Below are 144,179 nucleotides of genomic sequence, written 5' to 3' on the forward strand. Positions count from 1 at the left end.
TCACAAAAAACACTCGATTGTATCGTTCTTCACAGGATGGCCTATTTTAGAATAAAATGAACAAAGGAATTTGGTGGAACGTTTTTAAAAATATCCACACTGCACTGACATTCTTTGCTCAAGAGTATGTTCAAAGTGTAACCGCTGCTGCACTTTCCACTTCCTCCTGGCTCTCAGATGTTTCCCATTCAACACCTACTTCTACTTCTTCTACTTCTGGCTGCTCCCATTTAGGGGTCTCCAAAGCAGGTCATCCGTCTGTCAGTCGTTTACATCACTTTCTGCCACACTGACTGCCTTTCATGTCCTCCCTCACTGCATCCATAAAACTCCTCTTTTCCTCTTGACTGGCAGTGCCATCCTCAACATTTTTTTCCTGTTGTACCCCTCATCTCAGTCTACCCTCTCTTACTTGGTCACTAAATTTTCATACCTGTGTTGTCTCTCTAATATACTCATCCCTAATGCTGCCTATCCTCAATACTCCAAGTGAAAATCGTTACATCTTCAACTCTGTCACTTCCAGCTCTGCCTCCTGTCCTTTTGTCAGTGCCACCATCTCCAAACCATACAACATACAGTACAGTAGCTGGTCTTACTACCATTTTATGGACTTTCCCTTTCACTCTTGCAAATATTCTTCTATCACAAATCATTCCTGCCACTGTTCTCCACCCTGTCTGCACTGTCCTCCTCACCTCCTTTGCTTTTGACTGTTGAACCCAAGTATCTGCTTCTTGCAGTCACAACCTTCCACCCCCTTCCCTCTCAATCACACACGTACGCCATCTTACGCCTACTGACTCTCATTCCCCATCCCTTCAATGAGATGTTGGTCTCAACCTGCTGTCTACTCTCACTACAGATCACAATGTCACCCGTGAACATCATAATCCACGGAGACTCCTGTCTGACTTCATACATCAGCCAGTCTATCGCCATTGCAAACAGGAAATGGCTTAGTCAGAGATGATGATTGATGTAATCCAACTCTCACCTCAACCAGGCTGGCATTCCCACCGCACACCTCACCTGCCATGGCACTAATTTGATTTACCCAAATGGCTTCTGGTTGATGTTTTGCTCCAGTTACCTCGATTGCTGAAGAGGCCTGTGACTTCATCAGTGTTACATTCTGCCGCCCTTGTGAGCGTCTGCTGAACGTCTTAAAAGCACATCAGCATCAAAGATGAAGAGTGACCCGCTGCCTACCATAGCTCCATGGCATGCTGGGGTTCCACCTAATAGCAGGCAGCATATCTCATCTTCTGCTTAGTGCAAATGAAATAAACCGCACCCTGGGGGGCTCTGCTCGGCAATCATGAGCCTCTCCTCTTCCAGTCAGGCCCCAGCAGTAGTCATCACCAAACCACAAATAACCAGCCACAAACCAGTAGTGTGTGACATTTAAACAGCGAATGCTACAAAGCACATCAGCTCAGGAATGGAGGGGCTCTGAGGTTTGAGCAGAGGGGTCCGTGTGGCATCAAAGCACATGTGGCCTGCACGGCACTTGGCAGCAGACATCTCACCAGCTCTGTTTACGCTGCCCTATGGGCACCAGTGGTTTGCAATGCGGGGCACTGGGGGCGCTACACCACCCCCCCCTCCAAACATTTTAAAAACTCTGCTTAAGTTAATTAGGGAATTAATTAAGTAATCATGAAATACAAGGGGGGACCCAAAAATAACCGGAATTTTGTTGTTGTCAGGCTGGTACTTGTAGTACGTGGTTGGGCCGCTAGGGTGATCGAGTTACACTCCTCACAAGTCAGTCTGCCAAGTGCCATCAGTCTGGAAGGTTGTGCTCGTGTTCAGTGAATTTTGTAAAAGTAGTTTTGTGCAAGCGTCGTTTTTTTAAGATGGCCGATTATCGTGAGCAACGCGCGGCAGTGAAATTTTGTTTTCTTCTTGAAAAAAGTGTCGCAGCAACTATTGTTATTAAAACGGTATGGCAACCCTGAACCACCCACCCTACTCACCGGATTTAGCTCCATGTGATTTCTATTTGTTCCCTCGGACGAAAAAAGACTTGAAAGGAAGGCGTTTTGCTGACGTCGAAGAGGTAAATCAAGAAATGACGAGAGCATTAATGTGCATTACTTCAGACAAATTTAAAAAATGTTTCGAACAGTAGAACAAACGGTTAGATAAGTGTATTTCCGCCAATGGAGAGTACTTTGAAGGAGACTAATTGTAGTTTGTACAGAAAATTAAACACGTTTTAAAAATATTTCCGGTTATTTTTGGGCCCGCCCTCGTCCATTTGTTTATTTGCACGATGTGCCCGCCGCTGTCAGCGCATGTCATTCAGAGTTGGTTCTGATTTGAATTTGTTTCATTTCTGTGTGAATCGCTTTATATATCCCGAGTCTAAGTAAGTCCTTGTGCGTTTGCCAAGCAGGTGACCTGAGGCTGCCCTTTGATTGGTTGCTTTCAGATTTTTCTATAAACGCTACTCTGTGTGTCCTGGGCACCCCCACATTTCTCGGTAGTGAATTAGTGCTGTATTAGGGGTTTATTAATGTGATTGGACAATCGTCAATGCTCTATGCCATGTTGATGTCAGTGGTTCACAGTTCACCACCCGCCGTTAACGTCACGTAACTACAGATGAGTGAGCGCGACTTAAAGCGGAACTTCAGAAATCAAAGAAACTCCGTTTATTTCTTTAATGAAACAGCCCTTCATGAATCAGTCACTTGAAGAAAAACGAAGACAAAGGACCTTGGACCGGAATCACCTGACTTAAGAGTTCACCAGTGGGCGAGTAATTAAGGACGAGTTTACACGCAGACTTTTTGCAGCTCTTGCCATGACAAACGGAGCTGGCTAACTGGCAGTGGCGTAAGTATCGCCTTTTGTTGTGCTCCCTGTTTGCTGTTTCAGAGTGTTGGTAGTGAAGCGTTGCAGACAACGACAGGAGCGAGACATAAAACATCTTTCTGAAAAATGCAAGTGGCATGAAAGCAGCCGCCGTAATCTAGACAATAGCATTGTCAGGCTTAGTATTGCTGAACAGCTAATTGAAGGCTACAGGACGGGCATTAGAAGGCACAATGAAGAGGCTGCCACACCCACCACATGACAAACCACCTAAAGTGGCATCTGAGGGCAGCCGTACCACGGGTGACACCTCACTGAAGAGTGGGAGGTTTTTTAAGTTGGCTGGAGTGCCAGTTCTGCCACCAACCACCACGTTTTTCCCTGCAGGTTGGAGGGCCTTCTTGAGTCACTTCTGGCCACCACTCCACCTGCACAACGAAGAGGTGACAAAATGGACACCAATATCCAGAACAATAGATGAGATGTACTGTGTGGGTGGTTAGTAAGATGGTGGTGTGCCTTGGGATGATTTTGGTTACTACGAAAAAAAAGGTTGGGAAACCTTGAGGCTATGAGGCTGATTTATTTTGGCAGGTGGGTGAAATGACTCCGTTTGATCAGAAAGTAACTGAAGGACAGGAGAGGCAACATTTATGTTCAAGGAAATATGGGCCTCCTGATCGTAAAGGCAGAATAAGACTCAGGTTGGACTTGTCCTGTGGGTGGAGAACAAGACCGGCTTAGGGGGGCCAGTTATGCTTGAATTCAGGGGTCACCAACTCCGGTCCTGGAGGACCACCATGGCTGCAGGTTTTCATTCTAACCCTTTTCTTAATGAGTGACCTGTTTTTGCTGCTAATTAACTTCTTTTCAATTCATTTTATTTGACTTGTTCTTGAAGGCTCAGACCCTTAAATTGTTTCTATTTCCTTAATTAGCAACCAAACAACAATGAGATACAAAATGAGCCGAAACAACTGGTGTCCATCATACAATATCTGAAAATAAAGAAAGATGAAGGTGTCAGGAATGTCGATCTGCTCAGGTCCCCAAAACATTTCACCAGTGCTCTTAGAAAGAGAAAATCAACAATTTCAGAAATGTGTGCTAATACACCATGAGAGCAGCAACAAGCCACAAAATTAAAGAACGGGCGTAATTAACGACAAGAACTGGCACCTCATTACGCAGCTGGTTGGAGTGAAATTGGTTGGAGTTTGAGGCCCTCACTTAGTTGGTCTTCTGTTGGCTCCCTCGCTTCACATTTCATTTCTGTTTGGATGTCGTTTAAGGAAAGAAGTGAAGCAATTCAGAGGAATGATGAAGAAATTCAGAGGAGGAAATCTTAAAAAAGCAATTCAATTAAAATGAATTCACAAGAAGTTAATTAGCAGCACAAACAGGGTACTCATTAAAAAAAGAGTTAGAATGAAAACTTGCAGCCATGGTGGTCCTCCAGGTCCGGACTTTAAGATGTGGGGGTCTGTGGATCTTACAATATGAATTTGTGCCCAGGTGAGGTAAGCCTGGCAAACTTGCATAGGACTGGGCAGACTGGCAGCAAGTGTAGAATAAAATTAGGGTGGGAAATGATAAACTGGGATGCAAAACTTGAGAAACATCAGAGGACCGGTGATTGTATGATGTGGATGTGGAGTGGCAACGACCAAGGACTGGGCACTCAGAGGCAGAATAAGATTTGGATTGAACTATTGATGCTATGGAGGTGTGCTGGGACATGTTACTGGACGATTGTGGAGGTGGGGCATGGCAGAATGGGGAACTGGGCAAGTTGGCAGAGGACTGGGCAACTTAGAGAGAGGTGTAGTACTAAATTTGGGTGTCAGGTCCGCCTGTTCCTTTCTCCATCTCTAGGGTAAGAATAAGGGGATTGTGGATGTCAAGGACTGAAGTTTTGGAGCACAGCAGAAACGCACAACTGGCATCAGATTGGGCAGCATGGTGGGATGGGTATAATGCATTTGAGCCTGGATTTGTCCTATGGGTCTGGAACAGGACATGCCAAGACGTGCATTGACGCTGTGATGAGGACCACGAGAGCATGTGGAAGGACCAGAGAGAAAGGCACTATATAATAGATACGTGCTGCTTCAGTTTGCCCCCCCTAACAGCTGCGCCCCACCCAATTTTTTTTCCACCAGCCAGCACTGCCTGTGGACTCCAATCACTTCAGAGTTTTTTTAAAATCACAGAATCTCCTGCTAGAAACAATCGAGAGGATGAAGGAGCTTTGGGAGACCTCGTGCCGTTCAGCCGGACCCCCGTCAGTAACACATCTGAAAGTTCCAGCAGCTTTGTTTTTTGCTTTCTTAATTCTTATTTTCATTTTTTTTTTGGTGACCTAAGCTGGCCTGCACTCACACTGCGCTTGACGTTCTCGACCCGGGCACACCTTCATCATCACCATGCGACAAGATCTGAGCTCGGGGGGCCAGCATGCATGTCGAAATGATGCGATTTGACTTATTCTGCCGCTGTTTTGGGGTCGTGTAGTGCAGGATAACACTCTCTCCTCTCTTCCAGATATATTGAGTGTGCAGCGCAGCAGGGCCAGGGCACGGAGCGACCCCACTAGTCAAACGAACTTGACACGGGGGGTCACATGTGGACAAACGCGGTGCCAGTGTGAGTACTGCTGCTACGTACTTTGACTTTTATTTCATTGCAGACGGTATGAACCCAAGACATTTCATGTTTTGTCAGCTCAACTCCATTTCCTCCATTCCTACATTTCAGGCCTGCAGCACACAGTAAAGCGTTCAGCTTTGTAATGTCACCCTTCCTTCCCACAACACTTAAAAGACGTTTTGGCGCTGAGAATACCAAGTGATGAAGCGTTTCAGGTGTTCTGTTGTTCCATTCTTCCTGCAAACACGTGTGCAACGGTATGGGGTCATTGTTGTTCTCTACTGGGAACAGGTGAGGACTGCAGGCAGGCCAGTCCAGTACCCGGACCCTGCTCTTCCGCAGCTTTGCCTGCGTCATGTGTAGACAATGTGGTTTTGAGATCTGGAATACTGATTCATCTGATCACAGTACACATTTCTACTGTGTGGTGGTCCATCACAGATGCCTCTGAGCTCAGAGAAGTTGACGGTGCTTCTGGACATGGTTAACATAAGGCTTCTTTTATTGCACAGTAAAGTTTAAAGTGGCATTTGTGAATATAATTCCATACTGTAGCGCTTGAAAAAAGAATTGCTAAAGTAATCAGGCCTGGCCCATGTGGTGATATCAGCCATCAATGAGTGAAGGTTCTTGACACAATGACGTCTGAGGGATCGGAGATCACGAATGTTGAGCTTAGGCTTGTGCCTTTGCCCTTAATACACTGAAATTCCTCCCGATTCCTTGAGTCATTTAATGATATTATGCACTGCAGAGGGAGAAATATATAAAAAAAATTAAAGGAACACTTTGAAAAGACATCACATCTCAAAGGGAAAAAATCCTGCTGGATATCTCTACTGATATCGACTGATATGGTAATGTGTGAGGAACGAAAGGATGGCACATCGTTTGATGGAAATGAACATGATCAACCTACAGAGGGCTGAATTCAAAGGCACCCGGAAATCAAAGCGTAAAGAGGATGCGGCAGGTTAGTCCATTGTGGCGAAGTTTCATTGCAGCAACTCAGAATCGTACCCAGTAGTTTGTATGGCCCACACATGCCTGATAACGCCAGGAGGGCGTCCTAATGAGACAAAGGATGGTCTCCTCCCAGATCTGGACCAGGGCATCACTGAACTCCTGGACAGTCTGAGGTGCAACCTGGTGGTGTCGCATGGACCAAAACATAACGTCCCAGAGGTGTTCTATTGGATTTAGGTTATTAGAGCAAGGGGGCCAGTCAGTGGTATCGATTCCTTCATCCTCCAGGAACTGCCTGCATACTCTCGCCACATGAGGCTGGGGATTGTCGTGCACCAGGAAGAACACAGGACCCACTGCACCACCATAGGGTCTGACAATGGGTCCAAGGATTACATCCCGATACCTAATGGCAGTCAAGGTGTTGTTGTCTAGCCTGTAGAGGTCTGTGCGTCCCTCCATGGATATTCCTCCCCAGACCATCACTGACCCACCACCAAACTGGTGGTCATAATGAACGATGTTACAGGCAGCATAACATTCTCCACGGCTTCTTCAGTCCCTTTCACGTCTGTCACATATGCTTAGGGTGAACCTGCTCTCATCTGTGAAAAGCAGAGGGCGCCAATCGTGAACCTGCCAGTTCTGGTATTCTATGGCAAATGCCAATCAGGGTGCCGGGTCATGAGCATAGGGCCCTCTAGAGGACGTCGGACCCTCAGGCCACCCTCACGAAGCCTGTTTCTGATTGATTGGTCAGAGACATTCACACCAGTGGCCTGCTGGAGGTTATTTTTTAGGGCTCTGGCAGTGCTCACCCTGTTCCTCTTTGCCCAAAGGAGCAGATACCGGTCTGTCCTGCTGATGGGTTAAGGACCTTCTCTGCCCTGTCCAGCTCTCTTAGAGTAACTGCTTGTCTCCTGGAATCTCCTCCATGCCCTTGAGACTGTGCTGGGAGACACAGCAATGTGTTTGGCAATGGCATGTATTGATGTGCCATCCTGGAGAAGTTGAACTATCTGTGCCACCTCTGTAGGCTCCAGGTATTGCCTCATGCTACCAGTAGTGACACTGACCGTAGCCAAATGCAAAACTAGTGAAAACAGTCAGAAAAGATGAGGAGGGAAAAATTTCAGTGGCCTCCACTTGGTAGGCCATTCCTATTTTGGGGGTCTTCTCATTGTTGCCCCTCTAGTGCACCTGTTGTTAATTTCATTAACACCACAGCAGCTGAAACTGATTAACAACCCCCTCTGCTACTTAACTAACAAGATCAATATCCCAGAAGCTTCATTGTCTTGATACTGTACTCTGAATAAAAAGTGTTCCTTTAGTTTTATTGAGCAGTTTATATTACCAAATAAAATAATGTCTGCAATGAAATAAAAGTCAAAGTACTTTTAAGAATCCATCCATTATCCATTATCCAACCCGCTATATCCTAACCACAGGGTCACGGGGGTCTGCTGGAGCCAATCTCAGCCAACACAGGGTGCAAGGCAGGAAACAAATCCTGGGCAGGGTGCACACACACACACACACACACACACACGCACACGCACACACACACACACACACACACACACACACACACACACACACACACACACGCACGCACGCACACACACACACACACACACACACACACACACACACACACACGCGCACACACACACACACACACCAAACACACACACACACACACACACACACACACACACACACACACACACACACCACACACACACACACACACACACACACACACACACACACACACACCAAACACACACACACACACACACACACACACACACACACACACACACACACACCAAACACACAACACACACACACACACACCCAGCACACGCTAGGGCCAATTTAGAACCGCCAATGCACCTCACCTGCATGTCTTTGGACTGTGGGAGGAAACCCACACCGACACGGGGAGGACATGTAAACGCCACGCAGGGAGTCCTAGGCATATTTTTATTTGCATTTCCCATACTGTCACAACTTCTTCTCACTTGGGGTTGTATGAAGATTTGGTTACTGGACTAAAGAAGTAGGCAGTATGGCGGCCGGTGGTTTACGCTGCTGACGCTTCAAGACGCTGGGTACTCGGCTTTGATTCTCAACATCTCCTCCTCAAGTCCACATTTCTAGACAGTCTGTGTGTGTGTCTGTGTGTTGAAGGGCTGCACATCTCACCGAGTGTCATTAAATGTTTTGAAAATCAAAGTCACAAAGCCACCGATTTTCCTAGAAATGGCTTTCTGAACTAAGCTTCACTGGTTAAATTCCTAATTGTCCATTAAGCGACTCCCATTATGAGCAATAACAACAATTAAACTGCCGCCATTTCTATTTTTCCAGTGCTTATTTGCTCTTCACGCACTTTTGTTATCAATTATTAAATCTCCGATAACAAACCTCTTAGAGCTCCAGTAAGTGGAATTGTAAGTGAACTGCCAAGAGGGGAGAAAGGCGGCCCACCATGACGGTTACATGCATGGCCTGAGAGAAAACAGCAGTGAAAGAATCAAAAGCGGGTAAATCAGAAAAACGATCTTCCAAACCAAAACGTGAGGCAAAAGTCAAAGTCAAGAAAAACGTTTAAACCCCAATCTTATAAGAAATCAACAAACATCTTGAGACGCATTGAGTACGTGCAGCCAGCTTGTAAATCGTCACTCAGATGTCATCACTCGATTGGGACCGCCAGGACTGCGTTTAGACAACAGAGCCCGAGACGGTGACTACAAAGATATAAAACAGTGGAAAAATGAACGCTCTTTCAGGGACAGCATATAAAGAACATGAGACCTGAGAATCACCTGCTGAAGTCGGCCAAGGTGTGCTGTACCACCGCGGGACGAGAGGGGGCGCAGTTTCTAACTGTCTTGCCTCTTTTTTCCCTACAGCACTGAGAAAACGCCCCATGCAGGCAACAGAACTCCACCCACAGGATCCCAGAAGCCCCGCCCCTGTGGACTGGGACGCTATAAAGCCGAGACGTTCCCAGAGGAGGGCGGGCGTCTCACTTCCGCTTGTCAGAACTCCCTGAGATGACCCACTAGCTGGTAAGAAGGCACCAACCAACGAGTTGTTTGGACAATGGCATTAAATGGACTGGCACCCCAGTCCTCCTTCTGTCTACCGATACATTTGGATGTTTTATTTCGCCTTATTAGGGGTTTGTTCGTTTTCAGATACCCCTTGGGGTCAGAGACTGTACAGAGCAGCTGCAGCAAGTGCAGGGTAAGGGCCCACCAGAGTAGGATCTCTTTTGGCAGTAATGGGGATTCGAACCGGCAACCTTCTGGAATACCAGCGCAGATCCTGAGCCTCAGAGCCACCACTGCACCCTCTAAGACCGGAAATCCCTGACAGTAAGGGGCTGACGAGAACTCATTGTGTGGCTGGGCTGGAATCAAAATCTCAATTAACATCCATGCAGCTTCTCATATAAACCTTATTATAAACCGCATAATCACTTTAATATGTCTGTCTGTGTATCCGTCCAGTTGCCATGTCCCCGTCATTCCAACAGATGGTGCATCATGAACATTTGCAGCAATGCATTTTATTACGACATTCATTATAAAGTGTCTTCCAATAGGTGGTGCACTCCAAACGTTAACGCTGAGGCCTACGTTGAGTTTTTAGATTTCTAGCCGTCTCAGACGAGGACACAGCTAGTTTGAAGTATTTCTACTAATCATGGAGTATCGTCAAGCATGTAGGATTTGACAGTTTGCCTGGAGTTGGATTACTCTGTCCTTTAGCTGCCCTCAGTGGAGGAGTTCAAGTATCTCGGACCCTTGTTCACGAGTGATGGATTAAGGCAACAGAAGATCGACAAGCAGATTGGAGGGGCAGCAGCTGTTGGGTGGGTGCCGTACCGGACCTGCTCTGTCCAAGAGCGGAAGTGGAAATGCAAAGCACAGCATCAGGCGTCACGGACAGGAGACCAGAGCAGTGCACGGAAACAGACGGAAAAACATCAAGTGAAGCGCTTTTGGAAAACCAGCAAGAAAACATCACGCTAGGCCAGTGGATCCCAAACTCCAACCAGAGTCACAATCATTGATGATAATCGACAACAACTGATCTCATTTAATTAGCTGGTCTGTTTCTCTCATCTCTTATTGTGCATTCAGAAAAACACAACTGCATGATTTTTACATTTATAAGACATTTAGAAATATCTCTATTTGTTTCTAACGCTATAAATGCTTAACTCTCTTGTTGTTTTCCTATTATTTTCCTTTTCCTGTGTAGTTTGCTCTCTTCATTTAACCCTAATAGTGACAATTAACAACCAGCATAGCAGACCCCCGGGGTGATGAAAGCAGCAACGACTTCAGTGTCAGACCCGCTAATTAGTGAATCATCAATTAAATAACCAGAAAACCTGGAAAAATTAGGTTGAAAATACTGTTAATAATGACTTGAAAAAAATGACATATTCCGCATATAACTGTTTATTACATGTTAATAAAAATGTACCAAACTTAGTTCCACATTGACTCCAAAACACAGAAACTGAGAAATAACGACTCGCCTAATTAAGCTAAGAGTCCAATGAAAAACAAAAGGCTGGCTGAAACAAAAACCTGCAGCGACAGGGGGGTCCCCCAGGATCGAGTTTGGGAAGAAGAGCGCTAGGCCAATCAACTGCAAACAACACGAGCATGAAGACGTCCAGGAGATACGTGGTGATGTGCCACTGAGTGGGTCAGTGTGTGCCGGGGGCCATCGCTCTTCTTAATGCACACTGAAGATGAGCCGGTGAGAAAATAAAACAACAATATGGCCAAACTCGGATGATGGACGGATAACAGAATCAGCTGAAAGAGGCCAAGACAGCATAAAAGGCGACTGGGGCAGATTCAATTTCATGTAAATACTGTAAACGTAAAAATACCTCACCATACCACACTATGGCACTCCTCAACCCTGAGCAGGGTCCGGTGGGGTAAAGTAAAAATGACAAATGAAACGTTAGGTTTGTGTAAAACTCGAAGGTACCCCTTATGTGAAGGACCTGGGGGTCGCAGTGGACTCGTCACTATCTACTGTACATCCCGACGGTGTTCAGACACCATTAAGAAGGCTAACAGAACGTCAGGTTATACTGTATAGCGCCCTGATGTGTGGAGTACGAGTCACAGGAGGTCCTGCTCAAGCTTTATCACACACCGGTGTCGCCTCATCTGCAGTGCTGTGTGCAGTTTTGGACTCCAAGCTACAAAAAGGACATAGCAGCCCTAGAAACATCTAGGGAAGAGCAACTAGGCTGAGTCCAGGGCTACAGGGGATGAGTTATGAATGAAGACTAAAAGAGCTGAGCCTTTTCACTTGGACTTCAGACCCCGAGGTTGTGAGTTCATATCCTGCTACTGACACTGTGACCACAAGCAACTCGCTTCACCTGTCTGTGCTCCAACTAGCTCTCAAATATCGCAAGTCACCCTGGGTAAAAGTGTCAGCAACCTGATAATAAGCAAGTGACATTAAAAATTCATTTTTGAGAAATGAGGTGACTAAAACAGATCAGCCTGCCTGTTGGCCTGCTATCATTAAAATGTTCCTAATGGTGTAACACAACTAAAGTTGATCACACGGCACTCGTGTAGAAATCACAAACCTTCAGATGCCTAGGTATTCCCACACCGCATGCTAAATGAGCCGCCAGTCGGCTTCTTTTTGTTGCTGACCCTCATTTCTCCCACCAGGTGAGCAGAGTGCGAAGGCGGCCAACATCACGCCGCTGCTCTCTTGGTCAGGTCTAATTGTTATGACGTAATTGTTATGACGTAATTATCCACTCAGCGGCCATTTGGAGATTTCATGGTTTGATGTTGCCGTGCAGCACCAGCAAAGCAGGTTCAGGGTTGGTCCAGGTGGCACCTTCATGCAATTTTATACAGCAATCATCAGGCAGACAGCGACTTAAAGTTACCAATCAGCTGAATTGGCACGTTTATGGTGAACCAGAGAGAAGCACCAGGATACGAGGAGGATGTGTGGAAGCTGTGCTCAGTCTGTAGTGTGTGTTGTTACCGATATATCATATTAATAACATACAATATGCAATTCATTTAGTCATCTGCCTTGTCTCCTTAATGTGGAGCCGAAGGAGGCAGGCCCCAGTAATAACTGAGGGGGTTTGGTGTTCTTGGACCCTCTGGTCTTGACTCTGAATTCAGGCACTGCCTCTGGATGCTAAGTTTATATTTGTTTTCTTAAGGGTTTGCTTTTTTGGAGAGGAGAAATAAACCGCTTTCTGTCCTTTGTCTTGTCTCTGTCTCTTTTTGCGATTACTCTTTATATATTAAAAAAAAATAAAATAAAAAACTTTTTTTTTTTTTATAAAGGTTTTATTATTCTCTTACATCACAGTTTCCAGCTGTGGTTTCAGCATTCAGAATACACTGGACATTTTACAAAACAAATGAAAAACACAAAAAAAAGAAACAAAAAAAAAACTCAAAACAAAAGAAAACACAAAAAAGAGACATTGATGCTCTGAGCCCACTTGCTTTCACACTACTTCCCACACGACAAACAGTGCACCTCTGCTTTTAGGCAAACGAGAACAATGACCTGAACAGGATATACAAGAAACCGACAACTTTAATAAAAAAGAACAGTACAAGTGTGTACGTGGTGGATCACAACCAGACCATTTTTTTCTTCCTTTAATTCTTTTATTGACAAATGGCACAAACTAGAAGCAAATCTGAAGCTTTTACTCCCACGGTCAGCTGCCCTTCAGATCTTTCTCGAGTATGTCATAAGGCGAGTGTCACAATGGATGGTCCTTAGAAATCGGCAACACTGCAGACGTGATACGAGTGCCTTCAAATACCCGAGAGCACATAGCAAAATGACAAGAAAATGTGTATAAACACACTGGCACATGGAGGAACAAATAGCATTTTAAATAAATATTCTATTACAGATCATATGTACAACTGGGAATGGATGAACAAGGCTAATTAAAGCTCAGATTGAATATCATCAGTGGCCTGTATCCTATGGCGTTCAAACAGCTTGATTTGGCTACTCTGCGCACGGCCGCGCGGGCTCTGCTGCCCTCCACAACACACACGCACGCCTCACTTCAGTGTCTGTGGGCTTTTATTGCTTTCACTGCCCTGATACGGTCACGCGGACCCTCCTCTTAAATCACCAGCAACTCAGGAGAAGCGTAAGTTGTTCACAGGACCAAAACACCTCCACGTGCTGCAAAAAAAGCTCCAGATCATGTTCAGGTTTTGTTGACCAAGTTCACCGATAAATGTGTGTTACAAAAAAAATAAATAAATAAAAAAATTGAAATCCGGTTCCCCACAGCATAACACCAAATATTTTCAGTCTCGGCAGTAGAAAATGTCACGACTACAACTCGGTGTGCACCAGTTCAACACTCTCTGTGTCTAAATGCACACGCACTCCACTCAGAAGGAAGAAACAAACGGGACAAATGGGACATTTAGCTCAGTGCTCTGACAAGTCACAAGCAGCACACAGGAACTCCTCCTGAACTCACAGTTGAAATATTAGGAAATAATCCTCACCCACCCAGCCAAAATCCCACCCTGTCCCAAACACACTTTGTGCTACAATTTCTCTTTTAGCCATTGTTCAATGTAAAGTAACATTTTATCATCAATATTTGCCCTTTCACATGCAGGCTTACATTCATAACGGAGGCATCTACATACGACACGTTTGGTCTGAAAACTGGCAGACGTCCCGTCGATACAAATTCCATAGCTTTCTTTTCAGTCTAGTATTTTGTTCCAATATTCATATTGTGTTGATTTGATTCATATTTATTGCTGTTTCCTTTCTACTATCTACAAAAGTTTATGACACCAAAATATACAGTCCTTTTTATATAGATATATACACATATATATATATATATATATATATATATATATATATAGATATATACACATATATATATATATATATATAAAAAAGACGACACAGTCAGCCAAACACAGAAATGCTTTTCATTCCCTGAAGGGTGGGCTGCTTTTCATCCCAGCTCCCCAAACACGTATGTTCTGCAAACTTTTCTGAGAAAGAGAAAACAAAAAAAAAAAAAGGGGGATGAACTTCCAGGGAAAGACCATTAGAGTTGAAGACAGCAAAGTGGGATTTTCAAAGGTTCCCTTACACATCTGAAGGATTTTAAAACACGCGCACGGCGTTGTCCTTGGGAGCATAGGGGCCGATGTCTGGCGGTGCGGAGGCCGCTCTTGTCTGTAGCACCCATCGACTGCTCATAATTACATAAGACGTTGTAATGAATGGAAAGGAAACCTCTCAGCATCAGCACAAAGCACATGGCATGACGGGCCTCAGCCACAAAGCATCATGGAACAGAAGAAGTTTTATCCTAATTTACCTTCCCGGGGTTCATAATTGCATGACTGCTGTGTACGTCCATCTCTTCCTCCCCAGTGACAAAACTTGTTTTCTAACTGGCGTATGCAAGCTGCTGAAGATAAACTGCAAGTGCCACATATACATAAATAATCAATACTTTTAAAGGTACAGGTAAAAACTGTCAAAGTCTGAATTTCCCAAACAACTTGGCTTGTAATCTTAACATGATGTACGGCTAGAAGCCTCATTTGCATCCATTTTCATCCTCATATTCACATTGAGTCCCAATACTGTCAGTCGTTACACATCAAGTATTTCTTCTGCGGTGCCTCCACAGCGCAATCGGTACCGTCCTGTCCTCCAGCTGATTGTCGGATCCCACAGCGCTGACAGAAAGATGTATATCGTCATGGACTCTCGAATAAACCAAGCTACGGCATAGTCCAGTTTGGAGAAGCAGAGGGCGCCACCCTGGAAAGCAAGCAGAAGACAAAGACGTTTGGGTGAAACATTCACATCGAGTAGACTTGCGGAATATGAACAGCTGTGTTAATAAAAGCTTCATTTTGAAAACATCAGCGCTAGGGACTAATAAAGAACACAATGCTGTCTTACTGGGCAGGCCTGGAGGATGGAGTCGTTGGTCTGCCACTCCACACGTGACAAGGGAGCGCCTCAGCACCATTACAGTCCACACACACACACACACAGTATACAGAATTTACGTATCTATTAATTTATTTAATGAGCTTCTGTAAAAAGCCAAATTTCCCACAGAGGACAAATAAAATTTCATTTGTCTGCAACAGGCTTGAGCAGAGCAGGTCAGAAACTGCTGAACAGCACTGGTCAAGCACCAGTTAACAATGATGTGAGGAGAAGCATGGTGGAGTGGGGGAAGAAAGCGAGCCAAAACAGCAAACATGGCACAGAGGTGATGCCAACTTTTCAGTGACGGATGTTGCTGACAAGTTTAACGGGTAAGGCTATTAAAAACAGCAGCCGCTTCATTGAGGTCACAGCTGTGTCTGCCTTGGTGACGACTTGCCCTTCTAATTTTCACAATAACGTCACCTTCACAATAACGTCACCTTCTTTGTCGGCATATTATGGCGTTTTACTTTTATACCCATGAACAACTGTTTAGATGGAACTGTATTTGTCCTAAGGATGAAATTTGGCTTTTTGCAAACGCTCACAAAATGTAATGAACAACAACTTTCCCCTCAAATACACAAAGAATTACAAAAATAAGAAAACTTCTGACTTGGCAGTCAGTCCCAGTGAGGCTCTATAAAGGGGTATTGCTGTTGGTATAAAGGAGCCCTCGTCGTGTTTCTTGACACAGTGTTGGTGTGTCACGGAGAGGATGTGCAGCACTGTTCATAATGGTACGCAGTTTTACTTTAACTCCCTCTAGGGGTCCAGAGTGCGTCCCAGAACTACGCCTGTCCTTGTAATCAGCCTGTTCATTTGGTGGGCCTCCCTTGAAGTGATCTCGCCAGCCCAGCACACACCACTGGTGTAGAAAATCACGCTGACCAGTAGATACAGTAGATGTATAGGTAATATTTATATTGAGGCTATATATGAAATGACCGAGTCAGCCATGTATTATGGGGTTTAATGTTTAATATTTATGACATTTTTGTTCTGTTGATCATTTGCCCTTCTGCTACTGTTGTAAGAAAACACCCAACAAATAAAGCACAGCACTTCTGGGCTTGGTGGAAACCTAAAAATGAAGTGCAAGCGATGGCTCACTAGTCACTCAAGTCCCCAGTGTTGCCCTATGGGGTGGCCAGCATCTAATGTCACGTCATGTCATTTTCTAACCTGCTTAATCCTGAGCAGGATTGTGAGGGGTGATGGAGCCTATCCCAGCCAGAATAGAGCGCAAGGCAGGAAGAAACCCTGGGCTGGGTGGGCGCCAGTCCACCGCAGAGTGAACACACACACACACACCCACCAAACACACATCCGGGGCCAATTCAGTGCCACCAGTTCTCCCATTCTGCATGCCTGTGGACTGTGGGAGGAACACACAAACGCCCCGATCTCCTTACTGTGAGACAGCAGTGCTACCACTGACCTGACTTAGGAAGTGAACGCTGCAGTCTTATTATACTGTAGATGATCCCAAAGCGCCATACGTGCGCACTGTACACAGCCATAGGACAGCACCGCGGCGCTTTAGCTGGTCGAAGCCCCTCGCCACTACCTACTACTTGCGGCTGGCCCTGGCATGCACACTGCTGCCACACGTCCCTCCACTCTGTGCCACCCCTGAACTGTCCTGCCTGGTCCTCCACAAGGGTTCAAATAATTGCATGATTGAGAGATTACAAGTAATAAATAAACTGGCAGACCTTTCTATAAACAGTTAAGAGTGTGGACTGATGGGAAAAATGGCAAATGTATCCATTTAAAATTAAATCTACAACACAATAAAGTGTAGGGGTCTGTACACTTTATGAATCCACTGTGTATGTATCTATAAATAAATCAATTGGCTACAATAACTGATAGTAAAACATTTTAAAAATATAAACCTTAAAGAAAAAAAAATCTGATGTATTGCTTAGAGTTTGAAAAACAATTTGGCAAATTTCTTCACAAACCTGGACGACAGAATGTTTAACTTTCTCTTATTTCTTTAACAAGGTCCACTGTAAGAAATGAGGTTATCAGGGCGTGCGTCTGACATGTAAAGAGAGACGACGGCTGCACCGCTGATTTGGTCTGCACGCTGAACTAAAGGGTCTTCTGTGCCTCGACATGGCACCCCGAGTGAGGCCTTGGGCTCGAGCCGCTTTAAAGTTTAAAGTGACGCGTGCGGCAGCGTTGGTGAGTTATGAGTGGAGCCCCGCCGGCCTGGCAGGCAGTTACTGTGCCTTTAATAGTCTGCGTGGCTTTATTTTGTTAAAATGGGCCAAATTAAATAAGTAAAAAGACAACCATGAAATAAATCATCATTGTGCAAAAATAAAATAGAGTGACATGAAAAAATGCAGCAATACATATAAGTGAGTCATTAAATTGTGATAAAAAAAAAAACATTAAATAGTGACATGAAAATCCATCCATCCATCCATTTTCCAACCTGCTGAATCCTAAATACAGGGTCACGGGGGTCTGCCGGAGCCAATCCCAGCCAACACAGGGCACAAGGCAGGAACCAATCCTGGGCAGGGTGCCAACCCACCACAGGACACACACAAACACACCCACACACCAAGCACACACTAGGGCCAATTTAGAATCGCCAATCCACCTAACCTGCATGTCTTTGGATTGTGGGAGGAAACCCACGCAGACACGGGGAGAACATGCAAACTCCATGCAGGGAGGACCCGGGAAGCGAACCCAGGTCTCCTAACTGCGAGGCAGCAGCGCTAGCACTGCGCCACCGGGCTGCCCTGACATGAAAATGTGCAGCAATATTTACAAATGAGTCATTACATTGTGACAAAATACGTAAGTGAACAAAAGTCATCTGTTTATTATGAAATGCAAAATGGTCAGTTGGCTTCATTCCGCTGAACTTAATATAATTATTGCAGGCTTTATTTCAAAATGGCTTTTTATCTAACAGCGGGACTTCCCCAAACACGGCATTTCTAAATGGCTCTTCTAGCGCCACTGCTGCCTCTTTTCATGACAGTTTGGCCTCCTTGAACCCCCCAGTGGTGCAGGGTCTGAATGTTTGGCAGCTGGCCAGTTTCTACTCTGGAGGTCCACCTTTCAGACCCTCGCCAGCTTCATGTGACCAGTGGGCCAGCTCTTTACAAATGACCACTGGACCACAGCAGGGCAGCTGCCACCCTCCTCTTTCTGAGACTTGGTCATCCAGCCAAACGGTCCACTAACGCCCACTCAATGTGCCTGGTGGTCCCGGCTCTCAGATTTTCTGAATGACTTTATTTAGAAGTTTTGTCTTTACTTACGTTCTTTTCATAAACCACACATCAGACTTTTTTTTCTACTTGTTTCTCTTGTGCTAATGTGGATGGCTGCGTAAATGTGTCAGTGTCGGGGTCTCTACCGCATCATGTTTTGGGGTGACAAAGAAATGCAGCATTTACTAGTGAAGCACATTAACACTTTTAAAATGTCCACTAAAGCAGGATGCAAAAACAAGAAATAATTAACATTTTCATCATATTATAGCCTGACACTGCCTTTGAGAACTTGCTAATCTACATATAGACATGAACAGAAGAATGAAAAAAAAAAATACAATAATAATAATCCTAATCCTCTTAATCCAATCCAAGGAAATGTGCATATTTACTTGTTAAATCACATTATTTAGAGTGAGTTGACACTTCTTAAAACTAAAAGTCACTGCACTGGTTACCTGTGTCATTCAGGATTGACTTTAAAATTCTGCTTATGGTTTATAAAGCCTTAAATAATCTCACTCCCTCTTATATATCGGAATGTCTGACACCTTATATTCCAAATCGTAACCTCAGATCCTCAAATGAGTGTCTCCTTAGAATTCCAAGAACAAAACCTAAAAGAAGTGGTGAGGCGGCCTTCTGCTGTTATGCACCTAAAATCTGGAATAGCCTGCCAATAGGAATTCGCCAGGCTGATACAGTAGAGCAGTTTAAAACACTGCTGAAAACACATTACTTTAACATGGCCTTTCTATAACTTCATTTTAACTTAATCCTGATACTCTGTATGTTCAGTTCATCCTAATAACTATTCATGGTGGCTCTAAAATCCGTACTGACCCCTACTCTCTCTTCTGTTTCCTTTTCCGGTGTCCTTTTGGTGGTGGCGCATCTATTCAAAGCACCGTGATGTTCCAACATTGATGGACTAAAAGCCAGAAGTCTACGTGACCAACATCATCAAGCCCTTCCGTGAGAACCCTAAATCCAAAGAGGACCGTTTCATTTATGTTAGGTAGAATGCCCAGAGGGGACTGGGTGGTCTCATGGTCTGGAATCCTTACAGATTTTATTTTTTTCTCCAGCCGTCCGGAGTTTTTTTTCCTGTCCACCCTGGCCATTGGACCTTACTCCTTTTCTATGTTAATTAATGTTGTCTTATTTTATTTTCTTACTTTGTCTTTTATTTTTCTTTTCTTCATTATGTAAAACACTTTGAGCTACTTTTTGTATGAAAATGTGCTATATAGATAAATGTTGTTGATGCTGTTGATCATTAACCACTGCATAGACAAGGGATCAAATTATTAACTGGCGTCAAACAGATTTAGGCAAACAAACCCAAACATACAACATTAAGCAAATTCACTATTTGGAGCATATTGCCCATATTGTGGTACTCATCACAGTACAAGACTCTCCAGCTTTCTCAAACTGGACACCAAGCCATGAGAAGCCAAAGCCACTTTACCTGAACTCCACGCAGTTGGATGTAATCTGAAATGAACCAAGCTAGACAGTGACACATGAAGAAGACCATGACGTCCCACTTGAAGACATAGTGTGCTGCCCACCCAATGATGAGGCTGGCTACAAAACACTCGGAGATTGGCTCGCAGATGATTGTAGCTGGAAGCATGTTGATTCGAAGTTTGGCCCACCTGAAAATGAAAAAAATCGATGAGTTTAGCAGTAAGTCTCTCATAAATGGGAATCGGAGTAGCCAAGTTTACTTAAGTCTGCTCAGAATTCGCTGCTGGGATTGGCTTTGGCCTCCATGACCCAGAAATGAATTCCAGACGGATGACACATTTCATCCTGGTTTTTATAAAGTCAAAGACCACTTCCACACACTTCGCAGTGATTGCCACATTACACAACCTCTGGCCATGGGCTATGGCAGGTTTCTCAAAAGTAGTAGTTACTGATCTTGTTGCTCCACCATGTCAGTTTCTACAAATGGAAATCGCTGCCCATGTCACATTTACCAACTGGGTGCTGACTTTCCAGCAAAGTCATTCTTGCCCGTTTTTAGACAGTCAACGACATGCTGCTGTGGACAGATATGAAGGATTACCAGGTATGGCGAGTTCAACCGCAGTCTTAACCATCATGTTTCTTTTTTCCATTCTATAGTGGTATGTAAAACATGTCACATCAGAAAGAGAAGCTTCGCTGTTGTTTTGTAACAATTCAAAGCCCCCATTTCTATTCCACATTGTTACATTCTGTGCATTGCACTTCCAGTTGAGCGTTCACGGTTTGTCAGTCCCCCCTACAGCTAAAGACAAAATCAAACCTGCTTGATTTTATTTTTAGCTGGGGTGAGTCACTGGGTATGTCACATTAGGCGACTGCCTCCGACTCGCTAAGATTACATACATGCAGGCTACAGCAGAAAGTCACTGGTCTTTAGTCACACATCTAAAGTTGTGCAATCAGATTGGGGCCTTGAGTGTATCTTACGTTTGTTTTCTAACTGCTTACTTTTGATAGACATCCTGATGTAGCTGCTTTAGTATAATGATATCTTAAACCATCAATTTCTACTATTGTACATATTTCAAGATAGCAAAAAATGAACGTTAAAAGACAAAATTTACAAGACCTCTCTCCTTTTGTGTTATGAACAAAAAACATGAAATAATAAATAGTATTCATTAAGGTTTTCCAGACTCTGTATACTGACCAGTAGCCGCATTTTAATAACGACTTAAAAACTGAAGTACGGCCTAAGCTGGAACAATAAATTTAGAAACACAATTTAGTATAAAGTGCTGAAAGAATTACAAACACATAGAAGCTGCTAATGAGGCCTTTCACTTTTATTTACTGCACTCTTCTAAGCTTTATGACCTGGAACAGTTTACTTAAGTAATTTAAAGTCCAGCGCTCTCGGAGCTTAAACAGACATTTAGATAACAGTTCACTGGTCGCAGCTTCCTGCCTTGCACCCATTACTTTTTGTATAGAGTGAGGGAGGCTGCCATCATGTTGTCAACTTATACCTGGAATGTTGTCAAGGGATATAAAGGGATCAAAGAGTTATTTGGTTATTTGTACATATATAAAAAAAGAACACCAAGTAAAAAAAGGTGTAGATAATAAAAGGAGCACAAGAGCCTTGCTGATTCTGGACCATCATAAAAAGGTCTGTGTTATCCATTTTTCCGTCTCCCTGGTATTCCTGTACACCCCGCCTCTCTCTTGCGCTCTCTCGGCCCTATCTGTCGCCCTATGGCTCAGATGGTGTTACTTCAAGAACCCAACACATGCCAGGTCTACTGCCACTTAGCCACCCCTGCCTTCCCACACTGGCCTGCCGAGTTGGTCAAGGAGGACTTATCCCTGTCTACTGACACCTGAGTAAGGTCCTTCTGGTCCTGACAAAGTTGTTAGTAGACCACCCCTTCGCAACACTCACACCATTTTACACACACACACACGGAGAAATTGTTTATATAGGGCATTTTCTATAATTTTAGAGCAAAAACACAATACAAGAAAATGTGAAAAATGAATTAAAATGTTATTAGGTAACAATTTAAATTTTATTTTTGTATAACATTACCATTATGAATGCACAAATGACCTTGTTAAAACACAAATGTAATAAATATACTTCATTATATATTACCTGTGGGAAACACAATGATACACTGGTAGCACTGCTGTCTCCCAAACAGGAGACTGGGCTAATAATACAGATATAAATATTAAATACAGTCATGCTGTGATTTATGGATGACCGAGCTGAGGTGCTTTGTACTTACAGCCAAGGGCAACAGGAAAGCAATCGGGTAAAGATGTTTTAGAAATTGCCAAAACCAGGCGCAGTAATAAAACCTTTCATTATTGTCATTATTGTTTTTTCACAGGTTTTTATCTGTTTTCTGACTCTTGGAGGGCCCTTTAAGTTTTTCATCAGTGCTGCTCCATGTGGCTAATTCTTATGTATTTGGCCTTTTTAAATTCATTGTTGACCCACAAGCAGCTACTGCAAAGCAACCCCTTGGTAAAATGAGCTCACTCAGAAACAGAAAAACATATCATGCAGTGCTGCTGATCATTTAGGTGACCCACCTGCTAACAAATGCCAGCAACTGGCGACACTCCAGCAGCAACCCGATTCTCAACCCAATGGTTCAAAAACACTAGCTTAGCCGACCCACTCGCAAACCAAGGACGGCAAACCGTGACCCACTTGTTGAGAAACTCAGCCTTACATGAACCCGGTGTGCGAAAGGCCGAGACCTGAAGATCGCTTTGTGCAGCTCCATAATGGCAGTTAAAGTACACCAACCAGTGACCCATACCCGACCCACAGAGCCTCAATGCAATGACCCGTACACTTTGTAACTGATATATGGCCAATAGCCGTTCCCACATGGAGCTGTAAAGTGGCACATGTCTGTATGAAATACTTTAATTCTTATGATTGACTGTTCAGCAGGTTTTCCTCCATGTGCTCCGGTTTCCTGCCACAGTCCAAAGACATGCAGGTTAGGTGCACTGGCGATTCTAAATTGTCCCTAGTGTGTGCTTGGTGTGTGTGTGTGTGCGCCCTGCCCGGGGTTTGTTTCCTGCCATGCGCTCTGTGTTGGCTGGGATTGGCTCCAGCAGAACCCCATGACCCTGTAGTTAGGATACAGAGGGTTGGATAATGGATGGATGGATAGATGGATGGACTGTTCAGCAGCCTTACAGAAATGGTGCTGAATCTACTGGTGCAAGTGCCAATGGCTTTGAAGAGAGAAAAGTGGTTGTGCAGGATGGCAGAGATATTGATTATTTGGTCAGTGTGTGTTTGTGGTGTGTGTTGAATAGAAGGCAGCAGGTCTGTAACATTATGTAATGCCATCACCACTCTCTGCAGTGAATTATGGTCTTGAGCTAAGCAGGTGCCGTCACAGGATGTAATGTAAGCTTGTGAGGAAGGACTCCACTGTGCCCCTGTAGAAGTTTACAAGAACAGATGGAGAAACATCTGCTGCTGTCTGACGAAGTTAAGACGTTGACAAGAGCTGAAATTAGCTGTGCCCGTTGCAGTCCGTCAGTGATGGTCACTTCAAGAAATTTAAAGCTGCTCACTTTTTAAACAAAATCACCTCTGATGCAAATGTCAAAAATCTAAGGAACCACTAAATTTAAACAATAACCAGAGTCAAAATTCAGCACCAAAAAAAAAAATGTAAAAATAAGTAGCGGTCATGGAAGGTCGGTGATGTGGCAAGTTCAGGCATACCTGCAGAAGTCAAAGGGTGCAGTAGCAGATACGGGTTACTTCCTTTCAGCCACACCTAAGGGTTACTGAAGTTATCTGATGAGTAAATGGAGCTGGTGACCTGAGAAGTTCAGACGTGTCTGCTGACATGAGAGATCAGAATGAAAGGTGTCGCCAGTAGCTGAGCTGCGGGGTTTCAGCACCGTCTGAAATTCTTGCTCTTTTTTTTTTTTATAATCTTTGCAGTTCTACTGTTTTAAAATTTGTGAGATAGAGCAGTTTGTCAAATCTGTATTAGATCCCATTTAAATACATAAGGAACCAAATGCATGCATTGCAAAAGGAGAAAATATTTGTGTCTTGGAATATGCCGCTTAACTAAGAATATCCTATTAAAAATAAAAACATTAATTCTGACAGTTGGCTGGCACAAATGCCATGGAGTGTCCAGCGTTAGTCTGAAGGCAGTGAGGACACTAGCAGAGCTGGGACTCCTCCGTGCACATTCTAAATGAATACAGTTAGCACCTTATAAAATCAGCCCTGGTTGTTGTTACAACATTTCATATTCACTAGGCATTTCATATTTTTTTAAATTATTTCAAGCATTCAAAGTTTAAAAATAAGGAAAGCAAAAACAGCAAGAATAAAAAAAACCAAATACCTGATCATCCGTGACTGAAACTGAGAAATGGAGTAGGAGCCTGAGTTCTGCATTGCAACTTGAGTCGCCATGGAAAACTTCCAACCCCTAAAGTTAAAAATACATTAATGAATACCTGCATACAAAGGTGTTCTGATTCCTGCAGTCATTAGCAATAATTTGTTGCTTTGAAAGTCTAGAAAGCACGCAGCTAGGTGGCATGAGCCCGTCTCCGATGTACATCGAGAATCCAACGTAATTCGGTTACACTGTAGGATCACAAACAGTGCACTCCGATTAGTTCTGAGGTAACAATCACTTTCAAAATGCATAAACCACAATGGCAAAATATTACTGTTTTTAATTTTCCTTTCGATCCCCAAACTGCTACACAAGCGCTATATTGCAACTCCTGTTTAGGTCTGCTAAGGTTTATATCCAAACCCTCAAATGTCCCTCTTTAACATAAATATTACAATCCAGACCAGCAAACGTGTTCAAGAACAAGCCTGATGGAAACTGAATTTTTTGATTTAGAGGTTCCGTTGGGGTACTTTTATGACAAACATTCACTGCTGAGTCATAAGGATTACAATACTGCATTATTTATGCAGTAATATTACTGGAGAATTCAGCGACACTCTGAACAGCCAGTCTATCACTGCTGATCATCTCTTCCTGCGTAATTTCCTATCAGCGTCTTCTGTTCGCTCTTCTTCTCTGGGGTACGTCCCACAGCGATCTGACAAACATCACCAATAGGTTTAGCCTGAGGATATGGGAACTGCATCTACTTCTGCAACAACTCTTCTGCAGCCAGCTCTTTAAACTGCTGTACGCCTGCCTGATTGTTTGACTTTTGAGCTTTCTGTTAATTTTGTGGTTATCATGTTGCACGGTGGTCCTACAGACACGTCATAATGTCTCTCGATGTGTACTCCATGTATGGTTGGGGTGACACATAAAATTGCCTTGTCTTGAACTGTTCTGTTATGGTATCACTTCCACTGTAAACTGGGAAGCAGTGTGTGAGCAGCTGTGCCTCAATAAAAGAAAATTACTAATTTGTATTTGAACAATAATCCCCACTGCTCAAAATGACACATCATGGTGAAACAGACCCCGGGATCAAGGCTAGAATAACCAGAATGAGCATGAGGAGCAGTTCATAAATACAGGGTGAAAAGAGGCTTCCAATTGTTTTAGGTTTTTCTGTGAAGTACCAAAAAAAACACTTCTGACTATCTAGAAGATTATTTGTTTTTCTCAATAATAAACTCTGTATTACATTACAAAAAATCTTTCTGTAAACTCTCATTCTTATGTCACTAAACTGGATATTAAGTGTCACAAGAAATTATTAGACACGCCTTAGACCTTTGGACATTGTATGGTTTATTTATTTTTTTTTACACATATTATTCCACATAACCCTTATAGCTGACCACATATTTTTATGCCAACAACTACATACAATTAGGTCCTACATGCAAAGTCTTTGAGTTTTTAAGGAGATAACATGCTGGCTTGCTCAATACTACAGAAAAATTCTAAAACACTGTGATGAGTAAACCAGTAACGTCTTACATTAGTGAACTCACTGAATTAACAGTTATTAGGTGCCATTCATTGTTCCACATTTAAAAGTGCATTGAATATTTCCGCCACTAGCAGCTAGTGAATTTCTAAGTGTGCTTTTAGCTTAATTGCAACTTCGTCCATAACTCTTAACTGACTCTAACTAAATGCCTCTGTAATGTTGCCCAGGAGGAACTTGATATGGCAGGCAGGGAAGGAAGCTTTTATGAGGCATGAACACAGTAAGCTCTGTTTTCTTTTTTTTGATGTGCAGTGAGCAGCAAATAGGCAAACCGTGAGCTGGTATAAAATGAGAACACGCGCATTACCTGTCTGCAATGGCTTTGGCCATGAAGTAATCTTCTGCAATATATTGCGCAAATGCAATGAGGCCTCCTGCTTGATCCAGTACATCCTTCCTCATCAAACAGGACATTCCTGTCACACATTTAAAGCCAGTGACGTTGGCTGAGATGTAAGAACGTGGGTGAGATGTTCCAAAATAGACCTGGAATGGAGAGCAAAGTCCAAGCTAAATGTTAAATATGGCATTACCACAACACAGTACCTGGATAGAGTTCTGCTGTTATAAAGCACTTTTTGTAACTGACATTTGATAATAAAATAATTCAATTGTGTTTATTTACTATGTATTTTTAATTAAGTTAGTACATTAAAATGCTACATATTAAAGGAACCACACATGAAAAAAATTAAAAAGCTTAATTAAATTCACTCAGTAATTCTGGTGTATGCCCATTGTTGAGTTTGCCCTCATTATTGGTATCTGTACTTTGTGGTCAGATCAGAAGAAGGAAATGTATAAACCTACCACCAGAATTGTCAGACCAGAGCTTGTAAATCTCCTTTTTAAAACATTCAGGTACGCTCAGAGCAAACAAGAGTGTCATACTGAGCTATGTGGTCTATTAAGTGGGTTCTGCTTTGACCTGCCTATTAACTGCCTTTTCACTCTCACGGAAGCTGAAGTGTACACTGCAGAAACTATTTTTCAGTTTCTGAGCTGAGCTTCCTTTCAGGATGTTGAACAAGCTTCTGCCTGTTTGGATTGCTCTCTCATTTTGTTAAGACACCACCAAAAGATCACTCTCTTCACAGCACAACTTGGAATTGATTAAACTTCCTGCCTGGATCTACTCAATATCTACCTTAAAGTTTCATTCTTACTGACCATCAACTAACTGTGCTTTTCTGTTTATCACCTTGCTCTCCAAATCAATGAAGGACTAAACTTTTTTTGCTTAACCTTAAATTAGATCTCTAGTGCCTCTTAAGGCCATGTCACACTTAATGACCTTTCCAGGAATTTTCAGCTGAAGTCTTTATTTACTTAATCTTAGAGCAGGGGTGCCCACACTTTTTCAGGCTTGCGAGTTACTTTTAAAATTACCAGGTGGAAATGGTCTACCTACATTAAAAATTATATCTATATATACATATATATATACATATATATATATATATATATATATATATATATATATATATATATACTAGCAAAATACCAGCGCTTAGTGCAAGTACTACCTTAAAATTTTTATTAAGAAGAAAATTAAACCTTTTTAAACTGAGGGAAAATATACCAATAATTATTTGTTAAGGATCTCTTTGTATACCATGTTGTCTGTTCGGCCCTCTGGTTGTAACATGACCAAGCTGTGCACTGAGCTTATTCTTGAGCATGAAATGTACAGTTGGCCATGTGAAAAATAATCTTGTCTCAAATCTCACAGCTTGGATTGCTGCTGTCATAATCGGTTTGAGTTTCATGGTTTGTTTCAATTACGACAGTATTTGCAGGACTTGTGTTGAAGTGACATTCGACATCTGTCAAGCGTTGTAAGCATACAACCGGTTTCATCAATAACTTCATATCCAGCTTTTGAGAGATTAAACATTCATAAACATCAAAGTGTCCACTACTGAAATCGTCACCTGTCAATCTAAGATGTTTAAGTGGCATTGGCGGTTGTCGAAAGGTGTAAAATATTTGGCCATTTCGGTACACTTGAAAGCGACAACCGAACAATTCAGAGGCAGCCATCAACTCACATGCAGAAGGGCTTAAGCATTTCACTCTTATAGTGCTCCGGTGTAGTATAATTATCTCCTGTACCGTCATCAGTCCACACCTTGAACCTGTCCCAGTCATTCAATACATAAGACACAATGTTTCTCCAGATATCAAGAGTGAGCCTGATATGGCCGTGCAATATGTAACGAAGAGAATGGAAAAGGTAGGTGCCATCTCCGGGCATGGAAACCACTCGGTAAGTGACAGTTCTTTGATCGATGGTGATCACCTCGATAGACATGTTAATGGGGGTACGGTTGGAATGATAAAGGAAATGGGTACCTGAACAATGTAAAGTAAGTCTAAAATACCTACACAATAACTATAATCGCAATACACGAACAATAAAACAGCGGAGAAGCCGTGAATTAAATAAAAAGGCTATAGTTATCAGCAGGGAGACGTCAATCCCGTGGCGAAGCAAGGAAGGGAATGTAGAGACCGGAGTGACTGAGCTGCAGGCTATGGATGTATATATGTACGTAAGTAGGATTCAGTTAGCGTTGGGAACCCGCGTACCAAATTTCTTGAAGATGGGCCCTTAAGTAACAAAGACCGTTGAAAACTTCAATATGGCGGCCGACAGTGGCATCATACCACCGAAATAAGTACGTACATTGGTTTCGGTTAGTGCAGGGAAGCCGCCTACCAAATTTCGTGAAGATAGGGCCATAAATAAGAAAGTTCAACATGGTGGACGTTGTCGACCGTTATGACCGTTACGTGTAGAATTTCGAAATGAAACCTGTTTAACTTTTGTAAGTAGGCTGTAAGGAATAAGCCTGCCAAATTTCAGCCTTCTACCTACACAGGAAGTTGGAGAATTAGTGATGAGTCAGTGAGTGAGTGAGTGAGTGAGTGAGTGAGTGAGTGAGTGAGTGAGTGAGGGCTTTGCCTTTTATTAGTATAGATTAGTGATGAGCGAGCACCAAAGTGTTCGGGTGTTCGGTCCGAACACATCACGATGTTCGTGTAGTATAATGTAAGTCAATGGGAGCCAACCCATTCCGTGCTCTGAAGAGGGGAGGGTGCCTGGTCCATTGGAAAAGGGTCTGAAAGTGACAGAAACACCACCCAAATGGACCGGGAACAGCATAGGGACAATGTCTGGATGCATCTTGGACTCCCAAGTCGCTGCTGGGAACCATTGTCCGAGTTGTATGCCACTTTTACAGACTGACAAAAACAAGCCCAAAACCCCCCAAAAAATCAATTTTACAGGAAAAATTACGCTCTAAAACATTATATGCCAGTGCCTGCAGGTGAGCTGACGTAGTCTAAAACACTGTCGGGCAACCGGTGCGCCATGGAATTTTAATTTAAAATTGCTAGTGCTTTTGAACTTTTGGTTGATTAAAAAGATAATGTTTATCAAAAAAATTTTATGTTGGGAAAACAGATAACAGAACACTTGTGGAAATGAAGTCCAAAAAACGCGAGAGATTTCAAATGATCGACAAGGAAATGCGCATGTGTCTTTCGAAAACTGATCCTCGCATCAATCTCATATATGCTGAAAAACAATCTCAACATCAATCTTATATGTGCTGAAAAACAATCTCAACATTCACATTAATTAAATTTAAGATTTGATTCCTTTATTAATAAAATGTCTTTCAAACTTTCAAATTAACTTTTTATTGGCGATTGTCCATACATTGTGTCGTCACGCCTTTATTTATGGGCAGTCCCTCACGTGCGCCGCGAAAGAAACTTTTTGGGCTTAGTGCGTGGCAACTCGAAAAAGGTTGCCCTTCACTACTCTAAAACATGATATGGGAGTGCCTGCAGGTGAGCTGACGCTCTAAAACATTATATGCGAGTGCATGCTGTTTAGCACTCGATGACGTGTTCTGGGCAGCCAATCACTGTAATGCCAGCACCTGACATGGCTACTGACATTACAGTGAGGGAAGTACTTACCTGCCCCTTGATTGGCTGTCTACAACCCGCGAAACGTGCGGGGCGGAGACTCGAGCATGGCACACTACATGTGCTCGTTCGACATGTTCGGCCGAGCATGCTCGCTCATCACTAATATATATATATATATATATATATATATATATATATATAATATACTTTACACATGAAATATATGTAGTCATACCTTGCATAACAAAATAACCTTTATGGCACAATAACAATTCAATACATTTATGGTCACTACAGTATTTGGATTTAATAATCTTCACGTGGGAAAAGGCTGACTTGCATAAATAAGTAGAGCCAAATAATGCAGTCAAGAAGGTAGCTCTTGGAAGGACTTCTTATGCTTAATGATCGAGTGACTTACCCGGAACGATGCTTCGGTGTGTCTGCCTTTGCTTTTGAATTCAGCCGAGTGAAATATGACGGCTGTCTGATTAACTGCGATTTTAGTTCCCTCTCCTTTCTCTTTCTCAGATCGCTTTTCAGAAGGAAGTCAGTTTTGTAGTTTTTATGAACAGTTCGAAAGTGCCTTTGCACATTTTCCTTCTTTGGAATAGCAATGATAGATTGACAGATCAGACAAAGCGCCGATTGTGACATTGTGAGAAAAAAAAATCCTCTTCCAATTCCACATCCAGCCCATACCCCCCCCAAACAATTTTTTTTTAAATCCCTTCTTTAGTAAATATAAATTGGAAGTCTAACTAGACCACTTAGATAGCCTGAGTTTTGCAGTAGCTCACACGTTTGATCGTGCGTGCAGGATGACCAGTGTGTTAGAAGAAAAGAGATCTCAGACTGGCCGCCCTGTATGTCAATCAAGTGGCAAATGCCATAGGGAGGATATATGATAGACTGACGTTTAAAAATTTTTTTTTGAATGCAACGCGATCTACCTGCACTACCTTTGCGATCTACTGGTTGGGCACCCCCTGTCTTAAGAGAGTCACAGAGGCAGTTGGTGGCACTAGGCAGCGTGCTCTCATTAGGCCGGTCATGTAATCTGACACCCCCAATGATTCACTCCAAGTATTCCACAACTCAGGTTTGATTTTGCCTTTAGTGGTAGTTGGGCTCTGTGTGCATGACAGCCATCAGCCAATGAGTACAATGAATATAATGCAGTGATAAGGAATAAGAAACATGGGAGTTTTGGACCTCACAGATAGAGGAGAAGCTTGTCCATCTGATGTCTAATGTTTACATACCCCGACAGAATGGAATAAAGAAAAAGGGGATGAGATTGTGGGTGAACTTGCAGTACCTGTTAACCCTTTGTACAGCATTGGCTCTGTCAGGCAGCACACTACTGGTGGTCATAAAAAAGGGAGAGCACAACTATGTTGCAAAATTGTCACACATTCACATAATTTGACATGTCCATGGATTTTAAATTGACGTAGTCGGTAAGTCTAACATACCCTCTGGCAAGAAGCTGCATAATGTGACATTGGCTTTGAAAAGCACTCACATGTATATTCATTCCATCAATGAACCTGCTTATTCCAGATCAGTGCTGCAGGGAATCAACCCCAGACTGGATGAAAATACATCTCAGGGCTTCTGGATATATGTAATAATTTGGACAAATAGCCTTGGGTAAAGACAGCTACTAAGCAAAGAATAATACTTTAAAACTAAGAATTCAACTGAAAAATAAGCTATTTTTTGTAAATATGTCTTTATATTTTCTAAAAAAAAAAATTCCTTAGGTTCACACAACACCTGTTTGAAAGGTCAGTTTTTCTTAAAACCCTTAATTATAACCTACAGGAGCTTAAGCTGATTTCACATTGTAAGACTTCTAGTCAGAGGGGACACCAAACAGCTCCAATTATTGAACTCGATGCCCCAGTATGTCAGATTACACAACAGGGTCCAGGGCCGCAGGGTATGCCAAACTAGAAGACTGTATAACAACTATCCAGCACAATTTCTCATTTACGAAGCTGCTCACTCCTTAGCTTCTGACAGCCAATAAGGTTTTGCCTGACGGAGTTGATGCCCATATGAAGGCTTTACAGGTACGGCAAGCTCAGCCACAATCTCGGCCTTTTCTTTATTTCCAAGTTCTGTCGTGATATTTAAAATATGCAACATCAGATGGACGAGTCTCTCTACTGTTTGTCAGGTCCAAAACACTCATGTTCCTTATTCCTCATAGCTGCATTATATATTTATTATACTTCTGGGTAGACACTCATTGGCTGTCAGCTTCCCCACACACACACACACACGCCTGTTCCTACGGCTTAAGATAAAATCAAAACCTGTTTGGATCAGGTTGGACTGAGTCATTGGGCATACCAGTCTACAAGACTGGTGGTAACAGGGGCAATAAATGAAGTCTGCAATCAAAAATCCCTGGAAAAATTGTATAATGTAACATGGTAGTGGGATTAGAAGTGAACAGATCTTTATGATAAGAGTGTTTGACATTAGAATAAAAGTCACTTCTAATAAATTACTGCTGAAGCAAATGTATGAGACTTTAGTGAGAAAGGTGTGTGTGTGAAAAAACAAAAAGTAAACACAAATGTGCCTTTAAGTGCAAACTGCATGTAAAATAACTTCAAATTCTCTCTATAAAAATTGCTAATAATGTCATGAGGCATTACGTTTCTTGTCGTATTTTTTTATTTCTTTTATGTTTTGTAGAATGCCCAGTATTTTCTCCACCATTTTGCTGATTGTAGTTTTATTTTCCTTTCCTCCCTGGCCATAGCATTGAATCATTAGAGATTTAAACAAATGAGTTAGCAATGTATTCCATAATTAATGACTCCTGCTATTTCGATTATCCACGTGTTTATATATATTATGGAAGTTTGCCTACATTATTTTTTTGTGATTCACTTCATTTAAATTAAGCATCCACTGTAAGTGTAATGCTTCTTAATTTCTTCTAAAGCAATCTGAGTTACATATCTTTTATGAAAACCTGCTATAGGAATAAATGTTACTCTTGAATTCAATTAAGAAACATGCAGTGCAGCAAACTTAATATGGTGCTGTAACATATAAACACCTTTACCTGTTCCAGCGTAGCAGCAAAGCCTTGCCTGTCAGCAACATACGGCAGACCATGAACCAGTCCTACTTTCTCAGTCATCTGATTGGCCATGTCCGTCAACGTGTCAGGTTTCACTGTAAAATGTAAATGCAAACACACTTGTATGTAAAGATGCCAGTGCATAAGGAGCTGCTTTACTTTACTGTTGAGGCACTGCTTCAGGCCTCAGCCACACTAGCAGTGTGAACACAGCAATGTGCTTATCTGCAAGAACGTACAACATGAGTCACCAACAAAACTTGACAAGGTTCAAGAAAGTCAAATGCAATTAAGGTGCACTGCATAATCCTGAGAATCATGAAACAGAACAAATAATACTGGAACATTTAAAAATGATTAGGACACTACCTAGAGAAAAGAGCACAGGGGATTTTGAGCAGCTGGAAGAATTGTGAGGATCAGCTGCATTCAGTATTACAGCCTAGAGATGAAGCATTGGGCACTGTGACACCCATAGGTCACGAGGTTCAAATTCCTTAGCTTGAAGCAAGGCACATATTAAGAATAGGCTGTACATGAAACAGAGGATAATGGCATTGTGGCACATGTCTAGTGGGGATGCCACATGGATCCACAGTCCTGGCATAGACACTACCTATGTGAAGTTGCTCTTACCGAGTCTGTGTGGGGTTTCTTGACTATATAGCTTTCTCACATATCTTAAAATCGCGCAGTTTAAGATAACTGAAATTTGCTTCTGTGTGTGTGTGCCCAATGACAGACTGGTGCCCCATACAGAGTTTAAAGAGAATATGACACAGTAAACTGCTTATTTTTATTAAAAGAATAAAAATAAGCATCTTGTATAGAAGACATTTTACCTCTGATTCCACTGTCACATATCCAGACAAGGTCATACTTGGCTACTTCATATCCTGGCATCAGGTTATTAATTTTAGGATTAATGCCAACCTTCTTCCCACCTGTTAAAAAAGGACACATTACAATATTTAAATATAGAAAAGGAAAGCCGGTGTCTCAATGCTTCTCTGATCTGCTGAAATACAATCAAAGGAGATTTGATTTTTCATTTATTCACTTGAATATTTCACAGTTAAATCCAAAACACAGCTTTTGATGTCTTTGCTCACTTTTATAGTCTCTGAAGAGGGTCAGAAAGCCATGGTCTCTGCCACTGACTAGAAGAAAGGAGCCTGTTGTAGGAAGGGAAGGTAATGGTCTGTAAGGGAATCCCAGATATTCGTTGTTTAGCGTCTCAGTCACTTTAGCCTCCATTTGCTTTTTGTTGGATTAGCAACTGCTGCTGTTTTGTTTTTTTTTTTTTAAATAGAGTGGTGTCAAAAGTTACAAACTTAAAGCTACGCTAACTATTGACGGATTTTTGTAAAAATAAATAAACAAACTAAAATCCACTTTATCTGTATGAATTATACATTTAACTGCCATTAGATGCAACATAAAACTACTGGACTTTATTTGAAGCAGAACTGCAAAACCGCTGTTAAAACAGTGATGAACATGAAGGTACGCCACACATTCAAATAGTCTGACCTTCCTATGGTGCACACAGCTCCTTGATAAACCCTCCCTCTTCAAGTTTTATTACTAGTAGTGGTCACACTGGGTAGAGTTCTCAGTGATCAAAAGCACCATGAAATGAAGCTAAACAGAACTGGTTTTTCAGTGCAGTACAAATGCATTTTAAAAATATACATATGCATGTGTTTGTATAAATTTCCAGTATGTAAATGTATGTATAGTTCTGTGAAAACATCTTAAGCTACTCAAAAATATTTTTAAAAATAGTTTTCTAGGCCCCAAGGGCTTATTTGCATGTGAAAACAGTAGATAACATTAGAATAAATATAAAAAAAACACCAATACAATAAAAAGCAACACGAGTGTCACATGTTTGTAAAACATGCCAATATGTTGTGTGGCCTCCCTTAAGTGCATGTTGGGAAACTACAGTGCAATCTTTTCAAGTAAATGTGTGATAAATTCTTCTAAGCTTCTATAGAATTTGCCAAAACTATTCTTTTGAGTTTGGCTACTTATTGTTTAAAACATTCTTGTTACTTTTTGTTGTACTATTGCTTATTTGCATTTATTCTAATATTATACAGTATAGTGCTTTCACAAGCAAATAAGCCCCAGAAGCCCAGGCAAAGCTTTAAAAATAAACACATACACCACACTTCTGGACAGCCACACATATGTGTACACATGCTTATAAATGCATGTCAAATGTCATGAAATAGTGAAAATAACTTCTGAATGAAACTTTCCTAGCCATGCCTTTCTTCCTATGACATCCTTTGATAGTCCACTTTTACTGGATAATCAGGACATTCAAACCCTGACATGTCACAGTCTTGCTAGCAACACATTCGTTTTTTTTTCTTCAGTGATTCGTGTACGTACATACAGGTAGGTCTCATTTTTTTGGCTACTCAGTGATTAGACATTTCCTTTTATTTCTGCATATTCTGTTACCTGAAAGCTGGCAATAAGCAAGTTATAATACTTTCAAAGGGTTTTTACTGTCAAATTCAACATGGGAAAGGGGCTTAATAAATAAAATGTATTATTATTATTGCATGTACAGAGTTTGTAGAGCTACCTTACCTTGAAGCTTCTGTCGTCCTTATCTGAAATAACTACCTTACCTCTAAGATAGTAACAGAATGAGAGATTAATGATGTGCTTAACATTAAAATCAAGTTTAAAATGTATAGAAAGATTATATATATCTTATATATAAACATTTACGCATGGAAGTGTGTCTGTCCGGCCAGGAAGTGAGAGGTGGAGTTGGGGTAAGGGCTCCACCTCTGAGGAAACAGAAAACTCGCTTAGCTGCTAATAACACTAGCAGGGCCAGCAGGTCAGCAAAATAAAACCTCAGAAGAAAGACAACGTAGATATCGGCAAAACGATATCCCTCTTACTTTTCCTCCTGCCACTGAGGCACAAGCGATGTGAGCACGTCAGCAAAATGAATCCTCCTAGGAGGGAGATGCCCAGAGTAGTTCCTTTCAATTACCTGATATCTCTACATTTCTTTTCTGACGATTTCAATAGTTTCTAGGACCTTGGGTTTTTTACAGCATAGGTTTACACAGCTAATATTATATATATCAGTGGAAGACATTATGCTGCCTGTGCAGCCTGACCGGTTTGGTGGTGGGTCAGTGATGGTCTGGGGAGGCATAACCATGGAGGGACGCACAGACCTCTACAGGCTAGACAACGGCACCTTGACTGCCGTTAGTTATCGGGATGAAATCCTTGGACCCATTGTCAGACCCTATGCTGGTGCAGTGGGTCCTGGGTTCCTCCTGGTGCACAATAATGCCCGGCCTCATGTGGTGAGAGTGTGCAGTCAGTTCCTGGAGGATGAAGGAATTGATACCATTGCCTGGCCCCCACGCTCGCCTGACCTAAATCCAATAGAACACCTCTGGGACATTATGTATTGGATCATTGGATGCTTCCAGGATGCCCCTCAGACTGTCAAGGAGCTCAGTGATGCCCTGGTCCAGATCTGGGAGGAGATCCCCTAGGACACCATCAGTCTTCTCATCAGGAGCATGCCCCGACGCTGTCAGGAATTCATACAAGTATGTGAGGGCCATACAAACTACTGAGTATGATTTTGAGTTGCTGCAATGAAATTGTGGCAAAATGGACTAGCCAGCCGCATCATTTTTTCACTTTGATTTTCAGGATGTCTTTGAAATTCAGCCCTCTGTAGGTTGATAATTTTCATTTCCATCAAACGATGTGGCATCCTTTCATTCCTAACACATTACCCAGTCCATATCTGTAGAGATAGCCAGCAGGATTTTTTTTTCCCCATTGAGATCTGATGTTTTTTTTAAAAAGTGTTTCTTTAATTTTTTTTAGCAGTTTTATATTATATATACATATATATATACATACATAAAAATGTGTAAAGGTCCTCAGCTTTATGCATGCCACAGTGGGAGAAGGTGGGTCGCCTATCCAACTCTGATGCTCTCTGATAGCTCTGCAATTAGGCTTACTCTGGCACACAGATCCAATCATTAGAAACTAATTTTATTTTGGTAAATCAATTATTTTCAAATACTAGAAACTCATTTTTTTTATCTATCTCTTGTTTAGACCATGTGGATAAAGAGTGTTCAATGCCTCAATCCAATCTTTTTCTTTTCTTAGTCTCATTGTCTTATTCCAAAAAGTAGCATGTTCCAAACCATACATTTATGGAATATGGTTTGATTAGTAAAAATGTTCATACAACGCTGTTCCTCTACTCTAGTTTTTAATTACTCTAAGGTATTGAATAAACTGTGCTTTTAACAAATTTTTCGTTTCTCCAATGTATATGACACCACAAGTTCTATGTTGAATTGCATATATGCAAATTACCAATGTCAACTGAAAGTTTTGTAGAATGGGCAATTCCATATTTGATTTAGAGTTAACAATTATTTTTTTATGAATAAAAGGTATAATCTAGGCACACCTATTCATTTTTTTGATAGTGCATGTCACATGTACTAACATATCTTTGAGATTTTTATTTTTTCCAATAAGCTGTAACCAGCTGATAAGACTGTTGCAACTGAGAAAAGTTAGTATGCAAGATGGCTAAGTAAGTTGCAGGCTGACCAATACTGTGAAGCATGTAGGTCTGCGGCGCAGGAAGAATGACAAAGCCTGGACAGAGAAAGAGCGAGTGAAATGTTTTGTGGGCTTGAAGAAGGCTGCCTCAGCCCCTCGCAGCCTGTGTTACTCATTCCTTAGCTTGAGTGTATGAGCCTCACCCATAGACAATAAACACTGGCCTATTCACCTGATCTCAAGAGAGAAGATTGTCTGCTAGGAGGTGCCTGGGAACTTATCTTGGAAGTAACTTTGTTAAACATACTGGTGGCATTTATTCTCCTTTCTGCAATGTTACTTTCTGCCACGCTGTAGAACTGTTACAGTTAACTAATGTAGCAGAGACACGTTTTATTTTATGTAGTTAGAAAGAAAGTAGCAAGTTAACAGATGTGTTTTTAATCAGCAACTTGTATGTGAGAAAAAGAAATTCAAAAACAAGAATCACTACAGAAGTTTGAACGAGTGAGTCCTGCAGGGATGGTGCCTTGCCTTGAGCTCAGGGCTGCCAAGATAGAGCAGGCCTGACCCGAAACACCCTGATTTGGTTTAAGCAGGTTTGATGGCATTATTTTATGTATTACATAACCATTCCTAAATGGTATCACAAACACAAAAATAAACACCAAAAACAAGCTAACAAACACAGGTTCCTAAAAATAAGTACGGTAACTCAGCATTTTAGGCACTGCATTGTCCATGACCCCAATTGTTCTGATTATCAGCCTGTACAGGATGTGAAACACTAAAAGCTCCTGGTTTAGATGTTGTGGACAGATTTATATTTAAAGTACATAATTCTCCTTTTCTTGTTCCCTGTTGCCCATGTGAGCAGCGCTTAATAAAACCTGGTTTTATTAATATAAGTTGACAGGAGGGTTTAGTTCATGTGTCAGCTTCAACAAGATGTGCCTCTGCATGGAAAGAGTGAAAGAAACGAAAACAGTAAAAATCCAGCATGCTTCAAGTTTATCAGCCTGCAAAGGACATGCTGGTTACTTTTAATTTATATATAAAATGAAAAAGGCCAGTAAATGTCATACTGACCAGGCAAAATAGTTAACAAGCTAAATGGTTGTAAACCACTTTGACCACAGTCATATAGGCTGAGAAAAATAACACATTAACTGATTTATAATATGTCAACAGCAGAAAAGACACAAAAATAACAATTTACATTCTCGTTAGCCTTCTACAGCACAACATGTGCAGCCAGAACTTTTCTGAGCTAAATGGTTGTAAACCACTTTGACCACAATCATGTACGCTGAGAAAAATAACACGTTAACTGATTTATAATATGTCAATAGCAGAAAAGACACAATAATAACAATTTATATTCTCATTAGCCTTCTACAGCACAACATGTGCAGCCAGAACTTTTCTGAAGTGCTATGGCTGTGTTAAATGACATTCATCCACCAACAAGGGGAAAGATGTGTCTTTTAGAAAACCTTGGTGTTCAGATAACTCACTTAAACGTAGCACATTTTGCTTTCTCTGCACATCTGCAGTTTTGGTTTTCCTTTTCTCTGCTCTTAACTGACTATCTCAGCTTTTAAGTTAACAGGACTTTATATACAGTATTGGAATGATTCCATTTACGTTTACTTTCAGATGAACTTTTGCTTTACTGTTGTAAATATTGGTAAGTGTTCTGAGCCTGTACTTGTTGAAGAGTGCTAATTAGAAATAAAGTAAACTAAAAAAATATTAAATGTGATTAAAATGACTAAGATTTAGTGCAAAGGGAATTTACAGAGTTACCATTTATACCGGTAGACATTTTGGAAGCAATGCAAGGTTGCTAATTACATTAGTTTTGTATAACGCCGAGTATACAGGCTTGGTGCATCTTGCAAAGGTTTTGAGACCCGACAGGCGGAATTAGACCGTTTACATACATGAATGCAACAATTAGGTTGCATACACAGTAAAACTAAGCAATTTCAATTTGATTAACATAAACCAATCATTAAAGTATAAATCTAATCACATTATAATAGAGATTTGTCCAGTTAAAGCAGAAGATGAAAACAAAACTCCAGATGACAGTACTTTTGAAAATAATTTGACTTGATGTTATTTTGAAAAAATTAAGTGGACAGGATTGGTGAGCTTTGTTGGACTAAATGGCATGTTCTTGTCAATATTTTTCTTACGTTCTAATATTAACCTACAAGGAAGCCACAGTTATTTTTTAACTTTCACAGTTCTTGAGGCCAAAAGCCTCTGGCCGCTGACCCACTGCTTGGCATTGTATTAAGTCTAACAACATTTATTTCTTTCACCCTTGGTTTCCAAAGACTCGACTACCACTGGACAAGAGTGGCAGCTAGGCAATCCCAAACAGAATAGCAAGAAGACAACGAGAATAGAAGAGTCAGTAACATTTCATAATTGTCATGCTATTATTTTTGTGCAAATGACTAACAAGGAAAGTTGCAATAAGTGCAGCTGATCGTTGTACACCTGACTGAAGTAATTCAATGGATGGGGCGTCTCTTATACAAGGCCGCAGTTTACTCCTCAGTTTTTGAACTCTGCAGCTAAAAGTGGTTTTATCAATATAGCATCTTGACATCATAATGTATGTTCGAGTGTGAATGAATGGATACCTTCAGATAAGCAACTGGGGTCTAGTGAAGAACAGGAGTTATATAGCTGCACTTTCTATTCCTTATTGTGGTTCTTGCAACAATTATCTTAATTTTTAAAAGAAAGCACAGGAAATTAATTAAGCATGTATTATATCATTCCAAAAACTGCTTACTAAGCATATTCCTCTTGTCATTACTTTATGTATCAAACTGAGGTAAAAGGTCATCATTACATCACAAACCTGTGAAGGTGAGTAACAAAGGTACTAAATTGTCCAACTGAGAAGTTCACATTTCCCATACATTATGTTTTTTTTTTTAAAACATTTGTCCTTCCAGATTGCATTATCAACTATTTCAAATTAAGACTGGGCTTTGTTAAGAAATTAAGCTATCAGTTGCACTGCTGCTTTTATTTCTTCACAACAAATGTATCATTTTTTCCGAAATTCATGCTGCTGTTAATTGTCATTTTTTTTCTTTCATTTACGCTTTTCACGGTGCAGTTCTAACCATAGTGAAAGGTGTTTTGCGAGGATAAAAATCCACTGGTATACATTTTTTACAAAAGTGAATTCTGAACCACAGAATGTGATCTGGGAGACGACTCTTGAAGAGTAGACTTTTGGAACCCAGTGATTTTGTCCTATTACATTTTGTGTCGCTTAGCCGGTAAGTCTATGGTGATGCAGAGTTTTTGGTTTGATTCCTACACCTGGATGCTGTCTGTATGGAGTTTACATCTTATAATTCCTGTGTGAGTTTTCATTCAGGTGCTCCAATTTTCATGTCACATCCTCAAAGATGTACAGGTTAGGTTAACTGGAAACTTAATGTTGCCCCCAGTGTGAGTGTGTGTATTAGTGGACTCTTCCATGGAGTGGTGACTTGTTTGGAGCTTCTTTTTTCCTGCCCTTTGCTCAGTGCTGTCAGGATAGGCTTCGGCCCCCTCATCAGCCTGATTTGGATTAAGCAGAATGTAACGAGAAATACAGAACATGTACCTAAACAGTGGTGTCATGCTTATTTTTTAACTTACTGAGCAGGAAAACGTGGATATTGCACTACATGAATTAATATTTTTAACTTTTGAAGAAATAATACAGGTGATCATATGTTATCTGTGGTACTACTAAGACATTAGTAAGTTTACTGGAAACACTGCTTCCACATAACTAACTTTGTTAACTCTGGGACTATAACAGTTGTAATGGGATAAATGCTTCCCTAACCACATGTTACAGTGGTCATTCATTTCAATGTGACCTTTATTTCACAGAACAGCCTGGCAAACAGAGGTTGGCTTGCAATATGAGGTTTGAAAATTCATGCAAAAACACCATTTTAAAAAATCACCCGCCGACATGCCCCTGTGTGGCGGAATTGCTGGCTGCATCCCCGGAAGCACTCCGCGTGTCCCTGCTCTTCTTCCCCCCAGCACTTCCTGGTGTGGTGGAAGTGGTGAGGTCCAGGACTCGAAAGGCATGGGGGCACCCCCTGGCAGTGACCACGGGTCCCTACAGGGTTGGGCTTCCTTGTCCTGTACCCGTGGCCCCCAAAGGAACCAGGGCGGTCGCCCCCAGATGGTCTTGGGAAGGCACAAGCCCTCCTCCGGTCCTCCTGGGCGTCCCGGCAGGGTCGCCACCCCAGCCACCTCTGACAATTCATTGTGAGCACTCGTTGGTTTTCAGCTCACTCACACACACACACACACACAAACACACCCCTAAGACATGCTGAACTGAGTAGCTGGATACATAAGACTACACAACCAGTAGTCAAGGGAGTGCACCATTGACTGCTGCTGACTTGCTAAGATTATGTAAATGAAATTGCTGGAAAAGTCAGGCAATATGACATGGCCTTAAGTGAGGCTAGAGGCAAATAAATTTTTATTATATGCTGTTTAACATTAAATGTCACTGGGTATGTGATAGCTAAAAGTCATGGGGGTGTGCTGCAATTGCCTCGGGCTCTGTAAAATTATGTAAATGAAGTCTGCAACTAAAAATCGCTAGAAAAATGTGACATGGTCTTAAGCTAAATAAAGTAAATCTGCATAGTATAAGAAAAAGTTAATAGTTTATTTATTTATTTTGATTCTATAGGCACCAAAAGCAAGTTAGGTCCTGTTGAAAAAAGATTTTTTGCATAAGCTTACACAGGCAGCCTCTGTTAAAATATGGTACTTTATTACACTTAAAAGGACTACAAACCAGACTAAAACTGAAAAAACATATGCAGTCAAAAAATAAATTTAAATGGGAATAAAAACTCCTAAAAAAACTGATGAATTCATTTGAAATTGAGGAACTTTGGAGGTTTCTGTCTCCCTGCTTTAGCTAAAGTTTGATTTATGTAACGTTTGTTTTAGTTATTACATCCAACAATCTGCACTGAGCTGGCAATAAAACAGTGACAAAACATAGCAAATAAAGTAAATGAGTACATGAGAGCAATGAAACCTTCATTTCTAACCATCATTAAACATCCAACAAATGAAATAACATGTAAAAACATTGAGGGTCACACATATAAACTAATATGTAAGTGCACAGAAAGTCAAGAGGGTTCTTTTTTTACCTATAAATAATCTGGCATCTACATTTGGGTATTTGCCCAGCAGCTTTTTACAGACATCAATGGCAGGGTCATCGTGGTCTTGAACACAAAGGAGCACCTCAAACTGAAAGAGAGAGAAAAGGGAATGCAGAAAGAGCTCATGAATACTGTATCACAAAATGAACCCACCAAACAAATTAGAAGACATGCCTACCAGCCATCAAAAGACCTTAACTGATGTGCTGCGTTGGGCACTGAGGAGATAAACTCATTTTAACATATGTAAAGCAGAAACTGTTAGGTGGAGCTTGATAAACTAAATCTACCACATTTCAGAGGATGCCTGTAAACATTCTTCTCTGGAAATTCAAATAAACTAGTACAATAACAGAGATTATATCAGAAATACAGTATATGCTCAACAAGGAGCCTACCAGTCTGGCTGACATAACAAGTCTGATAGAACAACACTTTATTATGTGAGTTAAATTTTATAATAATAATAATTACAATAATAATAATCTGCTTTATATATGGCCTTCCATTAAAATAAAGTAAATAATAAAATACAGTAAAACCACGACCTGCAGAAGATTTCAAAGAAATTCTTCCAATATATATTGCACAGTACAGATGACAAAAAAAAAAGAAACAGTATATAATAAATATTTATGGCTGTTTAACATTAAATGTCACTGGGTATGTGACAACTACAAATCCTAGGTGTGTGCTGCACACACACTCGGTGCCATTTGAATAACAAAACAACTTGAAGGAAGGAATATGGAATTTTTATGTTACTTACTCCATGTTATTTGTAGTGATGGGTGAGAACATTTTTTTTAATGTCAGGTTAGTATGAAGGATGGAGATAATAAAAGTTTCCAATACAACAGGCGTCTACAAGGCAACCGCAAACAATATTACAACATCAAATATAAAATTGACACTACTTGTGTCACATAATTCACACGTGTTGTATGTTCACAACCTGTAAAATGCATACACTTATTTACAAAAACATTACCAAATAAATAGTCTAGAAAAATCAGAGCAGCACATGCAGAGGAAACATGTTTAAACCGATAAATGATCTTACATTCACCCAAGACCACCAGGCCACTAGGCCAAACCCTATCCATTTTCAGCATCCTTCACTTCTCAGGACATTTATGATAAAATGACTTTTGTCAATCGGACTGCTTGTCCCTAATGATGTTTTCTTGCCATTTATAAATTTGAATCTTGAATATGCTACTAGATGAAAATGACCACAGAACAAAGATAACTGCACGATCTTCTAGTTAGAATTTTTCTTTATAAACCGCTGACTTGACATCAGACTGTGATAACAATATTTCCCTTTTTTTAAAACAAGGCTTATTGATTTGAATAATGAGAACATCTAACTAACTGTTATAACACATTGCTCTTATTTTTCAACAGAGCCTCCACAAGCAAAGCTCTCCCTAGAGCATACACATATAACTGGAGGAAAAATGTAGAAAAGTGTAAAATGTTGCTGGGCAGTGTTAATTTAAACAAACATTGAGGGCATTGTGGGAAGACAAGGGAAGTAAGAGTGGGTGGAACAAAAGAGGAAGTCGGCAGCAGCAGTTACTCTGATGTATTAGAGCTATTAAGTGAAGCATAGAAAATGTACTCCCACCCAAAGCTAAATCCTTTTACCAGAAATGCTTTAATAGATTGCGGTAGTTTGGGTTGTGAATCCTGTAACTCAAAACCTAAGTATTTGTGCCGTCAGAAAACCTTTACATTTAGTTAATAATATGGTGATTCTAAACAGACATAACGTGAGCGAGCCTGTAATGGACTGGCACCTCCTTTCAAGGGTTGTTTCAGTTCTTGTGGGCAGTGCTTCTGAGATGCTTCTACTGCCCCACTGTGACCTGGAACTAGATTAACCATATAATAAAAACAAAAGGCTGGTTGTAATTATTACTAGTTAAAACCTAAAAAAAGATTGAGATCTGTCATCAAAAACCTTAGCTGGTTATCAACGATAAATGATTTTACTGAATACCATACTGCTTTTTAAACAGAAGACGTATGACATCAGAAAAACCATTCTATAAAAAGTTCTACACAGAGTGTGCATTTGTTGTTTGCCTCAGCTGGGAACTACAAATCAGGAAGCAGTTACAAATCAACCCGCCAGCATTATCCTGGCACTCCCGCCTAGCTATCATAGGGATAGAAGGTCACTGCTTATAGAAATGTCTGCTTATGACACAAGAAGTGGGCAGAATGTGGTTACAAGAAACAGGCAATTTCTTCTTTCCTCTATTCTAAAAATAGCACTTACAACAAAGCATGCTAACAGCTGAAACAAAATGCCAGTTTCTTTGGTTTTGCTTTTCTGTCAATGACTGGAGTTAATGAAAGCGTCTGAGCTGGTAGCAAATCAGTGCAGTCAGTTCACTTGGCCTGCATGTTGCTCTTAATGTTTTCTTTGCTCTCATTCATAAAAGTAGGCTAAAATCCAAACTGCCACAACAAGCTAAAGGAAAAGGGGCATCAGATCACGACAGCTAGCCTCCCCTGTGATTTACTTGAATGCTTTTTAGATTTAGTGTGGATAACATTCAACTTTTTCCATAATGGGCAGAAAGCATGACCCCAGTACACTGGAGGAGGTCCAAGTTGCATGTTGTTGAATATTAAAAGAGCAAGAGTGTTAATATTAACAGATACAATTACCTGGTTTTACAAGACTGGAGGTGAAGGGTTGCTGATAGTGACTTATGAATTAACATTTATATTTTAGATGACGTTTTTTATTTAAGGTGACTCAACAATAATAGTGACAGCACAATTGTTTATGTATGCTTTTCAGCTGAAATAAAAAAAATGGCAAAGGGACTTGTTCTGAATGAGTCACTTAGGCTGACCAGTGAAAAACATTGCAATCATTGACATGAAGTGAGTAACATTGATTATCTCATTACAGGGCCACCTGTCAAAGGCTGTGATATATTAGGCAGCAAGTGAACATTCAATCCTTGAAGGTGATGTGTTGGAAAGCAGGAACAATGGGCAAGCACAAGGATGTGAGCAACTTTGGCTAAGACCAGAATGCGATGGCTATAGACTGGTCACGGCATCTCTAAAACGGCATGTCTTCTGGGGTGTCTCCAGCATTGCAGTAGTTAATACCTACCAAAAGTGGCCCAAGGAAAGACACGTGGTGAACAAGCAACAGGGTTATGGGTGCCCCAGGCTCATTGATACAAGCAGAGTTCAAAGCATAGCCCATGTAGTTCGATGCTACATAAGAGCTATTGTAGCAAAATTGTTGAAAAATTGAATGCTGGCCATGACAGATAGGTGTCAGGACACACAGTGCAATGCAACTTGCAGTGTAGGGGGCTGCATAGCCACAGTCCTGTCAGAGTTGCCGTGCTGACCCCTGCCCATTGCCAAAAGTGACAAAAATGGACAAGTGAGCATCAGAACTGGACCATGGAGCAAAAGAAGGTGGTCTGGTCTGGTGAATCACATTTCCTTTTAAATCATATGGATGGTTGAATCTGTGTGCATCATTTACTTGGTGAAAGATGGTAGCACAATGCACTTTGGGAAGAAGGAAAGCTGGCAGAGGCAGTAAGATGCTCTGGGCAGTGTTCTGCTGGGAAACATTAGGTCCTGGCATTCATGTGTATGTTACTTTAACACATACCTAATGATTGTTGCAGATCACATACACCTTTTTTATGGCAGCAGTATTCCCTGATGAAAGTGGGGATAGATAATGTGATCTGCCACGCTGCAAAAATTGTTTAGGAATGGATTGGAGGAACATGGCAAAGAGTTGCAGGTTGAAGATGCTGATTTGGCCTCCAAATTCTCCAGATCTCAGTCCAATCAAGCATCTGTGAGATGTGCTGGAAAAACAAGTGTAATCCATGGAGGCTCCACCTTGCCATGTACAGGGCTGAAAGGACCTGCTGTTAACATCTCAATGCCAGATGCCACTGGACACCTTCAGAGGTCTTGTGGAGTCCATGCCTTCATGGATCAGAACTGTTTTGGTGGCATGAGTGGGACCTACATAATATTAGACAGGTGGTTTTAAGGTTGTGACTGATCAGAGCATTTTTGATGGAATCTTTTTGTGCCAAAGGAGCAGCAGTTATCCATATTCTAAACTATGTTTCCAGTCCAGCTTGGATAGGAATCAGTGCCTATCCTGGCAGTATTAGTCATAGGCAGGAAACACTACTGGTCAGGTAACCACTATATCACAGGGCACATTCGCTAACACCAGACCTGACTAACTTATTATTGTAATATTGATGTCTTCCAATTTGGGAAGAAGCCAGAGTACCAGAAATAAATCCATGCAGATGTTGGGAAAACACAGAAAACTCTGCACAGGAAGCACCCAAGACAGGACTTGAACCTCTGTCTCTGGAACTGTGAAACAGAAGTGTAAGCCATGTAGTGAAGATACTGTTTTCATGTCTCCACAGTGTAAACAATAGCAGATTAAGTGTCAAATGTGGGCTTAGCACCAAGTAAATGCTGAGAGTTGAACTGACATCTGTGTACTTCAAATTCCACCACCTTAACTATAAGGTCGCACTCACAGTATCATTTCACCAAGGTTCATTTGGTCTAATTTTAAAGGCTTCAGTGATATCTAATGCACAACTGTAAAGCAGCGAGTCAAAGATACAAATCTGTCTTCATTTCTCCATTAAGAACAGCTTATCTATCCAAAATTAATAAGCAGTAACAGAAGAAGGCACAGGATTTGGGTACAAGGCTCTTGGATGAGGCATTCTGGAACTGTCAGCATCAGATACAAGCACGTGTTTATGAGACTCCACATACCCAATCACTCAACATGGATCTAATCTAGTCTCAAAATATCCTGCTTTTTGAGGCACATCCGTACATGTCAGAGCTCAGATGACCAAAATTATACTGTGCCTTCTCTGCTGACCCAGTTTTTAAATTATCAATACACTTTCCTTAAAAAGAGTTACAATCCTATAAAAGTGGACCCAATCACTGAACATGTCTGCAAGTGTAGTGGTGCAAGCTGACACCAATTTCAACAATACTCCCAAAATTCATACACCTCCTTGTGTGCCCATGAACCCTTGCAATTCTATGGACATGTCCCATTATCTAGTGACAGCTCAGAAAAATGTGTATATGGACTTTATGAGTATTTATAGCTGCAAGCATTATGCTAGAATCATGATTTAATGAGGTTCTTGTCTGGGGGTTTGCTTTTTATTTGTCTTAAAGTTTGTGTCTTTTTCTGCTCCTAAATTGCTGTTTGGGTTTTATTTCTATTACCTGTTTTGCAATTGAAAATTCAGTGATTTTTTTTCCCTTTGTTAGTTGTAACTATTTGCTCTTTTTACTCTTAATATGGTGTTTGAAGTTTGAGGGTCAAGACCACTGATTAGTAAACTGGCCTCTGGTGCTATAATCAGGTTTTCAGCTCAGCCTTTGGACTATATAGGCTTCAGGTAGTCCCTGTATCTTTGCAGTGGCATCGCTTAGCTTTGGCTCTGCTTGCTGTTCCTTTTCATTTAATTACTTCTGTTAATTTTGTAATGTCTGATCTTTACATTTAGAATTTCTTAGAATATAGTGTTTTTGGCTTTGTATTGCTTGGACTCTGCTTTGAAATTGGTCATATATATATTGTGGACTGTGCCCAGCAGTTTATCCAGGCCATGTCCCCCAAGCCGCCAGATGGAGCCTTCCCTGCAGTATGGAGGTGCCCCGAAGACCAGCAGGGCCTTATGGACGTTGTAGTTTTTATCCTCAGCCCTGCGGGATACCACAGGGGCCGCAAGAGGGAGCTGCAGGGAGGGCCGAAGACTTCTTTTTGCCCTATGCCCCAGAAGTACTTCTAAGTCACATGATCGGAACGGATGATGTACTTCTGGGGTGAAAAAAAAGGACTATTTACCCTGACCCAGAAGGAATAAGGACTTGTTGACTGTTGGGCAGGAACACATCTGGGTCAGGGAGTATAAAAGGACCATGGGAACTCCCAGACAATGAGCTGAGCTGGGTGGTAGGAGGGTAAAGCGTCTCGGAGTGGAGGATTGTGATTATTGATTTATTACTGGAGTATTGTGTATTGATTTATGTATAGTGTGGAGTGGAGGGTGCTTGGTGCACGTTATTATTATAATAAAAAGAATACCAGGTGTTTGGCGTGGTACCTGAGGGTTCAAGGGAGCGATACTGCCCCCTACTGCGACAATAATTATATATATATTTTATTTCCATTGATATTTTGTAATTTTTTGCCTATGCATATAGTATTAGGGATCTTTTATTTCATTTGGATTTTTAATTTTAGCTTTCTTCATTCTGGAGTTTCCATTAATTCAATTTCACTCAAAAAATATAATTAATGATTTGACTTTTTTTCATGTGGGCAAGGTTTTTGATGGTTTCCTTCCGTGTGTGAATATAACACTAAACAATCGGTGCATGTGCACCCGAGTATGTGCCTAGGAATCCCCATGTAGCTTATATGCCTCCATATACACTCAGCTTGATCAGATGATATATTGGCTAAGGCTGTGAACTTCAAGCCCTGAGGTTGCGGCTTCAAATTCCACTACTGATACCGTGCAACCATGAGAAGTCACTTGACCTGCTGGTGTTTCCATTCAAGAATGAAATGTAACCAATTGTTACCTCAAATGTTACAAGTCGTCTTGGATAAAGGTGTCAGCTTAATATGTAAATCTATTGGTGTTTTCTCGACCTTGCTGCATTTTAGTGGTCCAAATCCATTTATCTTCGGCTTCCCATACTTAAGACAGAATAGTTTTTTTTGTGGGGCAAGTATTATAAAAACAAGTAGAGTCACAAGTAGGTTAGAGACAACCATGCTGAAAGTAGTGTCTAACGGCAGCTTGAAACGAGGAGGGAATAATGGTCCCATCAGCTGCAAGAGAGTTTTGGAATAGTCGATGATGGGATAAGGAAAGCATGCAGCCATACTAAGTGAGGGAATAGATCGTGGTGGGTCAAAGCAGGAATATAACACACAACAAATGTCTACAAACAAATATGTATGTTCCAAGCTTCATGTCAGGACTGTGAAAGATTATACTGTAATGGATACAAAGTTTAGCCCAAGCAAGTGGTGTGTGGGTGTGTTTGTGTGTGTCCTGCGGTGGGTTGGCACCCTGCCCGGGATTGATCCCTGCCTTGTGCCCTGTGTTGGCTGGGATTGGCTCCAGCAGACCCCCGTGACCCTGTGTTCGGATTCAGCAGGTTGGACAATGGATGGATGGAAGTAAGAAAATAAGAACTCAGAAAGAACTATAGTGTAGAAACTGAGCAAAGTAAAAATCAATACTTCAAATTCCTTTGGGGAAAACAAAGAAAAGAATTAGGGCTTTAGGACTCATAAACAATCATGAGAACTGAGGAAGTTGACAACAACTGAGCCTGCAGCCATACCACATGCACTTCAGAAGATGTCATCCACCTGAAGCTAAGCATGTTTGGACCAGCCAGTACTTGGATGGGAGACCATCTAGGAAAAGCTTGGGCTGCTGCTGCTGGAAGAAGTGTTCTGTGTGTGGATCCTACTGCCTCTGTGCAGTGATGGGGACACTGTGTTATAAAAATGGTGCCGTCCTTTGGCTGAGACAAAAAAAAAAGGATGTCCTGACTCTCTGTGGTCATAAAAGATCCCTGGACATCCTTCATGAAGAGTAGTGTATATCCCGAAGTCCAGGCTAAATTGCACCCCTTGGTCTAGTTATTCTGGCCCTGTCTCACCACTTCACCACCTAGCAGCTAATGTGTGGTGAGTGTACTGGCACAAAAAATGGCTGCTGTCAAGGTTTGATCATTGAGCCACTGGTAGTGTGTCACTCGGCATGGCTATAAGTGACATGTGGTAAATAATTACTGAAGCAGGAGGATACCTACTTTAGTGGTAAACGGAAACAATTAGTCTGTAAACGTGCAAGAAAATGTCCCCTGACTGAGAGACCAGAACTTCATTGTTTACCAAGGAAGTGACTTAAAGCTCACTAGCAACACAACTCTGAACTTTAGGAGATAAAAAATGAAAGTCTTTGTCAGGCCGAGTGACACCAAGTAAGTTAAATCTAGTCCAGCCTGCATTTCACTAGCTGTGAAGAACATAAAGAAGCACACTTCTGGCACAATAAAACTATTTATTTCTGGATGGAACAGGAAGGAAGGAAAGAAGAAAGAAATAATGCAGCTTCAGCAAGTACCACAAACTTAATTTTATTACGATAAATTCATCTCATACTATGTAGTGTATGGAAATACTATGTATATGCTTGAGTTGTGAAGAATACAAATCTATAGCAAATGGACATGCATTTGGGGTAAGATCTCATTCTTGAGTCATCTTGACACATCTGTCATTACCACAAGTCTGCAGTCCAGTTTAATTAAATGTGAGAAACAAACAGAGCTGCTTTTAAAAATGAATATAAGAGCAGAAGAGTGTGAAACAAACAGGTACACTGAGGACTCCTAAATGATTCTAAGAAGTCTAATTATTTCCCTAACCAAATCTCTCCTTCTTTGCCCTTTTTAACTATCAAGACCAAATTATGGTTGCCAACTGCATGCCAAAGTCAAGCAAAGAAGGTAAAAAAGTAAACCTAGTATGCTGTGTTCCCCTCTTTCTTCAATACTTTCAAGGATGGCAACAATGACTGCTGGAACTTCATCAATGTCCACAAGGTAATAATCATTTACCCAATGGACTAAGACCTCCTACAAATATTTATTCATCAATACTTAGTGTGAAGATGGATGAGGAAAGGCAAAGAACACATAACCAGTGCCTTCCAAATGTACTACCAACCTGGCAGCAAGTGGAAAAGCAATGCACTTGAAACAATATAACATACATCCACCTTGCAAAGCACAATATCTGGAACAAAAAGAAAAAGGCTAAGCATTTTATGAGGACATAAAGATGGTGTTTAATCAGGCAAATGTGCGCTCCTCTTTAATGTTCTGTGGTAAAAATGGACATAACAGTGGAGAAATGTCTTGTAAAACACAGTAATGATCTGGAAAATAAATGAAAAAGCAACACTCAAAAAACCCTTCAATTGCAAACATTACTTAGATTTTGAATTAATGGTTTATCATTAATTCTGCTCAGCTCATGTCATGTCACACTGTATACAGTATAGCCAGCACTACAATTGCAGCTGCACTAAATATTTACTGACCGGACAACAAGTAACCAAAGGAGGAGTACAGAAAGTTAATCAAAGACTTTGTTAAATGGTGCGACTCAAACCACTTACACCTTAACACCAGCAAGACCAAGGAACTGGTGGTGGATTTTAGGAGGCCTAGGCCCCTCATGGACTCTGTGATCATCAGAGGTGACTGTGTGCAGAGGGTGCAGACCTTTAAATATCTGGGAGTGCAGCTGGATGACAAATTGGACTGGACTGCCAATACTGATGCTCTATGTAAGAAAGATCAGAGCAGACTATACTTTCTGAGAAGGTTGGCATCCTTCAACATCTGCAGTAAGATGCTGCAGATGTTCTACCATACGGTTGTGGCGAGTGCCCTCTTCTACGCGGTGGTGTGCTGGGGTGGCAGCATAAAGATGAAAGACGCCTCACGTCTGGACAAACTTGTTAAGAAGGCAGGCTCTATTGTAGGATTAAAGTTGGGCAGTTTAACATCTGTAGTAGAGCAACGGGCACTAAGCAAACTCCTGTCAATCATGAAGAATCCACTGCATCCACTGAACAGTGTCATCTCCAGACAGAGGAGTAACTTCAGTGACAGACTTTTGTCACCGTCCTGCTCCACTGACAGACTGAGGAGATCGTTCCTCCCCCACACTATGCGACTCTTCAATTCCACCCGGGGGAGTAAATGCTAACATTAATTTTATTTTAATTTTTTCATTTTATTACTATTTAATTTAATATTATTTCTTTGTATCAGTATACTGCTGCTGGATTATGTGAATTTCCCCTTGGGATTAATAAAGTATCTATCTATCTATCTATCAAAGCAAGCATGGGACCAGAGTTGGAAATTTAAGTTTGGGTCTCAAGTAATGTGAAGCTTAATTAACAAAAAACTTAACTTGATGCTCAAAGAATTGTACATATGAGATGTGTCAATTGGCTTTGAAAAAGTCAACATAAATGAATTAATACATTTTTGAAAATATATAGTGGGAAAATTAACAGAACAACATGGGAGGTTACAAAACATTTACAAATATTGTGGACTAGTACCAGTTATTAAAATACACTGTATGCGTTCTGTTCAAAGTAATAACTACAGTGAATAAGACACCGATCAATAAATGAGAAATCAATACTATATCCTACATGTTTGTTTTATATCCATCTCAAAATGAAACTCTGATTCAGAATAAAAAAAAAATAAAAATGAGGTCAAACATACCACAAAAAAAATATACATTTAAAGGACTAGGGGGCTTTGCCCCCTGCTCGCTTCACTCACCCTGCATCCTCTCCAGGGTTTGTTCCTGCCTTGTGCCCTATGCTGGCTGGAATAGAGTCCATCATCCCCCACAACCCTTTTCAGGACCAAGCAAGTTAGACTGACTGAGATTGTATGAAGCTTTGCCAAGTTGGAAGATGTGTCACTTCAGGCTGTGTAACATCCTAACAAGTGTGACATAAGGTTCAGACATAAAGGGCAGGGTATCTGCGCTAGAAAAAACATCCAAGGAAAAAGTAATGTTTAGAATGAAAAAGGAGGGAACTGGATAAAAACCAAGAAAGAGGAAATGTAAAATGATAAATACCATAGTAAACAGGGGCTTGACGTGAGTAAGGAATAAATAAGTTGGCAAGTAAAAACAAACAACTGCATGACTGAAGTTAAAGATTATAACTGATGGAATAACTTCACAAGAGTGTCCTGCACATTACTGCAACAAGTGCAAACAAGAAAAGAGGATGAAGACAAGGCAGGGAGTGAAGGTTTTTGAATAATATTGACAAAGAACAGCAATGTAAATGGTGTGAAGACCATGGGGAGTCAGTTGAACGAAAAGGGGCCGGAGGATGAGATAGTGGAAAAGCTGGTAAGAGTAAAGGAACAAAACCCCGAGAAGTTTAGAAAAGCTGTTTGACATGCAATGTATAATCCCCTCACCTTAACTTACTCCATCACTGAATTAGTTATTAATAATTTAGTTCATTGTTTTTAACTTGCCTACTTTCAGAAGATTTGCAGACCTGAATACCTGTTCACTTTAGCTATTTAATAATTGAAGAAAAATTAGTGAACTATGAATGAGAGTCAGCCACTCTTGGCCATACTGGCCTCCTTGAGTCCGGTCTCAAAACTGCTCATTTAAAATGATTACCAGAATACAAGAACACTTGGGAGCCTCCTCGTTTGAGATGATCTATTCAGAATTGTTTAGCAGTCCACTGTAAAAACTGATAAAGAGTATCAGTTACACCTGCATATGTGGCACTGTATGTATGCTGTCCATTACTGTGTCCTTCAGGCACCTTTGTCTGGCTGGATCAACTGAAACCTGGAACTGAAACCACACTGCAAAATTCATTTCAGCTGAATCACTTGATTTTATACAGCGGCTTGCTATCTAGCCAGTTATTGCTGTAATAAACCGAAACACTCTGAGGTTTTCATTTTGACTTTAATATTAGCTACCTTTGGGGTTTATTAGAGAGAGAAAAAAAAGAGTCATGAATTTTTTTGAATACTCATCATAGTGTGCTTTGTGTTTCAGAAATAGCTGAAATTGTTTTCATCTAAAAAAGGTTTTCACAAAGGTTTTTGATATTACATTGGATAATTTTTAAAATGACTTTATCATTTCAAGGTACCTTAGGAAAAAGCACAACATAGGCCATGTAAGTATTAGAACAAATATTCACAATGAACTCTTTAACTGTATGTGTATTTGTACACACAGTACATATACATGGTGTTTCTGTGGGCACAAATGCTGTCTCACAAACCCCATGCCAGATCCATGCTGGAGCCATGTCTACATGTTCTTCCTGTGTCTATATACTCCACATTTTCTCCCACATCCCTAAAGACATTAAAGTCGGGTTAAGTGATAATTACAAACTCGCCCAGTATGAGTGATTCATCAGTGGGAACTGTAATGGGACTGGTGCCAATTACTGCCAGTATAGGCTTTGACCCTGTGCAACTGATAACTGGATTAAGCAGATCTGAGGATGATATTTTAAATTGTAAATCACTTGAGGTTGCAGAATGGCTTGAAAATCCAGAAACTGAATTCAGTTACTGTCAGTTACTACTTCATAAGCATCCAGTCTATGAGAGACCCACAATAAACAATACTAAATAGTTTAGCTTTGTGGTGGTGCACATAATGAATCTCAACCCATAATCACACACACTTAATCCAGTTTAGGGTCATGGGGACTTGGCAGACCCAGTTGATGTATGGCACGAATCAATACTGTACAGGGCACATTCACACATCCACACTTTTGATAATTTAGATGTGGATGGAAGACCAAAGTAGCTGGAGAAAAACCTGTACATGCATAGAAATATTCAGTGTACCAAGGACTCTATAGCTGTATGGTAATCACCATACAAAAAATGGATGGATGTTTACAATTTTCTAAACAATATAACAGTAATATGTTTGTGCGAGCCTGCATGTAACAGGTAGATTGGTAAAATGATTGCAACATGGAAGGTTCCCATAAAAAGGTGACTTAGTGCTTAAAAAGTGGGCATTCTATACAGTTCTTTATAAAAGAACTTACTATAAAATGACACCATCACAGAACATCTAGTAATCTATCTGTACCTACAGCAGTTAGCAGTTGGGAGTTTTTTCCTGCTATGAATAAATGGTAAGCATTTTTTTTTTACCAAAAGCAAAGTTCAATTCTCTTTCATAAAATACCCAAGGAAAAAATATATTTCTTCGAGAACAACACAGAAAAATGGGAACGATGCTGTTATGTTAAGTTTATTACTAACATAACAGAAAAAGGCGAAGAGTCAGCTTTGGAATCTAAAAGCAGCATATATTATCATGATTATCAACCCAGTGTAATAGTTGACTCGAAATGCACTGTTCTTTGAGTAGGCCGAGGCAAAGTAAATGAATTGCTGACAACAGGAAACCCTTTTCAGGCAGCACCTCCATTTGAGCTTTCATGAAATTCTGAGAGGAGGTAGACTCTAAAAGCACATGGTAACTAATCAAAAGCAATTAAATTTCAACTGCCTAGCTTCAACTTAATTTACTTTAAAACATTTGATTAGTAGATCCTTTTCCCCTAACCAAACTGCAGAATAATACACAAAGGACAATCTGAGGACATTCATTTTAATACATGTCCTTTAATAATCTGGTTGTTCACAGAAACCCAGTTTAAAAAATGCCATGTATGCTTTTCTTCTAGTTAGAAAAACAATAATATTGATCTCTAAGAAACTGGGTTAACATGTGTAAATCTTTCTGTGAGTAACCTGGTTATGTGGCCATGTAATTCCAAAACTGGGTTGTAGTTAAGGATTTTGTAGTCCGTGCTTTTTTCTGTTGAGCTGTGTTGGCCTGTGCAGGCTTCCTTCACACATGCATCCAGCAGCCTAAGGAAGAAAACTGGAATGCTTGAGTGATCACATTATTCCTTCTCTTGGTTTAAATAACTGCGGTGGGCTGGCACCCTGCCCAGGGTTTGTTTCCTGCCTTGCGCCCTGTGTTGGCTGGGATTGGCTCCAGCAGACCCCCGTGACCCTGTAGTTAGGATATAGTGGGTTGGATAATGGATAAATGGATGGTTTAAATAATCTGTCTCAATATTTTAGAAATCGATAGATTTTTGCTGATGAGCTAAAATTACATTGCTAAGCTCAGAGCACAATTAGCAACAGGCTCCATGCTTGTTTTTAGATTCACTGCGGCAGTTGATAAGGTTTCAATCTTTTTCTGCGCAGTTTAAGAACATCGGAGAGTTTTTCAAAGGGAGCATTTCATAAATGGAATCCAAACAACTGGTTTCTGCCTTAACCGGATAACTCACCTTACCCCAGTTATGTGTATGCATGGAAACAGAGTCGATGACTCCATGAGGGTGTGTGGCAGGAACTCCCTGAATATGTATGGATTTCTGGTCTTTTCTCCAACAGTGCTCCACATTTGACTTAAACTGACTCAAAGTGTTCCTCTGAAGTAGGAGAATGTGTGTTAGAGAGTGGAAGCATTATGGGGCAGTAGTTACAAACTCGTAGTTCCAGGGGACTGGGCTCAAATCCCAGCCTAGTCAATGTATGGAGTTTCCAGGCTGCCTCATGTCTTGTGGATCACTGGGTACACTCACAGATACTGAGATTATACCGATTTGTGCTCTGCAAAGGGGTTGGTCTATGCCCTAGGTCTGAGATAATCTCCAAACTCAAATGAGCCTAACCTTGTATTAACAGAGTTGGCGGACAGACATATGGACACCTAGGCAATACCTAATATTTTATCAAGAAACCGCAATGGAATCAACTGGTGATTTGTCAATCACTTTGATTTAAAGGTCAGTCTGAGTAAAACATAAATGATAAGGGTATCAGCTAAAGAAACAAAAAGAAATGTTTAAACTAAAGTGCAGCAAATCAATCTTTCCTACTTTCTACCACAGATGGCTGAGCAAGTGTAAGGTGTATTACTTTTTGAAATCATCCTAGCTACAGATATATATATATTTATAATAGGCTTAAAGCCAGAAATTCTCAAAGATGAAGAAAATAATTTAAAGTGAACTTGGCTACTGGGAATTAAAGATGGCATCCATCCAGATCTGCAGGTATCATTAAAAAATATGGCAGCACCATAAGAATTTTTAACCTGCACATTTACAGACAGACTGCAGAATTGTTCAAATGCTCAAAGTTCAAATAGTTGCTGTTTATTACCACCTCTGCCAACTTTGCAATGTTTTTGGCATGTTTTCACCAAAACTGAACTGGCACTCAGTTTAAACAAAAAGCTATTATTAAGCAGGGTAAAATCAAAGGAAGTGAGAGCAGATTTTTCTCCTTCCCATTTCCAGTAGCACACAGCCCAGCCTCCATTTTTTTAAATACTTGGCACAAACAATCAGACTTTAATTCTACTGTGTTACATTATATTCTACTAGCCATGTGTTGATGCATTCATCCATCAATTTTCTGAATTCGATTGCTCAAGTTCAGGTCAATGCTATAGCCACTAAACACAAAACTGGAACAAATCATTAATGCTTACTTGCACTGTTCACTGTCAACTCATATTAGGCCAGGTTAGTCTGGCCTATTAACTTCTAAAAAAAGGTAAAAACTATAAGATTGTAAGGAAATGACATAATCTTTAATGATCAGGTATATACAGTATCTTTGGTCTAGTGAACTTAAATGTAAATAGAAAGTTACTGTCATGTCAGTTTATATTGTTAACCCACAAAGATATGGGCAGAGTGTAAACTGCACACAGACTGAATGGGCCAGTAAAGCCTTGGCACCACCATACCAGCTGAGAATCAATCAGCCAAGCTCGATTTTTCACAGCACATTTTATGATGTGAATAAATACTAAGTACTTTACAAAGACTCAGTGGTACATGGTGTTATTGTTAAAAAAAATCTTCTTATGCAATACCAAAAAAAAAAAAACAGTGGATAAAAGTATTACTGGCTAATACTATAATTTGTAAATATATCCAGTATATAGCCAGGCAGTTAAAAAAAAAAAACAACAATCAGTGCACACCACAGGATGTACATTAATGCAGCTTCCTGGCAAGAAGGAAGAAGCAATGTGGGTGGCTGCACTTCACTGCACAAATATCTACTTTTTATTTTTATTTTTTCAAAAAACTAATATATATACACAGGCACTACCAGTCAAAAGTTTTAGAACACCTCAATTTTTCCAATTTTTCTTTAAATTAACTCAACTGAAATGCAATGAATGATGCAAAATGGTGAAAAGGTAAGTGGTAAACTGCCAGAGGTTTAAATTTAAGGTTTAGGTTAGCAAAAACTGAAAAAAGGAAATTTCAGAATAGTACAAATGTGCCTTCCGGGAACAACTAATAGGTTACAACCTGCAGATTTTCTGCGGTGATTACAGTAAATTAAGCTTTGCTTAAATAGGTGTCTCAATGTCTATTGATCACTTGTCTATTTTAAAGCAGAGTTGGAGCAGACTGTGTTAAGTACTACTTCTACGTAATAAAATTTAATTCTTTGTACACAAAGTCATGAACTTCCACAATAACTTATTTTGCTTTGGCATTAGAGGTTCACAAGTTTTACTTTTCCATATCAGTTTAATTGATTCTGCTGCAAAATCCCTGCTCAGCAGAAAGCAGGTGGCAAGAAAAGTGAGGTAAGCTAGACCATACTAAGGATCATGAATGGTGCCGGCAGCTTTGTAAACCGTGTCATGCCAGTCTAGTAGTTCTGTGTTGGATAACGAAGAAGTCAGCCATTCATTTCTGTGACACTTTTTCCTGGGCCTGTCATTTTGTCTGCGAGCTCTCAATTTTTCTTGTTCTCTCAGTGTTCTTAAACAGCTCACTCAGTTCTTTAACTTCCCAGCAGAGCTTAATTGCAGTTTCCTGCAGCATAAAATGCTGCATTCAAGTTAAAAAAAGTCTTCAGTATTCCAGGATATGTTTTGAAAAATTCTGGGAAACACAGCACATCATGAATAAAACAGGAAACAGCAAACAAAATGATAACAAGTATAGCAAATCTCTGGTGATTCAGGATCACACGTGATGCCCTAAATATTGTTGCACTGATGACATCAGAGGATGTGAACTTCTGGTGAATTATGAAGACATGAAGTTGAATCGACTAGCTGTTTGAAGTTTATATTTTTTCAATGGGTCAATGTAGGTTTTCTCCAGGTTTCCACATTCATTAGGTTACATTTTTAATTTTAAATTGGCATAAATTGAATACAGCTGTGCCCTGTGGTGGACTGGCATTGCAACCATATTTCTTCGGAGACTTTTATCCTGAAGTGTGAGTAGTTGTACACTTCACGTGGTCTGTTTATGACCAGTGTTGATTTTCTGTGCTGTGGTGTGCTGCTGGGCTGGTAACATCACTTCAAGAGAAGCCCATCAAATCAACTAGCTAATTAAAACAGCAGGCTCAGTTAAGAGATGCACTCTCGATCTACTGGAGGTAGTGAAGGTGGAGAGAATGAAAACAAAACTGATGGCCATTATGAATAATGCTGCACATCCTCTCTACAACACAGCCAATTATTTAGCAGAAGAGTGTCAAGAAAAATTACTGGGATTCTTTTAGGCCAACAGCAATATATCTGCTCGCTGTGACTGTCACTGATCTAGTTATTAGTAATTCTTGTTGGTATTTGGGGAGGGTTGTCATTGTCATTTATTATAATACCAGTAACGGCACACTGCTCGATAACGTGCAGTGAATACACTTGACTTGAGCATTCCTGGTTTTCATCCTCTTTCTCTGTATGTTTAGCATTCATTTGCTCAGCAGTTGATGCGCTCGCTGCTTCCAGAGCAGCTCTTCTTTCCTCCACCCTAGCGGCCCGATTCTTCTCTTCTTTCGTTGGCATCTTTTTGCATTAAAATTGATTATGTCAGTGTTTGTGTTGCAGTTACTTAGTACATTTTCTTTCATTTTTCACTTAAGCTGTCACTTAAGTCTTCAATCTACGTCAAGAATGATTTAAGATATGAAGAGGTAGGGGATGTGATGGCGAAGGTGGTGGGGATGAGAACAGTGCCCGTACACATGCGCCACACTGCCCCCCTGCTGCCAAGAGTTGATTCTACAATAAAATAAAATAAAAATAAAAAGAGGAATAACCTTGGAGGTCAATCATCACCCTGAAAGTGGATAGTAGACATCATGTAGTATATGTGTACCAAATTTCAGGTCAATCGGTCAACCAGTTTGCGAGCTACAGGTGATTTAAAATCCTGGACAGACAAACGAACAGCCACAGTAGCGTATTATATATAAAGATTTATTGAGCTTCTTTCTGTGAACAGTTAAATGTACCTCTTTTGAGACCAAAAAATAACAATTTATCTATCTATGGTTGCCAACTGCCCTATGTCAGATGAAGCGGCCATAGACCACGGTTTCCCATGACACAGTAATGGTAGGCCAACAGTTTGGTAACGCTGATTTTTGGGACTTAATATAACTTTATCTTATATATCAATACACACTAACTTAAAAAGTATCAGTAGCACTGGAGTGACATGGTGGCTTAGTGGTTAAATATAGCTGATACAAATCTTCAGAATCTTGGTTTTGAAAGCTGGCAATGCCTGAGTAGAATGAGCACATGGGAATTCCTATCTAGTCTCAAAGATGTGCATGTTAGGTTGGATGTCAGTTCTAAACAGATGGTGTTTGATTTCACCAACACCCACTAATCAAAAATCGGATAAAAGGGTAAAAACTGGTTGGAATGAATCTATTGCATATATTTTTAAGATGTATCAGGTCACTAGAATAAACTTACATGAACAAGAGAGAACAGTAAAACTCCAAGCAGATAATGACCAGGCCAGGAATCAAACCTAATTCTTGTTAACTGCTAGTGCTAACTACTACACCAATTACAGCCATTCTTTCATTTCATATTCTGATAAATAAAAGATCCAAGATTTCTTCATATTTTCTTCCTCTTGGCAGTTATGCTGAATACTTCAGTAATTTTAATATGGGTTATTTTCTCAAATTTAGAAACAATTCACTTTTGGCATATTGGAATCCGGCCATGCCTTGGTTTATAATGGCACAGCTGCCAATTACAAAAGATGCACTCTGACTTGGAAAGAAGATCAAACAAAAACTTCCACATCTTCCAGATGGATTTTGAAATGCTGTACTATACAAGCCTGAGGTACAATATCTTTTAGAAGATACAAAAATAAAGACACGTAAACACATCACTATAGGAAAAAAGGAGAACAACATGTCTATTCTGGAATGGCAACACTAAGGCTTCCAACTCAGTACAACAAGGAATACCTGACAAACCTGCATGGGACGGCCTACTTGTGTCTGCTGATTTGTCAACAAACGGATTGCATAGTAGTTAAAAACATCATGTCCAGTCAAGTCAACCTAAAATGTATTTTTACACAGCTCACTTCTGAGGTCTACCTGAATGTGCTATATGGGGAGTGCAATGCAGCGCCATCAATCTACAAAGCAATTCAAAGACACATTCAGCAAACGGAACCAAAGCCAATTGCCAAAGACTTGGTAACAAAGAAGGAGGTGAAGGAAACAAAATGACTCACAATCTGGAGTTCATTGTAGGCCCAAGGGAATCTCATGTAAAGTAAATCAGTGCCTGACTAATACTTGGAAGAACGCTTGATCTCTTTAAACAAGGACACAAAAACAGAACGAAACATAAAAACTGCAGCCTACTGTGGCGCTCATGTTGTACATAGCATTCACAAAACCCTTTAATCCAAGTCAGAGGCACATGAGACCAAAGGACATCCCAGCAGGATCAGTTACAAGTTAGAAACCAGTCCATCTCTGGGCAGCCATAACGGGTGTAGGAGGAAAACCAGAGAAAACCCACACACAGACACCGAGAGAATGCAGAAACGCTACACTGACAGCAATCTGGACACTGATCCTGCAAGGCAACGTTACTTACCAGTGTGCCACTATGGCATTCCTTAAAACACACAGCATTGGACAATTTAATTCTTTTTATTTTTGTATTAAGATAACATCTACAATGCTGTATTTCATCTATCAGATGACTATAGTTACATAAAATCAGATTATTCTGACCATTAAACAAGTTGCACTGTGGAGTAGTAAAGAGCAACACTTCAATACTGCATCAGGAGACGAAGGTCACATCTTAGCCTTATCACTTCCTACGTGGAGGCTGCACTTTTTCTTTTGTTATGACCTGCATGTGGTTTTCTACATGTATTCCAGTTATTTCTCCTTTGCGAGTGGCAAATGTAAACTGTTCATTATTGAGTGTGAATAATACCTAAAGTAAAGTGGGGTCTGTAATTCCATTTCCATGATAAGCTATTTCCAGGGTGAAGCGCTTAAATGACTGCTTATAACTACTGAAATACATTTAAAAGTACTGCACAGATTTTCTAAGCTTGCTACTGTCAAATAATGATTTATTACAATTTTGGATTTTGTTCCTAGACTGGTAGGAAACCATCACAAATGTTAAAAATGTACTAAATGAGTAGAGATCATTCAGTCCAACCACAATCTACAGTTGTAATGAATCCCTAAATTTCTTCTAGTCACTTCTTAAAAATGATTGCCGGTTACCCGTTTCATTTATTAAGTGTTGTTTCCCTCTCACTATCTTAAATGTATTCTCATTGATTTTCTGCTAAGCTGGAGTCTGTCTAAGTTGGGTGTCCTGGCAAAGTACTTTAAAAGAAAAAGAATAGAGTTAAAAATGATTGCACAATCCCTGCTGTAACCAGGCTCCTTCTTTAAAAGCCAAACCATGCATGCCATAAAAAGTGTAAAAGTGGCATTGATGAGAAAATAACCAACTGAAGCAATGCATGTTCTGACTTGAAATTGCCAGTGATTACAGCTGAAATGCCATATGCAAGATGAAATTAAAACTGCCCAGGTGTTCCTATGTCTAAATCAGGTTGCTATATGAAGAAACCACAAACCTTTTTCATTTTTCTTAATAATGTGACAAATGACAGGTGCAATGATTTGATTGAGTCATAGAGTGAAAATCTGGCCTACAATTATCTTCTAGTCTTGATTTGAAAGGCTTTATTTATTGATCACAATACAAAATATCACATGTGCCAACAGAAAATTAAGTGTAGGGTCAAGAAACAAATGCTACTGCTGTGGGCAGAAAAACAGACACAAGAGGACAGGTAGGAAGCATTTTCCAAGATTTAATTACTCTTATTACTCTGAATCAGTACGCGTTTAAAACTTTTTACAGTAAACACTTTCTGTAGCCTGTCTGAGCAGACCGTGGCCTTTGACTAGTGACACACCTGCTCAGCCCTCTATGGCAAGATTCTGAACTCACCTGAACACAGTACTCCAAATGTGATCATGCTAATGTAGTGCTGGGCGGTATACCGGTTCATACCGAAAAACATTTTTTATTTTTGTTACGATATAGATTTTTCTTATACCGCACCATCAGTTTAAATTGCCTAAACAACGCTGGGAACATGGCGCAGTGGGAAACTGTTTAAGGGGGAACCTTTTTCACTGCTACACCACTAAACATATATGCAACGGAGTACATGCAGTAGTGGAGGTGTTGCGCTGGGGCTCTTTTTCAATGCTACACTGCTAAACAGGCATGCAACGGAGTACATGTGGTAATGGAGGTATTGCGTGGTGAAAATGGACAGAGAACATTCTGAAACAGAAGCTGTAGCAGACGGTAAAGTTGAACATGATGACACAGAAGAACTTTTGCCAAAAAAAAAGGAGTCACGCCCGTTGCCTGGAGATACTTTGGTTTTAAAAGGTCGGATGTGGACCATTATGTTCAAATGTGTGAATACTGTTTCTGTACTACTGGATAATACTGCAAGCTAAGTTGTACTTGTTTTTTTTTTTTCCAATACTGTGTAATGTACTTGGGTACTGTGTAATAGTGTGACGACATGTTGACTTTATTCTCAACATTTCTACTTTATTCTCGGCATTTATGTCGAGATTAAAGTCGACATGTTGACTTTATTCTCATAATTTGTCATTAAAGTAGAACATCGTCAACTAAACTTCATCTTAACATTAATACTTAATTTACTAGATTGTCTCAAACCCCGTCATAAGTTATGTAGCACATTAAATGCTTTGTGTTGTGTTCCCCGAGCCATGTTAATCGCTACTGCTTCTTAAACTGACTCTCTTGCACTAAGAGGAGGCACAGGCAGCACACAGAATACATTAATTTCATGATATTCCTGCTCCTTGAACATTTAGAATGCTAAGATATGTACTTGATATAATTTTCATGATGAAATGCATTAAAGCATGTATTAATCATGTGGGGGCACGGTGGCGTGGAGGTTGCACTGCTGCCTCGCAGCAAGGGGGTCTCAGTGTACCTTGCCTTGAAATTGCATGTTTTTCTGGTGGGTTTACTCGGCGTGCTTCAGTTTCCTTTCCAAGTCATGTGGGATGTGGAGTTTTGTTATGCTATATTGACCCTGCTAGTGTATGTATTGCTCGTTTTCAGCCTATGATGTGCTGGCGCCTCGTTCAGGATTTGCTCTTTCCTCGCACACAATGCTTGCTGGGATGGAAGCAATCCTGAATGGATGGCATATTTAAAAATGTATAACGAAGATTTTTTTAAAGTTCGGAACACTCCGTGGTCTAAGTTTATAACTAGTTTTAATTTCACAAAGATGTTTATCGTGTGGTGATTTGTTATGTGGAGAAAGAAAAAGGAAGGATAGGAACTGGGGGTTTGGTACGTCAGATAGAGACAGCATGCATGCAATAAAGAAAGCCCGGTCAAAAGAACATCCATTGATTTCCATGTTCGTGTCTCCAACCACCAGATCACGAACCCAACATTTACACAATATTTAAGTTAAACCTTTCCGATACCCATTCACACATCCAGTTTTTTGAAGCCTCGTCACACCTGCCATAAAGTTCTCTACACTGAACCTACACCTGGGGACCCCTTACTGCGAGGGAGCAGCACTACTGCCTCACTACCGTGTCTTAATGATGGTTCAGTTGGTAAAGATGTCTCACCAAGTTGCACTTGTTTTATTTTTATTTGGTGAATACTGTGTAATGCACCTGGGCTTGAAGTAATAGCATTATTACTAGAAGTTGAGCTATTATTTATTTTATTGTTATTTATTAGTTTAAATATTATGCAGTTTAATGATAGTAGAGTTGTTTAAAAAGTCACTTTAACGTCTCAGTGGACAGAGATTGTTAACATTAACAGAAAGAATAGCTGGTTTCCAAAAAATATTCACTATTTATTCCTTTTCTAAGACATGTTCAGTGCAATACAACTTTTGACAAGCACCTCTGGATATTTTACTAAGTCTAAATGCCTCTTTGGATGGTTGACAATATGTTGTCAAAATTTTATCTGAAGTTATTTGCAAAAATTGTTAAATAAAAAGGTTCTATATTCTGACTGCAACTGTCATGCAATGTGATTCCTTCTCTTCATTAGTGCCACCCCCTTATCACTTTATGGGGCCATTCAAACCTGTATTAAAATATTTGTGTGCACATTAAAATGTTTTTTGTACAATGCTCATGACAGTGGAATAGGTTATTCTTAGCCAGTCTTCTGCAGTAATTGCAGTGGAAAATGTGGTTAACATCCACTCATGCATGGGAAAAAAATACTGCTGAATACCACAAAATCGGTATAATTTTGAAAAATACTGTGATGTAGAATTTTAGTCATACCGTCCAACACTACACTAATGCATCGTAAACTTAACCTCCTGTGACATATATTCTTACTTTGATTACATTTTATTAACTTTTTTGTGCTTTATTGGATGAAGACACTGTTTCAAACTTAACATCCATTTAGGGATGTGGCTCTCCCAGCTGCATTTCTTCTTGTTTCTTGCATGCAGTTCTAAAAGTTTTGATTGATTTCTGATGTTCTTTTGATTATTATGCGCTTTGTTTAAAAGAATATCATTTTTTTCATTTAAATTCACAATGCCATTTTGTTTAGATATGGCGTACCCGTTGCCATTGCAATATACTCTGTGATTCACCAGAAGTACACATCCTCTGATGTCATCAGTGCAACAATAATTAGGGCATCGCGTGTGATCCTGAATCACCAGAGATTTGGAGAGAAACAGCTATTTGTTTGACATTTCCTGGTTTATTAAGACTAAGGTTTGTTATTTAAGAAATTTGAGTTTTGTTAAGCATTTAGAATTTGATGACACATTGGTTTAGCTTTATCGTTACACCCTTGACATGAAATTTTGACCACGTCTTACTCTCAGGGTCCTTTTTCATAAAATCTCTCTGTCTTGTTTGAGATATAACAACAGCACCATATCATGAGTAAGTCCAACCTCAAAGACACATTATAAAATATTTCTCAAAGACACAATAGCAGCAAAACAGCAACAATAAACATATACGTATTTATTACTTAGGTTGTATTAAACTATCATTTAATTTACAAATCCATGCTTCATGGCAGAGCCTGACCACATACAAATGATTGGCACAATGAATGCAGCTACAGCAGTTCGATTGCTGAGACTTCCTCTTTCTTCCCGTATTAGCTGAACTGCACTTGGTGCTCTAGTCTTTATCTTCTCCAAGTGCCGAATTCCCACAGTGAATCCTATCCCAAGGTACCTTACAAGTACAGATACATAGTATACATTGTACATTGATGTTTTTCTATTGCAGCTGAGCACGTTAAGTGACTTCCTCAAGATCATACAGTGGGTCAAAGGCTGAAAATGAACTGATAACTTTGTAGTTGACAGTTCAGCTCCATATCCACTAACCAGATGAACCAGATTCTCAAAAACCTCCTCTCTGCTTGCCATGACAGGCCATAAGAATCCAAAAAAGAAATGCTCCTCTATACTAATTCAAACATTTTCCGGGTGACTATACAAAAAAAGGGGAATGGAAATTTGCTCCTAATTTGCCTGACATAAGAAGTAACCTGATGCAAATATCCTCTTACAGCTCAGATGCAGTATCTGCCTACTCGAAACTCCAACAATGTGAATCACTAATTATTTAGTTCTGAAGGACAAATGCGTCTTGCCCTTACAAAACTGAGATTGGGAAATGATGACTACCTGACCCTTAATTACATACTTTCTGTGTGTCATATGATAGTATACAACCTAATACATATAATTAGCTCATTCTGTTTCTTGACTGCTGAGAAGAGTTTCTCTCAACAAGTTACAAAGCTGAAATCTGCCAAGGCTTTAAGAGGACTGACCTAAAGGGGAAAACAGACATGCTGCCATAGCAAAAGAAGATGTTTACTGGGTGATGGTGCTAATATGTCTTGATTAAAAGAGAGTAGAGAATCCTAAACCTTAATAAAAATAAAACCATAGTACATTCCAACTTGGCATGACTTTAGTTACTTTGAGGTTTCACTCACAAAGATTGGCCACAAATCTCCTAATCATACATGATACACAACAAGCATTTTGGGTGCAAAGTTTGCAAAGGCACTGGCACTTGGGTGCTTTAAATCAACAATGCCTTCAAAAAATAATTCCATGAATAATTTATATTAATAAATACACTTTCTAGGAAGTGTAGCATACAGAACAAAACAAACGTGACCACACATTGCCTTAAAAAAAGCTGCTGTCCACTTGCAAGCAGTTTCTCAGGTACTCACATGATTGGTTGTTTCAAGTCTCTTGGAGAACTTGCCAGTTTTACTGCAGACTTTGGCTGTGTTAATTGCTTCTGTTGCTGCAAGGAATTCCAGACTAGCTCGAAGATGGGAGCCATACCATCTGTTACAGGATTCCTTGTTCCCCCTTTCACTGCAGATAGCTGAGGATTTTGGCCATGTGCTTAGGGTCATTGTTATGCTGCAGAATAAAGCTGGGACCGATCAGACACCTCCCTGATGCTAATGCATAATTGGTAAAAAAATCTGTCCAATTTTCTCAGCAGTGAGGGGGCCATCATTTTAGAGCAATTCACCAGCTCCATTTGTGGAAATGCTGCCAAAAATTCAGGTAACGTCCACTGTGCTTCGCTGCTGCAGATATTTATTCATGCTCTGCTCTCCAGTCCCTTGATAGACAAGCAGCCTCCTGTTTGAGCCAAAAGTTTCAAATTTTGACTCATTAGTCCGCAACACCATCTGCCAATTCTATGCACCCCAGTTATATGTTATAGGTGATTCATTTGGGTTTATTGCCACCTTGGAGGAATTGATTTTTGGTTGCAACACTTCCATGAAGACCACTTGTGATAAGACCTCTCTAGACTATAGATGGGTATACCAGGGTTCCAGTGGTCTGGTTTCCAGCAGTTTCTGACAGTTCTGTGCTGAAGAAGGCTTGATGTATTTCTAATTTGCTGCTCTCAGATTCCATATCCCATCACTGTGTTTGTGGTCCGCAACTTTGCCCCTTTCTTTGTTGTCCTGCAGGTAAACTGTGCCAACATCAGTCTGCAGGAAGCAATTGTTAGCTGTGAAATTTCTTCTCGGGAGATACACCATGATGATGCAAGATGACCACGTTGTGTCTTGTCGTTACGCTCACTTTTGCCATGGTGTAAGGATTTTCAGGTTAAACCGTTACGTTTACCAAAAACTTAGCTGTTCCTTGTCCAGCTTTATGCCCTCTACACAGCTATCTCAGTTTCAATAAACCACTTGGCTTCAACCCTCACATGACACTTATCACTAGCACCTATTCTTATTTTTACTTAATCAAGCATTGGTCTATTATTGTGTTAGTTTCATTCTTTAAAAACATTCAGATGTCTTATTGTTTATCTTTTTTGAAAAATAATGTTTGCAACTCTATAATATGTTGTTTTCTATTGACACATTAAATCAGAATACATAAAATCTATGTTTTAGCAAGTTAAAGTGTCTCTCACAGGACTTCAAATTGTCTTCCGGGAAGATCATGTCTCATCTTCCTAGTCTTCCTCCCCAAGATTTTTTTTATAATAGAGAGATTAATTTTCAGGACATATGCAAAAGCAGTGGATTCCCAGGAATAATCCCAGGTGATGTTTTCCAGGACATCAAGAAAGGCTTTCACACACAAGCTCTACCCTGCAATTTACCATCAAGTTCCTAATGTAGCCTGCATGTTTTAGGGGGTTCTTGTCTCAAATACATGCCCACGGACTCTTTAAATAAAATTCTTCATCAACAGCCAACAACTCACCAAGGTTAACTTTAAGAAGAAAACAGAACTTACCCTTGGATAGTCAAGCTCAAAGAAGGTTTCCAGGTTGTTAATGAGGTTGGGGTCTACTCCTTTCAAGGGTTTTAAAAGAGAGACTCCTGCCAGCTTGCTGTACGGCTGCTTGTCGCTGACCTTCTTGTTTAGGTGTAGACGGCTGCAGAAACACAAGGCAAAAATGAACTTTTAATAGCTGAACAGTGAGTGCTATGAGTGTTAATGGCTTTTCAGTGAGAAATTAAAGAAAGACTGAAGACATACAGTGTGAGAAACTGCTGACCATTTAAATGTGCCCCACGCTTTGTGTCAGTCATAAAAAACTGTTTTACACAAACAGTAAACTCTCTGCAAGCCATACAATTAAAACCATGCATTGTTTCATCTATATGTTTTTTTTATTTTTACACCCAAAAGCACTTTACAAGATAAAAAATGACACTACAGGTATTTTATAAATCATTCCTCTTTAAATAATCAATGCTTTCAAGGTGCTATACCAGAATATAGAGGAACTGTTTACATATTATAAAAGGCATCTCGGCTGAAAAAGGTGGAGATGGCACCAGGCGGCACAAGGCTAGGGATGGGCTCTTGCAAGATTTAATAAGGTAAGGGACAGCAAAAGGCTCCAGTTCCTTCTTAGTGACTGCCTGCAAAAGATGGACACAGTTGTGATGAATGGAAGCATCAAGCCTTTCAAAGGCAGACAGCAAAAGAGCTGTTGTTAAAAATTTGCATTCTAATGGGTAGGGGCCGAAATTTGGAGTCCAAGCCTGGTAGACATGAAGCTATGGGTACCCACCCATGACTTGAGAAATGATTCTGTAGTGTAATCATTGAGTGAGCCAAAAATTAGGTTTTAAGGAAACATCTCAGCAGTAGCTCACTACGCTTTGACTGAAAATGAAAGCCAGGGAGAAGGTTCATTTGTGAGAGTAGGAGGCCAGCGTTGAGACGGACAGAGAAATATGGAAAGTGAGGAGGAGGAGACTGCCCTGGTGGTACTCTGTTTCTGGGAAAACAGGCAAGCCACACCATCAGATATGGAGAGGGAAACAAGGCCTGATTGCAGTTAGGGTTTAATGGGTTAATCTCTTTCTTTCCAATTTATGTTCTCCTTGTCTTTTTCAGACTTTGGCTTTTTAAGCAAAGACAAACCTACACATTTTTCTTCTTACCATATATTCTGGATGTGGAGATACACCAAAGGAATGTTTTTGCTGACCCGCCTCGAGCACCTCAACTATTGGACTATACTTCCAGCTACCCCCCATAATCAGTATGGATTCTTTCATTCAGAGTGCAAAGGGATTAAAAGACTTTCTTAGAATAACACAATGAAGTTAAAAATTGCTCAAAACACACCTTTTTAGAATCAACCACCTGTCCATCCTTCATAATTGTGTAACACGTTGTCTCCTTAAGAACATTTAGAATTTACAGTATTCATTTCTGCGTATCAAAGATGATATGAAAAGTCAGGGTTGCTTTAATAATTTGTTTTTGTTACTATAGAAACTGCCTTTGCCATTACTTCAGAAATGGTGAATTACAGCTGAAGGAGTACAGACACACTTTGTAAACATAAAGTACCCACCCACAATAAATGTCACCATCCCATTAATTCAAAACAAATAGCTTGGGGGAAAAAAGTGGGCTAAATTTAAAACAACACTTTTTTTTTTTATACGTATATCTCCCCAATGTTTATCAAACATCTGTACCATCCATAATGAATGCTGCTGGCACACTATATAAAAGACTCCACTGCATGCTTAAACAAAGTGGTTTGCTTTTTTCTTTATTTACTTTCAAATTAATTAGGAGCCACTAAAAAACCAACTGCTCTTTTAACACAAACGCTGTACAGTACTTCTAAAAAGGATAGAAACAAACATACAAGAGTTTGTGCTAGATGTGGTATTTGTGAATGTAAGTGACAAGATAAAGGGCAGCAATTCCACACAAAGGTGTTAAGTGGCAAAATGCACAGTTAATACACATTAACATGCAGGCACATACGTGTGCAAAGTCATGTGGTCACAAGTAGATGAATGCTTTAATTTAAAATCTCACTGGTATATCCTGAAATCTTCTTGTGGTAAATGGCCGCTACACAAGCGCTACCATGAGTCCTGTGTCTAAAGTATCTTGAGACCATTCATGTGTGGGGTTGCTTCTCAGCCAAGGGAGTGCAGGGATCACTCACAATTTTGCCAAAGAACACAGCCATGAATAAAGAATATAGTACAAAAACATCCTCCGACAGCAACTTCTCCAAACCATCCAAGAACAGTTTGGTGACAAACAATGCCTTCTCCAGCATGATAGTATGATGGAGCAACGTGCCATAAGGCAAAAGTGATAACTAAGTGGCTCGGGGAACAAAACGTCAAAAGGTTGGATCCATAGCCAGGAAACTTCCCAGACCTTAATCCCATTAAGAATTTGTGGTCACTCCTCAAGAGGCGGGTGGACAAACAAAATCCCACAAATTCTGACAAACTCCAAGCATTGATTATGCAGAAATGGGCTGCCAGTATTCAGGATTTGGCCCAGAAGTTGATTGCCAGCATGCCAGGGTGAAATGTAGAGGTCTTGAAAAAGAAGGGCCAACACTGCCAATACTGACTCTTTGCATAAACCTAATGTAATTGTCAATAAAAGCTTTTGAAACTTATGAAATGCTTGTGATTATACTTCAGTATACCGCAGAAACATCTGACAAAAAGATCTAAAAACACTGAAGCAGCAGACACTGTGAAACCCAATACTTGTGTTATTTTCAAAACTTTTGGCCACGGCTGTAATGGTAGTTTTGGTTACAAGAGCATATCCAGCCCTGGATATGGTGCTAGTCCACTAAAGGGCTCACACACCAACCCACCTTTACAATCTCACAGACCTGCTTTAGAGTCACCAATTTTCCTAACTGGCATACCTTGGGGATTTGGGAATAAAGAGTGTGTTGAATCAATGGCAAAAATGTGCAAACGCCATACGGAATTTGAACTTGCTACTCTGTACTTCTGAAAAACACCTCATGGAAGAGTTTGTAGGGTGGACATTTTCATTGCATTCATTCCAGTCTTTGAACTTACATTTCCAGTATAGGACAGTAGGGAGACAGAGCTTGTTCCCATAGCACTAGGCACAACAATACACTGAATGTTGGGTGGAATGGTAGTCCTGCACAGAGCAAGCTGTCTCAAAGTGCATCAAGATAGCAAACCGGAGCCGAAAGCTTCAGCATCTACTGAATTTCATTTAGCAACGCGGTGGCAGTGATCCCACAGGTATCTTTTTTTTTTTTTTAAATCCAGGACTAGATGATTAGACAGACATTTTTTTCTGAATTGTTTCCATTGCTGATGTACAGTATTTTAGACAAGTTCCTATAGGATAGCAGACCAGGTTTCAGTCAGAACCAGTAGTAATTTAACATGACAAAAAACAGTCAAACATCCTGGTCTGTGAAACAAGCAAGAGATTTACATTTCACATCAAGCCAGAAGTATAGAGTCTCCAGGAAGGAAGTCCTGGAGAGCATCCAAAATACGGCCATGCATAGAACTCAGTCCAGTTGGCAGCCAAACACTGCATTCCACTGGGCTAGCCAGCCAACATTAGTCATTTACTGCAAAAGCAAACTACCCCTTTGAATTGTACAAAGTCAACTTTTTTTTCTCTTTTCTTCAGTATTTATTTCTTTGAAATACATCATAATGACGATAATCAAACATAGTGGCTGTCGAATGTGGTGCATGATAGCATCTGAGCACTTCATCGTGCAGCTGGATTTTTAACTTCCTGACAGGCAGACCCCAGGTGGTTTGAGTGGGTGGCCACACTTCATTATCTATCATTGAATCTAATCTAATCTAATCTAATTATCCCTCACCCTCAACATAGGGGTTCCACATGGCTGTGTTCCGAGTCCTCTGCTGTACTCCCTGTAAACATATGACTGCACAGCTGCAAATAACTTACATCATTGCCAAATTTGATGACTTTTAGAACTGTGTTAGGCCTGATACCTAACAACAACGAGCGGGCTTACCTGAACAAAGTGAAAAGTCTGTCACTCGATTGCCAAGGCAATAGTCTACTCAGGAATGTCAGCAAGACAAAGGAGCCAATTGTAGACTTTGGGAGAAAACAGCAGTGTCGCTGCCACCCCCTCAGCATTAACAGCACTCAATAAAGAAGGCACGATAATGTCTCTTCAGACAACTCATGGATTTCAGGCTGCCCTCTCAGATACTAAAGACCCTCTACATATTCACCATTGAAAGTATTCTGACAGGAAGTATTATTGCCTGGTTTGGGAATATCACCCATTAGGATTGCAAGGCTTTGAAGAGAATGGTGCAGTCGACTAAACCCATCACTGGGTGTGCACTCACTAACTTCTATCTCATCTACACCAAGCAATGTCGGACCAAGCCAAAGAAAATTCTCAGAGATACCAGCCATCCCAACATTGGCCTCTTACAGTGCGGTGGTCAGATAAACACTAGTGTGCAATCTAAAAGGTGGTATACAGTAACATTCTCACTCAACTTTAATACACCAAAGGTTTCCAATCCAGTTGTTTAGTTAGAAACCGATCCTTTCCAATGTCAGAACTTATTTAATTTAAAGGCCTAATAATGCTTTCATTCTGTCCCTTCAGATCATTCCTATATTGTAGATTTTTCATTTTGAAGGACATCATTGAAATGCTTACTGGCCATGAGACAATCATTAATTAAAAGTTCTTCACTTTTTTCTCTTCCATTTCTTTCCATGTATTTTATTAAAACAAATACGTCACAATGAACACAAACGGTGACATTCTAATGGTGAGCTCTTTGTTCCTTTGAAGTTTGCATTTCATAAATTGGCAGCTGTTTAAGAAGTAATTAAAATTGAGAAATGTGCCTGTTTAAGCAATTAAGGGTTGTGAATCTTAACAAGTAAGTTCACTAAAATGAAGCCCAAAAGAAGTTGCTTCAGCCAAAATAATTGGCTTCTGATTAAGAAACTGGGTTGAGAGAAAAAAACTAACAAAAAACCTGCAGCCACTGACTCCCTCCAGGACAGAACTTGAGGACCCCTACAATACAGAGTTAGAAGAGGAAGCAGCCTATCCTGTTGGGTGTAAGGACAGATGGGGCACCCGACCAGCACAGTTGACACTCACTCATTAGCATCAAATCCGAATGTTTATGTAAAACAGAGCAACCGAGAGAAAAAAAATCCCTGAAAGACATGAGGAGAACATGCAGACTTCAAGCAGGGATTTGAAACCTGGACTCTGGGGGCTGCCAGGCAGCCACCTTTGTGAAATCTCACACAAAAATGTAAGTTTGAATGATGTCTGTGAACAAGCTGTTCAAGCAGTACTTGCTTACTTTTAAATGTTATAAATGCAGTAGACAAACCCAAGTGGCTATTCAGTTGTCAGGAGTACTCACTACCAAGTTAAAGGAGTTACCCCACCCAACATTCAGAAATATTGTTTTTTTATGCTTACAGTATATACATTCAAATACTTAATTGCACTTGAACATCTTCATTTTTGTTCATGGAAGCATATTCCAGCAGTGGCTTATTTAGCAATATTTGTGTTTGGTAAGTTATGAGCATAAGACTGACCAGGTGACTTGACGTATGGATCATGGTAAAAATAATGTGAATTGTTTTTCACCGATGTTTTTATATTGCTTGCTGTTGTCCAATCTCCTATTGTAGCAGTAATTTTGTTATCTCAGTTCTTCATAAAAACATGAGTTTAAGAATTTTCCTCAGCCATTACAAACTACATGGGGTAAGTAACATAAAAAAATATAATTTTGGGTATTTTTTTTTTATTTGCTCAATGTCGTAACATCCATCCATTTTCTAACCCACCTATTTGATTCAGACTTGTGGTAGGCTGGGATGAGTAAGGCACAAGCACATATACTGTACTCTCTTTACCAAATAATAACAGACCAGTCTGGAGTTGTCAATTTTTCGAAGTCTTTGGGATGAGAGAAACAAAGCCATCCAGACATGGAGAGAGCATGCAAAATTCTAGATAGAAGTCTCTGCGTCAATAATTTACACCATTGCTCAGTAGCTGTGAGCAGGTAGATCCATCTACAGAGCCATCGCGCTGCCCTCACATTGTAAATTTCAATTGAAATTCTACTGACCTGATCTAGACTAAATGTTCTTTGTTTCTCGCTCCTGAACCAGTAGAATTTGATCATCCTAAAATAACTGTGTAAAAACTCTGCTGAAATCATGTTCCCACAGTTTTAGTAAACCTCTAACATTCTTACTTTTACTTCCTGAAGATTTATAGAATCACACATTGAGAAGTGAAGCTAACCCTACTGCCGCTTACAATTGGCTAATAGTGGATGGATGTGCTTAACTTGTACTTGACTTTTCAATTGTTTTAGTCTATAAAGTGTTTTAATATCATTGACTTGAAGTAAACCCTTAACAGATGTTGCCTTTATTCACCACAAGAATGCATGCCTCACTACTGACGCACCATCTTTTGACAAGATACAGAAGCAGGAAGCAGACACGTATGGTGGCTAAGCTGTATAACCGCTAGACTGCCAGTTTTGTACCCACCAACGAGCTACTCACTGTTTGTGTATGAGCTCTGTGATGCCCTGTCCATGACTGAACCCTGCTTTGCATTCGGCCCTGCTGGACTGGAGCATACTCACGACGCAAAAATAGAACTTATAGGTAAAGAAAATGAATTCCAGAGCAAAAATGCTTCAGCACTGGACAGAGAAAACAATCATAACCTTGGAATATTTCAAATTGCCAGGATTTTACACTCTTTACACCAAATTCTTACAGAATAAAGTATGCATTTATGAAAGAATTAGCCATCTATCCAGTTTGTTAATCCAGGGCTGCGAGGAGTGAAAGCACATTTCTCTAATGTGTGTGTCACATATCTTACTGCAAATGCAAACTAAATTTGTAGTTGTGACACACTTATTCAAACACACCTCTACCCACCATTGTGTTATTCACTTTACCCAGTACAAGGCAGCAGGGTGCTGAAGCCTACGGCTAACAAAATGGGGACAGGTCAGAAATCAGTGATAGGCAATTAAAATGCTTATGAGATAATGGGGATTATCACAGAAGGACTGGAAGAGAAAGTTTGTCAACTGGACTGAGTTCTATGCATGGCCGTATTTTGGATGCTCTCCAGGACTTCCTTCCTGGAGACTCTATACTTCTGGCTTGACGTGAAGAAGATATGGTACTGTATATATCAGACCCAGAAAATACTGTGCCTGCAGTCCTAACAGCACTAACAGAATTTCAAAAGATTTTTGGTCTCCGAATCAATTTGAATAAAAGTGTACTCTTTCCAATGAATTCTCAAGCATACAATATTAAATTGGACACATTCCCTTTTACCTTTGCAGATCAGTTTAAATATCTAGGACTAAACATCCTAAGTAAACATAAAGCTCTTTATCAACAAAATTTTGCCGTGTGTATGGAAAAAATGAAGCAAGACTTGCATAGATGGAGTACTTTAGCTGGAAGAATTAACATTGTTAAGATGAATTCCTAAGCTTCTCTTTTTATTTAAAAATATTCCAATATACATCAATAGATCTTTTATTTAAGAAATTAGATTCAACCATAACCTAATTTGTTTGGAATTCAAAACATCCACGTATCCAAAGGGTGACACTACAAAGACCTAAGGCTGAAGGTGGCATGGCTCTACCTAACTTTTATTACTGGGCAGCAAATATACAAACTATAAAAACCAGGACATGGACACAGATAGATGAACATACACAGGCTTGGCCTACAATAGAAATAAAATTGTGCCGTACTTTTTTATATTCCTTGCTTTGCACCCCAATAAATACAAGTTATCGCCAATATACTAACAACCCAATTGTGCTTCACTCGCTCAGAATATGGAACCAATGTAGGAAGCATTCTAAGATAGAGAGGCTACCTTTTTCCACCCTCTCAAACATATGCAGTTTTTAATGTCTGGAAAACATTTGGGATTAAATCACTTAGAGATCTGTACATAGACAACGTCTTTGCATCCTACAAACAACTACACTCCAAATTTAACTTTCCAGCAACACATTTCTTTCACTACCTTCGATTTAGAAACTTTGTTAAACAGAACCTGTCCAATTTTCCTCACTTCCCACCTCCCTGTATGCCAGAAAAAATACTGATCAGTCTTGAGGACTCAGACAGTATTTCCATAATATATAAAACCATTTTACATTCCCTCCCTTTCAAAGATCCAACAGTACAGTGGGAAAAGGATCTCTCACTCAAAATCTCAGAAAAGGAGTGGAAGGTAGCAATTCACAGAATTCACTCGAGCTCCATATGCGCAAAGCATACGATTATTCAACTCAAAATTATATATCGAGTGCATCTCTCTTGTTTAAAATTGGCCAAAATGTTTCCAGGGCAAAATCCAACCTGTGAACGCTACAATCAAGTTCTGGCCTCATTGGGCCACATGTTTTGGGCCTGCACCAAATTAACATCATTCTGGATCAAAATCTTTAAATGCCTATCAAGACAGCCTTGGTGTCACAATCCCGCTTAACCCACTAACAGCTGTTTGGTGGTCTCCCAGATGGGCTTAAACTGGAGAAGGACAAACAAACCGATCGCCTTTACTACACTATTGGCACGTATACTTATATCTTGGTCAACTGGAAGAATCCTAACTCTCCTATTCTAAGTCAGTGGGTAACTGGTGTTATACACTATCTGAAACTGGAAAAACTCAAATTCGCACTTAGATGATCTGTGTAAAACGTTTTCAAAACCTGGCAGGATCTAATCAATAATATTTTAAAATAAGCATTTAAATTGAGGAAGCAGGTTCTCTCCGCTCTTTTACTCCATTAAATATCTTTATTAATTTATCTATTTACTTATTTTTTTACTAGCTTTAAATTTTACTCTGTTGGCCTAGCTCTTTCTCGGGGGTGGGGGTTGATTTGTTTTGAACCTTTTTTGTAAAACTTAAGTTATTGGTATGGAATGCTTTTTGATTTTAATAAAATCAATAAAATCAAAAAAAAAAAAAAAGAAATCAGTGATGGGCAGCTTGGCCATACAAAGGAGCGCCACATCTCACTCACATCGGCCCAGTTTAGAGACCCCATTCAGCCTGCTAGTGAGTCTACAAGAAATTCACAACAACCTGGAGCCTTGGGAGTGCAACTGTGGTAGCCTGTCACTGACAAAAGGAAGTGTGCTTTGCTTTTCTACTTTTTATTAAACTTAGCTTGACCATTTTGTATTCTGAGATATTTAGGGACAACACAAAAAGCACTGGGACAGCCATTCCTGCAGTTTTTTTTTCTTTCTTAAAGTACTGAATGCTCAACTTAAGATAATTAATGTCTTATCTACATTTAATCAACACTTAATATACAAGAGAACTTCCTAGATTGCTGCAATTAAGAATGCAACTAAAAAGTATAAACAAGGGGAGCTGAAGCATCTTCTATGGAGAGATATACCAGGTCACATATTGTTTGCCGATTTAATGACACCTGCTGTGTGCTGTTAACATGACTCCATCCATTGCAGAGACCACAACCTTCAACTTTTAAATTATGTGAGCAATACTGCACCCTCAAATGAAGTCATAATCTCTTCCCAAGTCTCCATCTTTACACTATTCCACTCCAAAAGGACATGCAAACCTGTCTATTGATCTGTGTGAAAAGAATCTGAGTCTTCTTCTGCCCAAAAGGAAAACACAAAACAAAATTGGATATAAAAGGCATTCTGTCCAAAGCTCGTTCTAATCTTGACAACACAAGACACAAGTAATGCTAACTCAGGAGAGGTCCACTTCAGAAAAGAATATCTATCCATCTATCTATCCACCAATCCATCAATCTACATACATACAATCCATCCATCTGACAAACTGTACACATAACATCACATAGTGAACTGTTCAAGAGGCCGGGTAAAAGCCAGATGCCTCCTACATATACTAGCTAATTCCTGAGGAGCCTCAAAGTCAGTCTGGAATGTATTTTTCCTTTAGATGCAAGATCGCCTTTTTTCTTTCTCACTTCAGCAGCATAGTTTATTTTCATAACCTGGAAAATGACGCAACATTCATAAAAATGCTTTACTGTCCTTACAGCACAGGGAGGTGAGCTTAGTGTAATTTATGCTAGTGCCAGCTTTTTAAGAGTAAATGAAAGTAAAATATCAGTATAGCCAGATAATGCTGTCAGTGGAAAATTCAGTTTCAGTAGATAAACAGATAAAAGGAGAGACAGGCATAGACTCCTCTTCATGACACCTGGCTTCACCAAACAAAATTCTTTACTGGTGTATATTTATTTACCTTTTTTATTCAAACCTTTATGTTTTCAGCAATTATATATTGAGGCATGTAAAGTCCTTTTTAAGATCAGATTAAAGAACTAGTATTAGCCTTCCTTTATTATTTTGTTGGAGAGATGTCCTTTTGGAGACCCAGAAACGTTTAAATTAACACTTACAATTACATTTTAAATGTCACCTAACTATAATTCTGAGTATTTTCAAATCCATTTAATCTAGACCAGGGTCACAGGAGGGCAGAGCTCTCCCAGCAGCACTGGGTGCAAAGGAGGATCTCAGTCTGGTCAGGAAGGTAGTCCACTGCAGAATTAAATGACATGTGCAAAGTGTCAAAGTGTGTGTATTGTCACACATACGCATCTGGGGACCAACTTTTTGGCTCTGTCAAGGTAAGCAATACCACCCCAGGACAAGAGGGGGAGCTGATGCTATTATTATCTTCTCCTGACTAGTCCACAACAAAGAAAAAGCACCAAAAGGCACCACACACACTCATCCACAACATCATCTACATAGGGCCAATTTAGAATTGCCAACCTACTTTAATACATTGTTAGTTCTTCTGTGTTTCTCTTTTTTAGCATAAAATATAAAATTCTCAAAATTGCCTAATCCAATTCAGGGTCATGAAAGGTTCTAGATTCTCTCTTTGCAGCACTGGGTTCAAGATATTGACGTATCATGTATGTGTTGTCATAATAAGACATGTGGTACAACTACATCTTACTTAAAGTAGATACCTTCCCACCACCCACTACTCATTTCAAGAGCACACAAAGAAAAACATTTAATATGAAGAAATGACCCAAAAGATACTGAAATACCTTTAAGGTCTACAAAGTTTCTGCATGCTAAACTAAAGCAACTGAAGACAATGCTGATACAGTAAACACTTTCCAGATTCCTTATATACTGAATTTCATTTCTCAAAATTGCGTTGTGCCTGCTGGTTTAGGATTCTTCCATTTGTGCAGGATTAGATGACATGCTGGTGGTGTACTGAAAGCTATCACAGTAGACTTAACAGATTAACAGACATCCTGAAAATGTGACTCAGTGAAACAAGTGCATTGACCTGAATATGTTCTGGAAAGTGTGCTTGGAGAGGAAAGTGTATGATTTCACACACATTTAAGAACAGTGTCAATAGGAAAAGGTAAGAACAGCTTCATTACTTGTCTTTCATCTATAAAAAAAACATTTCTGTTAATCAGAGAGAACTGCACTAGTTCAAAACCTCGACTTGCATGTACTCAATGCATTCTCGAATCTGCCAGCCTTTCCTTGAAGTGTAAAAATACCTAAATCGATGATGACATAAATATCAAAAAATACATTAAGCTGTACTTTCCTCATGTGGATGTTAGTTTACTTCCCTAACACAACATGGCTAGACGAAAACACAAACTGGTATGGTGTACAAAAACAGATCAGCCAGAAAAGACTCCCACTCTTACAAATAAACCTACATTTCCTGTTATGTGAAAAAAAAATCAAGTTCTGCTTCATTTGTCAGCAAGAAACAAGAAGAAAGCAGGAACCAGTGCAAAAAATCATGAATGTGGTATCCAATTTCTGTACCATACAGCATTTGTAGAAAAGATATGCTCAACAGTGACATTCGAGGGTAAAGTTTACTGTATTTATATATCTCATACTATCACTAACATTGAGTAAAGAAATGAAAATGTATCGCCAACAATTTCTATTTATATGTGCTTAGTTTTGCTTTATGGGACAGATGAAGCTTTGGTTAATTGGAGACTTCTTAACTGTTGTCCCTTCCAGGCCCCATGACACTGCAAAGGTTAAGTAGGTCTCCACTTACACCAGTGCAGGGTCAGCTAGTCTAACTGGTGACAATAAACTGGCCAGGTTTAAGTGAGCGTTACTCTGTGATGGACTGACGTCAACATCCATAAGTGGGTCCAGCCTTGCTGTCAAAGCTACTTGGAAAAGCTCTGAATCCTCCAGTTCTGCAAATGACAAATGTGAATGTTCAGTCACCACTTGTATGTCAAGGATGACCTGTAGCCGGGGTTAATTTGCTAATGTCAAACACCCATGAGTTTTGAGCGAGAAACCTGCGATGGATTGTTACCTTAACCAGAGTCAGGTTTATCATTGTATCACATGTTGCTGTCGATTTCAATTGGTGGATGGCCAATCACTGCACTTCCTGTAATCAGTGAAGGTTGGCCTGCAGCCTAGGTTGACCTGTGACTCTGAATTGGACCAATACAAGTGAGCAGTAGGCGATCATAGCCACCATATCTGTCTGCTGCCCTCACAACTCTAAATTAGCCTGATATATGTAAGGTGCCCCGTGACTGTTGTCTCATCCATATTTCATTTCTGTCAAAATGTTGCCAACATAAGCAACAGCTTCCTGCATCCTTGTAACACAGGAACCAGATTTGAAATAGGGATAGATGGATGTTGATTAAAATACTGTATATTATAAATGAGTGTTTCCTAAAGCACCCTGTGATATCACTTGCTAAGAAGGGAACCATGAAAAACAATTCTTTTATTTCATATTTTGAGGATATCTATTAGGATGACCATCCGTGAAATTAAAGTGGAAATAGGATACCATACCCTAAAGTAGGCTGTTTGGGCTGAAGCCTTTCTCAGGAAACATAGGGCGCAATGCCGGAACAATTCCCTGGACGTGGCACCAGTCCATCGCTGGGGAACACACACGTGTGCGCGCACCCACTAATGTCACCAATCCATCTAACCTGCACGTCTTTGGACTCTGGGAAGAAAACGGAATACCCAGAGGACACCCATACAGACATGGGGAGAATGTGCAAACTCCATGCAGGGAGGAACTCAGGACACCAACCCTGACCTCATTACTGGGAGGCAGCAGTGCTATCCCTGTGTCTGCCTGCTATCCCTGGAATTAGGATGTTTTAGAAATGTCCCAAGTTAAGGCAAACAAGCAACCTCTAAAATGCTACAAATTGAACAAGCCAATGTTTTTGCTGATATCAGACCTTAAAAGTACAAAGAAAAAGTAAAAAAAAAACAATTTCCTGTTTTAGGATTCTGGAAAATAGATAAAATACCTGTTTTGAAACAAGTGTGCATTTTTTCTGCATGAAACTTTTACTGTGGTCTAAGAGGGTGGATTTTCAGTAAAATTCCACTAAATGAGATAATTGGGAAAGCAAATCTCCTTAAACCCACGGCAAAGATTCACTGCAAGCCACACCAGAACACAGTGAAAGTTCCAAGCAGGATGACAAGCCACCGCTGGGCAAAGTGTACTTTACTGCAGGCCATAATGAGCGGGAAGTAATCAGGCATCTGGGATTCATCAGCTTTTGAACTCTGCTTGCTGTTCATCTACACTGGAATATTAAAGAAAATGGGCTCCTGGGCGCCACAGTGTCAGCGAGTCTGTGCATCTCCCTTGCCGCATCAGCACTTTCATTCATACTTTAGAAATGGTATTCTCTCAGAGGCAAAATTTCTTTTACTGTCTGTAGCTATATATCATATACCTTCACATAAATCTTGAAAACATAAATTGTATTGAAAAATCATATTGTTTATAGTGCCTTTCATAGCAAAGACTTACTGCTTGATAGCGCTCTACAATAAGAAAATATTACAGACAAAGGAGACAAATTTATGTCAAGACTAGCAGAGAGGAAAAGGAAGCTAACATGATATGGTGTGATTAAGAATTAACTGTTTGAAAACCGCGTATAAGAATGTAGAGTGCTATAAAGAATAAAATTGATCCAAGGGTGCAAAGAGTAGCCTGCACTTAAAACCCCACACAATCCAGACATTTACACCTACATTTAGATCCTAAAGCACGCATGTTTGGAAAGGAAGAGCACATATAATGAGGGGAGTGCTTGAGGCCTCATGCTGGACATGTTAAGATACCAGTCTTTGTTAAAACCTTTAAAATCTTAAGGCCAATGTCTGTCCTTTGAATTGAATTACTTGAATTGATATTATTATATTGTTTTGCACACAAAGGACCTCATTTCAACCCTCTGATCACATACTGTCTGTTTGTTCACCAGTCACAAAAAAACGGCACAACCAGTTTTCTTGACATTATGCATGTAGGCTGCTGTTGATCTAACTTAAATTATTATGATCTCCTAAAATTTTATCAGGGAGGGTGGCTGTAAATGGGAGAGCATCCAAAAATTGTGCATTGTTTCAATATAGCTGAGTTCATCTTAACTAACCTAAAATTCTGGCTACATAACATTTAAAAAATTTCACTCAGAAGGATGGTTGGGGAAAAGATGTATCACTACAAAAAAGCTTAGCCAAACCTCATGAAATTTTGTATGCATATCATTGCCGATACAACTTAAGAAGTGCAGACTTTTAAGGCCTTTCAAAAAGCTTCATCAAGAAACAGGGTAGGACTAGAGTTTTGATGTTCTCCTCATGAGGTTGTGGGGTTTTCTCCAAGTTTCCATTCATTTCCCAAACATTTGCATGGATAGGTTTATTAGTCAGTCTGGGATAGGTGTGCTCTGTGATAAACTGGCCACTCCAAGATCCTAGACCCAAGGCCCAGTTTAAACAAAAGAATATTATTTAATAGGAGACATGATTTAAGTGTTTAAAATTATGAAGGGAATTAGTACAGTGGATCAGGACTGTTATTTTAAAGTTAGTTAATCAAGAATATGGGGACAAAGTTTCTTTACACAGAGAACCACAGAGACATGGAATAAGCTACCAAAGTAGCGTGGTAGACAGTAGGACTTTAGAAATTTTCAAAACTTGACTTGATGTTATTTCATAAGAATTATGTGGATAGGTACGGCAAGCTTGGTTGGGCTGAATGGCCGGTTCTTGTCTAGAAGGTTATAACGTTCTAATATTTAATTCACATCTCTAACCCTAAAATTGATATAATGTGTTGGATGTGAAACCACTTTAATCCAATTCAGAAGTACAGTCCCATTACAGGGTCATGTCATACACACAATCACACAAAGAGGTTGTTTGGGCAAAAATGCATCACTCCAAAACAGCTGAGTCAAAGCTCATAAAATTTTGTATGCACAGTAGTGCTAATACAACTTAAATGTGTAGACTTTAAAGCCTTTCAAAAGTTCCACAGAGAAACATGGTAGGCCAAACAAACATATCACGGCAAAACATTTCAACTGATAGTAAAGAATTTGGCATATTGTTTAGGTTTGACCCTACCTGCAGTGAAGACTACATTTCATGTCATTGACTCAGTGGGTGTTTTGTGGTTGAGGACCAATACAAAAATAATGTACCACTCCAAAAGAGCTATGTCTAGTTTCATGAAATTGCACATTTACATTATAGTTGATGTAACTTTAAAATACAGGTTTCAAAAATTGCACTATGGAGTTACAATGGAAGAACCAACACCACAAAAAATAATTTTACTATACGTGAACTTTCGAGAACTTTTACATGTATACCACAGTAAACCCAATATACAGAGTCTATGAAATTTTAAATGTTTCACCATGAATCAGGGTTCAATAGAAGGTAATATAGAAAAAAAATTGCCCAGTTTAACTGCTGCATCTGTAATTTCATTATTTCTTAATTTATTAATGTGGGATTGAACATCTTTTTGTGAAAACACAATAAACCAGGAAATACATGGAAGTGGCATTCATGGTTCTGATGCAGCAAGGAATGACCGCAATTAAGAAGTCCAATCATTGACAAAAAGAACAAAAGCTTGTCTCATAAAGCCAGAGAAATAGAAAGTTATCAGAAAGGTAGTGTAGATGATGGACGGGCCACTGGCATTTCAACCAGCAATAACAAAAAGGTCTACATTTAAAAAACACAAATATTTGCTTTCTTAATAATATAATATTATACAAATATTCCTGAGCAACATTGGGTACTTCAGTCAATTCATCGTAAATCAATTTAGATGAAATCCAATCCAAGCCCAAGCCCCAGAAATTAAATGAAATGCTTAATACAGTGTCCCTTCACAGACCCCACAACAAACGTACTTACCACACAAACAAACACACTCATTTTCTTCATCCATCTCCCTTTAAAAAGAATAAACTGAAAAAAAATCAAAGGTCAACTGTCACTCCACAGCTTAACCCAGCTGAAGCAAAGCAGGGATCAACCCTGGATGAGGCAGTGGTCTATCACAGGAACCACTCATGTACACATCACTGCAGGAGCACTTTTAACTTGCCTCTTACCTAACACACTCATTTTTATAAAAGATGTGAGAAGAAAATCATGACCTCCCACAGAAAAACCCAGCAGGCATCAGGGAAATCAAGCAAACTCCACATCAAGCATTATGTAGACTGGGGGTTTTATTCAATGAAAGGATTTTCTTTTATTATAAATTAACCATGTTGTCCCATATTCAGCAAATATTATTTTTTTCAGATCCCAAGTATTACAGCAAGTCTCTGAAACACTGAAAAAGAAGGCAAAAATGGAGTGTCCTGATTTAGCAAAATCTGAGAATGAGCCAACAAGGCAACAAAAGCTGCTGTGTTAATTTGAGTGTTAAACAAGGAGATTCCACACGACGCAGCTTTAGAAGAGGTCTTTGAGTGGGCGATGGTCAAATTAAACACAAAAGCCCCAAGTTGTTAGCAAGGGAACAGAAATAGTATTGCCTGAAGGAATGTGTGTCTTTCAACCAGTCCTGCCAAACATAAACATAGGTGCTGTTTTTAATTGCCAATCATTCTGAGGCACAATATCTTGAATGATCAAATTAGGGGCATTTTGTTTTTAATAGTATGGATGTAAGCAGTTCGAACTTAGCATTTAACAAGTTAGACAATGTCCACTAGTTAGAAAATGCTTTGAAAGTATTTGAACAATTTTTTATTTTTGTTTATTAACTTTTGTTTAATAAATATTTTTTGTATCAATGAGTCAAATTCAAACATAAGTGATAATGGAATGTAATTACATGGATAGTAGTACCGTGTTCAGTCTCTTCCTGTGCATTCCCTGTGTGTGGAGAGAGAGAGAGAGAGAGAGAGAGACACACACACAGGTGCATGCGCACAAGAGACAGACAGACAGACACGCAGGCCCGCTCGAGAGACAGACATGCACGCACACACACACACACACACACACAGGCAGGCCCGCCACAGAGACAGACAGACATGCACGCCCGCCCGCCCCCGCACACATGCACACACACACACACACACACACGCAGGCCCGCGACAGAGACAGACACGCACGTACACACACACAGGCAGGCAGGCCTGTGCGAGAGACACACTCACACACTCACACACACTCACAGGCAGGCCCGCATGGGGGACAGACATGCACGCAGGCTCGCGACAGAGACAGACATGCACGCACACACAAACACACACACACGCACGCAGGCAGGCCCGCCACAGAGACAGACAGACATGCACGCCCGCCCGCACGCATGCACACACACATGCAGGCCCGGGACAGAGTCAGACACACACACATACAGGCACACGCGTGCATTGTTGCAATGTTACTTTTCTTGGTTGTTTATTAGATTACGGATTTTTCAAATGTTCATTTTTTTCTCTGTGCTTAAAACTCATTAAAAAAGGTGTTTTTAGCGGGTCGTAAGGCTATAGCCAACTCTTGCAGTGTTAGTTTTCTCTGTTGTTCATAGTTTTCTTAGTGTTATTCAATGTTTTTACATTTAGTATACTATTACGCTGTGCATTCAATGGTGTGATTAACTATATTTGTGCTTAAAATCTTAAAAAATATATATATTTACATATAGTTCATACGGTCTGGAACGAATTCATTGTATTTACATACAATCCTACGGAGGAAATTACTTCGGTTCCACCGAGGTTCCACTGTATTACTGTCTGACAAAATTACAGGCATTTTACGGAAATACAAACCAGTATTACTGAGAGAGAAAATTAAAGGCACACAATACAATGACGCATATTACAACCACATACAAGATCACTTGCCATTTAATATAGACTGTTCCTACTAATGTCTATGTACTACTGTTCTAGCGCCAGTTACTGTAACGGGCTTAATGTCTAGTTATTCATAAGCATTTTACATTATCATACAGTTAAAATTTAACCAAAGCCAAATAGGCTTGTGGTGACACAAACAGCTGTCATAGATGACAGAGTTCAACTGAAGTCAGAACTGCATCGATTGATGTCATTTAACTATTTGTTGGTTGTGGAGGGCCTTGTAGCTAATTTTAGTTTATATTACTTAAACAAAAAATAATGAAAGCAGTGCCCAACAGAAAGGCAAATGCTGTGCAAGTCTGCCAGCAGAACGACAAGCATCTGAAGTGACGGAGCATTCCCGGTCACATGCAATGATTCTGCCAGGGTTTCAGTGACCTGTACTTGAGATTTATTTTGCCATCAGACAAGTAAAAGAGTAAAATATACAGTCTGAAATAACCTAACCCAAGGTAAATTTCAAAGAGCAAATCAATACACAAGATTCATCCAGATTCAGGGTGATCTGTTTCTCGGTTTTCAGATAAACACTTCTGCAAAAAAATTGCCACTACTTTATAAACAGGTGTTTTTGAAATACAAAAATTTGTACAGTGCTCTTTATTTACAAAATATCAACAAAATAAATTCCTTGAAGGATAATTATAGTAAAAAAAATGTCAACAAAATCAGTTCATTGGCGGCTTTGATTTTTAATACAGATGGACAAACAATAGTCGCTCTTACATTAGAGGCGAACAGACCAAAAAAAACATGCATTTTTAATGAGCGAAATAATACCATCCATTTCTTATTAAACAAAGTGTTGCATGATGGAGCAGAGGAAAGAACTGTTGCCTCCTGGATGTTCGATGTCGTTACTTTGAATCCTGTGGCCAACACTGTCCTGTGTGCAGTCTGCAGATTCCCCCCATTTCTGCTTGGGTTTTCCTCCTACATCCCAAACATGTCCTTGTTAGGCTAGTTTGTGATTCCCAATGACCCCTTAGTGTGGGTGTGTGCATAACACGGTCCTGTGATGGACTGACTAGCAACTTGTCCGAGATGCTTCCTGCCTTGAACTCAATCCATGTAATCCTGAATTGGATCAAGATGGCTTTAAATCCAAAATGTTTAAGTCAATTTTAGGGATGGTGACTTGAATTAAGATTGCTTAAATCAAACACATTTAATTAAATCTTAGGGTCTTGGAGTAGCCAAGCACATTGTACACCTATCCCAGGCTGACTAATCAACCTATCATACACATGTTTGGGATATGGTGGAAACGTGAAAAAAACATATACCTATTCATGAGGAGAATGTGCAAACTCTGTACAGACTGCAACAAAACAGCATCGACCCCACATATAAAGGGGCAACTTGGTTTCTAGCTGCTGCCACCCCCCAGCCTGGAATCTGGAAACCTTTATAGCACTACGCTTGCTGCATTCATGAGCTTGTGAACAAATGGAAAATATGAGTTTCCAAGGAAAAAAATCCAAGTTTATGCCCTACGACAGTGTTTCCCAACCTTTCTGTGTGTCACGACCCTTTTTTTTTTAACCACACAACTGTGTTCATGACCCACCATTAAATTTAACATGATTATCTGAGTGAGAGGAGTGATGTGGTCCACCCTGGTGAATCCAGCATTATTATCAAAGCTTAGCTCAATCACCAGAACATCTGAGCGTTAGATGAATCAAGCGAGATCGTCAATGCTTTTTCACCTTGGTGAATCGCTGTGAATTGAGCGCAATCATTGGAACAGTGGAAGGGAGCAGGTTTTAATCCCCACAGGCTGGGAAAGGCTGCCTTATGATGTAGAAAGTCTGAATTGTACAATTCAGAGATAACAAAGCTGCTCAAATTTTCAGGGTTGTTTAAAAAACATTTAAATATTTTAGTTCTCGCCCACAAACAAAATGTCGGGACATATATATTAGTGTTGTGACGATGTGGTGCTCACTCCCTGTTCACAACTAATGAAAGGATGCAAACAACATCAGTAAACCCTCACATGTTCTGTAAAGTAAACTCAATTTATTACAAGCAGCATTGGGGATTTTTGCAGCATTCTTTTACCTTTCACCATTTTTTCCTCTGGGCCTCCATATGATTTTTCCATGAATGAACTGCAATCTTTCTGACCAATTAAAACAGAAATGTTATGAAAGTGCACTGCTGCTGTCGGCCAGATACATGCACTGGAAGCCGACTTCTGAAAGCCTGTTGATCTTGGCAGAATGTACCACGGGGTCAGCCAAACAGTTTCCTTTCTGTAGGCGAGTACTGCAAAGCAAGGCATTCAAAGGCAGGTTCAGACCCAAGGCATGGCCTGTGGAAGACTTCACTACAAAACAAGGCACTGTGCTCTGCTTGACTGAATATGCTCCGACCTTAATAAACTCCCGGGGATTTAGAACTTCTTAACTCATTTGAACAGTAAAATATGGGAAAAAACTGTGTAATTAAAAACATGGGAGTTTCCTTTAAAAATATAAATTCAAACAATAGCTGGAATCTTGAAAAAAAATCCTTCTAGGGGTAGCTAATCCTTTATAATTACTAGGAAGAATCTCTTCTGCAAATTCAGCTTCAACCTTGTGCTCTATGCAAGTACTTTGTAGACTCTTTTAGTTCACATTATGGCTAAATGTTTTCCATCATATCCTGGGCCTGACTGCTTGAAAGGAAGTACTGAAGCTTGCCAGCTTACAGATATGAAAAAGTAATCATTCCTTATTTCTACAATTAAGGGAATTTAATGATACGTTTATCTCCTGTTCTTTCCAAGCAGGTTATATGAACATGCTTTAAAATGTATGCGAACATTTCAAGGTGGTCGATGTTTTAGATGTTATACAGGTGCATCTCAATAAATTAGAATAACATTGAAAAGTTAATTTATTTCAGTAATACAATTTGAAAAGTGAACCTCATATATTATTTAGATTCATTACACGCAAAGTGATATATTTCAAGCACTTATTTCTTTTCATTTTGCTGATTATGAATATTGGAATATTGTGAAAAAGTTCAATATTGTAGACACGTGGTGTCACACTCCACTCCCACACAATCATGGGGAAGACTGCTGACTTGACAGTTATCCAGAAGACAGTCATTAACACCATCCACAAGGAGGGTAAGCCACAAAAGGTCATTGCTAAAGAAGATGGCTGTTCACAGAGTTCTGTATCCAAGCATATTAAAGAAAAGCTGAGTGGAAGGAAAGAATATGGCAGAAAAAGGTGCATAAGCAACATGAATAACCACAGCTTTGAGGGGATTGTGAAGCAATGGGCTACAACGGTCGGATTCCTTGTATCAAGCCACTCCTGAACCAGAGGCAACGTCAGAACTGTCTGACCAGGGCTAAGGAGAAAATGGACTGGGCTGATGCTCAGTGGTCCAAAGTCCTCTTTTCAGATAAAAGTAAATCATTTGGAAATCAAGGTCCCAGAGTCTGCAGGAAGAGCAGAGAGGCACAGAAGGCAAATTGCTTGAGGCCCAGTGTGAAGTTTCCACAGTCAGTGATGATTTGGGGAGCCATGTCATCTGCTGGCGTTGGTCTACTGTGTTTTATCAAGTCTAAAGTCAACGCAGCCAAAAGTACCAATACCTGGTTTAATGACCATGGTATCACTAAAGGCGCTTTTCCACTGCATAGTACGGCACAGTACGGTTCAGTACAGCTCACCTTGGTTCGGCTCAGTTCGGCTCGGTTTGCTTTGACTGCAGTTTAGTACCGCTTTAGAGTGGGCGGGATTATTCACGTGTCGTTATAGTTGCGCCGCCTCTACTGCCGTAACACCGTGCAACTTTTACAACAACACGCAGACAACGAAAACACTTTAGCTCGACGACGCGCAAGGTTAAGCATCTAAAAAAAGCACATCACTAGCTAACTTTTATCACTGTTGCAAAGCATAAAATGAACTTAACTGCCAGTGTAACATTAAAATGCTGATTATGTATATTACAGATCTTCCACATTTTGCAAAAAAGTCGCCGCAACAGACCATCTGTTTGGACATTTAACCGTGCTTCAGAGCGGTGGGATGTGATTGTTCCCGGTTTTACAAACACTCAGTGGCTGGAGAACTTTCGAAACTTCCGCGTGTCTGTACCTTTAAAGAAAAGAATAGCCAGTGACGCAGTAATGACGATTTTCTCCGGCCAATCAGTGACCAGCAGAGTTTACACGTCACATTTTGGTAACGGTTCGGCACGCTTGGAACCTCGGCTGAGGTGGTACTAAAAAAAGGACCAGGTACCAGGTACTGTTCCCAGTGGAAAGCCCCGCAAAAGTGAGCTGAACTGAACCGTGTCGTGCCGTACTATGCAGTGGAAAAGCGGCTTTAGTCAGCAAACTCGCCTGACCTAAACCCCACAGAGAATCTGTGGCATATTGTCAAGAGGAAGATGAAAGACACCAGACCCAACAATGCAGACGAGCTGAAGGCCGCTATCAAAGCATCCTGGGCTTTCATAACACCTTTAGCAGTGCCATAGGCTGATTGCCTCCATGCCATGCCTCACTGATATAGTAATTCATGCAAAAGGAGCCCCGACCAAGTATTGAGTGCGTACATGGACATACTTTTCAGTATGCCAACATTTCTGCATTAGACTATCATTTTTTTTATTGGTCTTATGTAATATTCTAATTTTCTGAGATACTGATTTTTGAGTTTTCATTACCGGTAGGCCACAATCAGGAAGATGAAAAGAAATAAACGCTTGAAATATATCACTCTGTGTGTGATGAATCTATGTAGAGTGATGTAGCTGGGCGGGGGCAAGGGAGGACATCTGGCCCTGGGCGCAGCATCCAGGGGGCACCAAGAATGTTTTCCATTCTTAAATGCACTAAAAAGTAAATAAAAAACATTTGCATGCTCAGTCCATCACTCCATCAGTATGAGGATATCTTTTTCCTATATTTTTTGTCTCTTTCTGATTTCAAAGCACGTATTAGTTCTATATACCCAACAGACAATCATTTATCCCCTCCACTACTCTAACATGCTTGCCTTCCACCCAAAAACATTTTTGATGTTATTAAACAGGTCACGTGACTGACATGAGGCATTAGTGTATCATTGTCTAAACTCCATTTCTGTGTGCCAAGTGATATGTGTTCATGTGTTTGATAGAAAATTGATTGGGCTGTGGTGAAGTATTCTAGTAGATGGCTGCAAAAGTCTAGACGTTTCCCCATCATATTTTTGTACGAATAAATTGTAAGTAATGCAGTTTTTATAAATATAGAATTATTTTGCTTTATAATTTGCTATATACTTTCTTTAAAATCATTTTTAAATGCGGAAAATGAACTTTTTCTTACAAAAACTAATGACGGATTTAGATTTTAAAGAACACGAGGCGGCGTTATCATTTTCGAAGACTTTTATGAAATTTTTTTCTTAAAATACTATTATTTTAAATACATTTTAAAAAATTTTCTTTCCCTTCCCCGTTGCATTTTGGCAAACAGGAGGGGGCGCGAAATCTTCAGTTGTCCCCGGGTGCTAAAAACCTTAGCTACGCCTCTGTCTATGTAATATATATAGTTTCACTTTTTGAATTGTATTACTGAAATAAATTAAGTTTTCAATGATATTCTAATTTATTGAGATGCACTTGGTAAGGAGAGCTGTACAAGAACAAAGTATTTTGTACTTTTGTATTGTATTTCTCAGGGGGCAATGATGGATCCGTCATCTGGTTCTGTCAAGAGGATTACATACATGTTCTCTTTTGTATGTTGTATTTACCTCATTTTTGATACCCACTGCATGCCAAATCTACCTGAAAAGGATTGTATCTCTGAATTGCCCTTCCAAAGATTTCTTCCATTTTTTTTTATGTACAAGATTTTTTGGGAGTTTTTTCTTGTCTTTTTAGATAGTCAAGACTGAGGGGACTTTCAAAAAATAGGGCCTGTTAAAGCCCATTGAGACATAAAAAAAATAAATTATTGTTGTTTTGGACCTCGTAAACAGAAGATAGGCTCTATATCTGATGTTGTGTGTTTTACGTACCATGACAGAGTGTGTGATGTTAAGGCTGAGATTCAGGCTGACCTTGCCGTACCCAGAAACCATTCATATTGTATTGGCTCAATCAGACAGTGTGTTACTGGCTGTCAGAAAAAGTAGCAAGCTGGCAATACTTGGTGAAAAAACTGGGCTGGAAAGTCATCAATGAATTGTGTAATTTGTCATAACCTGTAATTTCTAGTGGTGTAAAACATCTGCAGTCATAAAGTTTGACATCCTGTATGACAAGAAGTTGTGCAATGACCTTACACGGTCATATTCAAACACCAACTCAGTTGCTAGCATCTTGATGAAGGTATTTTATTCCAGGTATTAAGAATGTCTTACAATAACAGTCCTCTTCAGGCCCTGCCAGAACATTTCAAAGATTTAAGTCGCAGCTTTGACTTTCCCAGTATGTGGAACCTCTTCTTAACAAGCCATTCTTTAGTGGACACCCCCACAAATATATTTGGTAGATGGGCCTTGCTGCTTTATTAAACACAACCCCATTGACTGCTTAAATATTTCAATTCTGGACTCATCATCTGTCCGGAGAACTCACTTAATAAACTCTTTAGGTTTGAGCAGGTGGGCTTTGGTAAAATTCACACAGGTTGTTAATTTTTGACTAAAAGGATGTCTTCCTAGTGACACTTCCATACATGGCATTACTGTTACGGGCTCTTCTTCATGTTGATTGTTGTAGATCTATTTCAAAGGCAGCTAAGGAGCCTTTTAGATCTCTGGATGTTATTTTGGGGTTTCCTTTTGCCTTTTTACTATTCTCCTTATGGCTCTGGATGATATTTTAGAAAGATAACCAATCATGACATCAAGAAGGAAACATAACCTAATGTTCTCTCAGTGGCAACTGCTTCCTTTCAACTGAATTTTGAATGTAACTGGTACCTGTTCATTGAAAGTGGTAGGTTGTGGGCACCGGTCCTGCTATACAGTCTGGAGGAATTACACTTTCTGTAGCAGACTTAAATTTATTACTCTTAGATACCAGGTTATGTTGTGATTTAGCTTGCTTTCTCACTTCTGTAATTTAAATTACAGAACAAAGTAGGCATATATGTATTTAATCAGTCTCCATATTTACAATGAATACTTAAACCTGACAACATGTGCAGATGAGGCAAAATAATACTGAGAAAAAAACTGTTGACTTGAAGATGAATATGCAAAATACTAATTTCCAATTCTACTGACAAAAATTTCACTGTAAACACTCAACAGCATTCACATTCTGAAAACACTTATTCCAATTAAAGGATACAGGACTTCCAAATATTTCCCAGCAGCATTAGGCACCAGGCAGGAAAATCACTGGACGGGCCTGCCAGCCTATCATGGAGGACATTCTTTCACACAGGACCAGTTAAAAGTCACCCTTTGAAGAGTGCCCAGAGAAGACCCAGGTGGACCACCAAGCAGGGATTCTGATGTACTGAGCGCTGCTCTACCAGGTCCAAACTTCAAACATATATGTCATAACTTCTTTCAAAGCTGTGATATTTTGGGTATCGCCTGCCTTACATATCATCTGATAGCCTTAGATCTTAGCAGTTAAAACATGTCATATCTGCAAAGTTCTATGAAAATGAAAAGCATGCAGATGCACGAATTCTCTAAATGTGAAGTTGAGCCCTTACATCTGAAGTGTATCAGTCTCAAATCCTGAAAGCTAGCCTCACAACAATTGGATTTCTATAGCTCCTCTCTTCTTGTGTTATATTCACCTTCATAAAGAAGTATTATATTGTTGGCTAATATGCCTGTGATCTGGAAGCTCAGAAGGAGGCGTGTTGTGGTCAGCAGTACTATAAATCCCACCAGCTGGGATTCTGGTGTCAGGTGAAACGAGATCTGATGGCCTCCAACTCACGTTTGCATACCGCGTAAGATAAGAGGTCGAACTCAAGTCTGCCGTCCCTCCCATCAGTCCTCTAAAGACATTAAGTGCTGCGGCTAAGCTTTAACGCAGGAGGTGGGGGCTGGGTTGTACATGTCAGCACTTTTACTTTTCAGCTGCAATTCGCTGACAGCAAGACTCCTGCTGGCATAGACAAAAAAGTGTGGCACTACAAATCCATTTTATAAACCATATGTCGATTAGAGCGCCTTGCAAATAGTCTAGCAACACTCTATAATGCTTTAATTGCGTCACAAAATGTAGATTTGGAGTATATTTTTTTGTGCTCGTCAGGAGCTGCAGAATTAATGAAATGATGTGTGCTAAAAGCTTCACAGGAAGAACAAAACGTCCATAATATATTGAACTATCAGTGCATTTACTGTATTTTAGCCTATGCTACACTATATTTAGGCAGCAATTGACTTTATAAAAAACAGACAAGGCTGCAATATATTCTTAGTGTTGACAGCAAATATAATTATTAAGTACAGTGTCCTGCCATACTAATGTTGTGGTACCAACTACCTATTACTCTGAACAGGGTCAAACCTCTACTTGACAAATTGTGGATGGGTGTTAGGCATTGATATGTAAAAATAATTATTAGATCGTATTTTTTGAAAAATCTTAAACTCAAAGTAAAAATGATGGCACTGCAGTTAGCACAGCTCCATGTTCTATAATTTGTGTGTCGCGGTCTGTGTGGAGCTTGCATGTTCCTCCTGTATCTATATGCACTTCTGCCCACGTCATGGCTTCAATATAAGTGAGAGTATGTCCTATGAGATAACACTGTCATACTGTCCCCACTTGCTTTCTGTTTTGCAGCTAATACTGCCAGACTAGCCTCTTGGCTCCTGGTAATGATTAAAGAAAATTTTCGAAATGCTTAGGTAGACAGATGAACCATGATAGAGAATAATTAGAACTAAAATGGCACATTCAATAGCTCTGTTGCCGACCACAGATTTGGAGTTGATCTAGTCCAGGGATGTCGAACTCCAGTCTTGGAGGGCCGCAGTGGCTGCAGGTTTTCATTCTAACCGTTTTCTTAATTAGTGACCAGTTTTTGATGCTAATTAACTTATTTAGCCTTAGCTTTAATTAGCTTGACTCAGGCCCATTAGTTGTTTTTTTCCTTAATTAGTAGCCGGACAGTAATGAGATATAAAACAAGCAGGACATGACCAGCTCACCTGTACCCATCAAACAAAATCTGAAAATAAAGATGAAGGTCTCAGTTGATCCCTCAGGTTACCAAAACATTTTAGGAGTTCTTAGAAAAAAAACAGAATATCAACAGTTTTGGAAATGTCTGCTGTGGCAAAAAGAGAGCAGCAACAAGCCATGGAATTGAATAATGGAATTTAATTAACAGCAAGAATCAGCTTCTCATTAAGGAACTGGTTGGAGTTTGAAGCCCAGTTTAGCTGGTCATCTGTTGGCTCGTTTCACATCTCATTTGTGTTTGGCTGTCATTTAATGAAGAAAAGAATCAATTCAGAAGACTTAATCCTTAAAAACAGGGCTATTAAAATAGACGTAAAAGAAGTTAATTAGCAGTAAAAACTGGAGACTGCTTAGGAAAAGGCTTAGAAAGAAAGCCTGCACCCACTGCGGCCCTCCAGGCCTGGAGTTTGACACCCGTGATCTAGTCTCTATCTCTGGGTTCACACAGTTTCTTTTTTTTTTTTTTCAGTTTTATCCCACAGCTCAGAACTTCAAACTGACCAATGAAGAGTATGTGCATGACTGTGCCTGCCTAGGACTGGCATCTCATACAGGGTTGATGCCTACCTTATGCCTAATGCTGCTGGCACAGGCTCAGACTTCCAGCTCACCTATAATGGACAAACTGGGTTCTCTTTGTTGGATAACAAATGAGAACAGAAATGCAATTGTCCAGTAATTCCTTCAAATGAGAAGAAAAGAGGGTCACGCTTTTCTTAAGGTGTCATACAGTATGTGCCAGAATGAAAGCTTGAATGCAAAGATCAGAGGCCTACTGAGCATGAGCAGCATGCCAAGGATAGCAGAGATTTAGGCCCAGAGATGATTAAAATAGCCTGTCTATCATTTCTAGTATTTGTGTGTGTGCATAGCCATTCATCCTTTCAGAATTCTGGACAATCTGGGGATGTCACATACAGCATGCTATTACAAGAATACAAGATCAATGTAGAACGGCAGTGCAATAAAATATGCCAGTTTGTTTAAAATTTACTTCACATTAGTAATGAACAGATTTTAGAAATGCAGTAAGTGTTCCTGACCACTAGCATCATGGTGCTTAAGCACCATCCTGACAGCAAGTAAGTTTCTCAAGACTCTCAGAAACAACAACAACGCTTAACATGAGCTGTCTCACGTGCTTTAGTCTTGAATAATAAAGAAGAGCAGCCTTGCAACGAGGTAGGAAATCCTTGCTTCGAGTACTTGGAGGTTAGTATAGCCCTTTTGTCAATACCATAGTTAAATGTGACTCATGATCACATCACAGAGATCTTTATAAGCCCCTTAAAAACACAGAGCAATCAATGCAGAAGGTAGGATTTTTGTGTTTCAGACAGCTCTGTACACATTAGCGGAAGTGAATTTGTTTCATTTATTCATAAATTTGTTGAAAAGAAAAACGCTGCAGCTGCAGTCTTAGATGAGAACCTGTTTTGCCAGTGCTATTTATTTAAACTTTATGTACACTGAACAATAAGTCCTCCCATAAGCTCTAGCCAACTCCTGCTTCCATGATGGCAATTTTAAGTCCTGCATCAGCACTGCCACAAAGCTTCACATGAGATTAATATATAGGAGAAGAATGTTCTTATATATACTAAACACCTTTATTTCTGGGATAGGTGTAAAAACCGGATTGTTATTGTAATGTAAAAAAATCTAGGTTTCACTGTAAATTCAATTTCTCACAAATTGGTGGCTCATCACTATTAATTAACATACTTTTCTGCATGACCGAAGATTTGTACACACATTTATCCATTTAGCATTTCTAATGTGAACTTTTATGTTATACCAATACATTTCCAAAGTCAAAATATTTCAGTTCTGTTAAGTGGCACTGTGGATCCCGCAGAAGGCGTGCATACCTTTGCAGTTTGCTGTAGCAAATTACACACAGAGACATTTTTTTCACACGTTCCCTAACATCTTACACTTCTAGCGCTAGATTTTGCACCTCAGGTTAATCAAACACATTAACTAACACCAACCATCGGTAGAAACCAGCATCTCACACAGTACAGACGCAGATGTTAGCACCTAATTAGATATGATGTACTATAAAAGGGCCAGGGGTGGCTCAATTCTTAACAATATTATTGAAGCCTGTGGCCGTCAGCCCGAGGCCTTGAATCCCGAAGATGACAAGATTAGCAAAAACAAAAAAAAGGGGCAAATCCAAAGCAACCACAGTTGCCAAGTTTGAAATCCGACCGGATTAGAAGGCATGTAATGTAGCACTCTTGTGACTTAAATGTGACTTCAGCCCATCTGGAATGACAAGAACATAACCTTACTTCATGTTAATTTTCTTGTATACGTGTGAAACGTGGACCCTCACAGCAGAGCTGCAGAGAAGAATACCAGGCACAGAAATGAGGTGCTATCACAAGATCACGACCATCTCATACACTAAACATGTCACAAAGGACATCAGAATGCATGATGACCTATTTACTGTTGTCAAAAATTGTAAAATTTAAATAATATGGCTACATCACTATATCATCAGGCCATGCAAAGAACATCTTACAAGGCCAGAGAAAGCATGGCAGACAAAAGAAGAGAGAGGAGAACAATATTAATAAGTGGGTGGGCTTAGAGCTCAGTGACTCTCAGGTAGCTGTGACAAACAGGGAGCGATAGAGAGAGATCGTAAAGAAACTATAAAGAAACCGTCTGTGGTGCTCCCACAACCTGCCAATGTGTTAAGGGATGTGCAATGTGATGTATGAATCTTCAACGACACCGGGTCCTCATTTCCACTGAAGCAAGTGGTACGAGTGTCCCAAAAAAGTCATACTTAAAGGTGTCAGGCAGTAACAGGTGTGTTGGGCTACAGTGGATAAAAGAAAGCAAACACAAACCAACTGATGTACTTCCTACTGAAAAGAAAAAAAAAAAAAAGAGTTTTTATACACAAGAGACTGGATAAACAAGTTCCATACCTGGAAATGTAACCTAAGCTGATCAGGCTGCTGATTACATCTTGTAACTTCCGCCCAATCAGGCTAGCATAGCACCGCACATATGCACCAGTTCAGAATGTCACCTGTTTATCCCTGTACGTTACACACCCCAGGGTGTTCTAAATGGATATCCCTTCACTCAGAATAAATCTAGGACAACCTGATAGAGGTCCACCATATGCTGTAATTAAGTGAGTCATTCACAGGCTCCAGGCCTGCTACAGGGACTTAATACTCCACATAAACAGTTGTAGGAAGATGCCAAAAGGGATCAGAAAATGTCATAAATGAGCATCCCCCTGAAGAAGGAAGCTGATTCATGAGTTACAACAGAAAGCAGGTTAGCTGTTTGTTAACTTGCATAGTTTTTAATCAAATTAACTTTTACTTTATGGAGTCCATCTCTGCTTGCTCTGGAATTTATAGTTCAGTCACATGATAACCGTGCAGTTGTGCTGATGCACACTCAAGCAATCTTATATAGAGAAGAGAGGTGGTCAGAGTGGGCTAAATGTTTTTCCACTAAAATAACAAAGTAGCACCAAGGTGATAACCTGTCCATGACACAAACTGATTTTAATTAATTGATATTAATTTAATTAATTGATATTAGGCAGCATGGCACATAGATCTCTTTTGGTGTTCATGTGGTTTTCCTCTCATATTTCAAACATGCACTGGTTAAGGAGCTCTAAATTGTGAATATGATGGTCCTGCAATGGACTGCTGTCCAATCCAGAGATGGTCCCCACAACCCTCAACAATGTCCAGAACTGCCAAGACAGACTCCTGCCCCTCATGATCTTATACAGTATGATTAAAATTAGTGACATCTTCCAACCTGATTTGGATTCTAGCTCACAATGGAGAACAATCATAATCCGAAGAATTCCTTCTTGGCTCATACAGTTTGTGCAATTTGGAAATGTTTTAAATACTGCAGTCACACAAAATAGACAAGTTAGTCTGTGAAAACTGTCAAGCTAGCTGTTACCTGAATCCCTTGGCTCACTAGCAGTGACATCAACACATCCTTCATGTGTGATCAGTTATCTTTACATCTTTTTCATGCATAAGCCAAAGAAATGGATCCCCAAGAATCATATCGTGTCTTAACCATGAAAACCAGCTCTAGCTGCTGTACACACTCAGCCTGCCTTCTCAAAGGGGCTAGAGTTGGCAAAGTAATTCGGTTTTGAGACTGTCAACGCCCCTCTTCACAAGAAAAAGAAAGAAAAACAGAAACAGAATAGAAAGCTTAACAAATTAAGTTAAAGATAACAAAGGAAGATTGGACTAATAAGAAATTTAGTGGTAGCTATATTTTCTAAATATATTGTACATTTTAATTTAATTTTAGTAACAACTCTACAAGTTTTCTCATGATTTTTTTTTTCTATAAGGTAATTATATATTCTACAGATAATGGGAGAACAGAAACAGGATTATACAGCAGGTAAGCCTATTTTTGTTTCTATTAAAATGAAGTACTGTATTTCACTACCTTCCTGTTTGTTGTGGCAGTGAACAACAACAGTAAGACGTTCACTTTGATAATACTACTATTACTGTCCAAAATGTAGTAGTTCCAGTTCAAGTGTACAGAGTACAGTGACATTTGCACGTCCAACACACATGTGACATGTTGCCACTTTCTGGCACTTTGATGACTAGTCTGAGTGTGCCAAGTACAGAACAGACACATGTGATAAATGTATAGAATAAAACCCACAGTGAGTAACATATAAAACTAGCCAACCCGCGGCGTACCATACGCCGCATAATCAGGCCGGTTTTTTAATAATTTTTAAGCACAGGGAGAAAATTAACATTTGAAAAATCGGTAATGTAATAAATCAGCAAGAAAAGCAACATTGTAACAATGCACAGAACGAACCAACACACAATCGTCCGTGTGGCGCTCAGGCGCGGATGGAGGAACGGGAGGAGAGGAGAAGGACGTCCACTCGCTCCCTCCGTCATGCTAGTCTGCTGATTTCTCGTCCAGTATGCACTGCCTGCTCATGTGCCCACCTCCAACTCGTCACTCGAGTCGTTGTCGTCTTTGTACAGTCCAGATGCACCTGTGACTCACGTAGATTTTTCATTGCTCTGTGCGGTTTTGGCTGCCTTTCTATATATAATCCACCAAGACACCCGACCACGGTAGCAGCGAGGTGGGTGTGTACAAAGTGCAGGAGCATCTAAGAAGACGCATGTTTGTTGCGGATGCGAATTGCTGTATGTAGTGTGTAAAACAGTTTTCTATGGTGCACGCAGTCGTGCGTTGTAACCGAAAACTCGTTTTTTAAAGACTGCTCACTTCATTGTGTTTTAACCTCAGTTGTAAAGGAATGTTTTAAGGATCCCATGGGATACCCCTCGCAAACAGTTTTACACGCTGCATATGGCGATTCACCTCCGCGAAAAACATGCCTCTATGAACAGTCAACGTGGGTCGGAGCTGCATGTGATCTCTACGACAGACGAATATAAATGACGCCGGTTTTACTGTGTCGTCACGTCCGAGTTGGTGGCCGTGGCTCTGTGAGTTGTCGTCGTATCCAATGGTCTTGGAGTTGGTGGGCATGGCTCCTTCCTGCGTGCGCCATAGGTGTCTCACTTGTCGGCGGCTTACTGAATCCATGCCCCTTCCGGCGTGCTTTCCATGGTTGTCTTGCCTTAGTGAATTATATATATAGATGATCAATTTAGCAACTTCAATTCAAAGACTACTTGAAAATTCAGGGGGTCAGCATATTGCCCAACGTGTTTCCCCAAGTGATTAATCCATCTATATTACTAAACGAAGGTTGTATATATGGACGGATGCCAGAGGCCAGAAGCAAGTTGTGCATAATACAAGTGCCGCCCGAACACAAACGCGCACAATACAACCGCCGCCCGAACGTGAACGTGCACACCACAGCATATACAACCTTCGTTTAGTAATGTAGATCTCCAAGCCAGGATCCATCACCATGGTCATTTCAGCACACAAATCCACCGCTGTCACCATCAGGGAACTAGGTGGCGCCGAAAGCACATGTGCACAGCGACACAGAGTCAAACCCAGCGGCTTCCCACAGTCAGTAGGTGGCGCCCAAACAACACAACCTGTAGGTATTTACCTATCTGAGCCTGTATTTGGACATGGACAACTTTATGTTGCCTTTTCAAAAGTCCGGCGTTCGTGTAATGTTAAAGTAAAGGTTTTAACTACTCCATATCAGGGAGAGCTGATTCAAGGACAGGAAACCATCTTTACCAAAAATGTTGCTTATAAGGAAATTTTTGATTAACTATGCTGAATTGACCATTTTATGAATTTTTTGTTTCCAGTTTACTTTATGTAAACTTTTGCACTCCAATATTTTTTTTTACTTATGAATGCAACAACTCAAAGACATTTTGGACTTAAATGATATAACAATTAAATTTCAGTTTTAATAAACTGGTTAATTTTTGTACAAATATATTTATTTAATTAAATGAAAACTTTCCCAGGACACTCCCACCCTCCAAGATTTTTCATCCTTCCAAAGATTGGAGGAAACAGAAAGTGATTGCCATTCTTGGATTTCCGATTCTGGGGGTTTACTGGTTGGTTGAGAATTCATGTCAGAAACAATAACGTCGTAAATGAGAAGCCATTAGAAATTTTCAGTCATATTTATAGTTTTTAACATAATATAATTTCAAGAAATTCTGGTAAGACAAAAAGGACATCATGAGTGAATATGACAAAAAAAAAAAAAAAAAAATTTACATATACTGTACACATACTGTATGTATGCATTTAAATGACCTGATACACTTCCATGTGTTGTCAAGGGAAAAATGACTCATAATCTGCAGTGAGCAGGTTAGGGTTTTGTTAGTAAAACAGGAAACCTGACATTTCAAGTGTCCAGGGATTGCACCATACTAAGCCACAAATGTATGTCTAAGGGGTATGACGTCAATGTGAGCAAGTCTTGGCATGTAGGCCGAGTTAAATCAGTAAGGTTAAGCTTGAAAGACGGCCTTTAAATGAGTGGTTTGTTTGCATCTAACAGAATAACAAATCAAGCAAATCTGAAAATGACAATGAACTGTATGTCACAACCGGCAAATATTTGGATAATTTCACTGTCACTAAAGAGCAAAAAAAAAAAAAAAGTGAAGTGGTTAATAATATCATAGTTAAATGTCAGCCTTTGGTAACATTACCCAATAATGGGGTGTATTGAGAAGGGGGTGAAACAGAGGATAGGAGTTAGGTGGATAACTTTGCTTCTTGGTGCAAAGAGAATTGTTTGCAACTCAACATCAGTAAAACCAAGAAAATGGTTATGGACTTTCACTATGACTGCTAAGACAGGTTTTCTTCTTTTTTGTAATTCTTGTGGTGTGCTTAATGGAACTGTTGTTTGTTTTAATACGGTAGTTCTTGAGCTTCTGGCTTTTTCAGAAACTGTATATTCTTTTGAACTAGAAATAACTGCAAAGTCTTTATATTTTAAGTGAAGTTACTAAAAATATATGCATGTTAACAATCATGTCTGTCTGACTGACTGAACTCCATTATGTGTATACTCAAAAGAAAGTCAGCTCAATTAAAAGTGCAGCTCTTTACAGTAATGAGACAAGAATCCTGACAGTGAGCACTTCACTAACAAATCAATACTGAAATGTTTTACAGACCAAGGCGGGTAGTGACTCGATCAGAACACAAGACTCAGACTTCTGTCCTATGACCAGATGTGTTGTAGGACACACCTTTTCATACAGTGCAGTGCAGTGATGAATTAAGTACGTGATAGTTGAATAATTAAAGTGCTGAATGGTTAATTTCTTTGGACAAGCGTAATGTGGACAAAAGCACAAAGAGGTATCGAGAATAAAAAGGCAGTGTTTGTAGTGAAATCCTACCTTGGCAGTCTGGCTCAATGCAACATTCTTTAGCTCCATGAATGACTAAGCATTAAGGTGATCAACAACATTATGATCAAGGCATTACAAAAATGGCCAGTCTTACTTGAATTAAGACATGTCAGAAGGCAGTTACTTGAAATAATCAAAATGGCTATGAAGTGAAAGCTTCATGGCAAATTAAAAAAAACAAAAAAAGATACTGGGGAAATTGTTGAGTCAAGTTACCCAAGATACATGATTCACTTTTTATTTGTGCACTTGACCTGGTAGTCTGCATAGAAAGCTACAACTCTCTCTTTGCTCATTTCTTTGGTGCTGTAATCCAACAGTTACTTAGTTGTGCTAGTCACGTTATGAAATTAATACTTTGTGATAATTATAAGTAAGAGGAGTACCTGCATCCCAAATAAACCACAAGCCTGAAACATGATGGATAAAAAGGATTATAAAATAGGAACTGGAAATGTGGTAATGCTCACTGAAAAAGCTATTACATAAAATAAGGTTTATATTATAACTGCTTTGTGGTGGTCCTCTCTATTAAAAGGAATTATGCAAAATTTGGACGGAAAGCAGCTACTGGGACAAGCAAATTTACTAAAACAATATCTGGCTGTGGTGAACCCACATCCAGCACAAGATAACAAGTGCCATAACACCTGTATCAAAAGTAACATCCGAGATAATATGGAGACAAATATCAGGTAAAGAATTAAGAATTTCAGGATGGCTTAAGTGTACATGATGTTCTCCTGACCAAACTGACAATATTCAAAGGAAAGCTTAGTAAAGATATAAAATGCCCAACAATTACCATGAAACAGAACCTGTATGTCATGTCTCATGTGAGGATGTGGAGGTCTAGGAAATGTGGAAAAAAGTAAAGGGAAGAAGGAGAAAATTTTAAAGACCACTTTATAAAACAATAATAATCCTTTTTGGACTAGAAGGAGAAGACAAATAAGAAAGAACAATGGATAATAGTGAATGACATAAAGCACACTGTACGTCTGTACTGGAATTCTACAATGAGCAGAAGCAGAGGTCAGAGGCTGCCATTAGGAACAGAAGAAAATGGGACAGGATACTAAAAAGAAAAAGAATGGATGGATAAAAGCAGACATCAGATGAATGAAAAACTGAAATACTGGGAATTGTAGTTTTGAATGTAAAGAATGTAGATAGATAGATAGATAGATAGATAGATAGATAGATAGATAGATAGATAGATAGATAGATAGATAGATAGATACTTTATTAATCACCAAGGGGAAATTCACATACTCCAGCAGCAGCATACTGATAAAAACAATAAAATCAAAATTAATTAAAGATGATAAAAACAAAATTAAAAGAAGAGTGATAAAAATGCAGTGCAAGTTAAAAAATGCAAGGTGGAGAGTGTGAGGCTGGTGTAACAGTCTATAATCTTGTACTGTATAATGTTAACGTTTACCCCCGATGGAATTGAAGAGTCGCATAGTGTGGGGGAGAAACGATCTCCTCAGTCTGTCAGTGGAGCAGGACGCTGACAAAAGTCTGTCGCTGAAGCTGCTCCTCTGTCTGGAGTTGATCCTGTTCAGTGGATGCAGTGGATTCTCCATGATTGACAGGAGCCTGCTCAGCGCCCGTCGCTCTGCCACAGATGTCAAACTGTCTAGCTCCATGCCTACAATAGAGCCTGCCTTCCTCACCAGTTTGTCCAGGTGTGAGGCGTCCCTCTTCTTAATGCTGCCTCCCCAGCACACCACCGCATACAAGACTGCGTTAGCCACAACCATCTGATAGAACATCTGTAGCATCTTATTGCAGATGTTGAAGGATGCCAGTCTTCTAAGGAAGTATAGTCCTCTCTTGCACAGAGCATCGGTATTGGCAGTCCAGTCTAATTTATCATCCAGCTGCGCTCCCAGGTATTTATAGGTCAGCACCCTTTGCACACAGTCGCCTCTGATGATCACGGGGTCCATGAGGGGCCTGGTCCTCCTAAAATCCACCACCAGCTCCTTGGTTTTGCTGGTGTTCAGGTGTAGGTGATTTGAGTCACACCATTTAACAAAGTCCTTGATTAGGTTCCTAAACTCCTCCTCCTGCCCACTCCTGATGCAGCCCACGATAGCTGTGTCGTCAGCGAACTTTTGCACGTGGCAGGACTCAAGAGTTGTATTGGAAGTACGATGTATATAGGCTGAACAGGACCATAGAAAATACAGTCCCCTGCGGCGCTCCTGTGTTGCTGACCACAATCTCAGACCTGCAGTTCCCAAGACGCACATACTGAGGTCTACCTGTAAGATAGTCCACGATCCATGCCACCAGGTATGAATCTACTCCCATCTCTGTCAGCTTGTCACTAAGGAGCAGAGGTTGGATGGTGTTGAAGGCGCTAGAGAAGTCCAGAGACAGAATTCTTGCAGCACCACTGCCTCTGTCCAAGTGGGAGAGAGATCGGTGTAGCATATAGATGATGGCATCCTCCGCTCCCACCTTCTCCTGGTATGCGAACTGCAGAGGGTCGAGGACGTGGTGGACCTGTGGCCTCAGGTGGTGAAGCAGCAGCTGCTCCATGGTCTTCATCACATGCGACGTCAGAGCGACAGGCTGGAAGTCATTCAGCTCACTAGGACGTGATACCTTTGGGACTGGGGTGATGCAAGATGTTTTCCAAAGCCTCGGGACTCTCCCCTGTTCCAAGCTCAGGTTGAAGATGCGCTATAGAGGACTCCCCAGCTCCAACGTAAAGGCCTTCAGCAGTCGTGGCGATACTCCATCTGGACCCACTGCTTTGCTGGCACAAAGTCTTCTCAGCTCTCTGCTTACCTGGGCTGCTGTAATTGTAGGTGGAGAGAAACTCTCTCCAATGCTGGTATCAGCAGACGGATGGGTGCAGGATGCAGTACTCTGAGGTGAGAGTGGGTTAGGGTGGTCAAACCTGTTAAAGAAGTTGTTCATCAGGTTTGCTCTCTCCAAGTCTCTCTCGATGGTGGCACCCCGCTTCGAGCTGCAGCCAGTGATGATCTTCATCCCATCCCACACTCCCTTCATCCTGTTATTCTGCAACTTTTGCCCCAGCTTTCTCCTGTACTGCTCTTTCGCCACCCTGAGCTGGACTCAAGAGTTCATTCTGCACGCTCTTGAGCTCATGCTGATCACCGTCTTTAAAAGCCCTTTTCTTCTGGTTTAAAAGGCCCTTGATGTCACTTGTAATCCATGGCTTGCTGTTAGTATAGCAGCGTACTGTTCTTACTGGAACTACAATGTCCATACAGAAGTTGATGTAGTCAGTAGTGCAGTCAACAACAACACATGAATATAAAAGAAAATACTATAACTGAAAATATTTGAAAACAGCAAATTTCAGTAAACAAAATCAGATGAATAGTATTTGACTTTTAAGAAATTAATTTTAGAAAAAAAAATTTAACACACTTTAACTTCACACAGTGTACAATTTCACACACAGCAGATGTGGCACTTTTTAATCTTTCGCTTGTTTTCAACACTGTACCCAGCTGGTTTGCATTTTACAAGCACTGACTAAACTTGCAAGAGTCAGCTTTGGCCTCTGCATTTGTGAGTTTGTGGCAAACCTGATGCAAACTGAACTGAAGTTCACTTTAAGCAGTAGTCAATGTTCAAAGTGCTACCTGAAGTATGCTTATTACATTTTGCCATCTACAGACAACTGTGTCAACTCTGAACTTTTAGGATTGAATCAAGAAGTAAAGTCCACAGCAGGTATGCAGTATACTGCACATGCATCTATCTATTCAAGTGTTAGGACGGTCAAGCTGATGAAATAAATGCAACATGCCAGGAGAATATGTTGTACTTGCTACCGTACAAGTCTCCACATCTATAAATCAAAACAAGAGATTATAATTCCAGCAAGCTACTTTCTTGTGCTAACTTCGACACAAAGTCAAACGAGCGGTACCCAAGGATTCTCCTAAGAGACAAAGAAGTCCAGTCTTCGTCTCAGGTCACTGGATAGCGTCCATGTCTCGCAACCATATAGCAAGACAGGAAGCACCAGGACTCTAAAGGCTTGGACCTTCGTCCTTTTGCACCATACACGCCTTTCTAGTGACCTAATGACCCCCATGCTCTTCCAATCCATCTACTGACTTTATAGGAAGAGTCACCAGAGACATGAATGTCACTGCTGAGGTTGAGGTAAGTAAACCTCTCGACAAGGTCGACTCTCTCTCCACAGACAGACACACTGCTGATGGCTGTGCCTAAGAGATAATTAAAGGCCTGGATCTTGGTTTTTTTTTTCCCAGGAGACTTGCAAGCCCAGACACTCAAGACTCCTTGCTCAGTCTCTTCAGAGGCCCGATCAAAGACCACAGCATCATCGGCAAAGTTAAGATTAGTGAATCTTTCTTTGCCAACAGATGCCCGCCCCACAGCCGCTGGACCCCACGACCTTGCCCAACACCCATGCAAGCACTGAACAGAGTAGGAGCAAAAACACACCCCTCACGAACTCCAGAATCAACTGGGAAAAATACAGAGGTTCTGCCTCCACTCTGCATAGCAGTCACAGTACAAGTGTACAGGCCAGTCATGATTACCAGCAACCTTGAGTGGAACCCGTGATGTCTCAGGATGTCCCCACAGGGCAGCTCGTTCAACTGGGTTGAATGCTTTACGAAGTTCAATAAAGGCTTCAAAAAAATTCTGCTGATATTCACATTTGCACTCCATGAGAAACCTATAAACCTGTAATGTGTTGATTTTCAGGGGTGATCTGTGTTTGCAAGATGGTGAAAGAAAAAGGAGCCTGGGACATTATTTGTACAAAAGACTGCCATTTGCAAGTAATTAAACCGCTAGATGGCAACATTTACAAAATGCAGGTTTCATTTCCTTCTTCTTGGAACTTGACGTCATTACATCCCTAAGCCTTCTGCTTACCCAAAATGACCAGGCATCTCTGAATTATTATCTAAGGCAACTTACAGCATGTTTCCTTCTGAGGAAATGCCACCTTTGGCATTTCCTCCTTTGCTTCCACTTAACAGACATCCAGGCCACTGAGAGTACCAAGTATGTTAGCGTCCCGAAAGTCGCCCTGCCCATGTTTGTAGGTACCTGCTCATGTACACCAAATCCCACCCTGTCTTGCAGCATATTTGCTGAAATGAGTTGCATTTTATTAACTCTTTCAGGGCTGATGTCGACTTTTGTCAAAATTCAGGAGTAGAGGACGGTAATCAGCTGTAAACTGCAACAAAACTCACCCTTACATTTTAGTTCGACTCTCTTTGCTAGAAGGAAAGTTACAGAGCTTTGTTGATTTAACCTTGATGCCCTATGCATGCATGAGTAGCGAAGAGCAAACAACCTCTAAAATGGCACCAACATCTGTCGAGAGACCAAAGTGAATGTGTAAAGCAAAATACTCCATGGACCTTTTACGTAATTTTGTCGAATAGAACTTTGTCGGACTCAGAGTTTGATGCAAGTGATCTGGAGATGGATATCAAAAACAAAAGTGAGGTACCAGCATCATCTGATCAGTCCCCAGCTGATTGTGGCGTTGAACACTTTTGTGTAGCTGATGTGCCTACAAAAGCATTTGCCTGGTAGGACCACCACTTCTGATGTCAAGAGGTACAAACCAGATTGTGTCAAACTGCAACGCCCACCACCACCCACCTGCTGTGTGATGACAGCCAGGCAGCTAGCCCACCGTGCATTCCTGTTCACCATCGAGGTGCCCCACGCAGCCACTGCTGCCAGAGATGCCGAACATATGCCAACAGCAGCCACAGCACATAGTAGCAGACATTTTATGTTGACTAATGTGTGAAACCATTTCTATGTATGCTTTTCAGAAAGAATTTTTCGGAAAAAATATTCAGCCCTCAAAGATTTAATATAGTAAATGACCAATGTGATCCAAGAAGCTCACCAAGCACTCAGAAAAGTTGTGGACAGACACATCTGTGTGTTTCCAATGCAGCAATACAATCTAATGGGATGTGCCTCATCATATCGCAAATGTTTGTAAGCAGCTTATCTGAATTGACATCACATTAAACAAGTCTTTTCAGATTTTAAAAATTTATAGTGCTTGGTATGTTCTTGACAGATCCCGCTAAAATTGTGATGCTTAAAATTCTTGAATTTCATGGAAATTTCTCCGGAATGGTGGGTCTCTGTAGTTATACCACACCACACTCACATGAATAATGCACAGATAACAGAAACTGCAAAATAATTTTCACTGTTAAAAAAAGACTTTTTAGACAGAATTTGATAAAAATCACAACCTCATATCTAAGATCTAATCCAGTGATTCCCAACGTAGGGCGCACGCCCCACTGAGGGGGCAATTTGAGAATTTAGAATTTAGGTACGTTAAAACAATTTACAAAATGTCAAAATAGAAATTCATTGTTAAAAATGATAGAAAAAAAAGAAAAAAAATTTTTTTTAACACATTTATATATTTATATAAACATAGAAGGGATGGTGAAGAACCCTTTCATTTATGATTTTACAACTGGCTTGGGTTTTTCTATTTAGAAATCGTTTTTACCATTAAAATATTATGTATTGTAACAATGATTATAATGTTTTGCAATATAACAAAAAGTCATTCAATTTATTTTATATTTATGAATATCACATCTCTTATATGTTTTCAAAATTGTATTTGCTGTATTTTCATATTACTTCATATTATATTACTTTATTTAACAATTTCTTAGTGATTTTTTTTCTCAGTACTTCAGCTATCCTTTCCCTCTTTTGTTTCCATGTTCGTTGGAAGCTTTGTTAGACCAAATTAATGACATTATGGAGCTTCCTCCACATGAGTAGGAGTTCACTTTTTGAAAAGGTAATAATAAGAATAAGGCATATGTTACAGTGCGGGACATCATGATTTTAGAGAGGCCTAGGTGGGCATGGCCAAAAAAAGGTTGGGAACCACTGATCAAATCAAATGAAATGCCAAATTAAAAATAAAAAAAAAAAAAGTAGTCTACTAAATCTTTTTGTTTCCATAATAGTGGACCCCGTGACTCTGTAGTTAGGATATAGTGGGTTGGATAATGGATTGGTGAATTAGTTCACTATGAGACTTTGATATTCTTATCAAAAAAGACTAAAGAAACAAATATGTAATACTTAAAAAAGCATGTGTTTTGAAAATCGTGATCTGTATCCTTCCTTACACTGTTCCTGGCATCATCAGATATTATTATTCACAGTGGAAAAAAAAAAAAACCTAAAGAAACAAATATGTAATACTTGACTTACAGAAGCACGTTTTAAAAATTGAAATTTGTAACCTTCCATACACTGTTCCTGGGGTTATAAATAAATACCAATATTATTATTCACAGTCAAAAAATAATATAAAATTTTTGTGTTACTTGAAAAGTTCCTCTAATCTGGTGGTAGTTCTCGTGGCTGCAGTTGTAGTAGTCTTTATCTGTTTCCAAAAATGACATTCTTTGTTAGTGCTCGGTTTACCAAGAGCTACAGTGAGGATGGCTAAATGATTATTTGATTTACCAAGAAGAGGAGATAAAAGGGGGTTCGATAATTTTTAGACGATCACCACTAATGATGAGCAAAACAAGCAAGTTTTGAATTGCATACACTACTACAAAGTAAATGTGAATATTAATTCTATGTGTTTTTTCACATTCATAGCACTTAATGATGTGCCATTTTTGTTTTGTTTTTTTTAAAAAAACATGTTTAGGGGTGAAAAGCTAGGAATACTGCTCCCTAGGACCTTGGGGTGAAAAGCTAGGAATACTGCTCCCTAGGACCTTGTTCATATTTCTAAGTTCACCTGCAAAAAAAACTGCAGCACACCAGTAAAATCAATTATATTCCATCATGCCCATCACTGCATTTTCTCCACAGGAAAACTCACACCACGGGAAGCCTGTGCTTTTCCATTACCTAGCAAATGCCCTTGCCTGTTTCTGTTGAGGACATAAACGCTCCAAGCACACTGGTGGAATGTACTGCATATCAATTTTGTTTCCAATGCATCTTAAGGGATGTGATCACTGAGATTGTCCTCATAATTGGCATCAGACTATCAGAACAACAACAACAAACATATCATGGCACAACAAAATGTCTACACATGACAGTTAATGACTCTGGAGATTTTTTTTTTCCTTGCCACTGAAGAATTTATTTAAACTAAAAATGAGAAACAAACACAATCAAATTTACTACATGAAAATACATCGAGATAGGAACTAAACAAGATAAACTCCCACCCGCTCCCAGAGTCAATTCTGTAAATTTTGCTACAGAAAAAGACACCATAGTTCCACAAAATGTTTTACTGGCTCATTACTAATTATAATTATTTGAAAAACAATCCCAAATATGTTTTTGAATTGTGACCATTTTTTACAGGTCTCATATGTGATTTTTTGAAGAAACTATGAGAATTGTTGGAGAAACTTAAGTGACTAAAATCAGTGAGCTTCAGTGAGGCTGATTGGCCTGTTCTTATAAATATTGTTTTTCTAATATTCTAATATGATACAGTAACTCTATTTTTCCACTCTAATGCGAATACACTTTCAACATACACTGTAATACTTATAAAGGCACCGTATAGCTTCCCTCCCTGTTGTTTTAACAAATATATAAACATAATTATAAACTACTACTATTGTATATAACACTGTTGCTAAAAAGCATGAAATGTAAATTTAGAGCACAAGTTTGTTATTTTTGAAGTTAACTTTTTTTCCATAGCTGTGGCATACATATTAATTTGCCATTAGTATCTTACATTGTTCGAGTGAAACATTATTTATAAATTAATAATGGTAAATGGGTTATTGCCAGAAATTTGAACCAAAAGCCTTAAAACATACATCATACATCTATCCACTGTTTTGGAGTACTCATTGTACACCTTGTGAAGGAATGTAGAACTTCTTGTAGCTTGGCCAGTCAGTGGAGTTGTACCTGACATTTAGCATGAAGTTTACAAGACCAACATGCAACAAATTCCAGATAGTGGACTTTGTTATGGGTTGGTGAGAGATCCAGGCCTCAGTTCTACATTACAAATGATGCTGCCAGAACAGGATTTGTTCCCCACAAGTCGTATAAGAATGCAGAATTCAAAATGCCTTTTATGCCTTGTAAGGATGAGAGTTCCAAGTACAATGCCAGCCCACTTCATTATACAGCACACCACACACATGCCCAAATTTACTAATTAACCTATCAAGTCCTTGTTATTTGGAAAGAAAACCAGAGTGCCCAAAGATAAACCCTGGCCCCAGGTATCAAACCAACTTTCCTGGCTGACTACCACCCATGTGTATAAGATATTATCAATATATAAACATGCATTAAAGAATTTATTAAAAAGGTTCACATCTAGGACAGCCAAACCTATCCAACCGCCATAACTGTCTAGACTAATTTAGGGACATGTTTAAGTGTGTCTCTTTTGATGCACACCCTAAGGAATGCAACAACGTGTTCTTCAAAGAGTGTATATATAACATTTACATTTACTTATTTGGCTTACACCTTTATGCAAGCCAACTTAACACATGTATGATACAATTGGTTGCATTTCTTTTGGTTTTGCAGCTGGAGTGCAGGCAGGTTAAGTGACTTGCTCAGTGTCACAGTGTGAACCTAAACCCTGCCACGAAACAATATTCCCTAACAAATACAATTCCAGGTTATTACATTCTCAATTGACGTGGCAAGAAGGGACAACATGAAACGTAATCAAGCTTGAGTAACAGCAGGTTGAGAAAATGTTCTCTGGAGTGAGTCAATGGAAGTCACATGTTGCCTTCTCAAATCCCCTGGGGTTTTTCAATGATGCAAGCAAGCATAAGCCAAGCTCTTTAGTCATGCTGGGCACATTCTGCTATAGTCATCCTGCAAGATCGTGGCTCCGCCCACATTCCTGTATGCTTCTTCATGAAGGCACTTTTGAACAGGGAAATTACCATAGGCAAAATATGAACCTTCCCTTTCCAAAGAAACATTCCTCAGTAATGCGTGCCTTGTCATCTGGTTTGGTTATAAGGACATACATAAACTGTACAAATCGAATTATATTAACCCTAGACAATAGGAAGGGAAAGAAAGAAAGAAAGAAAGAAAGAAAGAAAGAAAGAAAGAAAGAAAGAAAGAAAGAAAGAAAGAAAGAACTCATTCTTACCAAACCCGCAAAAAACAAAATGAATTAACAGAGAAAGACAGCAACAATCAAAAAAGGACTAAATGTGTCGCTTTATCTTTTATTAACAGGGAGCCCATCTCCATTTACAACATGACAGCAGGCAAGCAGGCAGGCAGAGCATCTGAAAACTTTCAATGGCACTCACAGCATTGTTCAGCTTCCCCACACACCAGTTACCACTTTAAAAGTCGTCTACTTTTTTCTTAGTACTGCTTTGAAAGGTAAAAATCTGCAATTTCTACAAGACTTTCCAACCATCCATTTTCATACCTATGTAATCTGACTTTCTGGATTGAACCAGCCTGTCCCACTATAAAAGTATGGGTGATAGCTTTGAACCCTGGCCAGGATACCAGCCCTTCCAAATCCAGACAGTAAAAAGACTAAAGCAAAGGTTCTTCAGTATTATGTAGCATCGTCAAGTTTCTCCAAACACTTGCAAGAAATGTTAATGAGGAATATTCATCTGCAGCCTTGTGGTTTTACATTATGCACCTTGTGACTACACTGCTTTCATGTCACTAGAAGTGCAGTTGCAGGTGGGCATATAGGCTTAGGGTGCTTTTGGGCTGACAGTCCTTAACAAGCTATAAAGGTCTAAATCATTCAGTCTATCTTTAGTTTATATATCACCTTTAACGAAGGCCATCTAAAAAAAATGTGCAAAACAATCGATGGTGCCAAATCCAGCGCAGAATTCTGGCTTGTCCCCAATACTACTAGGACAGGCTTTGGTTTGCAGCACCACACTCAATTAAACAGATCTGGAAATAATGTGACAGGTTGCAAACAAAATGTAAGACTGAAGATTGGGTTGGATTGGATTACATTAGAAGGCGATTTAAAAATAATGTAAATGACAAGTGAGAAGATTTTGAACAGTTTACAAATGCCCTCACATCAATTAGGATGAAAGCAATTGAAACTGAAAAAGGCAATATGAAGATTGGACATAACAGGAAATTTACAGGACCGACTTAAACCTTTCATACTCTGATACTTCTAATATCTGGTTACATATTTCAAAAACTTAAATGTTCCTTTAGTTATCAACACCAATTAACAGAAGCTGAAACTTATGGTTTCACAGGCTATTATGCAAAGAAAGTCAGGACAGATCATATGATGAACTGTCATTCTGTTCATTTATTTTATTTTTTTGTATAGTGCTCTTCATCGTCTGAGTGGAGTTGGAATGTTTCTCCATGTATGTCTAGATTTTTTCTGGTTACCCTCATTTTGGCTTCACATTCCAAAGCCTGGGTGACAAGAGAGTGGGTGTGGGTGTCAGTGGAACCTGGAATGGACTGCAGTTGCATACTGTGTTTGTTCCCACACTACACCCAATACTGATGGAATATTTCCCCCAACCACAAACTGCATAAATCAAATTTGAGATCATTATGAACATTGCTGAACAAGATTAAGGCATCTGCTAAATCAAGAGTAATTAAAAAAAGAGAAATTCACGACGATATGTCAGAATGACCAATGTGGCATAAAGGTAGGAGTGTAATATAAAGCTGTTGTGTAATTTTTTAAACAACCCATGGAAACAGGTGTCACAAGACAACAATGTGAAGAAGTATTCTTTCAAACCAGGGCTGGAGAAACCAAATTCACACCATATTAAAACAAAGGATTAGTTCCATATTTCCACAATTATCTTCCCTCCAAACACACTGTAGTAGATGCAATGCTTTGCTTTTAATGCCAGCTGTTAAGCACTAAATTAGTATAACACAATTAAAAAAAAGTGTAAGAAGACTTTCCTTACTGTCCAAAAAAATGCAAGCAGCATTATAGTGGCACAATATAAAAGAGCAAACAGAAAACTGACTTCATGAGTTTAACAACTTGTTCAGAATGGGCGAGGCGAATGTCAAAGAATGCAACCACCATTACACTGATAACAAGGGCAAAGTCTACAGAGTCCTTTACTCGAAGTAGATCGTTAAAAGCAGTGTGGTGCCCATAACCCCTTCACCACTAAATATTCAGACTTTTTTAAACAGCATACATGAAGTTCCCATTTCTTGCTGGTATAACTAATGGTACAAATCCTGCTAGCTGAACTCAACAGACATTTTCAACATTATTTCATTACGTTTCTGTCATAAACAAAAAGATGACTCTGCTGCAATTGTGCCACAATACTATTTTGTCACCTTTTTCTCATATGCTTCTATATGTTATAATTCCTGGTGCCAAACAGAAACTCATACTTAATATGTTGATATCTGCTGTCAACATACACTCATTGGCCATTTTATTAGGCACAACTGCCTGTTATACAAGCGGTCTGCTCCTCAAAATCGCCAGTCACGTGGCTTCAGCTTAACATCATTATAACAGGCTGATATTATTCAGAAAACGTAGTTGTTGCTCCGCTAATCGTCAGACTGTGAGTTGGCCCTGTAGTGGACTGGCACCCTATCCACGATTGTTTTCTACCTTGCACCACTCCCACCACGACTGGATTCATGCCAGAAACCAATCCTGGAAGGGATTCTAATGTCCATTGCAGGGCACTTACACTCACACATACAAACTTTATTCACAATGAAGCAATTCAAAGGCATCAATCAACCTCAAAGTATGCATACATCTATACTTCTTTCATAATGCAAACTTAAAATTTCTATACGTTTATATTATTTTTGTCAGTTAATCTATATTGTGTATACCACATTTCTGATAGTGACTTCCAACACATTACACAGACAGCTTACACACTACTATTATTTTGAACCATCTAAATATATCACTTGCACCGACATCCATTAACTCATTTTAGATCTCAAATCATTCAGTTTATGGTTACAGAATGTTGCTTGTGGGAAGGTGCCAATGCCCAGCAGCATTGGGCACAAGTTGTCAGTCTCTCATAGTAACACACACCCCCTTATCACTCACCTGCATACAGCCAATTAACCTAATATATATATTAGGTTAATATATATATATATATATATATATATATATCTTTAAAAGGCAGGAAGTGAACCAGATAACCCTGAGGAAGAAGTTCAAGGAACAGGCAACACCTGGGCCTGGATTTGAACTGCAGATTCTGAAACTGTGAGGAAGCCACAGATAGGCAGATATCAGAATAATACACTTGAGTAAACAGTAGATGCAAATATATAAATAACTGAAGGAGCAAAACATACATAGACCTACAGCACTGTTTACAGATATGCTATTACCTACTATGTTACGTAAAGGAGAAGACACAATAGCAGTTGTTTGACTACTTTTAATTATCTATCAATCCATTTTATTTTTTTGCAAACTGGAAAATTATATAGCGTTCTACTCAATCAAAAATATAATAACAAAACAGATACAACCGTTTACTTCAAAATAAAAATAAAACAACAAAGAAAAAGAGAAATACAAAGAAAAAAATAAAGTAAAACAAGATTCAACTCCCACCCAAAGCAAAGAGAAAAAAAGAGAGACACAGGCAAAAACTTAAATAAAAAAATCTAATCTTTTTATATGAAAAAAAAATTAACAACTTAAGAGAGCCAATCGCAGACCCAGCATACTTCTGTTAAAATAACATTCACAAATTCCTGCCACGATTAAAAAGGTTTTGACCTCTAAGACAGAATTTGATTTGTTCTAATTTGAGATCCATTCATTCATTTTATGAATTCACTTTTTCTATTTCTGCACCCCGAAAGGTTGTTGCCTGTGACAGCAGAATCCACTTGAAGGCCAATCCTGGTCTAACCACCATCAAAACTGCACAGACTCTTAACAAGCTCCCACAATGTCTTTAGTGTCTACTAGTGTGTCATGATGAGGGCAGACCTCTGTTTTATCTATTAGCATAGTGTTATGTATGTCTCAAAAGGAAGTAATGTTCTGCTTAGGCAGCAAATCATGAATTGTAATCAGAATCATAAACCAGGCTTTGGGAAGCAGAATAAATGCTGTAGTGCAGTGGTAATGGGATGCTAGATAGAAGTGGTGAACTGTGATATGACAAACTATTCAATGGGACAACAGCGTAAAATTCAAATAACTGGCAGGAAAGGCAATCCAAGTGATGGTAGAAATCACGATTGATTCTTTGGTTTAAATGCTGCAGGTGCTGTGAACACATTTAAATTCAGCACCAATAACTAAGGTTATCTTAGTTTCCTACTTAATGCTAAGTAGGAGGAAAATACTATAAATATGAATGATGTCTGATATTGTTTTTAATTTCACCTCCAAAAGCATTTTGCTAGGCAATGAGAACCAAAACCTTCCTCCCTATATGATACAGATGGTTGCGCTGCACTGCCCACTGCCCCATTCTGGTTCAGAGAGCCAGGCACATGTGGCGATGCTGCGTCCTACTTCTCACATGCACCCATTATGGTGTCGTCCACTTGTTTCGCTAGAATAAGCTGGGTTCACATGACAAGATCGTGACTATAAACGCCAGAATAACATTCAAATCTTCTTAATTCAAGAACTATGGAAGGAGTGTCTCCACAACTGGGATGAATTCAATGGGGCTGGCCTTTTATTTAACGGAAGAAATCACTCAGCCCCACCACCCTCCTTCATTTATCGAAACAAGGTGTTAAAATGCTGCAATCGATAAGGAAGGATGCCAGTCCGACTGCAGAGGAAATCAGAGAACTCAGTGCACGTCCTGGGAGTCCTGTCAGAATTTCAGATGCGACCCCTGGTCAGTAATTACGAGTCAGCATTTCTCGGTCACTTGGAAAACGAGCATCACAACTGAGAATGAAAAGAGAGTTACGCTCCTGATGAGATCGCAGAAGGATACCGTATTTTGTCATTGTCAGTAAAACCAGAAGGCAAGATGAGGGGGTAGTAAAAGAAGCACAAGAAGACGAGCACCGAGGTCCTTTTTTCAGACCTCCTGGGATGATCGGTCAGTGAAACACGCTGGCGGTAAATTAGATCTTTTGACAGGGCCTGCGTCAAGCAGCAGCTAATTATGGCAAGAAAACTTTCAGTTTTAATAGAAAGCACCACAAAGCGACAAAGGGGATTCCACATTCCCTCCCTACCAAGTGCTCCGTTTAAACTACTATTCTTATCCGGTGGGAGATTGCTTAGGTGGTCCCCGTATTTCCAGCCGTGTTGCTAGGGTAACAATCTCCAGTCGGCACTGCTATGGAGTTACGCACGCTGACAGTACAAGCGGAGGCCTGATGCCTCATCCCTCCGTTTCTCACACACTTGTCTCGCTTGCTAGGTCTGTCGCTCTCTTCCCTCCCAGTAGCACAACGCCCCACGAGCGCGCAAAAATACCAAACGAAAAGCAAGCGGAACAAAGGAAGTCACGACTTACACGTATATGATGGACATGAAATGCATCAGCCACAGCACGACGAAGAGGATGAAACCGAAGATGGCGAGCCCCTGCAGGGCCAGTTCCACCAGGGCCATTTCTAGTAATATTCCTGATCGCCGCCGCTTGAATGTGAGAAGACAGCCTTGCTTCAGCAGACACCGCAGGCGGGGCGGGGTGAAGAATGGAAGGCGGTGTGATCAGTTGAGGAGGCGGTTACAGAAACGAGTGGGCGTGAAAACTCAATGCCGATTGGAGGAGTCGGCGCCATCATAGTTGCGATTAGGTAGAAGGCGCGGTCTGCGTGACATAGGTCACGCTCGAACACTGTCACGCCCACCTTATTCACCCGGAGGGGTTGGGAAGCGGCTGGTTTTACGTTAAAGTGTGTGGCGTCGACTGTACCTGGCGGTGGCTGGACTCTGGTCTGTGGTGTGAGGTATACGCACTGTCTGGGCGAAAAGGATCGCACGACGCGGTTGATGTCACGTATAGAACAAGCTGGGAAACAGGCAGGGCAGTACTGACGAACAACTAAGTTCACAGGCTTGTCAGACAACTTACATCTATAAGGTCAAGGGAAGAAATTACACGCACCTTCCTTCGTGATCTAAGCAGTAATCCATGCGTAAATTAATTCATCAAAATAAAAGTCTTACCTTAACAGTAAGGCCCTGTCGATAAGGTTTAAACAGAAGGAGTAAAATGTATAATCCGGTTTAAGTGGAAAGTCAAGCAAAATGGCTAACTAAAAAGATTACAATATGCAGGCTTTGGAGGCAACCCAGGCCCCTTTTTCAGGCAAGATGTAATGATTAATGGTTGCCTCCAAAGCTTGCATATTGTAATCTTTTTAGTTGGGCAAGAAAAGGTGTCATTTTGCTTGACTTCTCACTACATTGGATAACACGGTTCAATACCCTAGTACTAATCTGTCTGAGAAATGAGTTCTTGTTAGACCAAGCCGATGCGCAATAACTGTATAATAACTGAGTCCTGTATGAGTTTGGACAGGTGAAAAGCAAGTGCCCTGGATAAAAATCTGGTGCAGGGAGAGGAGCAAAGTATAGTGTAGATGCTGACACCAAATAGATGGACAATAGTAGAGACCCGTATGAAATCACACAAAGAGTGAGGGTTCTGGATCAAATCTGTTAGGCTGTGACTTGGAAGGTCATAAAAGGCAAATGTTGGGTGGAATAGATTAGTGTGTGGTTAGGTTGCTAAGTAAATGGCACGTTGTGGATGAGATCTAGTGAGCACCAAGTTAAAGGATTAGCGTTCAGCTCAAAAACATGAGTAACAGAAGAGTATAAAGTCAGACCGAATTGGAGGAGCCTCGTGTAAAGTCATACAGATGATGAATGGGAGAGTCCTGGAAGAAATCATACCAGGAAAAATGAGAGTCCTGGATGAGATCTGGTGGGTAGTATTTGGAAGAATAGACAATGTGATCAAGTCGGTGGAGAATGGAAGAGCTAAAGGTCAGATTAGTGTGGTAAGCAGTGGAGGTATTTGGGGTGAGATGATGGATAGAACAGTCTAACATCAGGAGGTCATGCAGTTGATGGGAGGACCAGTTTTGGGTTTGTGTTAAGTAGGTAAGGAAAGGGTTGAGATTGTTTAGATAAGGAACAATGACTGGATGAGAGCAGATGTTTCAGGTATGAACTAATTCAGTGTGAGGTGGAACAGGAAAGGAACAGACTAGTCCATAGTGTAATTGGGGGGAATGGGGGTAAGTAATGAAAGCATCCAGGGTTAAGACTGAATGGTAGAATTTGTGTGAGATTGTGTGGTTGATGGGTGAAACAGTCCACAGTTAGTTGTGCTACAGTCAGTTTGTCCAATAAGCCAGTGAAGAGTCCGTGGTAATTAAAAGAACCCAGTGCAGACTAGTGACACCAATATAATTCCCACAGCAAACAACGAACATTCATATAACTGTTAACTGAGTGAAAGATTTTTCCAGTCCTTCATGCAGAATTCTTTTCAGTTGTGCGATGTTTGGGTGATGTCTTACATACACAGCCCATTTCAAGCCCTCCCCACAGCATCTCAATGGCATTCAGATCCAGGCTTTGACTTGTCCCTTCTAGAACCCTCCATTTCTTTCCTTTCAGTCATTTTGTGGTGGATTTACTGGTATGTTTAGGGTCATTGTTATGGGGCAAGGTCTACTTCTGGTTGAGCTTCAGTATTCTGACAGATGGTCTCACGTTATCCTCAAGCACCCTCTGGTACAAAGAAAAAATCATAGTGGATTATATGAAAGTCTTCTACCCCAGCTAATCATCTATGCCTTGTCCAGAGCACATTGTTCTAGTAGTCTTGGTGTTTGCCTATGTGTTCTTGGGAAATCACTAGTCTTGCCCTAATGTTCCTTTTGGAGAGGAAAGGCTTCTTGCTGGCACACCTCCCAGGTAGATCGAATTTATGCATCCTCTTTCTAATTGCAGACTCATGCACTTTGACATAAAGTGGCAAGACCTTCACCCATGATGAAATTCTGAGGTTCTCTGAGAACATTTTTTCATTCTGTTCTTAGGCTGAACTTGCTGGGATAGCCTGACCTATAGAAAAACTAACAGTTGTTTGAAATTTTCTTCACTAGTAGATAATCTTCTGAACAGTCGGACAGAGAGTGCTTTAAATCTCTTCCCAAACCTTTTTGCTTTGCACCCTCCTCCATCATAACCTATAATCTATGGGGGAGGAGCGAATGCTTTAGGTTTGTCAAAAACTTTGATCTCCGGTTTCTCAACATTTTTGGTTCCCTTAATACTGAAAACATTGATATCTCAATGATGTGTGTGTGTCACAGTTTCTTGAGGACAGTTTAGAGCTAAAATGGCTGGAGAAAAAAATACCAAACTCAAAACTTAAGCCTGTTATGAGATGACAATGTGCTGATTAGTTTTTGTGCCAAATTGTGCAAGAGTAAGAGGCACTCTAGAGGAACCCTCAAATACTGTACTTTTACTTGTACTCAAATACTTCTTGTCAAATGCTATCGGAATGACCTATTTTATGATCAGAAAGATCAGCATCAGAGCTGATAATTGCTGAAATGTTATAGAATAGTTTGGGTAACTTGGTTCCTAGGGCACAAAGCCTACTGACACTCATGTCCAAGTTTTTTTCTGAAGGTGTCAGAGAGCTGTTTCAATCTAGGCAGGTGATAACCCACTTCAACAACAAAGAGCAAACCACACTAAAAGTCTAAGGATTAGATAAGATAGGTTCCTTCGAGATCATCTCTAACAAGGTTCTAATCACTTATACCTAATCTGATGCACCTTATTCCAATTTTAGATATCTGTTAGTGATAGATGTAGGGAGTGTACTTTAACCACATGCAAAATCTGCATTTATGTTTACTTAAATTATTCAATGGATTACAAAGTGTAAATGTGACACAATGTCTGTTTTATTATATCACCTTTATCTAATAGATATGGTTTAAATGAAGATCAAATGTTGATATGTCCAAATACAGCATGTTAAAATTTCATGTGTTGCACTTACTTTTTCACATGACTGTATTATAAACATTCAATGGGTTTATTTATGGATTTGTCAGTATGAGTGGTGCCTCAAGACCTGAGGATCCAATCCAAGTGGTGTAAGTACTAATGGTCCTGAGCCGTTTGTCAGAATGTTTTAAGGAAAATGTGTAGGACATATTCGATTTTTAGTAATAGTTTGGACTCTGTAAGGCTGCAGGTGTCATCTACAGTATGTCCTGCACAGAAGGTAGATGTATGCCAGTGATATTGTAAATGTACTTTACCACCCCCTGCAGTGCTTTGTGGTTCTGATCTGAGTAAGTGATGTGCCAGGTTATAGAGCAGTCAATGAAGACAGACTCCACTATGCAAATTTAGACGCAGTGGCGTAGCTGGGGGCAGGGGGCAGGGGCAGTCCACCCCGGGCAGCACATTTTTGGGGACGGCATTATTGGCCAAAAGGCTCAGTACAATTCGTGTGTAAGCAGCAGGGTTCGGAAAAATATCACTCATGTATGAAAATAGTCAAATTCTCTGATTTTTAACCACAAATGCTTGCAAAACAATGTTCAGACTGTCCTTCTGCATCAGACACAGCAGTTGAAATTTATGAGGCAATGACAAACATAAACATTACACCGATAATAATTTCTAGGAAGATAAACAATCAATTTACAATTTATAATTTCGTTTCGTTATTAATCTGAATGCGTTCTTGCTCAGTGCTGAAAACATCGCCACCTATCACTTGTACCCTACTTTGGTTCTGGTTTTCGTAGCGTAATTATATTAAACTAATAATTAGAACATAATTAGAGCATCTAGTCGATGCTTATAAATGTACAGTATATAAAACCTTTTTGCTGTTTCTTTATATATGAATAAATCTATGCAAAATGTATCTTAATTTTTCTCTATACGTTATTTTAATTTTCTATTTAAATAGTTTAACATATTCAGATATGTTGGAGGGTGGCAAATTGAAGCCCCACCCTGCCCCGAGCAGCACGAACTCGAGCTACGTCACTGTGTAGACGACTGTAAGCATAGATTGAAACATCTGGGGTATACCCAGACATCTTATAAGTAAAAAGGATTGTTGAGCTTTTTTGATTACAGCTAACATTCACACTCACTTTAGGTGTCACGCTCCCTTAAACTGCAAACATATGTGTCTGTGCCATCTGCCTCCCTGCCCCTGGGCCTGTGACACAAAAATGAATTTAGATAGTTCACTACTTTGATAGATTACATTAGCTTATTCATGTCCTCTTGTGGGAGAGACTGCCATTACCCATTTTGCTTTGCTTTGGTAGACATCTTTTGCTTAAAAAGTAGCTGCCAGGCTCTCTTAACTTTGACTTAAGTGCCAAGTTTCTTTCCACCACGTCACATTCATGTGTGGGTTATCTCTCTATTATAAAAAAAAAATCTTGGAAGGCTTGGAAGGAGACGATACATGATCTTCTCGGAAGACACGTCCCGCAAGAGACACTTTAATGTCACGTGAGACAAAAGGACAGTTGCTGTAGAGGCTTTTAAATGATCGACGCGCAGTGCGACAAGCAGAACAAGCAGCTCGACAGCAGCAGCAGAAAGACAGCAGCTGATCAGACCGCATCTCCTTAGCGTGCATTCAGAACTCCACCCCATTCACATTGCGAGTGGCAGAGACGCGAAGTGGCTGGAGCATAGCACACCCAGGTTGGGTGGGGGCGGGGGTGGTTGAGAGAAGCAAGCATGGGGCAAAGCCTCCTAGTTTTTTTAAAAGCAGTGTTATCATCACATTTGAACCACAAACAGAGAAAGTGAAAGTTATTTAATGTAGACATTTGAAAATTTCCATTTCTGGTGTTTTTCATGATTTATTGCAATTAAAAGTTAATTTTCATTACTATTGGAATAGGTCACGTGACCATGATCATTGTGTTAGTGTTATCACCGGATGTAATACTTATACGAGGTGGGATCCAAAAATTCCCAAAATCGATCAATAGCCCAGGAGTAGGGTGAAGATATAAACTGTGCCACAAGGTATCAAGTGGCATTGTGCTGAGTTGATCAAGATGCATATTTGTGACATGTTTTGTACAATTGTGCGTGTGGTGATTTTGCTTCTCCAAGCTGAAAAAGGCATGTTAGATCATAACTGAACATTAAGTAACCTTGATCATGGTTTTCGTGTTTTTTCCACATTAATAAACTTAAAGAGTTTCCCATGAACGGATTGTTAATCAGTGACATACATTGAATGGCTGAAGTGTCTGTGAGAAAGCATCGGGGGAAAAAATTACAGGAAGCTGTAGACACAGTAACAAAAGATAAGTACAGGAAATGTTTGTAGGAATGGAAGAAGCACCGAAATAGTATTTTGATTCGATTAAAATGGAATTACTGTAAGTTGTATGATATATATATATATATATTTTTTTAACAATTGCTGTACTTTTTGGGTCCACTTCAATGGCTGCAAGCAATCATGTCTGCAAAGCTAGTGAAAACTTTAATGGTCAAAAAGGCACATTTTTTGACTTTCATGGTATCATCTTTATTTAAAAAGATCACTTTGTTGGTTCCATCATAATGTCTTGCCTCTTACCTATTTCCCTTTAAGTTTAGAGTGCTGCCCTTGTAAATAAATACATTACTTATAATTTTATACAAATAAAACATGCTAATTAAATCTAACTAAAAAAAAAAATTAAAATGGAAAATCACAATTATGTAATCAGTCCTGGAGTGTTCATGTTTTGGAGTCTAGGAATTGGTAGGCTAAGGTGAAGGCTGGTGGTTCTAGAGACAATAAAGTCAACAGAATGTTACTCATTGGTCAGCCACTGTCAACTACATGCCTGATGAGTGTGAAACAAGGGAGAAGAGGAAGATATGGAAGCTTCTGTGTCATTTCTCCCACATGGGCGAATATCAGTGCAGTGGTAGTTGCAGAATATCACTTTTTTGGGGCCAATGTGTGGTGTGATATAAACACAAACCAGACATCATGAAAAGGTTTGGGGCAGCCACCCGTATAATATCCCTGGCTGCAAAAGGCTTATGAAAATAACAGAGTTATTCACAAGACTGAGTCCAAAACAGAACTGATTCCTTGGTGGTAAGATGGCAGCTTTAAAGGCCTGTATAGGAAGTAATGTCATCGAAGGGCCCATAACTGGAAGTGACATCGTCTGGACCGGAAGTGGCGTCATCGAAGGGGCCGGAACCAGAAGTGAGGTCATCAGAGACACTGGAGCCATAAGTGACATGATAGAAGGGCCCAGAACCAGAAATGAAGTCTCTGGAGGCGCTGGAACCTGGCAGGATTTCTCTGGAAAATTCTGCAACCCCCCGCCCCCTGGTCAGATGTGGTATTACCATTACTTAAACCCTTTAGCTGCCTCCTACTCGTACGTGTGTGACAGTGGATACTAATAGATATAAGATGGTGCCCTTGCTACAGTATGTGCAGTGTAATACTGGGGAGAAACCTTGACATCCAATATAAATTTGATGGAAAGACCGGCTTTATGTCTCAAAGAAAATGCAGTTTCATGTGATTGTCATGTAGTAGTGTTGTGAATCGGGACGCAAAACTTTAGACATGTCTGAATTCCTCAAAAGAGGCCTGGGTTTAAATTTTTTTTAGAAAATTAGAATTTAAATCAGTATTAAAAGTACCAAATAGTCAAACAACACAATAATTTTAAAAAAACACAAAGTACGTAAAGCAGAATACTTAATGCTGCCTCAAAACAAAGGCATAATCTAAAAAACAGACAGAACCAAATCTGAAATACAAAAAAAAAAATCAAATTGAGGAAATAGAGAAGAATGTTCAAATCAAGAGATCTTAAAGATAAGGTAGGAAAACCAAAAAAAAAAGCCTTGAACTGTGGACACTCAAAAGATGACCCAACAACATGGAAACAGAAGGCTAGTGCTGAGGGATTGTAGGCCTTTATACGCCACCTCACCTCACGCCTCAGTAGCTGCAGTATTGAGGAAAGGGCTGAATATTCAAAAAACAAGAAATGTAACAAACTTATTTAACATAAAAAGAAGACAAAACAAAATAACAAAATGATAAAATAGAAACAATTCAATATGAAAATACATGAACAAAAATATTTACCCACAAAAGCCACTACATAATTCACAAAAAATACAGCAGAATAACAAATAGAAGTCCTGGGCTCTAAATATTAGCCAGCTGCATGAATTTTCTTGCTTTCTCATGTCAAAAGTGTTTTGAGTTTGGTTGAATCTGAATTTCAACTACTATGTGAATTTGGGAGGTGTTTAAAGCATTTCAAGAACTCATCATCTCTGCCTCATCCTCATGGCCCTTGTTTCCGGTTATCCACTTACTCGACACTTTGATGCCCTTTGTCACTGGCCAGGGGCACACACAGCTTCTCACCTAAGGTCCTGTAGGAACAACATTTGCCTAACAAATAAACAGGAGGGTATAGTCTGAGGAGCTGCACAGTGATCATGGCAGGTATTATGAATGCCAGCTCTTTACAGAGTGGTTTTATCATGAATAGTGCTCAAGGGATATGCCACACCTTTGGACTGAGTGATGACCTGATAAAGCAATTTGCTATAATTTGGCTGATAACTTTAATATAATGGCTGTGCCAGGACCAGAACTCATTCCTGTGCCTGATCCAACAAGCTTATCTGACATTTCTGACTCAGTTATGTCTTCCAGGTAGTTTCTGCACATCTAAGGACAGTGGCTTCCAAGTGCCTTCAGGTTCGAGAGAATCATTTTCTAAACCAGACTATGACTTGAAGCTTTCAGAGCAGCCTCATGCCTTTACCTCAACACACTTCAGATCTACTGGCACTAAATAAATGAGCAAGCAGGCTATAAGCCTTGGATTTGTTGGGAGTATACAAAAACAAGGCAAAGGCTAAGTTACTCTTCCTGAAAACAGTTTAACACTAGAATCCCTGAAGCCTACAAAAAAACTCGTAATCCCAGGCCACCTTAAATTCCTTCCTCCATTAGCATCTTTTGTTTTGTAAATGTGTTGATCAGCACAAGCAGCAAGCAGCCTGCTATTTCACCCACCCGCAGCTTAACTCGGGCAAAAAGTTGTCCCAGCTCAAGGCTCTTTATGTGCGTGTAGGATGCCTGGAGTTGTATAGGGTAAATAATATATTGTTATTTGGAACACATGCGTTTCATGTGTGTTCTGCGTCTACCACAATCAATTCTTTTTTGGCCACCATGACAAAGTATATGGGGTAAGTAACATAAAGTAAATCTACTTTTTGGGCATTCCTTTAATGCTCTATACAGTATAAACAATAAAGTTATGTCAATCAAAGTTAAGTTTATAGAATAAGTTGGTTTAAACATAACAGGTAAAATTTTATACATCAAACCATTACCATCAGAATAAAGTAGTAACATCTTATGTTCTTCACTTTTTCTTTAACTAAACAGTGCCAGGTTTTTAGGACAGTGGCCTCTTAAATCCAGTGCCCTATCTTCAAATTTCATGCCCAGTAACTAATTATCAAGTTGAGTTTGCAGGCTCTCTTTGTGTCTGTATGGGGTTCTCTTCTGGTACTCTGGTTTTCATGCCACACCCCCAAACACACATATTTTAGATTGATTGGTGATTCTAAATTGGCACTGTGTGAATATGTGTGTTAGGGCCAAGCAATGGATTGGCATGTCATCCAGGGTTGGGTTTTGTTTTACCTTGAATGCCACCAGGATAGGCTCTAGCCCCCAAAACATATAAATGGACTCAGCAGGGAGCTTGAGTCTATCTCAGAAGCATCGCAAGCAAATCAGAAAGGTGCACACAAACGATCGAGCTGACTTAGGGAAAACTGGAATACACAGAGAAAGAACCGCACAGACATGAAGAGAAAATGTGTGGGGAGATTCAAACTCAATAACTGCATCCATGCAGCAGCAGTGCTAACCATTTTGCCAATCTGCCATATAAATCAAAATTCTTTCAAAAAATATACACTTCATTGGATTAAACTATGTTCAGTTATTTAATTTAGTTTGAAAATATTTATCTTTAAATTGATCCAAGTACAGTACACATTTATTGCAGCCCTGATTCAAATATCAACCGGGCATTTATTGTATAGACTTGGTACATTCTTTCTGTGTCCCAGGCTATTTCAGTATCCAGCTAATGCAAACTGGCCTGGTATAAATAAGCAGATGTGCATTATGTTCATCTGTTGATGAAACAGCACTTTGTTGGTCAGTGGAAACAGTTTTAATTAATTATATGACAGAAATAACATAACAGTAATTCAAGCTTGTTGGAGAGTGTTGTTTTATGGTACTGGTAATAATTCAAAAGTACAAAGAAAAAACAACTGAAGCAAAAAGAACTATTAAATAAGTGATAGAAAAACATGACCCATGTGACAAGAAACTTTTAATTGTGCAGAATAATAACTCAGTCCAATCACACGCCAAATGTTGTGCACCAATGTCTATAACACCAGCTATAAACCAGCATTAAAGAATTTCCACAGGCCAGCTGACAGATGTTTTTGTTAGGCTGAGAAGTCTACATAAATTGCAGAACTGTATGTCTGTTCAGTCTGTGCTGACAAAGATATGAAAGAGATATTTATGATAATGAAGGTAGTAAATAAGCCTGATGCTGGTTGTTACATTAAATTCAGTTTTTGGAAGAGGACTTACAGCATAACCATTCAGCGCAGATTTCATCTTTGTGCTAGAAACATGCTTATCTCTTGCTAAAACAAGTGTGCAGATGACTCAAACCAAGTATGTACTCAACCTGACCTTATCTTCATTGTTATTCTTGTAAACTACACTGGGGTGTTATCCTGACAATAAGAAATTAATAATCAGGAGCCAAAAATTTGTAAATAATGGTTTAATGAGCCTGTGTACATATAGCACAGAGTTGCTATGTTTACCAAAGCATTTTATGTGACTTTCATTACATGATGTCTTTGTTGAAACTAATTTTGTTGTTTAGCTATTTATATTATATATATATAATTATGTGCACTAAGCACCCTCCACTCCTCACTACTCATAAACAATACCAATAATAATAACAATAAACAATCCTCCACTCCCAGACGCATTGCCCTCCTACCACCCAGCGCAGCTCATTGTCTGGGAGTTCCCATTGTCCTTTTATAGTTCCTGAACCGGAAGTGTTCCTGGTCAACACTCCACAAGTACTTATTCCTTCCGAGTCAAGGTAAATAGTCCTTTTCCTTCACCCCGGAAGCCCGTTGCTCTTCCTGTGATGAACTTCCAGGTCATAGTGCACAAATGAGTCTACTGGCCTCCTGACAGCGACTCCCAGTGGTCTCCAAGTTATCCAGCAGGGCTGCGCATAAAAACTACATAGTCCATGAGGCCCTGCTGGAACTCAGGACCCGTCCAGGTTCTCGGGAGAGCTCCTCCTGGCGGCCATCCATCACAATATATATATATATATATATATATATATATATATATATATATGGGCAGCGTGCCACCGGAGATCTGGGTTCGCTTTCCGGGTCCACCCTTTGTGGAGTTTGCATGTTCTCCCCGTGTCTGCGTGGGCTTCCTCCGGGTGCTCCGGTGTCCTCCCACAGTCCAAAAACATGCAGGTTAGGTGCATTGGCGATCCTAAATTGTCCATAGTATGTATGTGTGTGCCCTGCGGCAGGCTGGCGCCCTGCCCAGGATTTCTTCCTTCCTTGTGCCCTCTGTTGGCTGGGATTGGCTCCAGCAGACCCCCGTGACCTTATAGTTAGGATATAGTGGGTTGGATAATGGATCGATGGAGATATATATATATATATTCAAGACATTCGTAGTCTGAATCACAATCTGATTGAATGGGTGGTTACCTACCAGGTAACGCTTGTGGTTGGTCAGCAAGTCGGCTAACATCCGCCACGGTGCCCTCTTTCAGTTGCGAGAAGCAGATCATAGAATGGTTGAAAATAGTTTTACTGTCAAATAGTGCAAAGAGTCGTACAATATACATGTGTTTCGAGTCCAATTCTGGGCTCATCAGGCATACACAATCACTGCACTGCACCCCATGTTTGAGAGGACGCCACCGGAACGAAAGTCGGTATATATATAGATATACAGTAAACCCTCGCCCGCACGGCATTATCATGGTTAATGCATTCCAGACTCTACTGCAATGAATGAATTTCCAGAAAAGCCTGCTCGCGGGAACCGCAGGGACGGGCGGCCAAGTAGAATTCTTTATTTATAAATCAAATATTTTCACAGTTAGAGCATAGAAAACCTGTTTACGACCTTCTAAATGCAAATGACGGTTTTTAACATTATTAGAGCCCACCAGACATGAAATAACACCCTTTAGTCAAATTCCGTTTAAACTGTGCTCCATGACAAGACAGAGATGACAGTTCCGCTCTTCCCTCCTCTAACATTTTGATGCGAGGCGCCGCGCGACCACTCACAAAGATCAGGCCCCTCCTAAAAGAGCACGCGTGACTCGGCGCAAGCAGCGCAGGCCCGGTGTTACAACCGCAACTCCGTCCTCAGGGAGTTCCGCCCGGGACCGAGTTATGGTGCTCGCCCCGACCTCCCACTTCGAAGCTGCTCGCCACTGGCAAGGGCCTTACTCACAATTTAAAGAATGCAAACATATCTTCCTCTTCAAAGGATTTTGGGCTCCGCTTATTCTCCAGACCGACGCCGGACACAGGCCTGGGTGCCGTGCTGAGCCAAAGCGCCGATGGTGTCGAACACCCTGTGATGTACCTTAGCCGGAAACTGATGGACCGGGAGACCCGGTACGCGGCAGTGGAGAGGGAGGCCTTGGCCATTAAGTGGGCAGTGACCCACCTCCGTTACTACCTGCTGGGTCGCGAATTCGCTCTGGTGACTGATCACGCTGCACTTCAGTGGATGTCCCTACACAAAGAGTCGAATCCGCGGGTCACCAGGTGGTTCCTGGACTTACAGCCGTATAAGTTCACTGTCACTTATCGGCGGGCACCCTTCAGGCCAATGCCGATGCCCTCTCTCGTATTCACGACCTCTCGGTTAGGTCCGCCCGACCTGACGGTCCTGGGCTAAGGGGGGGATCGTGTCACGCACGCGCGAGTAGGAGGCCGCGGATTGATTCGATAGCACCTGGGAAACCATTCGCCGCCAGGGAATGGCGGGGTATTAACTTTCTCCCTCTGCTTCCCCGTAGAAAGAAAGACCTTCCTGCACCATAGGCCTGGATTGACCGCAGTGCGATACTTCCGCCCTTCCTCCGCCATCTTGCCCTGACGTCATCCTTCCCATCCTCCCTTGCGGTCCTTCCCAGCATCCCTCCACTTCCGGCTCCTCCCCAATAATGGCGCGACGCCAGGAGTCGGCGTCGCGTTATGAACTGTTTTGTTTATTTCAAAGACCTGTTTTCTTTTCTGTACAATATACGGGGCCGGAAACCCCAACCCTTATTGCTGTCTCCTCGGTCCTTTTACAATAGATATACAGTAAACCCTCGTTTATCATGGTTAATGCATTCCAGACTCTACTGCAATGAATGAATTTCCGCAAAGTAGAATTCTTTATTTATAAATCAAATATTTTCACAGTTAGAGCATAGAAAACCTGTTTACGACCTTCTAAATGCGTTTTTTAACATTATTAGAGCCCACCAGACATGAAATAACACCCTTTAGTCAAACGTTTAAACTGTGCTCCATGACAAGACAGAGATGACAGTTCCGTCTCACAATTTAAAGAATGCAAACATATCTTCCTCTTCAAAGGAGTGCGCGTCAGGAGCAGAGAATGTCAGTGAAAGCGCGATATAGCGAGGGATCACTGTATATATACTGTATATACCTGTATATATATATATATATACTGTATATAGGAGTATATAGTTGTGTGACTCTGTGTGTTTGTGATATACTGACCAACAGGGGGCACCCCAAAACCCTTCACACAATTGCTACAGGTGCAGTCCCACATTAAAATGAAGTCTTTTATTAAACAAATCACCTTATTACAAGGCTTCATTAATGACCAGTTCTTTTTCCATAAAGTAGCTAGGGGTCTTTTTTCTACTTCTTTTTAACTCCTCCACACCTCCCAGGTAAGCTTCACCTGACTCCTCTCCCTACTCTGACTCACCTGGGGTAGGTGAAGTCCTCCTTTTTACCCTGGACTTTGGAACACTTATGGTCTGCACATTGTGCACACAGCTACTACAACTTCCATTCAACATTGCAGGAGTCCAAATGGGAGCCATACCAGAGGGAAGCTGCCACCCATCATATTGGAGGAATACTTGGCTTTGTGAGGCAATCTCCCTAAGTCCTTCCACTCCAATTTCCTCCCAACCGGGAAAGACACCATTAACCAACCCCGCCTGGGACACCTGTCTGCCCCCACATTCTTTGTCAATATATATATCCATCCATCCATTATCTAACCCGTTATATCCTAACTACAGGGTTACGGGGGTCTGCTGGATCCAATCCCAGCCAACACCGGGCGCAAGGCAGGAAACAAACCAAGGGCAGGGCGCCAGCCCACCGCAGCAATATATATATATATATGGTATTTAAAAAATAAATATATAATTTTAAAAATTCATATACTGTATGTATGTATACAATATACACATATTTATAATGCTCCAAGCTTATACTGTACATAGGAAATGTGCTGTATATAAAGATAAAATGAGCTAATAAAATTTTCTTGTCTTGCTGTGTTCCCAAGTTGAAATGCATAAAAGTTGTTATTTTTTGAATGCAATGTTCTTATGGTTCAATCTGATTAATCTAATTACAAGCACCAGAGAGAACAGGAAGGTAGGTCTTTAAGAGATAAAGGCAGACTTTTTCTAACAAAATAAAAGCACTAAAAGAGAGAGTGACCATTTAGATTTATTATGAGAGCATTTCAGTCTAATTAATAGAAGTATCGGCAGGCTTAAGACTGCACCAGGGATATCATTATCAAGGGTTTCCATACAAATCCTTTGTAATAATAATGTTCCTTTGTTTGAGGTGAGGCTTCCATGAAGAAAGTGTTGCGATCACACAGAAGTCCTCATTACTTTAGTTTGCATCATCTGGTGAGCATTGTCAATCCACTACCATACACGTTAAAAAAATAGAAACATTTTGACAACAACAGGCCATTCAGCTCAACAAATCTCATCATCAATCCTATCTACCTGATTTCTTCAATATAATAACAACTTGTGTTTTGAATGGCCTTAAGATCCCATTACATTACTTGGTAATTTATTCTGAGTGTCTGTGGTTCTTCTAATTTTTACTGCTTGTGCAAAATGTCCCCGTGTTCTTGTTAAATTTATTTTAAAGTGAGCCACTGTTCTAGTTTCTGTTGTAATTTTAAACACTACAGTCATGTCACCTCTTGAAAAGGTTCAACTGCTTCAGTCATATACCTTGCAGTCATGAAGTCAGCCTAGACGCTATTCTCTGGACTTTCCCTAGCCTAGTGATTTCATGTCTTTTTGCATCCCGGGGACTAAAACTGCACACATGAATCCAGGTTGAGGTCTCATTAGTATCTTATAAAGATTAAACATAACCTCTTTTGATGTGTATTCTGCACTACTTGCAATATAAATTAACATCCTGTTAGTTTTCTTGGTCACTTTTATACAGTGTCTGGATGTTGATAGTGAAGAATGCACAACAACTTAGATCCTTATCATAAGGTATACATTCAAGTGTCAGACCTTCCATTGTGTAATCTAATAACACACACACAGACGCTCTCATGAACTTTGCAACTTTACTTTTCTTTACTGTTTAAGGCATTTCTTTTATGGTTTTGTTAGGGTACATACTGTACACTCACTGAGCAAATTATTTGGAGCACCTGTACACTTGCTTATGCATGCAGTTATCTAATCAGATAATTATGTGCCAGTAGCTCAATGCATAAAATCATGCAGATACAGATCAGCAGCTTCAGCTAATGTTGACATCAAACACCAAAATGCAGAAAAAATGTGATCTCAATTATTTTGACAATAGACTTTTGGTGCAAGACAGGTTGGTTTTAATAATTTTGTCACCGCTGATCTCCTGGGACTTGCATGCACAACAGTCTTCAGAGTTTACTCCGAATGGTGCTAAAAACAAAGCAAAATATCCAGTGAGCAGCAGTTCTATGGACAGAAACGCCTTGTTGATGAGAGAGGTCAGAGGAGAAAGGCCAGACTGAGGCTACAGTAACTAAGATAACCACTCTGTACAGCTATGATTAGCAGAAAAGCAGAATGCACAACACGTCAGACCTTGAGACAAACAGATAACGACAGCAAAAGATCACGTTGTGGTCCACTCCTTTCAGCCAAGAACAGAAGACTGAGGCTGCATTGGGCACAGGCTCACAAAAATTGTGAGAGCTGAAGATGAAGACTAGAAAAACATAGCTGGGTCTGATGAATCTCAATTTCTGCGGAAGCACACAGATTAAAGGGTCAAAATGCCATGCCAAAAGCATGAATCCATGCACCCAACTTGTTTTGTGTCAACAGTCCAGGCTGCTGGTGCTCTAATTGTGTGGAGAATGATTCTTTGACACACTTTGGGCCCATTCATGCCAGTCAATCATTGCTTGAATGCCACGGCCTATTTGAGTATTGATACAATCTATGTGCATCCCATTTATCTTCCAATGGCTTCTTCAGGATGACAATGCACCATGTCACAAAGCAAAACTTGTCTTAAACTGGTCTCATGGATGTGACAACTGGATTGAACTCCAGCAGAACCCCTTTGAGAAGTGATAGAACAGGAGATTCGCAGCATGAATGTGCAGCTCAGAAATCTACAGAAACTGTGTGATGCAACCATGTCAACAAGGATCACAATCTGACAGGAATACTCCCAACATCTTGCGGAATCCATGCCACAGGGAACTGAGTCTGCTTTGAGAGCAAAAGGAGGCTCTGCCTAGTTATAGTATAGCATTCCTAATAATTTGCTTAGTGAGTGCATGTGTATGCTCAGCATGTGTTTGTGCGTGCATGCCAGCCATCTTTAAAGGATCGGTTCACTTAGTGTTTACACTTTGTTTTCTCAAGTAAAAGAATGCCTTGATACAAGAAGGTTAACTTCTTGGGTAATTTCATATGTTTTCTGGTTTTCTTTTTTAGTTTTGAGCTCACGCTTTCTAAGAGATTTATGATCTTTGCTTATCCCTGTCATGAACACTCAGTAATGCCTGAACAAAAACTACTTATTAGGTTTAAAATACTTGTTATATTTTTGTTAATAATAATTAATAACATTGTTTTGTCAAAGTCCTTTTTTGTATCCTGTTACTTTTCACAGGCAGTAATAATTGGTTTTGTTTCATGAATTGTTGTCATCATATAATCCCTGCTTAAGATGGCAGACTACCTCTCACAGCTTCCACGTTTTTGGATAATTAACAAATATCTGTGGTGGGAGTTTTGAGCAATTCTAATTTAATTAGGAAAGGAAAGGATATTTAGTTTCATAAGGACCTCTGCTTTGTTTCTTTGACTTTTGACTCATAATGTTTATTATGGTTTTGGAAAAAAAAAACCAGAAATGGCAGTGTGATAAATAAAACATAAAAAGAATTAAATTTTAAACAAGTGAAAAAATTACAAAAGGGCTAAAAGGGAATAGTGTAACAGATTATGAACACTTAGAAACCCTGAAATCATCACAGTTTGATTTTCTGGTTCTAAACATTTGACAGAGTTTAACAAGTCTCCGGTTGGTTTTCATTTAAAGGCTTTTAAATGTCCCATTACATCAAGCTAACACTTAACTGAATTGGGTTTCTTTTTGTATAGTACCCATCACTGAGTTCAGACTCAGAGGGCTGTAGCTAGTTTATAGCTAAAGTACGATTACAAACTTTTCCAATTACTAATTACATAATGCAAACACATAAAGACACAGGTTTGTTTAAACACATAGTAACACAAAGCAGTTTTAAACTGATTAACATAAATGAAATCTAACAATATCTGTCCATTAACATTACTTAAAATTTTCACATAAACCAAATATACTGTATACCATATGTGAGAAAATATAAACAGTTGTGGAAAGATCAGCCTCGACACAGACAGACACTGACTCCCAATGTCCAGAGCACACACTATTTATTTGTAGTGCTGCACAGCACTGTGCACACATCACCCCCAATTAGGTTCAGTCCCTCCTCCTCAGGTTGGTTCTGCGGCTGCGGATCCGGGATTGGGATCGGATTGCCCTGGAGGAGAGGGGACAAAGAGTTAGTGGACCAGGTCATTCCCAGAATGAAAATAAACCCACCCCGTATTGGTGATCGGTCCCTGGCTGAGATACACTGCACACAGAGCTGTGAACAAACTCGTCATGATGATGATTTTTCTATGGCCGACAGACACTCTACTGTGTGATGGGGTTGTGAAGGCGCTGCTGAAGCAGGATGTGCAGCGTGGCGGGGCTGTGTACATGTCATATCCCTTCCTCCAGCTTCAGACACAGCAGCGTGGATGAAGCAGCCCACCCGATCAGGTTAGGCTAGGCGGGAGAGGAAGTCCGCGTTCACATGTGCAGAGCCAGGCCGGTGGTGCACATCAAAGTTGAAAGGCTGTAAACTAAGAAACCACAGAATGAGGCATTTGTGTCCTTCTGTCAATAAAGCCACTGAAGCAGGGCATGGTCAGTTACCAGGGTGAACCGTCGACCCCAGAGGTAGTAGCGGAGGGCCTCCACAGCCCACTTAATTGCCAAGCACTATTTTTCAATAGTTGAATAATAACGCTCTCTGGGTAACAACTTCCTGCTGAAAAACATGATGGGGTTCCCCTTCAAAACATTGTGAGAGCACCGCTCCAAACCCAAAAGCACTGGCATCCGTTTGCCGAATAAATTCCTTCAAAAAATCAGGATTGCACAGAACCAGGATGGACAATAAAGCGGCTTTTAGGTCCGTGAAAGCTCTCTCACAGGTGTCAGTCCAGCACTTTGTCAAGTGAGTAAGGAGGGCGGCCTGATCTGCAAAATTGGGAATGAACTGACTGTAATATCCTGCGACCCTGAGGAAGGCACAAACCTGCCTCTGTGTGGTAGGATGGGAATATGCAAGCATCTCCCCGACCGTGTCTATCTGTGGTCTAATTAGGCCATTCCCCGTGGAGTAGCCTAGATAATTAGTCTCTGACATGCCCAACACACACTTCTTCGGGTTTGCCGTCAGTCCTGCAAGCCGCAAACTGTCAAGGACAGCCCGTAAGCAATCAAGATGAGACTTCCAATAGTTACTGAAATGACCACATCATCAAGATATGAACCCACATACGCCGAATGGGAATTCAAAATCTGGTCCATCATCGGCTGAAACGTTAGTGGCGACCCATGGACCCCAAGGGGGAATTTGGTAAATTCAAATTGGTCTGGGGTGACGAAGGCAATTTTCTCGCAACTGGATTCCTCCAAGGGCTCTTGCCAGTCGCCCTTCGTGAGGTCCAGAGTGGAAATATACAAGTCCTGTCCGAGTTTCTCCAACAAGTTGTCCATGCAGGGCACTGGGTAGGCATCAAACTTGGAAATCTTATTTAACCGTCTAAAATCAATACAAAACCGAACCGAACCATCTTGTTCTGAAACAAGGACAACAGGACTTCGCCATTCACTTTTGCTTTCATGAATAACTCCTAGCCGGAGCATCTCGGCTACCTCATTATGAATTCTGGACACATGTAAAGTGACACCAGGATCAGTAACTATCCTGTGTTCCGCAATTTCTGTCTGGCCAGCTGCGGCCAAAAAGACAAAAAAAGTTCCTCTCGATCAATCTTAGTAGATTAGTAAACCTCACCAATAGAAACTTCTACCTGTGGGACCGCTATGGACGCAGCTATCACCTTGCGCAGTTCATGCCACTCTTTCAACAGGTTGATATGCAAAAGCTGTATGGCCTTCCGCATCCCTGGAATCTGGACTTTATAATTCATGGAGGACACACGGCTCTTCTATAACTGCTGGACCCAACCATTCGCAAAATTTATGTGGGTCTGATGGAATTAACACCAGCACCTGATCTCCCCTCTTGAACGAGTCAGTATCGTGGCCTAACCTATACAATGAAGAGAAAAGAACACTCCAAACAGCTCTGTGAAAAGCTGATTGAAAAGCACAAGTCAGAGGATGGAAACAAGTAAATATCGGATTCAATGAATATCCAATCTAATCAATCGTTAAGAAAGAGTGTGACACAGCTATGAATCTGCCTTATGCAAAAAGAAGACAAGCGAGGGAGACCACCAGAGACCTATGAGAACTCTGAAGGAGTTACAAGCTACAGTGCATACGATTGTGTTAATTGGGTGGTTTACAAGTTGCAGCTTTATGGGAAAGTGGAAAAGAGAACATCATGCTATGAGTGATGCTTATCTGTGGCTTCTGTCAGTATAAAGTTAAATGTATGCAGCAAAATACAAGGAAATCCTAGAAGAAAAAGTCTGTAAAAAACATGCTTCTTGGAAGATTTTTTTTTCCAGCAAAACAAAGACCTCAAGCAGGAAGCCAAAGCTACATATTAATGGCTTCAAAATAACAGGGTTAATATTCTGAGATGGCCAAGCTGGAGTCCAGAGGTGCATCTACTAAATTCTGACTTGAAGGGTGAATACTTATGTGATGAATTATTTTGTGTTTTATATTCTGTATTTTATATCTCTAATTAATTTAGACAACTTTGCAAAGATCTATTTTCACATTGACATTTAAGAGTTTTCTGGTGATATAATAATGGTGGTGTAATAAATCTTCCAAGAAAATAAATAATACACCTATCTATCTGTCTTTGAGGAACTGCAGTAGATACACTCTCCTCGAAGGCGGCAGTACTGGAAACATAACAGTGCCCAATGTTATTGTGTTAATTATAAAGCTCTGTAGTGACATGCAGCTATGTGCTAAAAATACATATAGGTGCCACTACGGGGAGCTGCAGGGGGCAAGTTCTCCTGTCACCTGGCCCAGAAGTGCTTCCAGGGGGTAATTGTGTTGCACCGAAATGACACCCTAGTCCAGGTAAAAAGGAGCGCTTCACTTTCCCACAGAGTCAGGAGAGGAGTTGGGTGAAGCTCACGTGGGAGGCATGGAGGAATTAAAGAGAAGAAAAAAGAAAAGAATCAAAATTACTTTATAGAAGAAGAAATGGTCATTAATGATGCCTTCTAATATGGTACTGCATATAATAAAAGAGTTTATTTTAACCAGGGACTGTACTTGTAGCAGTTGTGTCAAGGGTGGCCACACACCTTTTATATCCATCTTTGATACAATGCATTTCATATAAATGTCTATTATATTGTTTCTTTGATATCTTTTTCATAGTGCCTTTCACAGCTATCAATCAAATAGTGTATCACATATCTGATAAAAATACTTTCATATTTATCTGTCTCTCTCTCTTATACTGTATGAAGCATTAATTAAACACAAGGCTAGTTAAGAAAAAGCATTAGTCATAAAGGAGGGTGACAGGCTCTTAAAATGGAAGCTGCAGGATCGCATGATAGTCGATAGAAGAGAAAAAATCAAATTCGCCCTAACAAAATATTTCACATTATGTTAATACACAGGAAATCAGTCAAACATATTATTACATTTTATGAAATATTTAAAACCAAAAGAAAAAGCACAAATATCTGTGTGCAGCTATTCAGATTAACATGTCTTTGGGCTTAACCTTAGTTTATAATACTGTTGCCCACTGTAAAAGTGCATAAGACACTGTGCATAATATAGGTCTGCCAAGTGGACACTCCTTCATTTTAGATTAACCTTTCATTACAGAGGCAATGGACAACCACAGCACTGACTAGACCTGCCAGCCCTGAAAAGTAATCAGCTCTCCTCAGGAGCAGCTGGCCAGTGTAAATGTAATATTATTATTATATTATTATATTATTATATAATATATTCAGTGGGCAAGGCAATTAATCTGTCTACACTTCAATTGCAAAAAATGTATGTAATGTAACTCGGACAATTAATTTAGGATCAGTTGTCATTTACATTGACTAACACAGTCAAAAAAGTAATCACTAAAATGTAATTATATGGAGGAAAATTGGTTAAATAGATTCAAGATTGTTTTTTTGTCACATACACGGTTATACAAGTACAGCATGAGACTGATAATAAAACTGAGATAAAGTTAAGAAATAGTTAAATTAAAAAATAAATTTAAATTAAAAACAAGTTTAAGGGTTTGAACTAAGGTGATACAATACACAGAAAAAATTATATATCCAAGTAAGCATTACAATTGTAAGCAAGATAGCCAGGAACTATATGACGGACCTGATATACATGAAAGGCACTGTTTAAATGATAGATATAAAATGTGCTACACCGCATGTAGACAAAATAAAGAACACTTTGAAAATCAAAGGTCAATCCACTCATTAATTTCTGGCCCATTTATCAAATTCCAAATGGGTGCAAAGTCTGGACAACTCTAGACAATTTAGCAGTCCATCACAGGGCACACTCACAGTGGTGTAGCTCTGCGGGGGCAAGGGAGGACATCTGTAACCGGGTGCAGCATCCAGGGGGCACCAAATTGATGTTACGAAATTTCAGAATGAAATGTTTTCCATTCTTAAATGCACTAAAAAGTAAATAAAAACATTTGCATACTCAGTCCATCACTCCATCAGTATGAGGATATCTTTTTCCTATGTTTTTTTGTCTCTTTCTGATTTCAAAGCACGTATTAGTTCTATATACCCAACAGACAATCATTTATCCCCTCCACTACTCTAACATGCTTGACTCCCACCCAGAAACATTTTTGACGTACAGGTCGCACGACTGACATGAGGCATTAGTGTATCATTGTCTAAACACCATTTCTGTGTGCCAAGTGATTTGCGTTTATGCGTTTGATAGAAAATTGATTGGGCTGTGGTGAAGTATTCTAGTAGATGGCTGCAAAAGTCTAGACGTTCCCCATCATATTTTCGTATGAATACATTTTAAGTAATGCAGTTTTTATAAATATATAATTATTTTGCTTTATAATTTGCTATATACTTTCTTTAAAATCATTTTTAAATGCGGAAAACAAATTTCTTTTAGATATAAATGGACTAATGTCTACAAGCAATGAAAATAGCTTGAAACAGAGTTGCATTTTCATGGGAAACTTTTACGATACAGACTTGGATGGCTTGGAGATGTATACTGAAATAATGGACTGTCGAATGCTACTCAAGACAAGAGCTGATGTTAAGCTTTCGACACCAGAGGACCTGCTTCGCTTTATTGTACAGTATGGGGAAGATGTATTTCCAAATCTGAGAGATGGCCTTCAGATTTTACTGACTGTTGGAACCTCCATGGCCAGTTGTGAAAGATCTTTCAGTAAATTAAAACTTATCTTGTCCTACCTGAGATCATCCATGGCACAGGAAAGATTGTTAGCCTTGGCTTTGCTGAGTGTGGAGCAGGAGGTTTACCGACAGCATACATTTTGATGAACTAATCGATAAATTTGTAGCAGCAAAGGCTAGGAAAATTTCTCTTTTGAAGTTAATAATTACATTTAAAGCATTATACATCAAACTATTTTTTTAACTTCATTTTCA

At 40.0% G+C, this 144,179-nt stretch overlaps 1 protein-coding gene across 1 annotated transcript; it reads right to left on the bottom strand.

Annotated features, from left to right (window-relative positions):
- Positions 1–14,407: 14,407 nt before the first annotated feature.
- Positions 14,408–121,235, bottom strand: ugcg (UDP-glucose ceramide glucosyltransferase). Its single transcript, XM_039759519.1, has 9 exons — positions 121,040–121,235; positions 70,070–70,211; positions 43,104–43,206; positions 34,128–34,229; positions 33,268–33,380; positions 26,536–26,714; positions 24,650–24,736; positions 20,233–20,422; positions 14,408–15,327 (listed from the first exon to the last, which is right to left on the bottom strand). Exons 1-9 carry the CDS (start codon positions 121,135–121,137, stop codon positions 15,157–15,159), a joined length of 1,185 nt encoding a protein of 394 aa, XP_039615453.1. The 5' UTR covers positions 121,138–121,235; the 3' UTR covers positions 14,408–15,156.
- Positions 121,236–144,179: the final 22,944 nt, after the last annotated feature.

This window comes from Polypterus senegalus, chromosome 7 (assembly GCF_016835505.1).
Source record: "Polypterus senegalus isolate Bchr_013 chromosome 7, ASM1683550v1, whole genome shotgun sequence".
NCBI lineage: Eukaryota > Metazoa > Chordata > Cladistia > Polypteriformes > Polypteridae > Polypterus > Polypterus senegalus.

Excerpts from the sequence above, each read along its gene's own strand:
- ugcg (XM_039759519.1), bottom strand. The coding sequence starts at position 121,137 with ATGGCCCTGGTGGAACTGGCCCTGCAGGGGCTCGCCATCTTCGGTTTC. Across the intron at positions 43,207-70,069 it reads TTGAGCTTGACTATCCAAGG|TTTGAGGTGCTCCTTTGTGT; the intron begins GTAAGTTCTGTT and ends TCTCTCTTTCAG. Across the intron at positions 15,328-20,232 it reads TCCAACTGCGTGGAGTTCAG|GGTGGCGCCCTCTGCTTCTC; the intron begins GTAAAGTGGCTT and ends CTTGCTTTCCAG.